The 144,179-nt window shown below is 43.0% G+C and overlaps 1 protein-coding gene across 5 annotated transcripts; it reads right to left on the reverse strand.

Annotated features, from left to right (window-relative positions):
• Positions 1-11,599: 11,599 nt before the first annotated feature.
• Pik3r1 (phosphoinositide-3-kinase regulatory subunit 1) lies at positions 11,600-96,519 on the reverse strand. Of its 5 annotated transcripts, XM_021645744.2 has the most exons (17): positions 96,381-96,516; positions 89,773-89,934; positions 85,985-86,706; positions 40,018-40,110; positions 39,264-39,338; positions 33,052-33,183; positions 32,051-32,252; positions 31,765-31,844; positions 21,017-21,119; positions 20,135-20,233; positions 19,738-19,918; positions 19,385-19,510; positions 18,269-18,411; positions 17,909-18,085; positions 17,751-17,819; positions 16,968-17,138; positions 11,600-15,842 (listed from the first exon to the last, which is right to left on the reverse strand). In XM_021645744.2, the coding sequence occupies exons 3-17, from the start codon at positions 86,325-86,327 to the stop codon at positions 15,653-15,655; spliced, it is 2,184 nt and encodes a 727-aa protein (XP_021501419.1). In that variant the 5' UTR covers positions 86,328-86,706; positions 89,773-89,934; positions 96,381-96,516; the 3' UTR covers positions 11,600-15,652. The 5 variants fall into 5 exon arrangements, with proteins under 5 accessions (XP_021501419.1, XP_021501418.1, XP_021501421.1 ...); XM_021645743.2 differs by lacking the exon at positions 89,773-89,934 and having other exon boundaries at positions 96,381-96,519; XM_021645746.2 differs by lacking the exons at positions 31,765-31,844; positions 32,051-32,252; positions 33,052-33,183; ... (3 more) ...; positions 89,773-89,934; positions 96,381-96,516 and adding an exon at positions 24,912-25,649.
• Positions 96,520-144,179: the final 47,660 nt, after the last annotated feature.

A 144,179-nucleotide genomic window follows, 5' to 3' on the forward strand; every position in this document is an offset into this window, starting at 1 on the left:
TCAGTCTCCTTCATGTAGCTATTGAGATCTCTTAGCACCATTTATTTAAGAGGCTGTCCTTTCTGCAACATCTGTTTTTGATGCCTTTGTTGAAAACCAATTGTTTGTAGAAGTGTAGGTTTATTTCTGGGACCCTGGCCAGCTGATCACACGATTATTTTATCCTTCATTCTCTTGATGTGGTATATTATCTTTATTGATTTTAATACGAGGAACCATTCTTAAGAAGAATTCAACCTGATCACAGTGAATGATCTTATTGATGTACTGAATTCCGCTTGCTGGTAATTTGTTGAAAATTTTTGCATCTATATAGACATTGGGATGTTCTGTTGCTGTTGTCTGTTTTGGTAATAGTGCAATGCTGGTATTAAAGACAGTTCCTTGTGTAGGCTCAGATTTTTCACCAAGCCTACTTTATTTGGGGTTCTTAAACACCTTTACCTTCCTTCTAGTCCCCCTCACACACACCCTACGTTTGATAGGAAATTAGTAGGAAAAAAGGCTGTAGACCTCTTTTATCTACTTCCTGCTGATCAGGGTGATGGGTCTTTAGGGGATTACCGCACTCAGTCGTTGGTATACCAGGTGTCCAGTCTAGAGAGACCAACCCCAAGCAGCAACAGGAGTCAGCACTGTGAGGCAGGGAAAGCTGCAAGACTCAGTCGTATTGCCCTGAGAAGTTCCCTGGAGTGTTTCTCTCTGCTAAGTGTTGAAGCACGAAGATGAGCACAGCAATGTAGATCCAAAAAGCAAAGCCTCACTCTGCGTGGGCCCCTCTACATCTCATCTCTTCAAAGTTCACCCACAGATGTTCTTGGCTGGCCAAAGTCACCCCCTTGCACGAGAGAGCTCACAGCAAAACATCATGTACCCAGCTTGCAGCAAAACATCACATGACAAAACCGAGTCTTCAAAGAAACCAGAAACTTCCACTTCATCCTTATTTTTCAGTTCTTTGGAATAATTTGGGAAGGATAAAGCCAGCAATGGATCCATCATTCAGTCCTGGGCTTCCTGTTGTGATATACTCTATTACTGACTTTATCTTGTTACCTGTTATTGGTTATTGGTCCATTCAGTTGTCTTAAATCCCTCTAATGAGGCTTGATTTTTTTTTCTAGATCATATGTATCTAAAAAGTAATGTAAAGAAAAAGTAATAGATATTTTATGAGCTTTCTAGACAGCTAATATAGTTTTTTTTACAATCTTAATGATTCTTTGTGCTCGTGTGATACGAATGGTGATGTTTCCATTTCTGTCTCTGATTAAATATTTGGGTTGTCTATTTTCTTTCCTTGGTTAGTCTAGCTAAAGTTTTGTTGATTTTTATCTTTACACAAAATCCAATTAATTCTTTGTGGTTTTGTTGTTTCTATTTCAGTAATGTCCTTTACCATTTGTACTAACTGTCGTATGTGTGCATGTGTGTGCGGGTCCTCTGGCATGTATTATCCGTGTGTGAGGGAAGGCATGTACATGCTACAGTGTAAGTGTGAAGGCCACGGGGCAGCTTTGTGGAGTCAGTTCTCTTCCTCCACCTTTACATAGGGGTCAGGGATTGAATTTAGGTAATCAGGCTTGTACCATAAGCACTGTTAAACACCGAGATGTCCATCAGTCCCCATTTCACTTGTTTTTGCTTTTATTGCAGTTTCTAGTTTGGGGATTGGTCTGTTCCTGATTTTAAAAATCCTTAATGTCCACTGTTAGATTGTTTCCTTGAAATCTGCTGATGTATTTTAACCCAGGCGCTCACTGCTCTAAACATGCCTCTTTCTCAGTGCTGTTTTTGCTGTATTCCAAGCTGGGGCATGTTATATTATCATTTAAAAAAATGTTTTAATTGAATATCTCTTTTGACTGTTTTCATGACCCATCATTTGTGTAAAAATATCTTGTTCCATTTCTATGTGTTCCTATATTTTCTCTGTTGTTGGTGACCTGTCATTTTTGTTCCATTATGATCAGAAAAGATACAGAAAAAGAAGAATTGTGAAATCTGCAGGAAAATGGGTAAAATTGGAAGATATAAGTAAGGTGACCCAGGCACAGACAAGTAACCCATGCTCTTCAAACTAGAGAATTTCTTTCTTCATGTTCAAATTCATTACTTATAACTAAAGATGTCATTTTGCCTCTTCTCACTTGGATGTTCCAGATGATTTTTCTTCTTCTTCTCTTGCTGTCTCCTTGGTTTAATAGTTACATTTGACTTTTCTACTTTGTAGGCGCCTGCTTTCCAATGGGGGTTTATACGTTTCTGTGCTTTCATGGTGACTGGGGTCTTTATTTCACTTTTGGATGTAGGACTCTCTCAAACACCTTCTGAGTTTGCTTGTCCCAGAAGGATTTTATTCACCTTTGTTCTGAAGGACAGCCTTTCTTTCTGGGTATAACATTCTTGTTTCACAACTACTTTGCTTCAAGACATGGAATATATAATTATATTTCCTCTGGGCCTTTAGGGTTTCTACTAAGAAACCTGCTATTAGTGTAATGCGGAAAGCTGTTATACCAAGGTACATTTTAAGATTCTAGACTCTTTCTTTTTTACTTTAACAGTTTGACTATAATATGTTGAAGTGAAGATCTTTTCTGATCATGTCTATTTGTAGTTCTATAGGTCTCCTGTATATGATTATGTATTTTCTAAGACTAAAGAAGGTTTTTTTTTCTATTTGTAACTTTGTTTTCCATGCTATTAACTTTTTAATAATAATCTTTGAGTGTTCAAATGGAGATATTTGTTCCTTTAATGGTACCTCAAAAAACCTTGAATATGCTCATCTTTTCCTTTCCCTCTTCTTATTTTCTTTCTTAATTTCATTTATGTATATATGTACATATATATTTACTTATGTATGTATGTATGTATGTATGTATGTATGTATGTATGTATTTATCCTGTCTGACTGGGATATTACCAAAGGCCTAAGTTTGAGTTCATTTTTTTTTCCTGTTTAATCCAGCCGATTGTTGAAGATTTTGACTGTGTTTTTAATTGATTTATTGAATTCTTTGTTTTTAAAGGTTTAGTTCTGTTAGGTTATTTTTTTAAAAATCATGTTTGTGTGGCTTACTTACATCATCTTAATTTCATACTTATTTGTCTACTCTCAGATCTTGTTGAGCTTTTTAATATTCATTTTTTAAATTGTCTGTATTACATTTTTCCCATTTTAATTTATTTGGGACCCATTACTAGAGCTACTATGTTCTTTTAGTGGAGTTCTATTGCCTCATTTTTCACACTCTTTTGCTTTTGCTTTTACATTGAGATTTGTGCATTTGATGTACTGGGTTTCTCTACCACTTTTATGGGGTGACCATAGAAAGTGATTTTCTCCTGAAGATGTATCTAGGGTATTCATTTATTATACAATTTTGGCATTGTTTCTAGCTTCTTGGATGTCGTTAATGATTTGGGCAAAGTATATACTATGGAAAAATCAAACTTGTGGTCCCTGAAAGAGTAGTGGCAGAGATAACAATTGAACTGGGTCATTCTCTCCTTGGCTGCCCCTACAATGGAAATTGTATTCCTCCAGTTATGTGACAGTGACTGTTGATGATATCTAGCATGCTACTAGCAAAGGCCTCTGGCACTGGCAGTCTCAGCAAGTGATGAGAGGGCTGAGATACTTGCCTTTTGGCCAATCGGTGGCAGAAGACCACAGGCAACATGGGGACAATAAAGTAGGAATTGCAACACCATCTATGTGACCCTCAGACCTTGTAATGGTTACATTTAATTCTCAAATTGACACAGCCTAGAACCACCTGCAAAGGGAATCTCTCTGAGGGGTTGTCTAGATTTGCTTGTCCTGTGGATGTGTACATGGGGGATTGTTTTGATCAGTGGGAAAGTCCTTCTGCTGTGGGTGGTAAGATCCCCTGAATAGGAGATCTTGGATGGCATAGGAGTAGAGAAAGTAAGTTAAGCACTAATGTGGATGTATAAAGTCATTTCTCTGTTTTTTACTGCAGCTGTAGTATAACTAGCGCACTAAAGTTTCTGCCACAGTGACTTCCCTGCTATGATGGACTTGTAATTGTGAGCCAAATAAACCCTTTCTTCGTAAGTTCATTTTGCCACAGCAACACAGCATACATTCACCTTGGTCAGGCATTGTGTGAAAACAGGAATGAACAATAAAGGAAACATAGGAACTTATGTTTCTCTTACCTGCCTCAGTGGTAGTGCCCAGCCAAGAGCTGGACCTTCGCCAGAACTAGACAAAATTGAACTTGTTTCTCTCAGTCCTGTGTGGCCATGGTTGGTGATAGCCAGAAACAGGGTTGATCCAGGAATCTCAGAATAGTCAATGGGCACTGTATTAGTCAGGGTTCTCTAGAGTAATAGAACTTACAGAATGAATTTATATGTATTATATTTTTATGGGATTAATTAGCATAAATTACATGCTGTGGTCCAGCTAATCCAACAATGGTGGCTATGAATGGAAGGTTCAAGAATCCAGTAGGTGTTCAGTCCACAAGACTGGATATCTCCCCTGGTCTTCAGTGTATGCTGGAATCCCTAAGAAGTAGGCTCTAATGACAGTGGAGGGACAGACTTGCTATCTGGTATGAGAGCAAGCAAAGAAGGAGAGGGAGCTTCCTTCTTTCACATCCTTTATGTAGGCTGCCAACAGAAGATGGAGTCCAGACCAAAGGTGGAGTTTCCTTCCTCCAAAGATTTGGATCAAAGGTTTATCTTTTCACCTCAAATATCCAGATAGAATGGTGGTGTACAGATGGTTCAATGGTTGAATATTTTCTAGCATTTCCCTGCTAGCCCACTCTTTTTCATAAACCCATCTTTTTAAATTGGATGAAAGAGGAGAAATACTGTGAGACTCTGGTAAACATTTAGATATCTTACTTCCCAGACATTTCTTTGAATGCCTTCTTTGTATCCTGTCCTATACTTACACGTATTTCTAGTCATGTCTCAAAAAATTCCATAAGCTGATAAAAATACCTCTTCTTCAGACAATTTGAGCATCCAAAGTTCATGGATGTTACTAAAAAGTGTATTGAAATTTATTATTGGGAGACATGTATGGTGGTTTAAGTAAGGGTGGCTCCCACAGTCTCATATATTTGAATGCTTAGTCATTAGGAAGTGGCACCATTTGAGAAGGATTAGGAGGTGTGGCTTGCTGCAGTAGGTGTTGTCTTGTTGGAGAAAATGTGCCACTGTTGGTGGATTTTCAAAAGCCAGTGCTAGGCCCACTTCTCTCCTTCAGCCTGCATATCAGGACGTAGCTCTCAGCAACTTCTCTAGCACCATGCCTACCTGAATGCTGCCACGGCCCCTGCCATGATGATAATAGACTAAAGCTCTGAAACTGTAAGCAAGTCCCCAACTGAAGGTTTCTTTTATAAGCGTTGCCTTGGTCAGAGTGTCTCTTCCCAGCACTGAAACCCTAAGACAATGAGTTTAAAAAAAAAAAAAAACAAACAAACAAAAAACACAGGAGGGTGAAACTGAAGATGAAGCTCAGTGTGGGACCACTTGCTTGGCATGTGCAAGATCGTGGGTTTGATCCTCAGTACTGTCATCCTTCAAAGGAAGTAAAAGTAATTAAACTGGAAATGTACTGTGTGGGAGAACAATGAACTACAGTGCCATATGAGGTTGGGCTTCAGGGCGAGTTTCTGTCTACTGGGAAAATAGAGAGCTCAGACCCTGCAGCATCAAGAAAAGTCGTACTAACCTTGATTTCTGTACACCACAAAACTATCATCTAGTGGCATAAAATTTACCACTGAGCCCGTGAGAGTACAGCATCCAAGTAGAGGACCCTGATTTTGCTGCTTTTTCTTTCTATATACTTTGCAGAATGGCTTTCTTGGGCAGGGTGGGTCTATATGGCCCAAAGCATGCTGGGAAAGGAGCACAATGAGCCCCAAGCAGGTTTTTAAGCCTGGCCACAAAAGCTTCCTAGAACTGTACTTGGTTTCTACCACAGGGTGGATAAAAAAGCACTGTAAGGGATTTTTTTTCTGAAAAAAAAAATAACAAAAGAAAAAGTATTGTTCAAGGCTCACTATCATTTACAGAGTCCTCTTGACAGACTCCTCAGGGGAGGGAAAATCTTTATCTCCTGATGTGCTAACAAGTTCCTTCTATTGGAGCAGTAGATTCTTTTTTGACTGATAGAGGCTGTATTTCCCTTCAATTATTGCATTTTTTTCCAATATAAAATCTGTTTTATTATCAATAGTTTTCCCCTTTCCCTTCATTTATTCATTATGTGTCTATTGTGTTAGTCATTAAAAAAATCTTTTTGTATACTTGTGTTTAATAATTAAATGTATTTTCAGAATAATTAATAGACATCCACCCATGCATAGAACAGTGACTTTTAGTGTGTTAGCTTATGATAAATCCCAGACTGTGTGCCTAAGATCCAATAAAAACAAAATAATATTCTAGATGTCAGTATGAGTGATTGTAAATATTTTACATAGTGTATCTAGTTGAAAAGTCAAGTAAATAAAATTTTCATTAATCAACCATATATTCAGCCCTATGCTAAGAAATAAAATAAAAAGTGAAAGATACAGTCCTGGGGAATACAATTCTATTAGATAGGCAAATGTTACCCATGAGCATATTTATTGGCATCTGTTTATGAGATGCCAGTCATATGCTAGGTGTGTTCTATATGGCATCTTGTTTGGCTTTTGCCTTCCCCTGGATACTAATAAGTCAGATGTGTCCTATGAAATTTGTACTCAAGTGACTATTGTGCAGTTAGTGTTGAGGATTTTGATTCCGGAATAAAAGGAACTTGTGCAATTGAATGTAGCTCACTTCTAATATGCCGAGGTTAAAGAGCTAAGAAAGGCCTGGCAACTGTCGCTGGGTAGGGAGGACAGTGGCCAGCCTGGAGCGGAGCGGTGTGATGTCAGCCATCTGAACTCCCTGCAACATGAGATCCACAGTTGGGGACATTGTTTCTAGGAGACAGTTCACTGTATTAATGACTCTTCTTGTTGCTCTGGAAAAATAATTGACAAGATGCAACTTAAAGGAGAAGGGTTTTAGAGTCATGACAGGAAGGCATGGCAGCAGGATCATGAAGCAGCTAGTCATGAAGTAGAGAGGGGACTACAAATGGGACCTGGCCAAAAAAACAAAACAAAAACAAAAACAAAACAACACAACAACAACAAAACACTCCCCAGTGACCCAATGTCCTCTAGTAACACTCAACCTCCTAAAGGTTTCGTAGCCTTCAAAAACAGTCCCACCAGCCAGGATACTGTTCAACTGTGAACCTACAAGAGATGTTTCACACTCAAACCACAATGCTCGCAAAGGAGATGGTGCCTTTGACAGTATATGAAACACACATGGTAGTGTCTCAAGGCTGGGTGAGGCCACTGTGAGGAGTCTGTGTGCCCATTCCCTTCACATGTGAAGGGTCCTCTGCTCTGGAAAGCTTTGCTCCCCTCTCCCTTGAAGCTAACTGTTCATTTCTACCATAAGTCTTCAAACAACGGAAGGCACCCATTTTAGTTTGCCTCCAGTAGAAGACTGACCTTTTTGAAGGCAGACATTTCCCTTCATCATCACTGCAGGGAGCCCTCTCAGTGAAGTTTTGTTGAGTGGATAACAAGCACCAACAAACTCTTAAACTCAGGAGCCCAGAGGGAGAAAAAAATCACTTCTAACATGCCAATGTAAAGGAGCCAAGGAAGGCCTGTCAACTGTCCTTGGGCGGGGAGGACGGTGGCCAGCCTGGAGCTGAGCTGTGTGATGTCAGCCATCTAAACTCACATCACAACCTTTAGCAACTCTTTCAAGCTACAAACCACTTGGCACAGGGTCTCTCTGTAGATGACAGTAAACTTGAGATGAAATGACCAGGGAGTTTTTCTCCATTGTGATAAAGTTCTCCATATTTTTTGGTTTGTGAGGACTTGGATAGTAAATCAGCGAGCTCTGAAATGAAAGCTCCATAAATAAATTGGTTCCAGCGGGCTGGTCATACGACGGATGGTGTACTTTCCAGTCACAGCCGTAATTTTAATGAGCCGTCCTGGTGATGGATGGAGCTCTCGTGGCCCTCTGTCCTTAATGTGGTGAGCGGTGGTCCTGGGGGTTCAATGCCCTGTCCTTATGTTATAGGCCAGATATTTACATGTGTCTAGGCAGGTATGGCTCAGAGTTTTGCATTTAACAGCAAGGTAAGCCTGAGGTCATAGTCAGACTGTCATGACTGAGTGCTGTAGTGAGAAGGGAATTTCTCCATTTCCTTCTGGAGACCAAATGCAGATAAGCCAGTGTGTGTTGGTGGCTGCACATTTATCCTCTTTCCCCCTTCTGAGAGCATCTCAATGGTTTTCTGTTGAGCTGATTTATGACAGCGATGCCCGGCAAAAGGATCAATGTGGGATCTTTTGAGAAGATAATCTGAACTTTGGACAGGAAACAATCTGTTATATCTATTTACACTAAATCTATCACAAGATGCTTAGTTCCAGAGACGGTTTCAGAAAGCCATCAAGAAAACCACTTTTTTGTTTAAAAAAAAATGGGATCAGCAATCAGGTCTTCCAAGATGGTACTTACCCATTACCCATGATGCCAAGAGCAGTAGTTCTCAGCCTGGGGGTTGCAACCCCTTTGGCGGTTTAATGACCTTCCACAAGGGTCACCTAAGACTGTCCTGCATATAAGGTGTTTACATTGCAATTCATAACACTAGCAAAATTACAGTTATGAAATTGCAACAAATAATAATTTTATGACAGTGCCCCCCCCACAACACAAGAAACTGTATTAAAGGGTCTCAGCGTTACAAAGGTTGAGAACCACCACCCTAGAGGATTTCATAGGCCTCATTCTCTCCATTCCTCCTGTTGTCAGGAGATGGCCAAAGGTCATTTTGAAAATAACTTCCACACACATCAGGGAGAACTCTGTTGTCAGTTTGGGTTCACTAGAAAGAGAGCTTTTAGTTTGTCAGCAAGACTACCAGTTCAGCAATGCTGTCCCTCAGCCTCCTTGCTGACAATGCAAAGGGGTGACAGACATTCAGATCAGCCCTGAAGTCACCAGCCATGCTTGTGGGTTCTAGTTGTAAACAGATTGTAAATGGAATGTTGGGGGAAGGAGATGTTTCTCTCAGTTCACCCAAATCCCTCTCTATATTCTAAAAAAGAGGCTGAAGAGCCTCTAGATTCAGATTTTGTTTCCACAGAGAAGAAGCTGGAGGCCTGGATGGGTACATGAGTTGGCCAGGTTCCCACAGCTGGTTAGAGCCAGCCATAAGACAGCCTCTCAAATTGCAAACTAGACCATTTTCCTCTCCCTACGAAGTCTGTATCAGGAGTGCACATTGGATCATGCAGTAACATTTCTAGCAATTCATTGATGGTAATGCTCTCTGACAAAATACTAGAAGTGCTCAGAAGAGGTAATATAAAGTAGCCATTTTCAACCCTTTGTATCCATGGAAAGAAGCTGTAGAAATTGCTGGAGCGGAAAGACAGTTCTACTCTGAATTACTAAGCGAGGGATGAGGTCTGGGAGTCAGCATCTCAGCAGGGTACCAGCTGATGCTGACAGGTTCTTCCAAGAAGTATCCGGTTATTTCAGGCTATCCGTCATAAGGCACCACGTTCTGCCTACCGGTTGTGTCCGGCTGTTTATTCCTTAGTAGTAAGAATTTCCGGTTATCCCTTTTTGCACTGCTCTGTATATTTTTTCATGGAATCTTTAGATTCTATCCTGATGGGGGTGAGGTGCCATGGCTTTGAGTAAGATGGCTTTGGCGATCTGTGTTCTAACATGGTAAGATCTTGAACAAGTCATGTCATACCTAGGTTTCTGTTTTTTTCTATCTGTAGAATAGGGGTAATATCTTCTAACTCATAACCATTTGGGGATTGGTATGGGTAATGCCTAAGGAGAGTTTAATGGGTGATAATCTCTTGTATCAGAGGCCAGTCAGGAAAACAGTGTAGCCATGTGCCACAAAGCGACATTTCAGCCGAGTCTGGGCCACAGATACCACAATGGTGGTCCCCTAAGAATAGAATGGAGCCAGAAGATCTCCCCCACCCACACCCCACACGCTTGTGACACTGTCACAGCTTATTACCATTGTGGGAAGGGTGATGCAAACCTCCAGAACAAGCCAGTATAAAAAGTAGCATGGGCATTACTGGAAACCTGACAACAGTTATTATTGGCTAATGTAGTTGACGTATTTTAGAGTGCACTCCTGATTATAAAATGTTTTCTGTAAAAGCTCGCTATGTTACGCCAGCAGTAGCCCCAGGCAGCTCAAGTTCATGTGTCTTGATTGTAACATCTGCTCTTGTGCTTGACCTACTCTCACAGTCTTTAGCTCATTTGGGCCGGAGAAGCCCACAGGTACACAGCAAACAGCCCAGGTGTAGTATAATAGCCTATGCCAGCTAGGTGCATAGAAATACACTCTATGGTGTTCACACAATGACAGAATCACCCAGGGTTCATTTCTCAGAATGTATCCTGCCACTAGGTAATCCATACTTCTTCTTACAGGCAGAATTAAATAAGCAGACATACTCAGCTGATGAAAGGGTCAGAAACCAAAAAGAGGGTATACCGGGAAAACAGAAGTAGCATAAGGTGGTAGACATTCAGAAGACATCAGTGTGACCAGACCCTTGTCCTCAAGCTAAGTCTGCAGGATATTGCTCACACCTGAAGGAGACAATCCAGAGAGCAGGAACTGCAGCTATGGAGGAAATCAGAGGGAAACCAGAGGGCCCAAGAGCCAGGGAAATGAGTTCTGTGATACTGCCATGCTTAACACATGCCAGCCATGTTGGCATCGAAGTGTGGGTCCTCTCACTCTCACTGCTAGACCACGTTTTCTTTTTGTTTCATTTTTCAAGACAGGGTTTCTCTGTGTGGCCCTGGTTATCCTGGAACTCAGCTCTGGCTGGCTTCAGACTTAGAGATCTGCTTGCCTCTGCCTCCCTGGCATTGGGATTAAAGGTGTGAGCCACCACTGTCTGGCAGGGTCTTATCTAGCAACCTCACTGTGCTTCCACATTAAATGTGTGGCCTACATACATACGTATATACACCGTAGCGTGGTCACAGGTTCAAACAGCAGGAAATGTCAGTGGAGACGTTATTGCACGGTGAGAGCTGCTTCCTGACCAGGCAATGAAAATGCAAACTGGTATTTGGGGACTAAAATGGCCCCATTTACACCTCAGGTTACACCACTGCATCTTGTTCTTGTACCATGAGCTTAAATTTCCCACCGTACAAGAGGCAAAACCAGAAGCCATCAGAAACCATAGGTACATAGATAATTGTCAAGGTGAAGACTGGAAAGATAGAGGGGAATGAGGCTTTTTTTTTTAATAGCAAGACCGAGTCTTGAAATGATCGCCCAGACCTATTTATTTTTACCATTAACATATTAAGATGCTATATAAATAACATTGGGCACATTTCACATGACCAATCTGTAACCTCAGTTCGCAAAACTGAACTGGAATAGTGAAGCAAACTGGCTGGTAGGAGTTTAGAAATGTCTCCAGTGAAAACTAAAATTTCAAGTGGAAACTTAAGTTTCAAAACAACCTTTATTCTGTTTGAGGACCTAATACAATGCATTAAGCAACTTAAAACAATACATAGCTTCACTGAATCTATAACTTGAACAAAATGTCAAGGAGGCACACTCCCTCCCTCCCCACCCCAGTTGCCTTGTAAAGGCAAAACTACAACTGACCATGACATCCTCCCTCTCGTCAAAAGACCAACTTTATTTTTTATCAATGTCATATAAACAGATTTGTAAAAACATTGAACAGAGTTTAACTTTAAAAAATACACACGTATAAAGGAGGGGTTTTTATTTGTTTGTTTTGCTTCTTTTTCTTTCTCTTAAATAGCAGCATCCTGGGCAGCCAATGCTATCTCATGGTGACAAGTTCAGCGTGAAGTGGGAGTCTTTCCAATCGAGCCAATTCCACTCCCTCCCACTCCCAGGACTAGTTATTTCATAGAACTGCAGAATCCTTTTTTTTTGTAAAAAGTAGAAGAATTTGGTATTTTGGAACTTTGTCCCATGCGAGGCATTGTGCTTTTTAACTGCCCCTTTCCTAAATGACCCTAAATTCAAACAGACAGCAAAGCCTGCTTTCCAACTGACTTAGATACCATGCATTGCAAAAGCACAGTTGGGAAAACCAGCAGGAGCTTTCTCCCGATAAAGAACATCAGTAGGACTTCCCAAACAAGTTATTAGCTCATAACCAGATACATAACAAAGCAATTGGTTCCCCACAACGACAGCTCTGACTTGACAACACTGAACACAAGGAGGCCTCAGGTGAGCAAGCCACCCAGACTTGCTCCCTGAAAGGGGAAGTAGCTTCTAAAAACAGGGGGGGAAGGTCAAATGATGAACCTCTCACTTCACTTGTCAGCAATTTTCACCTTTATAAGACAAAACAAGGCAACATCAAAGGAAAAAAGAACATACACATATACAAGACCTGTGCTAGACATCTGCTTGCTATGTACTTGAACTCGACTGTGGATCTGCGTGCCTGAGAGGTGTACTGGAAACACAGTCCATGCACATATACATATATACATATACCCAGGGCCATGAAGTTGTCATGTGTCAAACATAGGCTTGCTGCCTTCTCATGTGGTTAAGATCCCTCTGGTGTGGAGGATGAGGTCCCAACTCTTCACTTCTATGGTCTAGCTCATCCTCTCAGCAGCTTAGTGTCTGACTTGTCTTTAGGATGTGAGAGTCAGTGAGAAGAACTGATGCGGGGGTACTTACGTATCAGCAGTGCTGTATCCATCTGCACTCGTGAGCCACTTAACTCTACTAGACAAATGCGTTGATGGAATCCACAGAAAGCTAATGGCCAAAACGTCTCCAAGGACAGAGCTGGTGAGCATATGAACCTATCATCAGAAGGCATTCAGCAGGACAGGTGTAACAGGGCTCACTATGTGTAGACTAGGTTGACTTCTGCCTTCTGACAGATGGAAAAACTCAAGTTTGTGCAATGAGAAACTGAGGCATCTGCCTAAGTTGCAAGTCATCTTGCAGAGCGTTGAAGAAAAAAAAATACTTAATAGAACTTGTAAGGAAACAACCAATCTCTGATCCACTATTAAAATGAAAGTTATTTGTATTTGATAGCATACATGATATGCTACAAAAAGGAAGGAAAAGAAAAAGGAAACGAAAGAAAGAAAGAAAGAAAGAAAGAAAGAAAGAAAGAAAGAAAGAAAAGAAAGAAAGGAAAAAAATCCAACCACAAACCTAGCTTACAATCAAGCATTATCTGTTCAGTCTTAAATGGAGTGGCAGAATGCTACCACTGGAGATTGCAAAGCCCAGAGTAAGCCCAGGGAATCATCAATTGTCTGGCAGTCAGGAGGCGGTCAGGTCAGTGGAGTCAAGTTTGTGGGCTGACAGTCTGGCTGACTGACTTCTGCTCTTGAGGATGAGCAGTTATTTCATAGGAAGAAAAACAATACATTCCATAGACCACTAACCCAACCACCAGGCTGCAAAAGATTAAAACAACAACACTGAAAGACACGAAATGCCTTCACCTTAAGTCTATGAAGGGAAGAGAAATAAAAGTCCTGGGTGCAGCTGATAGTGAGGAAGGGAAAGTGAAACTGAAGAGGCCACTTGAATCTCCCTAGCCTGTGACTGACAATCCTTAGCCTCTACTCTCCACAGCATGCCACAATTCCCCAAGAACACACCAGCGTTTGCACATGCACATCAGGGCAGGGAAACTCAAACTCTTGTTCTAAGTTAAAGGAAAGACACCACCAACTGTTCCCTTTCCACACCGTGATGTACAACATTGCACAGCCATGTGAATGAGAAGAGCCGTTTAACTTCCACAAAGCGCAGTCACGGTCTACACGCCTTACGTTCTAAACCGAACGGAGAGCTAGGAAAATAACATCCAACTAAAAGTACTGTTTCTCAGGTCATGCTTTTGCTGAAATGAATGGTGGCTGGCTGCCGGGACTACTCCAATATCAAAAGGAGAAAAGAACACCTCTTCTAGATGCAGGGATTCAACCTTGAGACCAGTGTGTTCAACAACAACCAAAAGAGCACGGTCCGGGAACCTCAAAACTAACTCAGCACCTCCTGAGAACAGAGATGCCGGCCAGCTGGGCTGGGCTGGAGCTACAGCAGGTCTGGAGTTGCTGTGAATTGGTAATGACTATCAAACCCAGGTGGGGAAAGATGCCTCCCGCCTTCAATCCTCCTCCCCTTATCTGGAATCCCGAGAAAGTGCATACCATCTTTTCCCTCCCCCCTCCCGCCTGCTACAACCCATGGCTACCTCCCCCTCCCTCCAGATTCAAGAAGTTCACAATTCGTTAGGAAACAAACATTGCCAGGTACCGTATTCAAGAGTCTTAAAACAACACTTTTGCACTCAGCAATACTTTGTCATAGCATATATCATTTTCTTTTTCTGTTTTATTGAATAAAGCAGCTTTGAAGCTTATCAGGGCCCTGCCCAACATTTAGTTAAAAAAAAAAAATCTGTTATGAACGTTTTAACCTTGGGCTAACAGCCAAGTACTCTGTACAAGAAAAACTGTAAAATATTTCATAGTTTTAATTCTTAAGCCATTTTTTTCTTTCTGGCATCCTGTACATTTCTTAAAAAAAAAAAAAAGTAAAAATAACAAAACAAATATTAACAAAAAAATGAAGGACAATATTTTCAAGCAACAAAAACTGGGGTAAGGGGAGCTTATTCTGAAGGTATATTTGAAACTGGTAACAACATAATAAAAATTAAGAATTGCATAGCACTGCACGTTTAGCCTTCAGCAAAACAAAACAGAAGCTATTTGGTATTGATACAAATCCATCTATTTGATAGTTAGTCACCCAATATTATATACATATTTTATATACTGAATGTCATTTTAAGTCCACTTGTCCACACTCATTTCCCTGTTGGTGGGTTTGTTGGCTGTTGATTTGACAAGCTCAAACAAAACATTTTCTGATTATTTTTGTTTCTGCTCCAAACATACTGCATCGATGTTCTTTCAAAGTGTCCTGCGTGAACAGATGTTCCTCGCTGCTGCGTAATCGTTCATTCATTAAAAAAAGGAAATAATCCACAGTGCGACGTGTCTGGGTTCACCACACCCAGCGACACCCAGGCTAAACCAGGCTGGACCAAGCGGTCCCAGGCACAGGCTCTTCAGCCTTGTCTACCTTCTGGTCTCCGAAGTCCCAACTTGTAGCTGGTAAAGCTTCAGAAAGCATGAACAAGCACCATGGATAAAGGCCTCTTTGTCCCTGCACGGAGAGATTTTTGCATTTCTTTTTCTCTGTGTGGTGGTGGTATATTGTGGCTTTAAATTAAAAGAAGAAAGAAAGAGGATAAGGTTAGAAACGTCTAGTCATCCAACAGCCCTGGGCTGAGTGTCTTCCCCGGCTTCTTTTTGTCCAAGAAAGCTCTAGTCCCATGGGCAGACAGCCGGCTTCGTTTCTGCAGCTCAGTTCACAGGTCAGGCTGGAGGGGAGCCCTTTGCTTCCCAGAGGCCTTGGGTGGCTTGAAGGTAAGGAACTGGATCCGAATGCAGCGCTTCATCGCCTCTGTTGTGCATATACTGGGTATGCTAGTGTGACATTGAGGGAGTCATTGTGCTGCACGAGGGAGGTGTGTTGATAGTGTAGCACCAGCTCCTTCAGGGAGCTGTACAGGTTGTAGGGCTCGGCAAAGCCATAGCCGGTGGCAGTCTTGTTGATGACGCAATGTTTGACTTCGCCATCTACCCTGGAAAGGGGCAAAGGAACAAAAGAGAAAGTGTTTTTGAACTGGTCTCAGACAATCTGGAATTCCACAGGGTATTTTTAACAAAGCTACTGTCACGGACGGCCACGGCTGGTGGGCCTCTTTCGTGCCTGGGGAGCCAAAGCCCCACAGCCATAGTAAACTATCAGTGCCATTTTCACCGGCCAGGTGACATACACAAGGACTATGGTCTAAAAGAGGGAGGGCCAGAACATGTATGTAAGACGTAAGGCTCCCAGGAGACACGAGTACTTGATAGACATGTGGCTGGATGTCGCACAAGCCAACCACGGGACAGACGGCAACTACCCCAACATACACACACACACACACACACAAAGACGGCAACTCCCCCCAACACACACATACACACACACAGGCACTGTTACCACTGTCCTTGTGAGTTAACATGCTAGCTTCCCTGTAGTTACAATCAATAGGCCTCTTTAAGGCGTTCCTTGAGGCCTCATCGCAACTCTCATGTCTTGGCATTTATTCTGAATTCTCCTATTCTCTCGTCATAACTCAAAGTTCTCCCTCTGTCTGTCTAATAGGGATAGTTCTTAAATGAAGCAGTGTTTGGTCATAGAATATAAGGTACTTTTTGTATCTTTATAAGAGGACATTTGTTTTTCTGTCCCAATGATGCTAGTGACTCCAAACTCTCCTTGCACCGTTCTTTTGGTTGACTCAGGAGTCTCCATATTGCAGCCTATGCTGACTTGAATCACTCGCCACTGTCTCACCCAAGCCTCTGAGAGCTAGGAGTGCAGAAGCCACGCTCAGCCTCCAAATCTTACTTTTCAAAGTACTCTTCCAAACTATCAACTAGAAGTAAAAAGGAACTAGCCTACAAGACAGAAACAGGGCCGCTTCGGGGTGTACCCCTGCGTGTATTGCAACGGGGCCCTCCCTATTGTTTTGGTCAGTCCCTGAGAGAGTGCTTCATCTGTTTTAGGTGATGTTCTCACCTACCGACCCTGCATTCTAACTGTGTTAACGTTCATGGCTAGCCAAAGCTTGCTCCTTCAAGATGAGAGTGTTCTCCTACCCTGCTCTCCATCGGGCACTTGGATGGAGCCTAAGAGGTCTTCGCAAGCTACTTACACTACAGAGCAGGCGTAGCAGCCCTGCTTACTGCTCTCCCGGACCAGGAAAGTGCCGTCTCGTTTCCCCCGCAGCAGACTCTCAGCCTTGTTCCTGTTGCTGCTTCCCACATTCCACGTCTTCTCGTCATGGTGGGGCAGATCCTCGTCATCTTCTACCAGCGAGTATTGGCTACACAGGCAGAAGGGAAGGTTGCTGAGTGAAGGCTATCGGCCCCCAGGCGGCCCCAGGTCTCCTTCCGAGCAAGTCAGGTCAGATGACTCCTCCAATCACCTTTCCTATCACGTCTTTTTGTTTAGCCTCCCCCTCACCCCAGGGTGAATGGCTAACAAAAAGTTATTACTTTCTCCATTTTCAAGTCAGCAGTCACCCTTTAGGTACCTGAGCTGAGGGTAGGGACAGTATTAAGAAGATTGCCAGGTCTCAAATAATCAAACTAAACATATACTTAACCTTCAAAATATACTAGACATAACTGTTGTTTTCCTCTCATTGTTCCAAAAATATTTGGGGATTTTTCTGATGCTCGGGGGCATCATTATGGACACATGGGTCAATTTACTCCATTGTGGGTTAAACAAACAAACAAAAACAAAAAACAAAAAAACAAAACAAAACAAAACAAAGAAACAACAGCAAAACTCCAAAACCCTCAACTTTTCTCTTTCTAAAACTCTGGATACTACCAGTCCGTTTCTGCATTTTCCCTCGGAGATGTCCCAAAGTCAGTGACAATCTATTAACAAAACCCCAGGCTGCCTCCCATCTTTCATGGCTACTCACTCTTCAGTGTTCTCATTTCCCAACCATTCATTCAACTTCTTCTGCCGAACTCCTTTCTGTGTCAGCCACCTGAAAAAGAGTTTTGCAAATTAAAGGCAAAGAACTCCTCTTTAATTTTGGCCATGGTCAGTTCTTCAGGCTCTGTTTCAAACACTCACATCAAGTATTGGTCTCTTGTCTTTCTCAGCTGAATGAGGTCTGGCTTAATACTGTTCATTCGCTTGTCAATCTCGCGGTACTCGGCGGCCTGCTTCTTTAGGTCTTCCTCCAGTCTTCTTCTACTGTCTATGATCTCACTGATGCGAGACTTCAGCTTATCATAATTGTGCATAATCCTGCAGGCAGGAGAAGCAGATCAGTAAGGACCTGCAAGCACCACCGCGCAAGGGCCACCCACTTTAGGAAGCTTTGTTTATTTCATTTTAAAATTACTCAAATTACAGGAAGTGAGATCAGCCTTAAATGATTGTTGTTACTTCCTGTCACAAGGATAATGGGAATGCTCATGGTTCATCTACCTCTGAATTTCTTTCTCGTTGCCTTCGCGTTTAAACTTTTCTATGTATTCTTTGCTGTACCGCTCCTGGGTTTGGCATTGTTCTTCAAATATTTTTATGGTTTCATTAAATGCTTCAATAGCTGTTCTTTTCATTTGGATTTCCTGCAACACAAGTTTCATAAGGCAATGTTATCACTTTCTAAGTAGACTTCTTACTGTAAGGACAAGCTAGCTAGCATTGCAATGCAAATGCACTGCTAGTCGGCAGTCATCCGTGGGTACCAGGAGCCCTCTCGGCCACTAACAGCCAGATGCTTGAGTTCCTCACTGAAGTGCTGTAATGGCCACACAGAGCCTGAGCAATTTTCTTCTTGACTCCAAATCATCTCTAAATTGCTTGATGCTGATACAACATCAATGCCATGTAAATAAGCTGTGTGGTATGGCTTAGACAGCAATAGCAAGGGGATGGAGAGTGAAGAAGGAGTCTAAGATAGACGGCTGGTATACTCTGTGAGCAGGGCTGCCCATGAATTCACAAACTCTAGTCAAAGAATTATAGAAATAAATGTTTCTTGTGGAGAATTTTTGTCTACTTTCACTTTAAAATTCTTTTATTTATTTATGTTTTTGAGATTATAAGTACATTATTTCCTCCTTCCCTTTCCTCCCTCGAAACCCTCCCTTATACCCCCTCCTTGCTATCTTTCAAATTCATGGCCTCTTTTTTAGCTGCTCCATGTGTGTGTGTTCCTAAATATGTTAAGTACAACCTGGTCACTGTTTTAAAAAGCAATTTTATTTTACATCATCCATGCTGCTTTCTCTACTAATCAGCACAGTGAACAAAGCCACTTGTCCTCGCAGCAAGGTCGGGGGATGGATGTGAAATTTCCATTCCAGAGCTTGGACAAACTGACATTAGTGGTTATTATCAATGTCCAGCCTGGGCAGAAGGTCCAGCCAGGAATTATGTTATATCAACTGAAAGCTCACCAATGACCCTGCCAGTTAGAAACAAGCTTAACAGAGGATTTTTATAAGCATGGGCTACAATGAAAAGGGTCAGGGACACTTCATTATTCTTTTGAATCTGAAAGTAACATGTGTTAGTCCAAAAATACCTTAAACTCACCTGGGAAGTACGGGTGTATTCCTCATATAATCTATCATATTCTCGACTCTTTTCTTGGAATTGAGTATTATATTCATGTAACTTTTTCCCTACAGCTTCAATATTATCTTCTTTGACAACTTGATCCTGGAGGGATATGCAAGCAAGGAAAAAAGAAGTCAGTTGATAAGGTATTTATTCAAATAAAAATCCTTAATGAAATGGTCAGTGTGTTATCTAATTCAGCCATTATGAAATGCTGGTGATGACATAAAATTTGTCAGAACCCAATTTCAAATCATTTTCTATGCTGGAGAGTATCTTGGGCCTGTGTTCCTGCAGTTCCTGCAGTGTGAGGAGTTCTGCATGATTACCTGCTGGTATTTAGACACTGGGTAAAGTAACTTCACATCCAGCTTGGGATTGTACTGCGCTAAAGACTCATTCCGGTAGTGGTTTATGAGTTCAACCACAGAGTTGAAGGTTAATGGATCAGAGAAGCCGTATTTTCCATCTCGGTGAAAGATTTTGATTAATTTGTTATTTCCTCCTTTCCTGTAAATACAATAAAAAAGGATTATTAAAGTTTTCTCATGCAGAAGAGGGCCTCTCAGGGAAGAGGGAGACGGGAGAAGGAAGTAGGGAAAGGGATGAACCAAGTATGTTTGAAAATCCTATAATGAAACCCATTACTTTATGTGCTAATTTAAAGAGGAAAAGAAGTCTAATGACAACCCAGACATCCCTATTTCAGCAGACTTCCTGGCTCACCTTAGTGTAAGAGTATAATCGCCATGCATTTTAGTAGATGCGTCTCGTACCAAAAAGGTCCCGTCAGCAGTATCTCGGAGTTTTTCATTCACTTCTTCCCTAAAATGAGCACAACATAGACAGTGCTTACTTTTCAACTTTGAATAACCATACACTTACACAGACAGACAGACACACACACACACACACTGGGGATTGCTATACCACTGGGTGACACTACACCTTTAGCCTTAACAGACACTTTTTTTTTTTAGGACACTGAGCAGAAAATCCAGATGTTCCATATCTTTACATCCCTGTCCTTGTACATTTATATGTTGGTATTGTGTGTTTTCAACAGTCACTAACAGTTCCTTCCTTCTTCATACAAAAGTGCTATAAATTCATCCCACTAAAAACAAGTACATGATGCACTTATGAGTATACATCCATTTACACTACTGGCATGTCTTTAATACAAAGGTTTTTTTTTTAACCACTTTCTGACAAACCAGCACAGAAAGTCCTGATCCAGAGTAAGGCTCTACCAGCCCACTCACTAAGCACTCTAAAAGCTAAAGGGTAGGTGAGGGGAGCAAACCCCTTCATTCCCAGAGTCCTGCCTACTGTTGAGAAAGCACAGTGCCCTGTGCCCCTGGTGCTGCCCTGCCTGCCATCTCTGTCAACAGGGAAGCTTCCTGGGTATTCAATTTCCTGTGTCACCCAGCACCCACAGCGAGCGAGTGCTCAGTGACTTCTCTCGTTGTCTTTGGAAGAGAACCAACTATGCTTCATGCTTATGTTGGATGACATCCTAAAAATGGAACTCAGCAAGCTGGTGCTTTCTGTTCTTACTCGAAACCTCCCTGCGTCTGGCAGAAGGGAAGAGCCCGGCGGCCTTACCTTGAGATGTCTCCCCAGTACCATTCAGCCTCCTGTAAGGACATAGTGTTGTTCATGCCGTTGTTGGCTACCGTGGTGGGCTTGGGTGGCTTAGGGGGCAGTGCTGCAGGGAAAGGAGGAAAAAAAAGCTGTTTGGGATCTGAACTCCAAGTGCACATTCAGAATCAGACTTGCATTTTCTCAGATGAGCAACATTTCATTACAAGCTCAACAACAACAAAAAGAAAGTAATGGGGGAAAGTGGTGTAATTCTATTTTAATTAAGAACGCATAAAAATCTAATTCTATTTTCAGTTAAAAAAAGGCAATTGAATTTACTAAAAGACATTTATGATGGAAAGGAGAGGGAAAAGAGGGTGAGGAATGGACACAAGGAATTCACAATTCCATGCACCATGGAAGATATTTGTCTTCAAAAGAAATCGCAGAATGTGGTTTAAAACGACAACTGAAAAGGGAAAGTAGAAGTGAGTGACGGGGGTGGGGTGGGGTGGGGAGCAGGACACAGAGCCGCTCAGACTGACTGACATGCCTAGAGGTTGAGAAATGACTGGGGTTGGCTCCGGGAGAAAATTTCAAAGCTAATCCAGTCAACATTTTCTAGCTCTAGATTTTAGCGGTGTTAAAGTTTTATGCCCAGGCGGCTCCAGCTGAAGTAAGAAACTAGGAGCATCTGAGAGTGGCAGAAATAACAGGCAGGAGTTGGCTTCAATCCTTCCCTTCTTTAATTATGAGAGACAAATTTGGTCGCTCTGTCCTGCATGAGCAGTCCCGTTTTTTAAAAGCCCTCATTTACAGCAGTATGTTTTAAGAACTGAGTCTCTCTATGTTAACACTTCATGCTCAGTTCTGCCAAAGCCACTTCAAGAAACTCATCTGTGACCTACATCTCCTTCGTCTTCATGTTACCGGGGGGGCATTGTGCTCTATGTGTTAGGTCTCATTAAAAACCCCATCCCCTTCTTCAATGTCAAAGCAGCATGCACACAGTGACCAAAAGAGGTGACCAGAAGCCCCTAAGCACTGAAGAGTCCTCAGTGCAGGCAGGGAGGGCTGACCCTAAGGGGAACAACCAAAGGAACCTAGGACTTTTAGTTAAATCTGAAACCATAACTTTGAAAGCACTGTAACTGAACTGCTTTAATTTATGCGCCCTTCCCCCCACCCAAGATTTCAGGTGTCTAGCAAGACTTATTTTACAAAGGCGAGGAAAGCCAACTTCTTTTGCCAGTGTAGTATCTCAGCATGAGAGAGAGCAAGAAAGTCCCCACATCTGATTTACCAGAGTCTCAGGTCATCAGAGAACGAGTTTGAGTCACTGCCACAGCTTTCATGCTGTTCTAAAGCGCCCGGTGTTATCAGAGTCCACAGCCAGCAGAGAAAAGCAGCACAAAGGACGCGTCCTCTTAAGTAAAGGAACAATATACAACAATATAGCCCAGCTTGCCAAGGATCCCAATTAACAAAAGACAGCAGCGGAGAGAAGTGGAATCCAGTTCCCATCCATTCAGCAAGAACCAGCATTTATGAACACAGCCTGAGCTGCTTGCTGCTACAGGCAGTCAAAGAATCTGCTTAATTTTAAAGTCCTAATCAAACTAATTTTAAACCATGAAACAAATCAGTAAAAATAGCAACCTCAAGAGAATCTGTTACAGCAGTTTTCAATAAAAAAAAAAAAAATTAAGTCCCAAAATTAACTAGCACTCTCCGTTAATACTGCAGTGTTACCTGGTGGATCCATTTCTATATAAAACATCAAGTCTGTGCCACAGTTTATATCTGTCTTGGCACATTCTAAGTCCAGGTCTTCCATAGTCCAAACCGTGGTGTACATTTGTGCGAGAGTTTCCTTGGCTGTGCTCAGTTATAAGGAAAGAGTCCGGCTTTCTTTGTAATGGTGTCTTGGAATTCATTTTAAAACCTATACGGGGCTGCACTGTAACCTATTACATCACAAGCCCCAGCCAATCAAGTCAGAAAAATGTCACCAGACCACTCCTGCTTCATCAGTTCTCCTGGATGCCAGTTTCACACAGCCCCAGCCTCGCTCCCAGAGCCTACATGTCACACGGCCGCAATGTCTCCACACTCATCGTTCTGAAAGGTGTCGAATTTGCCTGTGCTCTCCCAGCAGTGCACTCTCTAATTCCCTTTTTATTACTCCTTGCAGCATGGTACAGTCCGCTGCTGGCAGATTGACAAAAGCTGATAGACTGCAGCTTCCAGCTCTGCCCACTTAGTGCATCTGGGCTCAGAGATAGCCTGGCTATTCCTTGGTATGAAAATCCTACAGAGGCATCAAAATAATATTCCTAAGGTCTATTTCACAGTCCTTAGAAAGAGTAGAAGCAGAAAGGACCAAGCACTCTGTAAGTCCAGTCTTCCAAAATTCACTGACAGCCTGAGTCTTAAACACTGCCATAAATGCATCACATTAAAAAGGGAAGCTAAGAGATAGTACTCAGACAAAATGCCTCTACCAGATATCCCAAGGTCAAGGCAAGACTTTATAAAATAACCATGAAAACTCAGCACAGGCATGAAGATGTCTATTATTTGCAGATAGGATAAATAAATATAAAAGTCAGCACTGGTAAGTTTCAATATTACTGTCTAATAACACTGGGCAAAAAGATGTTCCTGCCAAAAATAAAAATAAAAATAAGAAAGAGGCCAGATGGATATCAGAATGCAGAGCACAGGTGATCTCCACCAAGCGTTTCGCTCAGGAACCCATCACACTGCTTGCTGCTTTAAAGAAGGTGATGTAATCTCCCCTCTTCCTCTCTCCCCCCACTCTCTCACTCTCAGCACCTTTTTGGGAGAGGAGGAAAGGCAACAAATATTCCTTCTTAGCAGTGTTCAATTAAAAAAAAAAACATCCTCAATTTCCCTACAAATCTAATGATTCCTTTAGATTCTTTAAATCATTCTGCATGTAATTTTGTCACAACTGGAGCTTGAGGTACACAGCCACTGGGAGCCAGGATCTCCGGACATTTACATTACTATGGAGGGGTACTGCTCCAGTGAAAATGTGGCTTCATTTTAAAGAGTAGGTTTTGTGGATCTGTATGTTATACATCTGTGTGATGATTTATGGGACACAGGAGCCACTTTAGATTTCTATCACATTTGGAATCACACAGCATTAGAAAGTGGAGCGATGCATTCTGTTCCCCGGCTGCTGTCCACTTGAGTCCCCTACTCCGGGCCACTTATTTCTGCATTATTGGACACGGCAGACTCAACCCTATCCCTTCCAGCTCACACTTCTCCTATGGGTTAAAGTAAGTCTAAACTCAAATTCAAATAAAAACAGTAAAAATAGTGGAGTATGTCCTTACACAATTTTTTTTTTTAAGTATATGAATAAAAATCAAGTCTTCTCCCCAAAGTAAAGATACAAGTCCTCTGGGCAGTATAGCTCATAGGGCCATGCGTGCAGCACTCCACGCATGCCAGCCTGGCTGTAGACTGCTGCTACTACCATGTGGAGACCCAAGGAGCAGGTCTGGGAGACAGGTGATTTTCCATGGTCTCTGTGAGCCTGGCTTAGCCCCAACTTCCTGCCGGGTACTTTCTAAACTCCAAACCTGAACCCCATCTCTTCCCTGCAGTGTGTCAACCCCCCACCCCCGCCCCAGGACAGAAGGGAGTGTCTCCCCTAATCACCCATCTGCTCTCCCCAGGCAGCACTCACCCAGGCGCACACACTGTTAGCATGAGAGGGCAGTGCGCGCGTGCGCGCACACAGACACAGACACAGACACACACACACACACACACTCTCTCTCCCCCTCTCTCTCATACTTGCCCCGCCAAACTAAAGAGGATGGCTTGCAGGTAAAGAGCCCAGTGCAGAGAAGTGCATAAATGAAAAGCGACTTACTTTGCAGGTTATGCATTTCAGCGGTTTCGCTTTGAACTGCTGGTATCCCACCGAGGAGGGGAAAAATCCAAAGAAGCTGCTCTTCCATAGAGTGGGCCCGGCCCCCCCAGGCTCCCCCGCCCGCCCGGGAACAGCAGTGGCGAGCCTAGCCGGAGGAGAGCGCGCTAGGCGGGGGCGCGCGGCTCAGCCCGGCCGCCGGCTCCCCCGGGCTCGGCTGCAGCCGGTCCCTCCGCCCTGAGCCCCGCCCCGGCAGCGCGTCCCCGGCTCCTCCAGCGGAGCCCCCCTGGGTCGCGCTACTGCACCGGGGAAGAGAGGAGCCCCGGCGGGCGCTCGCACGTCTCGCTCAGATAAAGATCGCGGCTTCATGATTAACTCGGTTAGGTTCAAATATTTGCTGAGCTAGGGATTTGAGGAGGGGGAGGGGCACCCAAGTCAAAGTCAAAGTTGTCATCGGGCTGACAAGTGGCCCAGGCAAGACTAACTTGCTCGTTTTCGCCTTGGAAATGAGAAGGGCATTGTAAGGGGGTGCTGAAAATAGTCCTCCCTGGCGGCCACGGTGCCTATGCGCGCTGGCAGCCCCCGCTCCAGGGGCTCAAGTGGCCCGCAGTAACGCAGCACAGGAAATAACCCAGCTAGTTCAGCAAAAAATAGAATCAAAGCCGCGTTTGTGAAGGTCTGAACCTCTCGAACAGCCCGGGACAGGGTGCCTCGCTCCAGTGTCCACCTCCTCCCACGCGCTGGCACAGTCTGGCCCGCAGGTGTAACAGGAAAGCCCTTCAGAGAGCGCTCGGCACACAGGCTGCCGGCCCGGGAGGGCAGCCTCCAGGCAAGCCCAGATCTTCAAGGAGTCAACTTCAGCTCACCTTCAAATGGCCCTGGGACTTTCTAATCGGGCTTTCTAAGAGGTGTGTCTGCACTCAGTTAACTGCCTGCTGGGCGCAGCAAAGGACAGGCCCAGGAGGAGATATCTTCCGTCCCCTCGGATTCTAGTCCTTTATTTGAGAAAGCTGCAGCTAACTAGGTTTAGGATTGTTGGCTAGCCAGAAAAGAATTCCAGTCTTTTCTTAGCAAACGTTCCCATCGCAGGAGCACAGAAGCCCCCCACTTAAACCATCTGAAGTATAAATTAAACAAACAAACAAACAAACAAAAAAATAAACCCAAGCCTCAAAACATGCCAGTACCTTGGAGATGACCTCTGGCAATTCCTTCATACTATAGGGGAAGAAAACCCTACACAAAAAGAACTCAGCCTTCAGACTTTTGGTCCTAGACTCCATTCCCCGCCCCTGCACTTGGCTTTCCTTGGTCATGGAAAACAAAAACTGACAAGAAATCGAGTTTACTTTCTTTTAGGCCACATTGGGGGAAAAAAAAAAACAAAACAAAACACCACCACCAAAACATACCTATAACAAAACTCTGGATTTCTTGTTTTCTTTTCTTTTCTTTTCTTTTTTTTTTTTTTTTTTTTTGGCTCAAGAAAAACAAAGCTGCCTTCTTCTTTTCATGCCTTGTCCTGCTTTAAAAAGAGCCTCTCTGGAAGAAACATTGGACACACTGGCTTTTTCAGCAAACCTGTCCAGATGCACCACAGAACCTTCTAGAGAATTAAAATGTAAATCTGACAGTCTATTTTGTCTCAGGACAAAAGTATCTACTGTAAAGCAGTGTACTCCAGAAACGCCTTCAAATAGCCATGAACACCTTGTTTCGAACAAATCCTCACCGTAGGTACAATCATCCACTATGGAGGCTATATCATGTTACTGCAAGTGGGAGCAGAATCTTTCCCCACTGGTAAGATTCATGTTATTAGTTTAAGGAGGGAGACCTCTGCTGGCCGAATCGAGTAAATCACACCTGCTTAAGAGAAAGCCATCAACTTCCAATTTCACCCTCTGTATCCAAAATGCTGCCCCAAACTAATTAACATAATTAAAAATATACTACTGGATATGTATAATTCACTAATAAACCAAAGTCACGGGTGCCACAATATCTAGGAAGTAATTTCCACTTGGCTTAACATAAGCCCCTTTAATAAAACTTGTGCTTTCTCAGGGTCACCACGGAGACCCATCACGACAACATGCCCATGCAACTGCTTCAAGCCACCTAGCATCCCTTTCCTGAGGGTTTTGTGCAACTCGTTTCAGAGACAAAGTCAAGCCATGACTCTACTCTTGAGCAGATTTCACCTAGCCATGAAAGTCTCATGGTCATTAACATGTACTGTGACGCGTTTCCTGCTCTGAACAAGCCCTCTTCCGGTGAGCCATCACTGGAGACCTGGAAGCTTGCTTCTCAGAGGCTTGTGTGCACCGCTAGGAATGAACAGAAATCAGCAGAAACTGAATGAATCAAAATCACCTAGGGTTCCTTCATAATTTCAACGTAAGACAACTTAGAAAGCAGGCCCGTCCAGCATGAGGCCAATCTAGGACTCCACGTGTGGTGATCTCAGTGAACCCACACTACGGAAAAACATCCTTTTTAGTTAATAAACAAACCCAGGTTTAGATACGCAAAATACCAGACGCAGGCTGCAGGCTTTCTGCAAAGGCGCGCCCACTGTCTAGCAGAGAGAGGAACTCTTTCCCATGATGTGATGACCTGCACCGCCCCCATCCTGTCCCTTCAGAGACCGAGAAGGCTGTGCCTTGAAAGAGTAAACTGTCTTCTAGCACGAGCACAGAGCGGGTGGTGCTCACAAGGCTCTTGGCCATCTTGAGTAAAACTTGCTGGGTTTAGTGAGATGGACACAGGCTCTCCTCTATTCACCTCTACCCCTCTCAGGACATGCATCTTTTTCAAAACTTCATTCCTGACCTCTGAAACAACTCTCTCATGTCAGACCACATTGTAATCCCCAATGGGAAAAAATTAAAAAAAAAAAAAATCAGAGAAAAGTAAAACGCCGAAAGTTATTTCCCTCTGTCCTAGAGTTTGCTTACGTCTCAGCTCAAAACCCAGCCCCTTGAGTTTAAAACAAGATGCATGAATTAAGCTCTTTGGTAGGAATGTTTTGCAATGCCCCGTAGGTTAAAAATTAAGCTTGACAGGTGTGGGAGGGCAGAGGGAGAAAGAGTCACTTGTTTCCTCCTCCAGGCTTGCGGGTGCAATATTAGACCTCAATTATGCTACGTTAATATTTCTGAATACATCCATGAAATCCATAACATGGGTGGTATTCAGTGGCACCCTGTGTTTGCTCAGCCTGTTCCTACTGCAGTTGCCCTGTAGAGATCAACTTAGCTCCCCAAGTCTGAGCAGCGGAAGGATTCCAGAAAACCTGCTGCTTGGCTTTAAACAGAATGAGGACTTCTCAGAACAGAGAGAATGGTGAGCTAACAGCAGAGCTCAGAAAAAAATACTCTCTGCATCACCTGTCCACATCTGTGCCTCCTTCCATAGAAGCAAGGAATCTTTACCTCAAAGGGCTGCTGGATGCTCGAGATGAGTCCTTTCTCTAAGATTCTTTGAAAACCAAAAAGCTTATCAGTGTATGTACGTATGTGGAAAATTAATAGGCTGCGCCCAGATCTCTAATTGGAATGGATCAAAATGAGGAATAGCCTTTGTCTTTGCCGTTTAGAAATGTAGCTGAACCAATTAAACTAACGCACGCACACACACGTGCACACGCACACACGCAGACAGACACACACACCAGTTAAAGATAAGGGCACAGGCCACTGAAGAACACACACACTGTGAACGGGCCATTTTAGCCTGCATAGAAAGCACACTGGCACCTGCTGGGACACGGATGAAGTAGGCGACACTGGGAACACTGTGTACAGTTGTACATTCTGTGCACCGTGCAAAGGCACACTGGCAAGGGGACAAGGGGAGTGGCACTCGCTTCCAGGCCACTCCACCCACCCAGCCACCCAGCTCATGGAATCCTAACAGCCCTGGCAGATAGGCCCAGCCTTCGTTCCTCCGTACACCTGACGGAGCCTCATCCCCCAAAGGCAGCTCCTGGGCAGACAGGTGCAGTGTGCACTGGCCAGGTAGCAGAGAGCAAACCTCCCATCTGTGTTTCTTCAGGGCCCCAGTGGTGCCTTATAACACTGTCCCTTAAAACGTGGCCTTGTGTCAGTGCCTGGTGGGCCAGTGTGGTAACACACATTAAGAGACCGTGAGATACAAATGTCCTAGAGTGAGTGCATGCAACCCTAGGAGCACAGCTGCAACAGCAAGCACTCACCAGAGATGATTTGCTGGCGACCTGCAAATCAAAACGCTATTTTCCTTTTCTCCAGTTAAAACAGGACCTGTTTTTTAAGGTCCTTTTCACAGTGAATTCTTCCATGAACTTATCTACTCAATTACCCTAAAAAAGTCACCCACTGCACCTCTAAAGCTCTGTCTGTCTTGGGAGAAGTGCACACCCAGCTATTTAGACACTGCGTCTTAATAGGCCTTATTTGAGCTGATATTTTGCCTCAGACATCAGGCTTATCACTCCAAATACTACCTGGTGAAGGCCCAGAGAAGATGCCAATCTGCCCCCACAACAAACACTTCCTTGTAGTCCTCACTTCTGGCTCCTTCAAAGACTTCTTCTGTTCAGAGCAGCAGTTTCTCTAAGAGACTGATTTATGAGCATTCATTTGCGATGTACTGAAGCTGAGCTTCCAAAGCCCTTGGGGACTCTTGCATGCTGGGCTGGCGATGCAGGCCTCTGGGAAGGCACTGCAGTCCCACTGTGGTGAAGAGGTCATTTCTTTCTCCAGGAATGCCCTGCCAGTCACAGCACTGGAGCTTTTCAGGATGAAGACACCTTCCTCTACCCTCTTCTAGCAAAGAGTGAAATGTGTTCACAAGTGGGAGACAATGAAGCATCTATTTGATCCCAAGAGGCCTATACAATGCTCAGAATGACTGAAAAGGACATGGCGTGAAAATGGCTCAGATAAAGCTTGAGAATTACTTGGGTTTAATTCTTTCTCTTTTCTTTTCTTGAAGAGGCTGCACAAATATTGGGACAATCCAGTATGTTCAAATCTCTGCCATTGCTCAGCAGAGCTGACGGAACTAATCCTCCTTTGAAATTAGTATACCAACTCCTATGAGGAGCACTGCAGTGCTTTTCTGTGTATCGGGCCATATTATAAAAATGGTTGATGATGATACATGCTTGCTTTTATAAGTCAGTCTTATAAAAGACATTTACTCCATTTATATTAAACTCTGGTGGTGACAAACACACACCCCCCATCCACCCAGACAAATAAGCCCTTAGTAATCAATTCATCTGTAAAAGTCCTGTCTGGCTTTGGGCTTTCATGGGTCTGCCCCGATGAGAGGCCAGGGAGTGTCTGAGAAAACCATGAGGACTGATTCCTCCTCTGCCTCCCTTCTCCCCCCACCCCACCCCAAGCCCTTCAGGGCAAACAAAGCTCAGCTGTGCCTTCTCTCCCACATGCAGCTCAATGCCAGGCAGGAGGAAGTGAGCAGTTGCAGCTCAGCCCTTTGGCTCAGGGCCTGCCTATTCTTGGTGGCCCTCTTCCTTCCTAGCCTGTGTGGTTAGTCTCGGGGTAGGCAGTCGCTATGGCTCCATGCCCCACTCTCATTCTTCCCCATTAGGGTCAAAAGCAGCTCCTGAGCATAACCCAGGCCTCCTGAATCCATATTCCAGTAAATCCAGCATCATATGAGAGAAAAACCTTCCTGCTACCCTTGGCCTCAAGTCCCAGGTATGCTCAGGTTCCTCAGTGCACCCTGTCTATAGCTGTGGGAACCCTTGTTAAATGCTGTTTTTCTGTGGTTTGGAACCTTTGGAATATACCATGCTTGCCTCATTTATGATTTTTCCCCCTCGCGGTACCATATATGGGGCCTGTCCACACACACCCTTCTCAAGTCCTGCTTACCTGTATCTAATCACTTCAGAGTGGGTTTTGAGCCCAAGTCCTAGCCTCTCTCAAACCGTCTCATCCAGATACAAAGAACCACAGCTGGCCATGACTGGCAGAAAGGCACGATGCTCTGTCCCAGTGGCTGCTCACACCGCCACGCTAATCTGCATAGTTACCACCACAAACAGCTGAAGCAGGGCTCCTGGGCCTAAGTGAGGAGTACAGGCAAACCTCCCTCTTGGCCCTGAACCTGCAGTTCACCTGCTAAGGGCTGACCGGTTGTCTAAATGACCATCGCTGCAAGCTAGCTTCTACTAGATGGCAGCTTGTTTGAACTCTCTCAACAAAAAGCTGCTGTTGCAGGTGAGTCTATACTTCCTGCTCTGTTAAATGGCTAGCTGAAGACCCACCTGCATTCAGACAGGCAGCTGGCTTACGTACTGCCTATATGATTGAAAATGTTTATTTTTGACAGACATTTCTCGGCATAGTCACTTCCAAAACACACATTCCAAAATACTTTAAACTTTACATAGTAATTGTAAATTGCCCCTACTTTGTAAGTATTAGAAAAACAACAACATCAACAAAATGTCAACAGCTAAAATGGGCTCCATAAATTTATTCAGCAGCCTGTAGTCTAAGAGGCTTAAGAGGTTAAGGCCAATCTCTACTACAGAGTGAGTTCTGGGCTAGCCTGAACTACATGGTGAGACCTTTTATCAAGTTAGTAAGTTAAATTAAACAAACAAACAAAAACCACTAAAACCAAGATAGCTTAAAACCTGTACAACCTGACATCTGACATTTCACATTGACCATCACTGTGACTTTTCCATGAACCATAAATTAACATATTAATTTAATATGTAGACTGCAATTGTACCAGAGACCTGGGTTAATTCCAAAGAGCCAGAAACCAGGGTTTTCAAGGCCCCCAAAAGCTGACCCATAAGTGAATGACAAATGTTGCAAAGCCTTACCTGGTGCTGGCTGTCTTTCATTCAATTCAGTTGAGATGAAATTCTCTATCACTTTTACGAGGTGTTCATTATTATCCAAGCTGCAACAAAGAGGGCTTTGTGAGAACCATCATCCCTAGAAACAATACTGTTTTCATTCATCTACATCCAGTCGATGTGTGTGAGGTAAGTCCACAGAAAGCACGTATCTGTGATCCAGTATTTTAGGTGCCCTTAAATACCTATCATTTTAGGGCCACCCAGCACTCTCCCATAGCCCCAAACCTTCTTTTCATCCTGTGCTTACCTGACTGCTGGGAATCTGAAAAGCAGAGGGCTGAAAATTTCAGAGAGGACTTTCGCATTCAGAAGATTTTTGCTTGAGGCTTGAGAGAGCTTGAAGAAATGCTTAAGCAAATACTGAAGAGTAAGCCAATACTGATGAGGTATATTAGGCGACCTAAGGAGTTTCTTCAACAGCTGGATGTAGTCTTCAGAGCTTTGTACTTCTACAAGTGAAGTGAAGTGAAAAAGAAAAAAAAAAAAACAGGAAACAGAGTAAGGCTATGTAGGTGCCAACAAGCCAACACTTAAACTATTTCTTCTCACTCCCTTAGTGACACAGGAAGCTCATATAGGGATATCTTCAGGATAGGTACCCAGGACATTTGTTCTTCTTAATAAGAAATGCATTGTGAGAAAGTAAAGAGCTCAGGTCGAATGAAATACAAGAAACTCTTGCTTAAAAAAAAAAAAAAAACCACAAACTGTTCAGGGTGTGCTCTCAGAAGCCTGGCCTCCACCAAGCAGCACCAAGCATGATTGGCTACTTCCTCAGAGCATCAGATAAGTATCACAGGTTAAACTTTGAAGGTCACGAACCACAGTTTCCTGTCCCCAAAGCACGGAACAGAGCCTTGGCTCCTCGTGCTGAGTGATCTCCACCCTCAATGCATTTTGCACTGGGTGTTCAGGGAAGAGGGCAAGACTCTTCCTGTTCTAGCCCTGGGTCTCTAAGTCTGGCACTAGGAATTGGATGGTCAAGACCTCCACAGCTGCGCTGATCTTTGCAGACAGTGATGAAAAGTTAACAACTGGCCAGTTTAACACATGGGCAGGCTTCTATGCAAACACCAATCTGGGTCTCTTCTATCTGATGCTGTGGTAAAGGAAGGTATCTGTGGTGGTGTGGGGGGCAGCTGATTATCTTCCCAGTGCCTTCTACTTCAACACAGCACTCCACAAAGGGTCGAGCATTATCTACATCTTAGTATCCCATTCAGAGAGGAGTGGAAAGAGAAAACCAACCTTGGGCAAAAGACATCATTTCATTGTAAACAGCTACTGGAATGACAGGATTTGGTAAGTCCGAGAGATAGCGTTTGAAAGCATCTGCTAAAACTTGTACATCAATCATTTCCAAGTCCACTGAGGCGGCATCTAGGAGAGAACAATTTAAAAAATAGTTCAGGCATTCATACTTCTGTTGGGCCAATTTTCCAAGTGTGGGACTTAAAACACAGGGAAGGAAGCAACCTAAGGAAAACAGAAGCCATGGCGTGATTACTGTTTCTCATGGGGCTCGCTCCCGAATTTTGGACAGAACAGTTTTTCTTCACGTAGTTCTGTCTCAAGCAATGTCCAGCATTCAGCACTCCCAGCCTTTAGCTGTTGTGCTAGTACCATAGTTTTTAGGGCAACAAAAAGTACTGTCACTGCTATTGAGAAGTTACTATCTTCCCCAGTGCTCCATACAGAAACACTGTTTGGAGAGGGATCCTGGAAAGGGTGTAGGTTTAAAAGGTTGTTAGAATACACCCTGAATCTACCGTAACTAGTGTCATTATAAGAAAAGACAAAGACACCAAGATACACAGAGACACCAAAGATACATGAACAAAGGAAAGGCCATGTGAATACACACTGAGAGGCAGCTGCTGGAAAGCCAAAAAAGAGGCCTCAAATAAAGCAAATGGCCCTACACCTTCCTCATCTTGGATTTCCAGCCTCTGTGGCTATGTGAGAAACACATTTCATTCAGTTTTCGGAAGCTGTTCTGCCCTGACTGACCTGGAGATGGCTAGCTATATGGCCAGTGTTTCATCAAAACACAACAGGAAGATGAGAAATGAAAACTCCCAGGTTTTTATCAAATCTAAACTGATAAATGCTGCAAAAATTTTAACCTCAACAGAGTGATCAACTAAATATCAAGATACTACCGAATTTTAGCAATCAATTTCAAGATTACATATATAGCAATCTGAACAGGCTCAGAATGCTTTCCCTAATGCTGTTATTATCTAGCCTGTAGGCATTCAACTAGCTCAGAAGAGAAGAGGAACAGATTTCTCTAATAAATCCATCAGCTAGAAAGAAGGTCAAGCCATTCAGTAAAGGGCTAACAGTAATCAGAAGCTCAGTCCTGGAGATGGGAAAGGAACTGAGGTCCAATAGAAAGCAGAGGCACCAAGAACAAGAATGACGGGGGCATCCTGAAAGGAGAGGCATTTGACAATGCCAAGAGACATGAGTACAGTTATCTGGGGAACAGTGTGTTCAGAAGGTGGGCTGACATTGCTTTGTTTTTTTTTTTTTTACTCTCTTCAGTTGTGGCCCTGATGGTTCTGCTGCCAAAGAGATATAAACAGCAAGATAATATAAAGAAACTATCACCCAAGTTCTGTGTTTCTGCCTTCTCTCTCCCTCCCTTCCCCCTCTCTTTTTCTCTATCTCTGTCCTAGGTACCTCCTTTCTTTTCCTCTCTGCCCACAGGCTTGCAGGTGGCCTCTACCCCTCCTCCAGGACCTTCTAAGAAAAAGGAAAGGAAAGGGAAAGGGAAAGGAAAAGGGAAAGGAAAAGGAAAAGGGAAAGGGAAAGAGAAAGGGAAGGAGAAAGGTGAAAGGGGAAAAGGAAAAAGGGAAAGAAAGGAAGAAGGAAAGGAAGAAAGAGAGAGAAAGGAAGGAAGGAAGGAAGGAAAGAAGGAAGAAAGGAAGGAAGATGAAAGCTATATAACTCAGTGTGTGCCTGGATTAGGTGGTATCTAGGATATGAGAAAATACCAAAGTCAAGGTTAAGATGTTTCTAACACAAGGATAGGATAGATTGAGGCTATCCTGAACTAACGATGATAGTGTAAAGCAGGGCTCCTTAAACTTTCCCCATTCGATTAAAAAAACAAAACCAAAAACTTTGCCTGTTCATGATCTCTTGGTACCCAGGAAAGTTTTATATGACCTGAAATACATAAGTATGTAAAATAGGCACACAAAGCAACCACTTTATGAAATTATAAAGCAGTTTATTTTAAAAGAATTCCTAAGTACACATATGATTTTAACATTGATTAAGGGTGAAGGCTAATTTGCATACTAATGAGACAGATTTCCTTGTTTGTCCTTATACAGAAGTAAATCTTAGCTGAGTATTTGATGCTGCAAGACAGAGCATACCTTCAATGCTTTCAGAAGTAAACAATAGCTTTTATTTAAAAACTTGTCAATGCTGGGATGCTGCTTTGCATGAATGCATGATGCAAAGTGACAGAATTATATGTCAAGGGCCATTCCAAAATTTTCTGGAAATTATCTCGTAACAATTTAAAAGCAAAAATTATTTAATTTTATTTATAATGAAGCTCAACCATCATTTTATGCAATTCATCCCAAAGATATACTAATGTATGTGTGTATGCATTTATGTATAGGTGTGTGTGTGGGTGTGTGTATGTGTGAGTAAATGGATACAACTATCCTAAAGATGTATATGCTGAGGAGTGATCATGGGAACATTCATGTCAAAGTGTTCCATAATTCAATCATCATGTTTCTATGGAGCAGGAAACTTGTCCCAGTAAGAAGCCAGATGCAAGTGATCATCATACCACAGTTTCACATGCTTAGAACACCAGCCTTGTGTAAAATAAACATATGTAAAGTCAAGGAAAAACTATAAAGGTTAAAGGATGAGAAGATAAAACACTGTACCGCCTCAGTCTCCTAAAGAGGTAAGCAGGCACGCAGTACATTCTAACCAGTGTGTGCAGGCCATAAAGGGCCTCTGCATAGATGGTCTAGCCTGAAACCAAGTAATTATTTCTGAAATTATATAGTGTCAATTAAGATTATATGGGGATCACTGCAGAACTCCAAAGAATAGTCAAAGTTTCAGGCCCCTCTAGTCAGCCCTTGTATACCTCATTTCATGCCTCTTTGCCTTGAAAACTAGCATCATTGAATGTGCTTATCCTGAAAATAGCACACTACACCTCTTGGCAATCTATGTAGACCTCAAGGTGCTTGAGTCACATGTCCCCTCTCTTGGGCACGATCCCTCTGGTGCTCGGGCAGGGCTGACTGAGGAGCACCAGGGCACCTGGCTAGCAGGCTGTATCTTTTACGTATCTCACGTCACACTTAAGGAGCCTCAAGAACAGACTGTGCCTCCCCCTAAGCCAACCCCACCCCCAACACACACACACTTCCTGCCTTCCTCATCAGCCAACACAGAAACTTTGGCAAGTGGTTAAAGTCTGGAGCGCTTGGGCTGGTGCTCATCCCAGAGCCCTTAAGAAGCCAGGGAGTGTAGTCCACAGTTTTCACAGTGTCCGAATGAAATTACATCACACTGTTCTTGGGATAAACTCACCATGTGTCAAAATCAAGTGTCATCGACAGAGCGTACTTGGTTTTCTTTATTACGTTTTGGTGATGTGACTTCTCACGTGCCCTGAGGTTTCTGACTTGTGCAATATGAGACTCCTTTTCTGTATTACCACTACCTGGCAGCTCTTAGCCACCAATGGCTGTCTTCAGCGAGAAGAGGTGGCGTTCTCTGCACTTCACTTTTCACCACTCTACCGATGGCAAGCAGTTCCTTCAGCACTTCCCTGCTCCAGTTCCCTGGGAAGTCCCACCCCCGAGCCAGCCACCAGCTCATCTCTATCTGGTGTAGTGGTTCCCAGGGGCATGGGGTAGAATAGGATTCGTCTGGCACTATTTGGAGACATTCTTGACTGTCGTGACTTGGGGGGTGGAGGGAGATGCTACTGGCCAGGGATATGGCAATGAACATGACACTCCTCCACTTCAATTCAGCAGAATACATCAAGAGCACTGGGTTGAGAAAGCCTGATTCAGGTCAAGGGAAACCAAAAGGCATCAGGAGAAAATTTAAACCATTGAAATTCAAATAAGAGGGGAAAACAAAGCAAAGCAAAGCAAAAAATAAATAAATAAATAAATAAATAAATAAATAAATAAGTTAGAAAAGAAATGAGGAAGGTGAAAAGAGGGCAGGGAAAATCAGAATAATCTGAACAGAAATCATAAGCTTTGTCACCCGGCCACCAAATCATGTTAAAGGAATTTGTTTAATGAGGCTTTCTTAACTGGAGACAGAGTCACTAACGTCAGCAGTAAATTAACATGAGATGCTGTAGGAAGTAGGAAAAGCAAAGCAGGCTACTGCCCACCTCTGCTTACAAACTTACAAGGTTATTTGAAGCTAGAATTTGCCAGGCGAAACTGAGGCCTCCCCCAGGATATGATAATAGCCTGATGTATTGAAAAGTCTACAAGCCGGGCATGGTGGTCTATACTTGTAATCCCAGCACTCAAGGAGGCAGAGGCGGAGGCAGAGGCAGAGGCAGAGGCAGAGGCAGGTGGATCACTGTGAGTTCAAGGGCAGCTTGCTCTACAAAGGGAGTCTAGGACAGCCAAGGCTATACAGAGAAACCTAGTCAATAAAAAAATACATAAATAAATAAATAGAAAAAAGGAAGGAAGGAAGGAAGGAAGGAAGGAAGGAAGGAAGGAAGGAAGGAAGGAAGGAAGGAAGGGAGGAAGAAAAGTCTGCAGCATGGAGACACTCTCTGCAGATGCTCTCCCAAGTTTGGATAGTGTTTGCTTGCTTTTGGCAATAAAAGTGTACCAGTTTTCTCTGTGTGGGTTTTGATGTCAATGGGGAAGGAAAGCTGCCTGTCAAAATACATTATTGACGTGAGTGAATCTTGGTGGTTTACGCCATCATGAGTGGTGTGAAGAAAGAAAAAGAACAAAAAAAACTTTTTCCAAAGCTAACGTGGATTAGTTTGTATTGGTCACATTAAAACTTTAACCACAACTTTTCATACTATCAACAGTTTCTGGTGTCTTCACATTTCCTGTGACTTTTAGTGTGTTCTTTTTTTTTTGGTAACCAAAACATATAACTCTATTTCAATTGGCAGAGAACAAAATTCAGTGTTTCCTTAACACCCTGGGAAGGCTGGGAGAAACACAGAAAAGCCTCTCACTCTTGACTTTCCTGCCAGTTAGCTTCCCATATCCCGGCCAGTGGAAGCATGGGGCACACACAGAAGCATGGGAAGGACGCTGCCCTGTGTGTGCTGCATGTATGCTCGGCTGAGTTCAGGGCACACGGGAACTGGAGTTCAGACACTTGGTTGGGTTTGCTTCAAGCGAAAGTGCTTACTGATAAGCATCTAGTCTGGCTTTTTCCTCTAAGAAATATCTTTTGTAGGAATTCCCTAAATTGCCTAATCCTTAAGTTTCTTCCCACTTCAAACGGCTACTTTGTGAGGGTCACATGGGTATTCCCACGTGAGCATACTTCTGCGGGAGCCTTGTCCAGAACAACAACAACAACTGCAACCCTTTCCTTTAAATACACAGATTTAGGTAAATGATATGAGGTAGAAAGCTACAAAAACAAAAAGAAAGAAAGAGAATACGATGAAGAACTTGGGAAATTCTAGAAGTTGGCATGAGAAGAAAGCTTCCTGGGATAAGCTGGACTACTTTTCCCTGTACGGAAAAAGAAGAAGGAAGCCATGTGAAGCCACCATTTGGCAGAATGAACTGGTGTCTCTTAAGTAATGGTGTGGCTGCTGCTGGTTCAGGAGACCAGATGTTTTCAGTTTTTCCCAACTCCACATTCAATGATGTCATGTTAGTCGTCATGAGATTAACCACAGTGGGGATATTCAGATCACAGAAGGGCTAATATGCTAACCCAGTACTTTTTCTGTGCAGAGAGTGGGGTTACCCTTATGCCATCAAATAAAACAGCCAATGTCATATTACGTATATATACCATGAAAAAGTAAGCAGGTGAGCCAGAAAGCAGGCAAGCCAGGTGGGAGAGAAAGAGAGGAGGAGAAGGATTAAGAGGGTACCAGGAGATGCTGGTCAAATGACACCTACTTAGAATCTTTTTAGCTGACCCAAATGAATGAGCTGTGACCAACGTCAAGGCTGAGGTACAATGACAGAGATATAGAGTCAGACAAATGCAAAAAAAAAAAAATTGTCTCTGTAACACCTGCAGGATGCAGGGGTTTGTGTGTGTGAAAACTTGAGAGGAGCCGCGCAGTGAAGGCGTGGACTGCTAAAGTAACAGGGCAGAAGAATTCCTGTGCATGATTTGAGAATTCCCCCGAGACTCGCAGTGTGGTGGGGATGGGGTTGGGGGTGCATCATCAGAAACTTTATCCCCATTTCCGGTCCCGTGAGACTCACCACAATCAAGAAGCTGTCGTAATTCTGCAGGGTTGCTGGAGCTCTGTGTTCTGTATAGAGTCGAACATTCCAGTCCTAGGACACAAAACAGACTGTGTGTGCAAAACACAGCTCTCTGGAGAACCTGTGAGCCTTCTGCCAGAGAGACGTTCCAATTTCCATCCGGTATCTATTCTAGATGTGTAGTAAATACTCTTGGAAGCCAACCCCAACAATTAATTTTATCTGGTATGTCAATAATTTTGGCAAATCCAGTGGATCATTAAAAAGCAGGTTAATCATGTTTGCTAAATTATAAAAAACTGAATAGCTCCTACATGGTAACTACATATCAGCAGCAGTTTCCAACCCGTAGGTCACGATACGACCCCTTTGGAGGAGTCAAACAACCGTTTCACTGGGGTTGCCTAAGACCATTGGAAAGCACAGATATTTGCATTATGATTCATAACAGCAGCAAACTTATAGTTGTGAAGTAGCAATGAAAATAATGCTACAGTTGGGGGTCATCACAACAGGAGGAACCGTATTAAAGGATCACAGCATTAACAAGGCTGAGAACCATTCACTCATCTAGAGTAAGAAATTATCGGCCAGGCACAGAGACCCACACACCTAGTGCGGTTAGCATTGCCTCTCTTCACAGCCATTAGTCAGACGTTCATAGATAATGCATGGCTCAGAGACACACATAAATTAGGACAACCATGAAATCAAGGTCTAAAACGCCGGCTCTCTCTAGCAGTCTGGTTACCTTTCTTCTCGATGGCTTCCAGGAGCTTGATGAGGAGGGGTGGGGCAACGTCAGGGGGTGCAAACTGCTCGGCCAGATCAGGAAGGACCAAAGCTGAAAAAAGAAAAAGAAATTGCCAACGTTAGATTTCATGTGAGGCAGCCAAGTGCATTTGCCCACAATGAAGAATATTTAAATACGAGTAAATCAATTACTCCCGACCACAGCAAACTCCGAGTGGAGCTTCGGGATTCCCATACCGCACCGCACACTGGTGGGGCCTCAGCGACATGCCTGTTGCTCTCCGTGGAGCATTCCCCAAGCGACGACCAAGACTATCCCAGGATCCCCTAACAATAGGCTTTCGACGTTCTTGCATGGGACATCTTTCCTAGAACAGACTGCCCTGCCTTAGGGCACCTCGGGTCCCTAAGGCTGGGACTAGGGAGAGGAGCTCCAGGCTAGACTGGAGCTTGCTTGTTCAGGGAGGAGGAGGGATGCTTCTGAGTACAACTCTCTTCACCCCCGAATCCTGGGCACACTGATATTTAAGAGTACAATCATGGGAGCCCAGGAAATCTCAGCTCAAGTCTGGCTTCCAGGTTATCATGAAAGGACTGTTGCTCAGGCAGGCAACACTAGAGAAAATCATGAGAAAGTTTGTTACTATGGCACATAACCGAAACAGCCAAACCCTAGCAGTTGGGCATTCTTTTGTACCCTTGCAGTGAGTTCTATCCCGGCAAGCCAACACAAATGACCGCTGGCCACCCAAATGCGGTCAAAACCTTTGCCAAAAGTGTGTGTGTGTGTGTGTGTGTGTGTGTGCGCGCACACGTGCATGAGTGTGTTCGTATGAGTAGGAAATGAGACACTTTAAGAAAGCTTTTAGGTTTTATGTGTGTGCTGTATATGCACCATGTGTGTGCCTGGCACTTTGGAGGAAAGAAAAACGCATCAGATTCCCTAGACCTGGAGATATAGATGTTTGTGAGTCGCTGTGTGGGTGCAGGGAACTAAACCTGGATGCTCTGTAAGAGCAACAAGTGCTCTTAACCAAGAAATGTGGTGCTCTCAGAAGCTGTGTCTTCATATGCTATGTGTACGTTTTACCAGTTGTAACAATACAAAAATATCCAACAGAATGACAATCAGACTACTTCCCCTGACAACGCTACATTGATAGCCATATTCTTACTCAAGAAAAGGGGAGGGAGATGAAGTAAAAGTATTTTTCAAAACTGTGCCAGAAGAGGGAGCTAAATATTTCACCTCAAAATTTCAAACTCCAATATAAGGTTGTGACTCTTAATGAAAACATCTTCAGGAGTAATTTGTCTGTCAGCAATCTATATATTCAGATGTTTATGATCCATAACAAATCTTATCTAAAACAGACAGTTCCCATATGCCAAGAAACACTAAATGGCCATAATTAGGTTTCAGTGAGGTTTTTGTGGTGTAATTAGTGTAAGATGGATGGGATGTTAAGAAACGTTCTAACTAAACCCATTCTAAGAACCTGGGATCAATGCTGATGTGAGAGCATAGGCCTGTAATCCAGCACTTGGGAGGGTACAGCAGGAAAGCCACTAGTTAAACGCTAGCCAGGGCTACACAGCAAGACCCTGGCTAGAAGACAGCAAACACCACACACACACACACACCCCAGCAGCAGCGAAGGACACACCATTTCATTTCCTTTGATAAACTATAAACCACTTCCCGTGGCTGTAGAGTCTCAGCTTACAACAGTATCCTCTGCCACAAATACCTTCCCTTCTACACAGAGCAAAATGAAGGTCATGCCATCCATGCCCACACATGCTAGGAGGGGAAACTGAAGGTAAAGAAGTGCCGTCAATCAGAAGTCCGTACCACGTCTTCCTGCTCAAAAGCCTCAGCACAGCCTCCAGTGCAAAAGCCCAAGGTTAAGCAGTAAATACAGAGCACACATACCCCACTGCAGTCATACAGCTAACTCAACGGATCCTCGCCCCTTCCCTTCAAGAATTTTTAATGAAAAAAAAAAAAAAAAAAAAAAAAATCACTGGCACTGAGATCCAAATTGCTTAATAAAGTTTATCTCATTCTAAAATCTTATCAACACAATCATTTCTGCAGGCAAATATGAAAACTAAATTAAATGATAATTAAAATTTTCACGTAACTGTGTTTGAAATATGCACCCAACAGTTGCTGCTTCGGCAAGTGCTGCACATACAGGAGTTTCCATCTCTCTCTACTTCTGCTGGAGGGAAAACAAACAAAAAAAAATACACTAAAAAAAAAAAAACAGTGCCTCGTTTTCCTTTGTCTTTCCTGAATTTCCTCCTGGAAGACGTTTCTGTCGGTCTGTGGCTATCCTGAGCTACAAAGTGTCTTCTGTTTCGATGACGCTGCTGTTAGAGGAAAACCACCGTGATGGCCACCAAATCTCTGTGAGAACACTGGCCCTTTCAAGCCACTGTACATGTACAGTAGGAAGCACGAGTTCTCCTGTCTGAGTAAGTTTTTTACTACCGAAGCAGCTTTGTTGCACAAAGGCATGAATCCCAACAGCTGACCAAAACCTTGCGATAGGAACTTTGAAGGGCAAGATTTACAAGGTAAGATGACGAAAACAACAATTCTAGGATTTCCTATATCTTGTATAAGGTCTCTCACTCTGTGCACTTCCTCTCTGAAATGTTGAGGTGTGGGCAACACGGGCAGTCCTATGGAAGTCTCCGTCACCCGCTGTAGACAGTGGGATTGTCACTAGAGTTCTTAAACAAGAATTACTAAAACAAGCATTACTTTCTACAACAACCCTAAACCCAACTATTGTTAAATTCTATTAAATATGCAAGACCTATATTTCTGCTATTAGATGGCATCATACGAGGTTCCAGCAGGCAGCAGTGATTACTGAGAATGACTCAGCGTGGTAAGCTGTTCTCTGATTAGTCTGTGATGAAGCATCAAATCACAGTCTGATAAAACATAACGGTACCAAAAAAAATTAAAAACAAACAAACAAACAACCATACACAAAGAACATACAGGTTGGGGCTGTCAAGTAAAACACAAATTAACAGCATGAACTTCTACATTTTACATATAAATCCATTTGATGCAATTTTCCAGATATTTTGAACTTGAAATGGACTTGGGTTCGGAAGCCTGCTGTAATGCATTGTCTAAAGGTCTGTAGAGCCACAGTTGCTCTCAAGCATCTGGGAAGTGTCTGTAGATTTCCTGCCACATCCAAGCCCAGTTTCACACTTAGCCAAATCATTTTTCATCAGAAGTCAGTGTTGTGCAAGAAAAAAACAAAACAAAACAAAACAAAAAACAGTGAACAGCCAAAAGGTCTGAGAGGGGCAAATCTAAACCACGTATAATTTCTAAGGAAAGGCAGACTCGGTCAGCCTTCCACACGCACAAGGTCTCGATGAACCAGGAGTCCCAGGTCATAGAAGAAATTACTCATGCTACATTGGAGGCTGGTTTTCTGTCTGCTCTTTCTGCAGGCCCTGGTGACAGCCAATCACACAGAACAGAAGAGAACCTCTCCAAACTGAAGCCCATCCCAAACAAGTAAGGCGGGCAAGCCCCAACACTCCCGGGCAGTGGCAGTGTGTGGGAGACAGGGGCATTCTGTGCTCTAGGTGATGCCAACACCGCTACCAAGTGCAAGCCGAAACCAACACACAGCTGCACCTTTTGGAGAAGTGCTCCATTAAAGGAGAAAAGAAAAGAAAAAGACATTTTAAAGTTAGTGCCTGGCAGGACCAAGTGGAAAGTTTAAGCGGAAACATCAAAACGCCGGGACTGCCGGAGCCAAGAATTTCATTCCTAATGGAAGCAGCTTGGAAGTGTGTGAAAAACGGCTCGTTACCACTCAAACTGTAACATGAAATACACAGGAAAGAAAAGGATATATGCAAATAGGGATCAATATTAAATCAAGATGTTAAATTGTCTACTGACTTGCTGAATCCCGGCTTTATTTCTGACTGAAACAATCTTCTCTTGTGACTTGAAAAGGAAAAAAAAAAAAAATAGTGGACACAAATCAAAGCAACCCCAATTCTTTTCTTAAACAAACTCTGCAAGCACGTTCATACTGTCTACCTATAACAGCTAGTACCCTGAACTTCAAACTTCTTAAGCCCTGCCGGCTGCAAGCCACATCAAAAGCTGCTGCGCTCTTTGGGCAAGACAGTAAGACTAAAAAACAAAAACAAAGTAAAAATAAAGCATGAGTTTGTTAATTTTGGTACACACTGGTTTCATCAGTAGTGCTGGCATGGTTAAAAGCACAAAGAAACATGGGTTTCCATCCTTGCGGTAACACTTACTGACAGTAGTCTTGGACAAGCTCATTAATTTGTACCTGAGGTTTTTTGGTTTTCCCCCATCTGTAGAATGGGAGTAATTATACAAGTTGGTAAGGATTAGTGAACACTATATCCTTAGTGGACAAGTACCCAGGGTGTAGAAAGACAACCATTAGTACTAGAATTATTGACTACATGGAATTACTATGATTAATAGATTTAAATGGCTTTGTTTTTACATGTTAATGTCTGTCTGCATGTCTGTGTATGCACCACATGTGTGCAAGGTGCCGAAAGAGACCAGAAGAGGGCACTGAATCCCATGGAATTGTAGTTGTGAGCTGCCTTGTGGGTGCTGGGCACTGAACCCAGGTCCTCTGCAGGAGCAGCCAGTACTCTTTAACTACAGAGCTATCTCTCTAGTCCCATTAACAGAATATTAATTTTGAATATTCATTTATGATGACAAAATTTAAGACCAGAACTACCTGTAATATCGAGAGTTTCCTTGATGTTTCTTAAAGGAGAGAAGCTTGAAGCGTATCTGAGAGAGTACAGTAACATTTTGCCACTCGCTCTATAAATGGTGCTCAGCATCTTTTCAGAGGTCAACTCAAATATTATTAATTTTACCTTATCATACTTTCTCCCAGTAAGGACCACAATACTAATCTGTTTTGGAATGATTGTGTAATAAATTATATTAAGCTTCCAGAAACAAAATAGGGTCTTCTTTGGAGGAGAAGGAAAATAAAAGTATGGGCAATGGAAAATGGGAGTTGGTATGAAAGTAAATCTTCAGGCATAACCACAGTATTTTCAGAAGTAACTACTAACGTGGAAATGTTCAAAACTGCTAACAGATTTAACTTGAAGTCCACAGTCCTTGCATATATATCACCCTCCTTGGTTCTTCTCAAAGTTCATCTCCCCTCTTATCTTTTTTTTTCCACAAGTCAGAAGGCAAGGGAAGAAGGGCAGACTCCACCCACTTAGTTTTAATTTCTGGACAACAGATGGGCATCAGAAACAAACAGCAGGCAAAGGTCTTCTGAAGTAGAAGCAGGCACACAGCTTTGCCACAGAGTGACTTCAGAACACTGAAGCGCAAGGTTACACTTAATCTTTGACAGGCAGGCTAATTAATTGTGATCCTTATCACCTAAATTGGGATCTGATGTAAAGATGACAACTTACCGCGCACAGCAAATTAAAATGCTGAGCAGGAGGCAAATGGGAAAGAAGGTGGGCACCTGACCAGCCCCCACATTTCCTAGCAAGAAAATAATTTATAGTTGAGTCCAAGGAATTTCAGAGGCCAATGATTTATAAGGAAGTTGCTCTTTTGGTCTGTTGGCTTAGAAAGATTTCATTTGAAGCATGACTCAGATAACCCATAAAGGAAAGAATGGGGAGGTAGAAATGGGGGAGAGAAAAAAGAAAAGTCACATTTCCCACACACGGCGGGCACTGGGCTCTCAGTTGAATGAGTGACTGAAGGACTGTTAATGACACCAGCTAGAAGCCATGTCCCCACACTATTATTACACACATGCGCTTATTTCTTTTTCACAGCAGCTCAGACATGTCTAGTCTTTATTATTCTTGATTTAAAGGCAAGAAAACAGATGTAGAGAAATTAAGTCATTTGATCAATGTCATAAGCTCGTAAGTAGCGCACATGTGCTCAGCTTGGGTTAGTTTTTTGTCTATCAGTTCCTGGCTTGGAAAAGAAACCTATGGTGTCTCCCAAAATTTCCTTTCAAAGTGCCCAAATTTCAGTGGTAACTGCAGTAAGAGTGTCACATCACACAGAAGACATGTGATAATCCCATAAGGCAAATGGCCATAGTATTTCCTGGTGGGTTCAAATAAAGCGACTTTGACAGCAGCATCCGTGGATATATTCCCCAAGTTAAACAGTAAATGTATTCTCCTCTGCTCTCACGCTATTTTGATGTACACATAGTCAACATGAGTCACAGTGAAGCAATGGGAGCCCCTATTCATAGCAGATGGAGGGAGGGAGGGGCACCTGGCAGGCCTAGATGGGCCACAATGCTCATGTCTCCCCCACATAAATTTGATGATAAACTTCATAGTCAAACTTATAAGACATGTTACAAACGTTACAATGAAGCCAGATCATAAGATGTAATTTGGGAAGCCTCAAATGCAATTAAAGGAAATGGATGGGACAGAGAGTTATCATGGTGACAACTATAGGCCAGAAGGATGTCTGATCTAGGCTGGCAAGCCCCTGACCAAGCAGAAGCAGATGCTGCCTGGCCAAGGAAGGACTGCCAAAGAGGCAAAGTGGTCCACCTGAACAATGCTGAGAGTTTTAAGAAAGCCTGGAGAGAAATCAGAGAGGGAAAAACAACAACAACAACAACAACAAAACAAAACAAACAAACAAAAAAACCCACCAAATCCCATCCTAGTAAGTCCAGGGAGCCAGGGCTTTTCTCTGATGCTTAGAAATATACTGAAAATTCCAACGAATTGGTCAGCAAAGGCCCAGCTATGCTCCACCTAGACCCTACAATTAATATTTTGCCGTAAATGTTATCTATAATTATTTTTTCATGCATGTCAAGGCAAGGGGCACAAATTAGTTGCCATGGACTATATTTTGTTCCCCATAATTCACATGCTGGAGCCCTCTGAGGTACAACCACACTGAACTCCACCCCCCTCAAGTGATGCTGCTCACTGGAAGGTTAGAGTTCAGCTGAGGTCACCGGGGTGGGTCCTCCATGATGTAATTAGTGCTCTCACCCTATCCCAGGGAGGATCCATGAAAGGAGGCCACGTACAAGCCAGGAAGAGGTCCTCACAAAGTTGCCACAACTTACTAGGGTTCTATGGTAATCTGAGCTCATGTATCAGCAACCATACCTGAAGTGAAAAAAACTTCCTTTGTCTAGAAAGTCAGTGACACTTGCAAACTCTAAGTATTTAGTAAACACCTCTGTGTGCTAGAACGTTTCTGACAGTGATATAGGGGGCACCGTCCAAGCTCTCACGTGCAATACCAATAATTCCCATTTGAGCAAGTGTGTGTGACAGAGGGCCTGGGAGTTTGCATTTCCCACAAGCTCACAGGTGATACCCATGCTGCAAGACATCAGGCCAGACTGTCAAGGAGCAAGAATTGAAGATGAGTGTTCCAACTGTAGAAAGAGAAAGAGACTGCTAACTGTTGCTTACAAACTTTTGGTTTCAAAGGTTGGTTTTACAGTGGACTTCAGGCAAAGCTCCCCAGCTTGTGTTGGGCGGATGGTGCTGATGGAGTGGAAAGTCTCACTGTGGCAGTGTTTAGGTCTGATGTCCTAGCTAACTTGTTATATCAGTGGATATGAGGGAGCAGAGAGCCTTGTTGCTTGCTACCTCTGTGTACCACCATGTGAGAATGACTTGAGTCATAACTTTACTGAGGTCCCAAGGCAAGCTCTAGCCAAGGGCAAGGCTCCTTAGACTTGATGTGTGGTTTGGAGGGGTGGCAGGGAGAAAGGGGGCATTGGGGAAGCAGTAGAGGCCAATGACTACTAATTACGCAGCTGGCTTCCAAGCAGCATGAGAAGCTGCTTGACTTTCTCTCAAGGACCCGAAGAGTCTTGGAGGCGGCATAATTGTCCCCATTTCACAGATAAGTGAAGTAAAAAGTTTTTTTTTCCAAAAGGAAGTGATTTGCCCTAAGTCAGTACAGCAGTAAATGACAGACTGATTTGAATGGAGCCAGCTCGCTTTCCTGGGAGGCCCACTTTGTGCACTCTGGAGGTTGCACAGCCAACAGCAGAGGCTGCAAAAGAACTTTGCATGAGCCTGATGTAAATGATCCTGGCAACATGTACAGGCCTTTGGTGACAAGAAGCATGTTTGTTCAAATTGGGCTTGGAGTGGTGGGCCAGCTTCTCACCATTGCTTCTCCTTTATCAGGCCTGAGCTCTTGCCAGCGCACTCAGCCAGGCTAAATATTTTCAGGACAGCATTTATTAAATATTTTTCTCATTAGGCTAAACTAAGCACATTCTTCCTCAAGAATGTCATTGGGTTTATTCAGCTAAAAATAAACTGGCCAACTTATCATATTTGGCAAAATATGAAGGACTCTTTGTGAATCATCAGGTGGGGGAAAGATCCAGTAGAGAATATAGTGACTTATACTCACTTGTAAATAGATATTGGCCATATAATATCGGATAAACATACTAAAATCTAAAATCTATAGTCCTAAAGAAGCTAACAACAAGGAGGGCCAGAGGGAAGAGGCTCGAGGGAACAGGACAGGAGCCTTCCACAGAGGGCCTCTGAAAGACTCTGCTCAGCAGGGTATCAAAGCAGATGCTGAGACTCATAGCCAAACTTTGGGCAGAGTGCAGGAATCCATATGGAAGAAGAAAATAGAAAAGACCCGGAGGGAGCAGGAACTCCACAAGGAGAACAAGAGCCAAAAAAAATCTGGGTCAAGAGGGTTTTCTGCAGAAACCGATACTTCAACCAAGGACCATGCATGGAAAGGACCTAGATCTCCTGCTCAGTTTCCAAATGGGTTTCCTAGTGGGGGGGGGGAGGGGGCAGGGGCTGTCTCTGACATGCACTCAGTGGCAGGCTCTTTGATCAGCTCCCCCCCTGGGGAGCAGCCTTGCCAGGCCACAGAGGAAGATGATGCAGCCAGCCTGATGAGACCTGATAGGCTAGGGTCAGATGGAAGGAGAAGGAAATCCTCCCTTTTCAGTGGACTAGAGAAGGGGCATAGGGGAAGAAGAGGGAGGGTGGGTGGGACTGGGAGGAGATGGAGGAGGCTACAGCTGGGATACAAAGTGAATAAATTGTAATAAATAAAGAAATAAATTTTTTAAAAAAAAGAATATAGTGCCTTAGGAAGTGGAGAGATGGCTTGGAGGTTAAGAGCATTAGCTGCTCCGCCAGGGGACTCAGGTTGAATTACCAGTACCCATATGACAGTTCACAATGGCTATAACTCCAATCCCGGGGGATCCAATGACTTCTCCTGGCCTCTGAAGGCAGTGTATGACTGTGGTACACACAGTCATACATACAGGCAAAATATCCATACATGGAAAAATAAATAATAAAATGAAAAATATAATAATACAGTGACTAGAATAGCAGAGGAGGAAGAACAAGAGAAAGATGAATTGCCTGTCGAATGGGCAAGAAAAAAAATGGGCAAAAACATTGAATGGAAAATTCTCTATAAAATGAGAAAATAAGTTTGTAACAGTCAGACTTCTTCATTAACAAAATGTTTTTAAAAACTCACAGGCAGAAAACTATGCTATCTCTATATAATAAATGCAAATGATCTTGAGATAAAAGTAAACACAGCCTTAATGGCATAAAAGATCATGGTTGAAACAAATCAAGCCATATGCCTTTACTACCTCTGTTACAGGCAATTAATTCCGGTGGGCTAATGCCATGTTCATCAAATAAATGAGCAAAGATTTATCCACCTCTTCACTAAAGAAGCAAACAGAATTTTTCTGGTTATGATTTTAAGAATACTGAATGAGTCCACTGAAGCTAAAGATGGACTTTATCAATACAGTCTCTTAAAAACACCTCCAGTTGGAAACAGTTCTAATTCTTGCTTTTTTTTTTTTTTCCTTAACTGCAATACCAGGAGGCACTGTAGATTGAATTGAAGCAAAAAATTAAGTATATATTGATTACATCTGACCTTGCACCAAAGATTCTCAGAATAAGCTAACAAACAGGGAGGTGACCTTTGAGGAGTGCACACATCCTAATAATTTCTTAAAGGTCTATGTGGGTGAAGGGGCCAGGTCAATGTAAAGGAGCTAACTGCTAAAGGAAAAGAAGCCTGACTCCCGAACAGGAAGTGACCCGTCAGGGTTTTTAATCAACACCTTAGCTCTTAGTGGAAATACGGTGTCCCGCATACAGGACACAGCTGAAACTTCCTGGCTGCAAGTGGGAATGGTGGGGAAATGTTGATTTTTCTATAAATGGAAATACCTGGGATGTTGTTAATGAAAAGTACCAGTGACTCAGTGTAGTGGAGGGGCAGAGAGGAAGGCACCGCTCTCACAGCCACAGCCAGGTGCTCTCCTCTGCCATTAGCATCTCAGAAAGGACCCTCTCTACACTCTCCTCCCCCAGCCCCCTTTCAGCCACCACTTCTCTGTGGGGCTGAACAGGAAGTGATAGCGCCTGCACCATGGGAAGGAGTTTTGTACATTTTGTTCTATCAGATTAGCCTCAGTAACTTTATGAATTATGAGCTGTCAACCCCTTTTTCAACTGCTATAGAATATGCTTCTTAGAAATTGTAGCTATAAATAAAACAACAGATGTTTTCAATTGGCTCCAAGAGTGCTTGGGCAACTCTGTTAAAGGGGGAAGTGACAAGAAAGCACCACACAACTGCATTAGGGCTCCTCCTGTTGGTTGCTTCTGCAACAGCTTTTTAAAGACATTGAGGCCACTTACGAACTGTTAAGAGAAACCAGAAAGGGGTCAAAAAACAGCTGCACCCTCTCTGTGACATGTGGGTCTCTCTCTCTCTCTCTCTCTCTCTCTCTCTCTCTCTCTCTCTCTCTGTGTGTGTGTGTGTGTGTGTGTTTAAAGAATGACTGGATCCCTTTCTAGACACAACTGTCACTATATCCCAAAAAGAAAAAGGGAAATAAATCCCAAAAGGCAAAAGGTGAAGAATGTGTTTCTCGGTGGGCAGTGAGAGCCAGGTAACTTTGGGGGTAAACATCCAGCTTCTCTCCTCCTCATTGTGCAGTGGAGTGAAATGGTCAAGGATTAATATGGTCAGCCATATTAAACTGCTTCTATTTCTTACACTCTAGGATTTAGGGAGGAAACAACCATAGCTAAATACAAAATTATTAAGTTTACATGTTTCATGTAAATCTAAAAAGTAACTGTGAGGGAGGGAGGAGGAAAGGAAGGGACAGTGGGACCCAGAGGAGACGAGACAGGGGGCTACAAGAGTGAATAAAGTATTTAAAATATATTGAAATGAATAAATATAAGTAAATAAAAAGGAGCCCCGTGTCCTCTGCTGCCATGCTACCACAGCTCCGGCAACAATGTGAGGAGCTCACAGGGACGACTGGCGTCAGCAGCACGAACAGTTTGCTTCAAATGCGTGTGCAGGACAGTAGAAATTGAGAGGGTAGTAGCAATTACAGACACATCATCTGGATGCAATAACCTGTCATCTGAACCCAGGGTGTGGGGCTCAAAGCGGTATTTGCAAATTAGGTATACATTTTCACCCTGCCAGTATATGTAGTATATGTGAGGAATTCTGGTGACTTCCAAACATGGACCTCGTGGAAGACGACAGGCCACACATGGTCTTAAGTGAATCCCAGAGTGGTGACTGCTACAAATCAGAGACTGTGGCTGCAGTGGGGCTTCTATGAGTGCTGATTTGGTGGGGCTGGGAAGAACGAGGAACTGGGTGGGAGTAGCATGAGCCCATCTAGTGAGGGAGGGAAGGAAACAGTCTCGGCCCTGGAAACCACACTGCACACTAAGGGTACTTCAGGGAGCCATGACAGCAACCTGGAAAAGAACCCCAGAGATTAGGTGTGGGCACCGAGGGCCCCTGATGAGTGCTTGATACAGCAGAGGGCAAGGCTCCAAGAGAGCTTCTCTTTCTACTTTATCTTTGATTTCTCTCTCCTGTCCTCTCTGTTCGGCATTTCTGGATTACTTGTCAAAGTGATCTCCTTTGATGGTTTTGGGTTTCTGACCACCGCACATACAGTCCTGCCAGGCTCTGAAAGAAGATGACAATAGTCGTGGCCAACGTTGTGATACATTTATATGTGCTCCATCCTGTGCTTGAGCGGTCTTACTGACATTTCCACATACAATCTTCCACAACACTGTGAGGAAGGCTTTATCATAATCCCCATCTTTATGAAGAAGGGGGAGACTGCCGACCCACACAAGTTAAGGAATTTGTTCGGCCTCATTCAACTGGATCAGTCAGAGCCAACAATTCAAAGGACTCCCCATGTGCTTCCAAAATAGACTGTCCAGAGCCAGATGGCAACATTAGGAATGGTTCTGTGGCCAAAGAACAGACTACGGAAGTTGAAAACTGCTCCTTGACTGGCCTGGCTTTTACAGAACATACTCTTCTTTTTCTAAGAAAAGGCCCCAAAATGTATAGCCCATCTCACTGCTGGCTCGCTGGGTGGAACAGGCTCCATCACGGTGATATTGACCCCTGTTCACTTTTGAGAGCAGCTTGTATAACACAGTCTGTCCCGTGCCAGCTGACCATTCACTTTGGAGGGGAAAAGCCAGATCTGAGAAGGGATCAGCTAGAGGCCATGACACGGCAACCAGGCAGACTACTGACCAGGACAGAAAGGAGTCACAGGGTCTCGCAACAGGGGCTCTGAATAGAAACAGGTATGTTTTCTGGCAGCTACATTAATCTTTTACTTACTCTTACATATGTAAAATACGACCACCTCAACATATAACAGATATAAAGAATTAACCACAAATTCTACAGACTATAGAGCAGGGACCTACCAACAGTTCAATGTGGCTGGGACATGAGGCTGGTGGACTCTGGAGTAGGAGTCTACTCTCTTCCTTCCTTCCTTCCTTCCTTCCTTCCTTCCTTCCTTCCTTCCTTCCTTCCTTCCTTCCTTCTTTTTTGTTGTTTGTTTGTTTGTTTGTTTTGGTTTTCAAGACAGGGTTTCTCTGTGTAGCCTCAGCTGTCCTGGACTCACTTTGTAGACCAGGCTGGCTTAAACTCACAGTGATCTGCCTGCCTCTGCCTCCCTGAGTGCTGGGATTAAAGCCGTACGCCACCACGCCTGGCTAGCAATGCTCGTTCAAGTCGTCTTCCAGTCTTCCTCGGTGTGGCTTTGGTTATCTGGGGAGATGCATTTATTTTAAAATGAGAATTATTAAGACAAACAAATGAGGAACTATACTGTAGGGTTCCAGGAGGGTCAAAAAAGAAGGTACACTTTCACTGATGGCACATAACCACTGAGTACAGCTCAGCCCTCTCGGGAAGTCATCTGCACTGAACTGAGCAGAGCTGGGAGCACCTACGGCATTTGACATAAAGAACCTGCTGGAATACTACATCAGTCAGGAAGTTTGACTGTGTGCCTCCTGCTTCGAGACCATCGTCTGCTGACTGCAGATGACAAAAGGTTCAATTACCAGGGAAAGGCTGGCATCGCTTAGCCATTAAGTCAGAAGGCCCACGGTCTGCTTATGCTCACATCTGGACAATATGAGCTGCAATAATTTCATTTATAAAATTAGGGGTCATTAACATGTCCCATATTGGCTAAAAGACAAATGAACAGATGTTATAATATAAAAGAGGTAGAGGTAGAAATATCTACCAATATTAGAGGCAGAGGCAGGCACCTTACTGAACTATGTTTCTTCCTGATAAGATGGTCTAATAAACAGGAGCTCCACAAGGAGACAAACAGAGGTAACAAATCTGGGCCAGGGGAGCCTGTAGAGTCTGATACACAACCAAGACCAGGCATAGAAAGGACCTGGCCCCTTGCTCAGATGTAGCCAATAGCCAGCTCAGTCTCCATGTGGGTTCCCTAATAAGGTGAGTAGGTTCCCTAGTAAGGGGAGCAGGCCCTGTCCTTGACACGGACTCTGTTGCCTGTTTCTCGTTCACTTCCCATGCCTGGCTTGTCTTGCCGGGCCACAGAGGAAGAGGATGCAGCCTGTCCTGGTGAGACTTGATAGGCTGGAGTTAGTTGATAGGGGAGGAGGGCTCCTCTTTCTGAGGAGGGGAGGGGAATAGAAAAAAAGAAGGAGGGAGAGAGGGAAGGATGGGGATGAGATAAGGGAGAGGGCTAAGATCAGGATGTAAAGTAAATAAATTTTAAAAATAAATTTAAATAAAAAGGCAAATATGGGTTAAAAAAAAAGAGGGATGGTCTTATAATGTTGTATATGGTCTTATATAGTTGTATACTATAGTCGGCATGAATTCAGTCTTTGTAGACCATTCAGGTTAATGGCGTCATTCTTAAAAAGATATGGAACTATTTTTGAAGGGTGGCGGTTACCATCTTAAGTCTAAGCTGCACAGTTCTGTTAGAAATGGTGGTGACAGAGAACAGCAGAGCCATGCAGTAGCTCTTTATGCTGCAATGCTGTCTTCTTGCATGTTGTGGCTGTACCACCTGATGTTCTCTCCTAAAACCTGACTCTAAATACACAGCCCATGACACTTCAACTCAGAACTAACACTTACGAGAAACAATGAGTCTCCTTGTCCAAATATCCATTAATAGTTTGGGCAGAGAAGAGAGTTTCCTTTAAACAAATGAGTGGCTTTTGTTCTTTCGGAGTGTAAAGTGTTGGGGCCTGAGGCAGGAAGGGGTGGTGTGGGGGTAGTTAGCAGAAACTAGAGGTGCAGACAGTCCTCATCTTAGACCACATATTATAAGTTACCAAAAGACACCAAATTAAAACAAAACAAAATAAAACAAAAAAGATTATTCAGAAAAAGCAGCAAGAAAAAAGAACAGGAAGTTATATTTCTACAGGGGTCTCTCCCTTGGAAATGTCACTTCCTGGGTAACAGACGCTGCATGCATTGAGTGCCGAAATAAGCAGCTAACACGTAACAGGGACCAGACAGTGGAGGCTTGAGGTCTCCTTCAGTAATGACAGTTCTGGATTTAAATTTGTTTTTTCAAAAGCTATACAATAAATGGTTGATTGGAAATGTTAATGTACTCTGCAAAAATTATCTAACAGAGGGAGGATATTATTTTGCAAGCAACATATGTATAAATACATCAGCAGAGGATAATACATTCAAAGTATTTTACACCCTAAAATGTTCCAGCTGGCTGCCATCTGCATTAAACCAAGGGGTCAACTTCATGGTTACTCTGTAGTGTCCGCCATCTTTTTGTTACTAAGTTTGAGGGAACTTTCACGGCTCCACATGTCATCCTCCTGTATTTCTCTAAGTACCCAATTTCATTACATGTTCCTTTAACTCAAGAAAACAGAGAGTAGGGCAAGTCCAGATGTGGTGTTGATCTGGACCTGCTACAACCTCAGACCATACCACCCAGCAATCTAACTCTCTGTGGCACCTAGCATAGTAATGGTCAAGAAGCCTCTATAAAGTACTTCTGACTTCTCACTACAGTGGCCAGAGATGAGGATGCTCTAGACTGCAAGACAGGTCCCAAAGTAACAGCTCGCCAAACTCTACAAATCACCCAACCTCAAACATCCACATGAATGCACTGCCATTCAGTAAGACCAGGCCAGGAAACTAAAGAACTTGAGTCTGTGTTTATTGATCAGCTGCCCTTCCTCTCTCAAGCCCTTTTCTTAACTTGCCAATGTTTCCCTTCCTTCGTAGTATTCATTCATTTATATTCTCTTTCTCTCTCCCTTCTCCCCTGTCTCTCTCTTATTAACATTCTCCACATTCTATGAGAAAGTGCAAGGCTCCAGGTACTCTCTGGCCTTTGCTCACACAAAAGCCTCCCTCTTTGACTGACTGAAAGAAAAATATATCACACTGACGCAGGAAATATAAAATGGACATGGACAGGACACCAGGACATGGTCAATTATTCACAGAATATCAAGCCAAATTCTTCTCATTGCAAAGATGTGAAGAACAGTCTTCCCTGAAAACAACTACTCACTGATGAATATCATTGGGAAAGTCTAATTAAAATTATCAACAGGTTCCACACAATGGGTTTAGCACTGGAGATCAAGATACACAATCATACTCCCTTGACCTGAATCAGCTTTGCCACCACAGAAATAAAATAAGCAAGTCGAAAAAGGATGTAGCATGTAAGGCATTACGAAATATTCACATGAAAATTAAATAACTAAAGAAAAGACAGAGTGGGGTAGAGAAAACACTATGCTAACAAGCAAATTCAAACCAATTCCATTAAAGAAGAAAGAAACATCTAGTTGGGGAAATCTGTTACTTTGAACACTGCTATTTTGGATCAGATACTTGTTTTTAAAGACTTCTGTGAGTCTGCCTTTACAAATTCAGGGTCTCACTCCCTGAAATCAGGTGCTTCAGAGAAATAATAAAACCATACCCCAAAGATCCTTACTTACTGACTCTGCAAAGCCTCTATGGCTTCTGGTGATCAAAGGCCCAATCAGTCACCACTGCAAATAACAGAATTGCGAACTCAAGGAAATACAGACAAGTGGGGCCATGAAGTTCCTGCTGTCTAATTTGCATAGCCTAGTACTCCAAGAGGTGATGGAAGAACTAGAATCTCCTTACAATAGCTGTGAGCGACCACAGGTCCCTGTGCAGACATCAGCAGATCATTACTGTCAGCTGATGTGTTTCACTTTCACCCTGACTTCCTCCCTTTAGGTGAAGCACAGTGGAATCCCCACCCCGCTACCCGCCCTTCTCACCACTGTAAACCAGGGAAGCTCAGAGAATGCTGTGTAATCAGCCAGGGAGGCTGAGATGAAGACACAGCCCACTTCAAGCACACTTATGCGTTTTCCTCAACCTCATCATTAGTCTTGGCCTCATGGTCCCCAGGGATTATTTTTGCAGGGCGGAGTTCCATTAACTCTTCGTCCCTACGAGTCACTAAGCAGCAGCTAACAAGCGATATTCTTTGCTCCTTTGCAGAAGCAGACAATGGGACTGAGTTGGAAGCTGTAATCAAATTATTCCAATATCGGTGGTCAAGAATGAACACCGAGTCTTTGAGAAAGCCCTGACTTTAGCATTTATTTCCAAACACACTTATTTCCGCTTTTCTGCTACAAGTGACTTTTCCACATGTGTGGCGTTAGAAAATTGTTGACAACATATTCAAGGGGACTGAACGAGTCCCCTAACACTCAGGGTTAGGAGTTTCTCTGGTAATTTTAGAAAATCAGACAGTGTTAAATTTCATCATCTACTTAGAAATCTCAGAAGCACTAAAAGGCTCTATACCAACCCAAATGGCTAAATGTGTTCCAGGCCTTTCTAGATTTATTCTCCTCAAAGTTTCTGTCCCCAGAAACGCTGCCTCAGAGCCACACTGAAGCCATCCCTGGAGTCAGGGCCTGACTCATGTCAACTGGGGACACGGGCAAGAGAAGGCCTTGGAGGTCACCCAGTGGAAAATTTAGGAATAAGATTCCAGAACCTCAGGAAACTCTGATTTAATTTAAGATACTGTTTTGTTTGCCTCGTGAAAGAAGAAGAAGAAAAAGAAAAAATAAAAATAAAAGGCAACTGAGGTAATATGCACCTCTATAGTCCATAAAATTTAAGACCTAAAATAAAACAAAAAAAAATACAATTATGGGTCTAAAAAATTAGTAATGGCACTTCCTCCTGAATTACAGTAAAACCTAAGTTACACCTGGAAACCAAGACACTTCTCAGTCCACGAAGATCGACCCAAGACTAACCATGATTTACATATCAAACTGATATTTCTCAAGGCTAGCCTTAAGATCTTGACAGGCCATTTTTTTTTAACTGAAATTTTCACTCAAATGGAGCCTTTGTTAAATAGCCTTTGGACTGAAAGGCTTTGGACCTTGATGATGCCCCTGCCCCCTTGGGAAAAAAACATCTCAGGGTTACATCATCTCTTCCTCCTGAAATTTAATTTTTTTTTCTTTTAGAAGGAAAGTGTAGGCGGCAGGTGGAGAACCCCTACCTACCGTCCTTTTCCAGTCTGAAATCCACGACTCCAAATTCTTTTCAGTAAACTTTCTAGTCTAACTCATAGGAGAAGTCGGCAGAAGAGGAAGCAAGCATACAGAGCAATGAGACACTAGAGAGTTTACATAAATGAAGAATTACTGCTTTCTTGGGAATCTCTCCTGGATGAGCTTTATTTGGGTAACTGCACCTCATCACAGGGGTCCCCAGAAGTTTACTGTGACAAAAATTGGCACTGATTTATATCTCTTTCAAATGTCTGCATTCCTATTTACTGACCATACTGATGACCAAATGGCCAACACTGCATCATCTCTTGAGATCCTGTAAACATGACTTGGAAGATGGCTTTGTCAACGAAATGTTTCTTACACAAGCAATAGGACTTAAGCTTGCATCCCCAACACCCACATTAAAATCCTGAAAGAACCTGTCTGTAATCCTGGCACCTCAAAGGCAGAGGCACATGGATCCTTGGAGTTCATTGGCCAGCTACCCTGGCCAAATCGATGAGCTTCAGCAAGAGAGAGAGAAAGAGTTTCTATCACAAAAAATCGGGTGGTGGGGCTGGAGAGTGGCCCAGTGGTTGGTAGCACCAGCTGCTCTGACAGAGGACCCAGGTTCAGTTACCAGCACCCACGTGGCAACTAACAACTGCCCATAACTGCAGTTCCAGGGGACCAGACACCCTCTTCTGGCTCCACGGATGCCAGGAATGCATGTGGTACATAGAAGTACATGCAGGCAAACACTTATTACACACATTATACACATTAGATAGATGACAGATAGAAAGATAGAAAGATAGAAAGATAGATAGATAGATAGATAGATAGATAGATAGATAGATAGATAGATAGATAGATAGATAACTACTGTTTTCAAAAGGTAGAAAGTGATTGAGGAAGACATTTGGCATTGACCTCTGGCCTCCACACACACAGACCTGCATGAATATGTGCATACACACGAAACACATACAAATACCACACACAAAATAAAATCAAAACGAAGTTTATAACCGTGCAAAACCTGACACTGTGATCCATATGGGTACAGAATGACACTTTCTTGGAGTGGCCACAAGAGCTTAGATGTTTCTGTCTCAGCCATTCCTTCCAGAGAGCAAATGTCCCACCTACTTCGGGCAAAGGCTGAGAGAAGATGAATCCACTGAGAGGTAGGTGTTCCAGCTACCATAAAGAACCCCAGTAAGGCAAACATGTGCACTAGGTCCCAATAGCTCTGCGCATGGTAGGGACTCGCAAACACTTCTACAAGCCCCAGCTGCTTTTAATTAATAGCACATGCTGGGAGCACCTTGTCTAACTTAACAAAATATTACTTTATTTTAAATAGGATTCTGAACATTTTTTATAAGCATTGGATCCATTTATTTTTCAAGTCAAATAAATAACTCCAAAATAAATTTAAACTGGGCTCTTTTAAAAACAGTCATATTTCACATTGAATGTGCTCCTGAGGCCAGAGGAAATGGTCTTTCCTTTCCTAAACTTTTTAGCCAAGTACTCACAAACCCCGTTTCTTCCCAAGAATATTTTCTTTTTTTTTTCCTTCTTCGTCGTCTTCTTTTAATTTCTCAGAGCCCAGTTTTAAAAGGCTGGAACTTTTCACAAGGCAAAATAATTCCATTTGCTAGCTGACTTCTTCTCCGAGTCCAGCTTCGATCCTATGGGACGCATAAACCCTCTACTGAAATGCAGGCTAAGTGTCATGAACCAGGCTAGGATATTGGTCAACCACAGCTCAAAGTACAAATTCAAAGGGAGATGTGAAGCTAGCTTTAAAGTCAGTCTGGCAAGCAGACACACCACTGAGCATTAATCCCTAAGCCAAAGTAACAGAAACATCCAAGAAGAAAATGCTCTTTCTGACTAACTCGGGGAGTAGGATGGGTTGACAGATAGCAAGGACTACTGCTATAAAGATGGGACAAAGTAAAGAGAGTCATGCTTACTCTCTCTGAGTTCCTTAAGCCTGACTGAGACTCAAATTTTCTTGTCAGATACCGTTTGCAGGAGATGAGAAGCTATCTCAGTGGCAAGGTGCTAGCCAAGCATGGGTGAGCTTCTGGGTTCCATTCCTAGCATTGGGAGAGAGTGCAGGTACCATATGGGAGAAAAAAATTACAAAACTGAGCAGCAGAGGTACAAGCCTTGGGAGAAAAAAACAGATCTAGTTTTCAGTTCTTGTGCTGTGTAGCCAACCACCACTGGATGGCAGTGGGGTTTTATTTACCAAAACTGCTCAGTGAGCTTGAGCTAGTTACTCAGTCTTTTCTACAACATGCCTGGCCCCAAGGCCCCAAAGGAAGTTTAAAAAATAAAAATTAAAAAATTACCAAGAAGATTATCCTCTGCAAAGAAAGATTGGGGACCTCTGACATAGATATCACAAATCTCTGATTTTCAATATGTTTCTTGAAATTTACTATCAAAGTATGGATCTGAAGACAAAACAGACTAGAACTTTAAACCAATTTCTAGGAGTTAGAAATTCAGGCAGCACATGACACACACATGTACACATCTGCAGGCAGGCAAGAAGGCAGGCGACACATACACATACACACACACACACACACACACACACTTCTGAAGTTTGCTCTTGAGATACTGACACCCTGAGCCCAGTAAACAAACTATTTTTTCCCTCTTTTTCTGGGAAACTTTTCAATGCTACACATCTCATTCCTTTCCTTAGCATTTGATCCTTTGGGGGTCGGGGAGAAGGGCAGTTTAGTAATCTCAGTGACAAGCTTTGCTTTCAGTGAGGACATTTGCCAACTTAAACAGCATCTCCTGGGGCAACAGGATAATGAAAGACACATGTAGGTCCTCGCTGCCATTGGATGCAAGCTCAACTCTGCCTGAAATTGAGCCTGTAATTCATCTGATCCTCAGGTTGAGAAAGGTGGCCCAGAGGGTCTAGAAGATAGCCCTTGACTAAATGGCAGAGAAGAGACCCAAGAACAAACTTGCAAGGCTTCTATCCAGCACCAATGCTTCGAAGAAGACATGGGAGGCCGGCTGCTCCAATATTTGGCAGATGAACACCTTAATCCTAAGAGTTGAAAGTATACTTACTAAGTATTGAAATCTTCCTCACTGCTGCTGATAAAACCAGGCCACTTCTACCCTGGCTACATCACAAGATGGTGGCAGAAACCATCCAGGGTCACTGCTGCCCACAGCCAAGGCTGCACCCGCCCCAAACCAGGGTCATAGCTCCAGAGACTCCTAATCTGGGGCTGCAGTTTCAATCTCCACTCCCACCGTCCATCCTCCCCCCAACTCCCCAATCTCAGGATGTAGGCTACTACGTACCTTGCTCTGGGCATCTAGAAAGACTTTTAAACCACACAAAGTCTAAAAACGAAAAAGAACGAACAGGCTGGGAAAATTGTAAGAAAGTACAGAAGTTGTAATTTGAGTCCCCAAAGCTGCTTCCTACCCTCTGTGTCTGTGTCCAGTGTCAGGAGTCACTGGCTGATTCATCCAGTCCCCCACCCGCAGGCAGCTTGGCCCACGAATGGCCCACAAGTGCTCAGAGCCTCAGTTTTGGATTTTTGGTGGTACTAGGATTAACCCCGAGCTTCCTGCATGCTAGGAAACACTCCATAACTGTGCTCACTAGTTTTCTTTCAATTAGCCCATTTTGGAAAAAAGAACCTCAGGTAAGAAAATGCCCCTTTCAGACTGGCCTGTGGGCAAGCCTGTGGTGCGTTTTTGACTGATGATTGCTAAGGGAGGGCTCAGCTCACTGTGGGCGGTTCTTCCCTGAGTGCTCTAAGAGAGTAGGCTGAGCAGGCCATGGGGAGCAAGCCAGGACGCAGCACTCCTATTGCCTCTGCAGCAGCTCCTGCGTCCAGGTTTCTGCCTGGAGCTCCTGTGTTGACTTTCCTGGATAAACCCTTTCCTCACCAAGCTGCCTTTGGTCAAGGTGTTTTATCACAGCACGATAACCACTAAACCATCTGCGTTAGTTACCCTCCCTCTGTATTGATCTACTTATTCTGAAACCAGGTCTCAGACTTGCTCCAGAGCCCAGGCAGGCCTTAGACTTGTGGTTCTCCTGCCTCAATCCTCCAAGCCGCTGGGATTACAATACACCTCCAGGTCTGCTTCAGAATCCTCACTGCATCCTAGCAAGTGATAACTTAAGGGGACATGGGCCACAGGGATTATAGACATATGCACTATAAAAATGACTACCTAAGTATAACCAGATCTCTGAAAAGCCAATAGATTTTCAGAAACGGTGTTTACTTCATTTAAGCTGAGAACCCGAGTGGCCTTCGGCACAACAGGCTATCCAAAGTGTTTTGTAAATTTTTATCCAAAGTACAATGTCACTCATACAGTATGACACTGCTATTTCAAAATGTATTCTAGCGTTCTTTTTCCCCCTCTTCTTCACTTTCCTTCCTTTCTTTCTTTCTTTCTTTCTTTCTTTCTTTCTTTCTTTCTTTCTTTCTTTCTTTCTTTCTTCCTTCCTTCCTTCCTTCCTTCCTTCCTTCCTTCCTTCCTTCCTTTCCTTCCTTCCTTCCATTCTTTCTTCCATCCTTTCTTTCGAAAGAGGGTCTCAATTTGTACTCCAGGCTACCCCTGAAGTCTTGGCTGTCTTCCTTGCTTTGGTTTCCCGAGTACTAAGCCTGAAAATTTGCACCATCATACCCATCTTGAAAAACTATCTTATAGTTCAGGTTAACTCATTGTGTAGAGCAGGTTGGCCTCAAAATCCTCTTGCTTCTGTCTTCCCAGTGCTAAGATTTTCACACTAGAAGTTTTACTTCCATGGTAACAAAGGCAATACTTGTGGGCACAATCATTGTATTATCTGTCTTCCAGAATACAGTTGGCAGCAACAACAAATATGAATGGTGATAGAGCCTGCAACCCCAGCACGCAGGAGGCACAAGCAGGAAGGTCTCAAGTCCAAGGCCAGCCTGGGCTACACAGCAAAATCCTGTCAAAACAAAAATGTCTTTTGGTGTCACCCTTGTTCAGACCGTGTTTTGGCAGCCATGCTGAATGGAACATAGGATTAATGTAGTGTGTACACAGTGTTGGGTTGAGGACCTTTAGGGAGGTCACAAAGACAGTTTCTTCCAAGGGAGTCGGTCATGTTGATAAGCCCAGTTTTGGAATCTCACACTCCTAAGGGCTGCTCTCGGGAATGGGAGGTGAGGCAAGGTGAGGCCATGTTGCCAAAGCAGGCTCTTCTCACAGGCTGACAGTCACCACAGGAAGTCTCCAGTATTTCCCAAACTCACTCGTAAGGAAGTGTAAGAGCTGAAACACGCACTCCCCTAGAAATGTTATATATCTGAAGGTTAGGGCTGCAGGCTGGCGTGCCAAAGTCCACTCCACCAAAGGGACTTTTGATGACTGCAGATGGGCAGACCAGTGACATTATGGGTGACATACATTTTAGCCCATGAACATAGAAACCTAACACACTGAGGGGAGGTTCCATTTTGTATATAGCTATGTAAAGAGCAATAGAAATAGTCAAGTCCTTTCTCTGCCACTGCCATCACAGGCAAGTATCTGACAAATCTAGCCAAACACAAGGGACAGGAGGGGTGGCAGTGGCAAGCCAACAATGCAAGGGTCTCCACTACCTTATCCCATGGCGCCTATGACTGAGGTTTAGATCCCATCCCAACTATCTGAAAAAGGGGTATCAAACCCCAGCTCTCTGGCCCCGGAAAGAAACATGCAGCCACTGGGAGGAACACATGAGAGACCAAGGAAGGCATGCCACCCAAACACAAATGCCTCCAACCCAGCTCCAGTCTGAAGGGTCACCACTAGCCAGGCTGGGTGGCATGCATTCCACCTTTCTCCATTAGGTCACAAGCTTTGTTCAAGGCACCCCGGCCAGGCCCTGGCACAGAATACACACATAACACACTAATGAACTGCACATGTACTTCCCAAAACAAGGGCATCAAGCGATTATCTGAGCAATACATAGCATCTAAAAGAGCTTCATCTGAGCAGGCATATGTGTAACGAGGAGTACCCAGGGAATTCTCTCCAGTTATCTTGGGACCAACTGAAGGTCAATGGCAGGAGATGGAGTGTGGCCATTTCAGTTCATTTGTCCCCTACCAAAGCGCCATCAACTCTCTTTTATGTGGGAATTTTCATACAACTGTTTGAGAAGACGCTGCTGTTACCTTTCTTTCCCCAGCAGTTTTCATTCAAAGAGCCCTTGAAATACTTGGGAAGTGAGGCCTATAAACACCTATTAAAATGCAGCTTTATAGGAGGTTAAATCATTTATAATGGTAGCCCAGGAGTACAAGGTACCAGTTGCAACAGAATTCCTAGAAGGGCTTGTTGGGTTAAACTATGTCTTCTGGAGAAACAGCTTAGTTATGATGTCCAACCATCCAGTCCAATATTACTTAAAAGTGAAACTGAATTTAAAGTCAATAGTGTAAGCTTCAATCCTGAATTTTATGACAGGGCCACTTAGTGCCAGGGTGGATAATCTGTCCAGGCAGAATTTTAAAGCCCAGTATATCTGCATTTATGAATCCAAAAGAGAAAGACCAAGAAGGGGTACCACGATACAGATCTGACAGACAGGAGGGGAGAAAGTTTTAAAACGGGATACATATCAGGATAATTGAGGAATGTAGACTTGACAGAGACACTGAAAGTTTCACATGTATCTAATTCAATTCTTCTTAAATGGTAGGAACAAAAGCAACCAGAACAGGAAAATGACTTTGAATTTTAAATAACGAGTAAGCATATATTCCTTTTCCTAAAGGAAGGGACAAAAATAGAAGAGAAAGAAAGGTATCATTACTGGTAAATGGGCGGGCCTTTTCAGAAGGAAATTACACAGCCCAACTGCAACAATGCATTTCAGCTTGCCTACATGAAATGTTCGTGCCTTGAGTTTCTTGACAATTTCTACAACGTTGCCCTTTCTTTTCTGTCTCCTCTTCTCAAATCACACTAAGCTGCCCAGGGTAAGCCTAACACTGACATTTATCGGCATCTGCTGGAAAATACAAATATGTCTCACTTCCTTCAAAAACATCTCGCTTTCTACATGGCCTCACTCCAACCATTCTTCTGCTTGCTTCTTGCTTGTATTATGCTCTGCTCATTTCAATTCATCAGTATGTTACTTTGTAACAGTTTATATATTTGTTTCACACATATATAGGTGTGCTATGTAAAAATGGAAGCAAATAACATATGGGTTTCCTCGTTTCTCTTGTACCACAGCTCTCTTTAGCTGTCAGCGTACTTAGTTTACAGGAGAAGGCACATGAACTAATTAACTGAACATGGACTACCCAAAACAAGGGCATCAAATGATTGTTTGAGCAGTACACAGCCTTTAAAAAAGCTTAAAATTCCAAATATGAGCAGGCACGTAATGAAGAAACTAAGCCACAAAGTTAGAATGTGAGCCTTATTCATAGTTTGGTAGGGTATTACCCAACACACACACACACAGAGAGAGAGAGAGAGAGAGAGAGAGAGAGAGAGAGAGAGAGAGAGAGAGCGAGCATGTAATGCGTTAATATGTAGACAATTTAACTTTCAGAATTTATAAGATTTATTTTCAGATATTAGCAATGTGAAGTCAATTTAAAATGATATATTATTAATAATAAAAACTGTTATATTGGTGCTTTCTATTTAAGTTCAAGCTATCTTAATCACTGGCTATATATAAATCAATAAACGAACTCTTTTCCCTGATTGCAATTGCTTGAGAATGTTCAAGAAAACCTTTTTTTTTCTTTTTGTCAAATATACAACTGTGAATAGATGCCACTACTTAATCCAATGGTCTTTAAGTGTGGCCCATGGTCAAATTAACCAGATCCCAGCTGCCCACTCCACAGAGCCCATGTCAGCTGGGCAGGAAATCCCAGATTCCAAAGACTGGATTGAAAGAAAGCCCAAACCAACCACAGTTTCAAAATCTCGGCCACCAACTTGTCTAATTAAAACTCTATTTAATATTCCATTAAAATGGAATTCTGGTGGTCTCAAGAAATATGCATCTAAAAGAGCTACGAAAGCCCTTCTTAAATACATATCATGACTTATAGAGAGTGGCTATGACAAATCTAAATCCTGAGCTTTAGGTTCCTAATGGGATGGTACCTTTCCAAAGATTTTAGTCGAGAGCCTCACCGAAAGGATCCCACTCCCTCACCCTCCACCCCAACGCTCTGCACCACCTGGAGCCTGGGCCAGTTCCTTTTCATTTTACTTCTCTCTTTTTACCAATAGATGGCAACCTCTATTGGGCAAACGAATCAGATTCAGAGCAGGTATCTCCTCCCTCCAACCAAGGCCCTGCACTTTTTTTCTTTTTCTTTTTTCACAATTAATAATCGTTAAAACAAAATATTTTTTAGTTATTTTGCTACTGTAATTCTGATTTTGTAAATAAAAATGGAGTTCTGAAAACAAAGGTTTTCCTCAAAAAGAAGAACACTAAATGGACAAAGCAGAAGAGACCTGCGGTTCTGAACATGATTTTGCCAGTTTTATGCCCTCTGAAGATAGTGTGGAGTCTACACAACTCTGTACAGCAGGCCAATGACCCTCGGAATGGTTTACACCTAAGTGGTACAAACAGTTGGGCATGACTGTATATACCTACAATCCTAGCTCTAGAAAAGCTGAGGCAGGAGGATCATCATGAGTTTAAGGTCGGCTAAGGCTATATAGTAAGTACTAGTCCCCTAGGACTATAAGGAAAGACCAGTCTTAGAAAACAAAGGAAAAAACCTAGTCACCAGTGAGGATGACAAAGGAACACACACAGGAGAGACTGCTGAAGAGCATCTTTCAAGCAACAAGACTTATAAATTCGAATGAGAATTCTGCATCAAAAGACTAAACAGTTCCAAGCATGCCTGTGTCTGGGGAAGCACGCACATAGCTGTGGAGAAAACTCAATTTGCCACAAAACACAGATGGTTCTGTCCTCCTTCCACTGAAAACCAAGTGAGCTGGTGGAACAGGGGTTATTCTTTGGCCATTTGATTTCATTTCTTCTCTGAACATCAGAGAAGAGAGGAAGGAAGAGTCCACTCTTTCCAAAGAACCACTGCTCCGTGTAGTTTTCAACTGTTTAAACTGGCCCCTGGCCTTTATTTCCTGTGGCTAGGCAATTTCAATTCCTTTCATTTTCGTCGGGTTTAAGCATATCATTTAAATCTAAGACACATTTTGTGTGTGTTTGTGTCCAGTGTGTGTCCTTTCTGTTTTGACTATTATCGTCAAACAGTGAGCTTTACATACTTGTGTCCTCTGGGGCTTAGGGTGCGACCGTGAGAGCTGCATCGCGCCTCACTCCTTGCCCTCAATTCTGTTTTATAGATGAGAAAGTCCAGGTTAGTGTGTTACCATCTTCAGGTCATGCAGCAGATAATTCATAGTAGCTAAGATAAGACAGTTGGCCAAGGATGGACACCACATAAGCAAGAGCAACAGGAGGGGACATGGAGAGAAAGGACAGTGGCTGAACGGTGACGCTGCAACAGCAGAAACCAGTCTTCAGCCCATGTACCTTCCCCCCCCCCCCCGACCTCAAGGACCCACACATATCAAATAATGCAAAACCAGACCAGTTTTCTTGTCTTTTTTTTTCTAAAGTATATTTATTCAGATTCCCAAATGCCCCAGAAAACTATCACTACTGCTGAATGTGTTGATTTTCACTGTACTAAAGAACTGCAAAAGACACTCGCTGTAACTGTGGGTACATTTGCCAATGTACTCAAGTAATCAGAGCTGCTTTTTTCTGCAATCAGATTCTTTTCGGCTAGAAAACAAGACAGGTAACAAGGCCTGTCCCGTGCTGTGCACCGAGTCCTTTGATAATGCTGGGATGCAGCATTTCACCCTGCAGACTGCAGAAGCAAGGGACTTGGATGCCTGCTTTAATCCCACAACGAACTGTGAGGGAGTTCGTTCTTCTGCTCTGCCCCTTGTGCAAAGAATGGAGAGAGGCTGAGAAAGTTGCCTCTTTAGATTTCTCAGAAATGCTCTATAAAACCCATGGGAGATATAATGCAATAGAATCTGACAGAATTTTAAAGAAAACACGGTAAAAGCTACTCCTTTTACCTCTGGTTCTACTAATTTGTATTGATCTGAAAAGCATAAACAAGTACATTTTTTTTTTCTAGAGCCTTGTCACTATTACTGGAAAACTAAAAAAAATTAAAAAAAAAAATCAACAATAAGGCTGACCGGTTAACTCTCCAAAAGCAGTTAGTTAGCTAATCAACACAACATTAATATATTTTGTGTGAGTTATGACTGTGGTTAGAGCTAAAAGTCTTTTTTGTACCCACAAAAATTTATTACTTGACGTAAAATAAAAATATGCAATTAGAAAAAAATTTTCCATAAAGGCCACTGAGTGAGCTTAATATTTCTAATTAAAATAAATAAGCCCCAACGTCTTTAATTATGACCCATTTAGGTAAGAGACTTTCAACACATGCTTTCTGCTAAATCCTACTGAAAGAAAACAAAATTTTCCATCACTCAGTCCTGTCTCCATGTAAATACACTCATGCTTCTGATTTTTTTTTTCTTCTAGGTAACCAGAAAAAGAAAACCAAGTTAAATCATTTCAATTTTAAAAGGTTTTTAATATAAACAGAAAACTAAAGACACCACTAAGGATTGTGGTTAACAGAATTTTTATTTCCCCTTGATAAGCATATATTGTCACTTTTATGTATCTGTCAAGCCCACAGGAACTTCATCTCAACAGAGAATATAATTAATGCAGCCACAGAACATTCCAAATCAATGGTTTAATTTTAAAGTACAGCTGTTTAATCTTCTCCCTGTAAGAGACCAGAATACCTAATGCTTGATCCCAGAGGAGCAGGAGTGCACATGGGTAAAGAAAGGAAACCAAAGTTATTCAACTGTCCGTGAAACTTAAGGAACCATTTAATTTAATTTAATTTGTTTGTTTGTTTGTTTATTATTGTTTGGGTTTTGTTGTGGTGGTGGTTATTGATTTTCGAGACAGGGTTTCTCTGTGTAGCCCTGGCTGTCTTGTACTTCACTCTGTAGACCAGGCTGGCCTCAAACTGAGAGATCCACCTGCCTCTGCCTCCCAAGTGCTGGGATTAAAGGCCCACGCCACCACTTACCAGCTAAGAACCATTTTATATACTTTCAGTCAAACAGTCCTTTGTCACATGATTGGGCAACAATAAGCAGACTGTCCACTCTGGGTGCCAAAGATGACCTGCACCTGATCCTAAGTCAGCAAAATCAATTCAGTGCCTGCAGAAGGCTGGGGCTGAGGCCCGTCTTGCTGTGAGAGGAGCTTTCCCTTCTTCCCCAACCTCTGAAGATGGCTAGACTACATTTATTTTCTCCAGCAGTCATTTGGGAAAAATATAACTACTGGTGCAAACTCCTACTGAGCCAGGCTACTTCCACCCTACGCCAGGAAAAGAAATATTTTTTTAAATATTTATACATGTGTATGCATTGGTCAAGTCCACCTCACTATTCCCTCCCTTTACTCCCTTCCATGACTTTTCCCCCAATTTCATGTTGCTTTTTTGTTTGTTTTTGTTTTTAATTTTTATTTTCTCCTGAGACTTCATCAGACACTTGTCACACATCTGACGAAGGCTGAGGCTCCAGGGAGCAAGGGCTCATATGACAGTCACCCACTGCAGAACTCTTCTAACTCACTGCCCAACTTCCCTTGAAGAATATTTTAGGTTATGACCTCTCTGGATGGCTCTTCCCAGAGCTGAATTTTCTCTGAGGAAAATCTTCTCATCTCCTGGGACTTCATAGGAAAGGGAATTTTTTTTTTTTTTTTTTTAACAGGAAATGCACAACAAAACCTTGCAAAGTTTTATGTGTCTGATCACAGCAGCGGAACAAGCCTCGTCTTGACCAGCGTTCTCCTTCAGCAGTTAGAGCCCAGTAGGTTTTACATGCCTGTTGCTGAGGTCTAGAACTTCGCAGGTCTCCCCCTCCGGAGGCAGGCATGTAGCTTTCCCACAATGCAGAAGCAAAGGGTTCAAAATGGGCGTCCCTCCTTCATCTTGGCCCTTTGTGGAAACTGTGACAGTAGACCAGTGGGAATTCTGGCAGGAAGCAAGTCTCATCAGATACTGACATTTTGTTTAGTTTATAGAAAAAAAAAAAGTAGAAGAAGAAGCCGCCTTTCTGTAAAAACTTGCATTTTCCATTATGCAGTGTCTGGGGAAGGTAGAAAGAGGAAGGGTTCTTTCTCTATCTAGAAGCACTGTAATTTATGATGAGTCATGTGAAACATTAATAAAAAATGTGACCCTTTGAGGTAGAATCAGCAAATTTCTTCCCACGAAAGTCCAGTTTTCTTTGCAAAACCAGGGGCTTTCCCTGGATGGACGCATTACCTTTTACCCAGACACTGAGGGCTGAGCCCAATGATGTTGAATTCGGAAGGACCTTCCACAGTGGGAAATGCTCAGCTCTCACTTGCCTTTGTGGGCAAGCCTGGGCTTAATGCACTTCCTACCACAGAGAGTGAGGGTGTGCCGGATCCCGTAACTGACTCCTAAGGAGGACGGAACAATATGTCTGGGGACTGCAGTATATCAACTCAGTCTGCTGAGCCCATCGTGAAAAAGCACTGGAATGCTACAAAATAAGAGACCTGCACTCTCCTTGCCCTGGTGTCCCCTAGAAACAGCACTTCAAAGATAAACATCGCATCCACCTCGATAACCTCACGGAACCACCCAACACCTACAACTTTTGCCTTCGTAAATTAGGCCCAAAATGTGGACCCAAGTCTGACCACTATGTTGTCTGAGCAAGACCCCAATTTAAAGCCTAATGAAAAACATTCGCATCCTGACCCGAGTGCTCGCAACTCTTCTTTCTGTTAGCAAAGGCTGAACTTAACCAACCGATCAGATAAGGCACAAATGCTCTTTTAGGCAGGGATGGCTATTAAGGATTTCAAATCCAGGTTCAAAACTAACAATGAACTAATAGCACCTTTGCTAAATAAATGGGGCCACTGCTTTAACCTGCAAAATCTTAGAAACTCTGAAAGAGGAGGATGTCTCATAAAAATAAGCATGTGGAGAGGCGGCGGGGGGTGGTGTGTTTCATGTACATTACATACATACATACGTGAAAATAGCCTTGTGTAACCCGGTACGATTAAAACTTAATCAAAATAAATTCTAAAAAGAGATGTGTATACAAATTATCTCCTGTGGGTCCCATGTACTATAAGCTTCCAGTACATGATTTGACACAAACAGGGCATTATCAGTCCAGCCTGTGACTAAACACATCTGAGGTATTTGTAAATTGCTTTGAGATTAAAAGGAGGGTAGGCAAAGATTGCCAAAAACTGAAACTGCATTTAAGACAGTACTTTTTCTTATTTAATGCATCAATATGACTGTCTGGAAGGCCCTTTCCTCCACCTGGCGCCTTGAAGGTTGTGTGTGGCGCTGAGAAGCACATATCCTAGAGCACGTCTGCTGTGCAGACTGCCGTTCCGGCAGCTGTGTGGAGCCTGGACCAGCTTCTTTTCCTCTCCTGAGCCTCAGCCTGCAAACAGGACTAGGGAGTTACAGTAGAGCGCGGCGCACAGTGTCCGCACCTCGCATACACGCCAACGATCTCTGCGAACGTACAAACAGCCACGTGTATCAGAGCAGGACATTTCCTCTTACGTGTGTGTATAAAAATGAGAACATGGAACCTAGGATCATGAACAGAAAACGAAAATGGAAATAAAAGTCACAAATGCAACCTTTCAAGAAAATCGAAAACCCATGTGTGTGCCCATAGATGAAAGGTCCAGGGTCAGGTTGAGAGCATTCCTTAGATACTGCTTCACCTTTACTGGAGCTGCTAAATATTAGCTGTTTTCATCCTCTCTAAACAAAACATTTTTACCCTCTTGTCAAAAGAGTTTACAATCACTATCAACTAGACTTCCCACTTCCTTCTCTTAGGAAATTTCATGGAAAATGTGAGAGCAAACTCGAAAAACTACAAATTGTAAATGTAAATTGTACAAGATGTAAAATTCACAATACTTCTGCGTGTGAACTGAAAACAGCATCTGATACTGATAAAAGATGGTCCCTCGGGGACCCACTAAATCAAGGGGTATGATATCATCTAAGTAAAAAACCACAGCCGGAGTTTCAGTGTGTGCTGGAAAAGGAGAGAAGTAAGGCTGCCTGAGAGGTGAGACGAGACAGCAGTTGTACATTTTGAAAGATGGTTGTGAAACTGACCCATCCTTTCATGAGGTGTGTGAAAGGCACCTGCATCTCACAGCGAGACTCACCAAGTACAAGAAAGGTAGAAAAGGAAAAAAGGAAGGAGCCAGGTGGGAAGTACAAAAAGCGAGGGAAAAAGGAGGGGAAAGAATGTTTTCCTTGGAAAAAAAAAAAAGGCAGTGGTAGTACACACCTTTAATCCCAGCACTCTAGAGGGAGAAGCAAGAGTCTCTATGAGTTCAAGGTCAGCCTGGTTTACAAAGTGAGTTTCAGGACTGCAAAAAAGAAACCCTGTCTCAGGAGGAAAAAAAAAATCCGGAAGTATTATCTAGGTTTTAGAATTAAGTTAGAAATAGCCAAAAGCAGTTAAACAACTAAAAACTGTGGACTGATGAGGACTCAGTTATTTGACCGAACTGTGAGAGGCAACCAGGTCTCAGATCTGCTGCACAGACCCAGATCTGGCAAAGGAAAGAAGAATAAACATTTTTGCACTTTGTGAAACTTTTCCTTCAAGAGAGCCAAAGTTAGCTGATTCCAGCCACAGATGGGCTGGAGAGACGTGGTCTGACAAGAATGGGAGTTTAAGCTAAACAATTATGAGGTTTCAGCGCCAATATGTTTAAACTTCCTCTACTCAAAAAAGCTGACAGTGTTTCTCAAATTTCCCTTAAGGGGAAGATTAGACCACAAGTGACAGTTGCAATGTAACTGTCCATAAAACTCCAAACAATGAAGGCCGGTAAAGTAGCAAGTTACAGCCTGCCTGAAACAGCAAGTAGCTCCATTAGAAAAACATATTTGTATAATTAACTCAGCAAAGCTTTTCCTGTGACCTTATACGCTATGCTAGTGTAGCTATTTATATAAATATAATTTCATATATATTATATATAAGTATATAATAATTTGTATATGAACACCAGTTTATGTTTTATGTATGTGACATATATAAATGTGGTATATAACAGTCAAGTGGAGGTTAATTTAAGTTAATATTTTTATCAATCTTATAAAATCCACAGGGGTTGGGCTGAGGGGGACAGGCACAATCACTGAAGTACTGGCCTTTTAAGGACAAAGTCATGAGTTTGATCCCAGAATCCACATGAAAATGGTGGCCGTGGTGGCTCACACCTGTAACCGCAGTCCTGGCGAGGCAGAGACAGGAAGATGACCAGCCAGCCTAGCCTAACCGGAGAGACCCCGTGCCAATGGAGATCGATGACCATCCTAGGATTACCCCTGAGGTTGTCCCCGGCCTCCAAATAACACACACATTAAAACACACACAGTAACAGCAGCAGGCCTTGCCAACGTGCAGAAGCAATGAATAAACTGTCTTAAAAAGCGGCCGCCTCTTCCTAGTTGCCGACTGGTGTTTCTGATGTAAGGAAGAAGGACTCTCATGTCTGCTTCATACATTAGTTTTTCTTGAGTCTATTTCCTGAGACAGGAAACATCTACATTGTTTAGTTCCTTTTGTCTTGGCAGACCAGAGGTCACTGGAAAGCCATGGAGGGGTCATCTGTCTTTGGCTCCAGGACACACCCTGACTGAACAGGAGTGGATGAGTCACACAGTATAACATGACTATCCACCAGCCCTTGTTAGCATGGTATATCTGCTTGAAAGAACTGTGAGGTCAAACCTCAGCTTTCCTACCAGCTGTGTGACTTGGGGACATCATTTAACTATACTTTGGCTTTACAACAGGTGTATGGAAAAGGCCGCCATCATAGAGTTGTCATGAGAAGTAACTAGCTAACACACTAGTTTTAGCAGTGTCCCTGAAAGGTGTGCGATGTGCAAAGATAGGTGTGAATCTAGCTTTAGATTTATGTGTGTGAACACACAGATGCATACATATATTTCTTTAAAGTTTCTACGAAGCGTAAGCATTTTCCATCCACATTTATATACTTTTGTCAGATCATGGTAGTTCTAGGAATTTGGAAGACGTACCATGTATATGTCTGAACAACTAATTTTTAAATTAATCAAAATTACTTTTACTATATACTCTCTGTAATTGTGATCTTAAGGATGAAAATATAGCTTTTAAGCCCCAACCCCAAGTGACATGAAAGGTCTAATGTGTTCTTTTCAAGCAAATGCAGCCAATATAAAGTATAAGGAGGCAGCTTATGCCCTAGTCACATAACAATGTTCCCAAAACTGAGCAGCTTTCAGCACTGACTGCTAGAGATGGAGGGTAATTTTGTTGCTTGGTAACAAACACCTTGTTATGTATTTTGGCAAAGAATTTTACCATTATCCTTATAATCTAACAATTTGTCTAAACCGTATCGAGAGGTGGCTTTACAGTGACATCATTTGAGCAAGGGAGAACACATTCGGGTCTGCACTTGGGCCCGAAGCTGTTTCAGCTGTTTTACCTGAACTGAGTTTCTGTACCAACACTTGAAAGTTCTCACACCACATCTCTAGGTATCTTCCCCCTTACTCCATTCAGCCTTACTCTCTGGAATCTGAAAGATCTTTCTTCTTGTACCCCACTCCATACAGACCTTATGTTTAGCAGTGTCCATTCTACTTTTTGCTGGCTATGACTAGTATGCTTTTAGTTTCTGTAATAATTCTCCTTTCGGCTCACCGTTGTCTCCTCAGCTCCTAGCCAACCAGCTGCTTTCCGTTTATCCTGAGGGGGCGAGCTTGAAACACTTGCTTCTAGACGACTCTCTTGCCTTCCAACCCACTGTGTGTACAAACCAACAGTTTTCTGTAGGCTTGGCAGGGCTTTTTCTGTCTACCAATGAATAAGAGCTCATGGAGACATGCTGTTAGCCCATCCTCTCCACCGGCTGGGCAGCTTGCTGGTTTCAAGCCTAATGTCAGACGACGGAGTGAAACCAACAGTTCCCAGGTAGTGCCCAAACGGGTTTTCATTTCAATGTAGTTTGGCTAATCTGAAAGGAAAAAACAAAACAAACAAACAAACAAAACCCTTTCCTGGTGGTAGTCTGGCTAGCTGAGGCCCTGAGAGACCGAAAGTCTAGAATGTACAAAACTTCAGTTAACTAGTGTCTTTCTGAGCCACCCAGAGAGCTCTGCTTCCTACACGCCCTTCCCCACTCCTCCCAGATTATTATAGGGGATTTGTTTGTTTGTTTGTTTTTCGGGCAGTATCTCATTATGTAATCTAGGTTGGCCATAAACTTGGAATCCTTGCACCTCAGTTTTCTGAGCACTGGGATTACCGGTCTGAGCCACTACAACAAGGTCTTGGTTGTTTTCTGAATTATTATCTCTGTCTGAACAGAAAGATACAGTTGGAGAGGTAAGGAGGAGGAGAGAAACGGCCCTAGGGAAGACCCAGAGACAGGATCTTCCTGGCTACCTTTAGGCAGTCAAACCTTACTCTACTGTGTTTTTAAAACTGGGTCTACAACAGGCAAGCTTTCCAAGCGGATCCGATTCCTGGAATCATGGAGACTGTGTTCTTGCCTCTTATGACTGTGGTGGGAAGAGAGGTTCTCTTCCATGCTCTAAAAAAGCCAGGTCAGAGCTACCAGTCAGGGCCTTATAAACTCAGGGAACTCTTTACATGTTTCTTGTTTTCAATTGAGGGCGAAGAAGGAAGAGTTAAAGTGTTCAGAAGTCTTCCTGGCACCCCTTCAGAGCCGGAGTGTGCGGTCACACAGTCATGGTGAGTACCTAGAAGTAAAGTTCACCTGTGCCCGCACATGCCCTCACCACCCTAGTCCTTGGAAGTCAGGTAACGGAGCACAATGCTTACATCACAGACTTGGCAGCGGCAGCCTCTGCTGAGAAATGAAGTTTGACGCTCACAGGGATTTAGTAATTTACTCAGTCCTCTAAAGCGGCATTTACTGCTAACCTTCACATAACTCAGGGAACAAGGCTCCGGATTCATCTGAGTCAACGTGAGAGTTCTTGTAGGTACAGACTCCAAGCAGCCGGTCTTCACATGCCAAAACACACAGCTCTTAGGCTGCATGTCCTCAGGATTTTGGCTTTGAAGCAGGGCAGGACCCAGCCTGTGTTTCGTTCTAATTGAAAGGACATGAGCCCCAAATATGAAAAACTGAAACTCAGAAGCAAGTGAGGCAGCATTTAGCTTCTTCATAATTAACATAGGCGGGGGTGTGGGTTATGTTTATAAGACTATATAACTTGTACCTATATCCTGGGGGAGGAGGTGTATATGTTGAGGCATATACCAAAAACATGGTCTTCCTTTTGAAGTCTCATCCATCTCTTTATAAGACAGACCTTTGCTGTACTTATCAGACATAAGGAACTGCTGCAAGTCGTATGCGACATGAAGGTGGCTTATTTTGCAGCTGTATGAATGGAATGACAACTGTAACTTACTAGACACAATAGATATATATGAAGGTCATTCGCAAAGCAGACTTCAGCTGCCCATAACTTCGGAGGAGTGCAAGTCCAGACCCACGCTGCGGGTGTCGCCATGACAAGGCTCTCCGCTCGGAAAAGTTTCCTTGGCTAGGGAGTTCCCTTTCTTTCCAAAGAATTGTCACGCAATAATATGAGCTTACGCTTTACTTCAAAATGGTTATAAGAACCTACCTTTGTAGGGTAAGAGAGTAGCAGATGAAAAATGGCTAGCAGGAGGCCTGGTAGACACTTACGTCTGCAGAATTTTAAGGTTCGACTGAAAACTAAAAGATTTTCAGCAAACACATTTATGAGGTTGTATGGGACAATAATCGTTATACATACTTTGATATGTCCTAAACATATTTTTTCCATCTCATTCTTTGGAACTAGATAAAGTCAGTGTTCTGGCCTCTTTAAATAAATTTCTCTAAAAAAAATTTAAAAAAAAAAACCCACATTCATTTTGATTACCTTTCAAATAACCTAGCAAAGGTTGTTACTGATACAGAATGCTTTAAAATTATACACAATATACAATATAGAGTTTTTAAGTGTTATATTTAAAAACTATAAATAACCATACAAAACAAGATTAACAATGACACAAATGACCAACTCTGTGTCTATAGTTAGAATAGAAATAAGCAAGACAGAAAAAATCCAGATGAACTGTTTGGTGTAGAAGCAACATTCTTAAGTTTCATTAAAATATACATCAAAAGCTTGGGGTATAGCACAGTGTTAGAGTGTTTGCTTACCATGCACAAGGCTCTGAGTTTGCGTCCCAGCACCAGAAAACAAAAAGAAATATTCATTTTTTAAAACTACAGTCAAATTAAACTTAGCAGTATTCTCTGAGGTCACAATAGTTTAAGAATTTCACAAGAGTTTAAGAGTCCACATCTTATGATAATACCTAATATCGAAAAATATTCCCCCCTTTGCAGCTTTAAGAAGTTTTGAAAATTGCATTTTATCAAAACAAGTTAAGACAGCGTCACTTTGTTGGGTCACTTGTCTCTTGTGCTGAGACCAGTATTAGGTGTTTTCCTGTTGAGCAGAAAGCTAGACCAGGAGGATGACCACACAAGACAGGAACTGGCTTCATGACACAATCCTGCCTCATAATATGCAAATGTGTTACCTCTTCTGCAGATGTGAAGTCTAACTAAGCAAAGCTTCATAATCCAAAAGAAAGGAACATATTATAACCACCATCCTTTACTTATGCCAGAGAACTGAATCCAAACCTCCATTAAACAATCCCTAAAGACAAGGATGAATCCAGAGGCTGCAAAGGATGAGACAAGAATCCACGGATACATGTCATTTGCTCCTGTACCCCAGCACAGGAACCCTGAAAAGTCATGAGCCAATGGCGAGGTCAGCAGCTGCCAAGTGCCCACCAATAAGTGTACAGCAATTGCTATACACTGGTGAAACATCTTAAGATCGTGCATATAGATTGGCAAAAAAAAGTTCCAATTAGACACTTCATTAGCAATGATTCATATACTCCCCAGAGAGCAGCTTCCAAGCAGATTTGTGATGAGATACTGTGAGTCCTCCCCAGCTATTCTAAATCACTCCTCTACATAAATTATCTCTATTTTCTCTTTGGGAATAGAACTTATCCTTGTGGTATGGGGGAGTTAGTTCCCCAACAATTCTTAGCGGTAGAAATTCAGAGGCAGCCTCACATCAGAAAAGCCAGTACTGAACTTTTCATTTTATAGTTAATGTGCTCTGGTATTGAAGCGGTTAAGGAATATTTGGGGAGCAAGGCACAGTTTCTGAGCCAAATAGCATATCAGAAAGAATTTACAATTCAAGTATGCCGGTATCCCTTCCTGTCCTAGAGATTAGATGTGATCAACAAATTACAGATAATTTTCTATACTAACTTCAATATGCATCAATTGTGACAGTTTGAATAATCTAAGCCGTGCACAATGCAGGCCACTAGCTGAAAACAGATAGGATTGCTGAATACAAATAGATTGCCAACACCCCCAAGCAAAAATAGTCCAGAGAAAGTATTCCTAAAAATGACACCCAGGCTCTTCAGACAGCATAAAGCCACAGGGAGAAAGTTCTGCAAACATAATTAAGTACAGAGTTCTGCTACTTGTTTTTCTTTCAGCTACAAAGTTGCATTTTAACAATGTACACTGCATTTCACTTTTAGTTACAAGAGTGTTCCTTAACAATGTTTTTACTGCCACAGTAGTAGAATAAGGATACAAGGATACAGTATATAAAAATGATACATAAAAATACTTTATAAAGAGTTCTGAAATTATTTTATTAAATTGAGGGCAACTGTATCTAAGTTACTAGAAGGAAAGCAATTTCTACTTCATCTTTTTGGTCTCTACTTGAATTCCTATTAAAACCTGAAGATTGCTTTGAGAAATTAAACTAAGACATGAAAGCATTAAGTACAGCTTATGAAGCAAATCCTGTTCGGTGTGTCCACCTATCATGGCCATGTTATCCTCCTACCCCCCTCTCAGTCTTCTGTCCATTTTACATCCTTTCCTGTAGCAATCTGTTAGCAAGAAAAAATACACATACAAGCAACAGCCAGCTGCACTGCTAACATTTACTTTCTGTTTGTTCCCTACTAACTAAAACATGAATATGCAAATGATGTGACACACTTGGCATGCGAATTTGCCACAGGTACAAAATTTTCTCCTTGGGGATGTAACTTAGCAGATGTAAGGCACCATTTGTTGTTGACTTTCAAAATTCCTAATGTTTATTTTTCTCAAGTATGAATATTCTGAAGACATGTTTACTAATCCCTTTTGGACAAAGACATACACATCACCTAGAAACCAAACTAGACAACAAACTTATCAAAAACTCCACTGTCAACTAAACTAAAGGTGGAATAGTCTATGGGGTTTAAGCTCTTTGACAAAGAAAACTTAGGACATTAACATTAATTCTCACATTAGTGAAGAAAATAGGTGCCTTTGGCTTAAATAAATTGAATTAGAAGTGGGAGAGCTTCATCCACACTCAGTAGGTAAGGCTTGTGACCCTTCACACATTTTATACACACACCACCACCACCACAGCAAAAAACAAAAAACAAAAAATAAAAAACTAAGCACAAAAATATAACACAGCCTAAGTAGGAATATAGTAGTTCCAGGGCCCTTAGTGGACACCTAAATGCACAAATGGTAGCAATCTCAATATATGCCATTTTCTTCCTATACACACCTGTGATAAGAGCATAGCGCATAACCGACTAATAAATCTGTAACAATCACAATATACTGTAGTAAAAATCATGGAATATGGTTGCTGCCTTTTTCTCACTCAAATGTCTAGTTGTACATAGTATTTTCAGATCCCAGTTGACCTAGTGTAGCCAAGAGAAGCAAAGCCAGGGGTTAGAGAGACCTACTGCATTTCACTTACGGAAAAAAAATGTGGGGCTTAACTCAATGGTTAAGTGCATGTACTGCTCTTTCAGGACTGGAGTTCGGTTCCCAGGACGCATGTCAGACAGCTCACAACCACCTGGAAGTCCACCTGCAGGGAAACTCAATGTCACTGGCGCTAACCCACATAACTATGTCCATAATAGAACAATAGAAATAAATCTACAAAGAACGAGAGAGACCCCAAGCAGCCTGCCTCAGCCACTGATTTTGAAGGACACAGGCCCCATCATCCAGGCAGATGACTTTACTGCTCACACACAGTTCCAGGGTAAAGAAGCTCTTGTCCTTCCTGCGAGGACTAGCCAGCAGAAGGAGGTGTGTCTCTTCTCTGGGCTGTGAAAGCCTGGGGCAGCCCTGACTAAGCTGCCCGCAGGCTCTGCCTGTCAGATCCTAACTAACCAACTCTGACTTCAGAAGGGGGCGGGAGGCCTCTTGGAAAAGGGAGTAAAGGGAGCGTCCTTTCTCTTCTTCCGGATTTCCTTTACAAATGGATATGGATATGCAAATATGTTCTTCAAGATTCTTTTCCTTCCTAGCAAACATTTCTGGGGTGGGATGGTGGGGGGGGGGAATGATTACATTTTAAATTAACAAGAAAAATATTTTAACAAATCAAGAATATTAACTGTTAGTTAAATGTTTACTTTCTCATGGAAGGGGGTGCTATATCACACTATGTAATAATTTATAAGTAATACATTCTGTGATCACAAGAAAAGTGGTTAGGGTCATCTCATTTTATCAAAATCAAGAATTGCATTTGTAACAAGGAGTGGTGATAAGTGCTTTTAGTCCCAGCACTCCAGAGGGAGAGGAAGGCAGATCCCTGTGACTTCAAAGCAAGCCTCATCTACTTGGCTAGTTCAAAGCCAGCCAGTTACATGGTGAGACTGTATCTCAAAAACAAACAAACAAACAAAACAAAACCTACATATGTGGACTAGGTACATAGTACTCGCCTCACATGCATGAGGTCCTGGGTTTGATTCTCAGTACTATCACCATGACCACTAAAATAATAACAAAAAAAAAAGTGATTAACAACACAAAAAATTGTGATTAACCAGTTGCACTGATGATCTTTCAGAAATATATTTCATTTCCTAGGAAAAACACAGAAGGTAAAATTCAAGCTTTTCTGGCAATCTAGAAGCAGAGAGGGGAGGCTCAAGGGCCCTCTCATCAACAGTCCTGTACCTTGCCCTGCCCTGCTCTCTCCACAGTGCACCATGGTTACAGAATGCAGAACAGGTGAACAGCACCCCAAGTCAGATGCCTGAGACAGTCCCCTAGCTTCCTGGCAAGGCCTGGCTTGAAAGGAGAGAAGGTGGACTAGGCTGAGAAAGGTATGTTCTGAAGCATCAGTCACACAAACAGGAAGGCCTCCCTGCCTCCTGCCAGCAGAGTCAGGCATTGCGACCATGGCACCCCGCCAAGGTGTGTAATTCGGGATCAGGTCTCTACTTTCCGCAACCTCGGCCCAGTGTCATCGATTTCTGTGATTTATTGCAGCCTCGCTCTCCAGACAGAGGAGTAGCAGGCATGCAGGGACACTAAGAGGCTAGAGTGTGAAAAATGGAAAGATAACACGCCTGGGGAAACCATGAAAACAAACACAGAATGCAGACTCTTCTTGTGTTTAGAAGGGATTTTGATCAAAATGTAAAACAGTCCAAGCCAATGTCTGCTTTTTGTTTTACATGTGAAACCAGCTGGGACCAGCTGTCAGGAGTCCTCAGGGTCATGGTGCATACCTGAGGCTTATGTAAACTCAGGTGCCCAAGTGGCCCCTCAGGTTGGCAGATTTTACTGCTTTACACAAACTCTTTCGGTAGGAACTCCCAAGACTAAATATCCAGCGAATGCCGAACTTCAGCTGGAGGATCGCAAAGTATGTGTTCAAGCCGCTGAGAACAGCCAAGTCAACTTCTGCACAAGAAGAATGTATTTGTAGTCCTCATCCCTAAATCCTCATTTCCTTGTATAGGAGGGTCCAGGGGACCCCTCATAAAGTAAGGTATGCAGGGCAGAATGCCTGTACCCAACAGTTAAGGCAGAGGGCAAGATCACTGATGTATACGCCTCAGTGCGAAAGAGACACCTTATACCCTCCAGCAAAGGAAAAAAAAAAAAAAACTGGTCTCCAAAGCTGCTCAAGTGAGCACTACTTACAAGAAGGTGAAGTAAAACAGGAGCCTCATTTTGATCACTATAGCCCCATGTAAAGAGAAAGCCAGAAAAGAGCTTGAGTGGGTAAAAGAAGGCCACTACAAGTACTATAAAATCTGTGCCCAGGTCACCTGCTGATAGGACACACCTTCTACTCCCTATCAGCTTCGCCCACTTTCTCAGCAGCAGAACGAACTGTCCCCAGGGCTGTGCCGGAAGATAAGCGGTCTGGAGACACAGCAAGCAATGTTGAAGGCCAAAGCCACAGGGTGCCTCGGGGGTAAATGAAGCAAAGAGCAAACAAGGCATGGTGACCAGCAGCAGGCTGAGCCACGCAGGCTTGGGAGACGTGGGGCAAGTGGCTCATTTCCGAGGCATGCGATGTAGCTGGATACGAGCTCCAACACAAGCCTTAACTCACTACTGCACTGTAGGTGGATCACAGGGGACCTAGACCCCTCCTCTTTTAGAGCTCAGCCCCTGAAAGTCAAAAAGCCTTGGGGCAGGTTGCAGCGCGGCCAGCTTCGGTGAGAAGGGGTGGGGAGAGGAGCGAGGAGGTGGGGGGAGGGGCACGGATGATAGGCAAGCAGGGATGTAGGAAAGAACTTTTGGAATCGAGAGAACAGAGCACAGCCATGAGGGGAAAGAAGGGAAGATGTCTTCATTTCATCTTCTGTGTTGCTTTCTGACACAAAATAGGGACCCGTCTGTGTTTACTGAATGAATGTGATGTCGCTAGGCCAAGATCATTCAAGAAATAAACTCACCCAATGCACAGGCCAGAGTGCTCTAGACAGCTGCATGCAAAAGGTGTTGGCAGAAGGTACATTTTCTCGAGAGGAGTTGCTTAATCGGGTGTTCACGTAGGTTGCGTTTTGTGGTAGTTTTGCATTTACATTTACATGGCACTCACTGGCTTAGCTACATAACTGTGTGTGCTTGTCCTCATGCAAATGCTCGTTATTTCATCCTAACACAAAGTAGTCCTCTTTTGAAATGCATGCAGTACAAGGAAAGAAAAAGGTAGTTTCTACTGAATAAAGAGTCTACTTTGGGCGTTCAAGTCCTCCTCTCACACTTAAGGAAGAGACGAAGGGATGGTTGGGGTTAAGGAGAATCAACAGAATAAAAGAAACAAGGTTGGCATGCACTGGTCCAAGCTTCCTCTATCTATATCACCGTCCATCAACAAGAGGTCTGGTGTGCATATGCCCAAAGGAGAGAAATGCACACAGTTCTTAGGGCTTGAAAACTGGCCTTATAAATGACAAGACAACCAGAGAACTCAAAAGAATGCAAAGGGAGGAAAGGTAAGACTGAAGAAGTTACTGTGTAAGAGGAGAAAAAGAACTCTTTTCTTGCCAGCGTACAATCTTCCACTACAAAGGCTTTGGAAATGAATATTTACTTGGGCAAAAGAAAGGTGCATCTGCTGGCCTTGAACGTCACATGAATCATATTTAAATGAGAATATGAGTCTAATGTTTCTGGCGTATCTAGTGAATGTTTAGTACAATGCCCTCCTGCTGACCCCCTTCCCAACCTGTCAGCTATTCTGAATTTCTCATTCATATTCAGGCCCATTCTTTCTAATATTTCCATCCACATTATGAGTCTCTTCTTCAATCTTACTAATTATTTTTTCTCTTTTCAACATATCAAAAGAAAAAAAGGCTGTGAAAAAATTCAGCGCTGACAAGAGAAAGTAAAGCACAATAAATGTGCAACATCTTACAAAAAGGAAAGTCCTTTTCCAATAAGTCTTGTCCCTTGACTGGGTATGACAGCTGAATAAACTTACCCCGGATGACAGTTATCAAATGCATTTTTGTTTAGAAGCTACTTTCACAAAGTCTTTTTGTCAGTAATTATGACCTGGCACCCTCAACTCCACCGCATGAATCATCTCTAATTCAACTGAGCTATTTTTTTTTTATGGTTCTGCAACCCTTTATATTTTGAGTGCAATGAAGTCATTTTTCTTCTTAAATAAACCTACTTAACTGCTTCTAACTTAAAAAATACATAAGAAGTCAGGGGACCAGAGAGAGAGCTCAGCAGTTAACAGCACTTGTTCTTCCCAACACCCTCACGGTAGCTTACAACTTCATATAATTCCAGTTCCGGGGATCTGATGCCCTCTACTGACATCCATGAGCACCTGCATGCCACAGTGCACGTAATACAGCCAGAAACGTGCACATAGACAGAGTCAGGAACACACACATAAACCTAAAATAAAAATAAGGAAATCTCTCAATAAAAAAGAGAGAAGTCTGGTCAGGAAACATGTTTTTTGATGAAGAAAAAAAAAAGAAGAAGGACGAGGAGGAGGAGAAGGAGAAAAGACTTATCTTCATTCTGGTAAAACGTAATATGGAAGAAACACGATGCTTAGGAAACTGTATGTGCCTAGAAACACATGCACACATTCAAGCTTTTTTGATTTACTTGCAAAAAAAAAGTTGTTTCTTAATTTAGTGAAATTTTAAAAATTACATTATTTGTCATGATTAAATATAGTATCTCAAAGTATCCCTTTCGAGTCCAACGCGACAAAGAGGTTCCCTTCAGAGATACCTCAGGTTTGTCCTTTTACACGACATTCTCCATCCTGTTGCCTAGAGCTAAAAGGCAGCTCTCACCCTGGAAATCCGCCTCTTCATTCTTTCTTCCTTCTTCATCTGGGAAAGCCCAACAGGTGTTATCAGAATTCCTTCCTGGGCCCTCCTGTGCGCCCTTTCAGGTCTGCTCAGTACGTAAGCTCAGCAACCCCATTTGTTTCATGTGCCTAGTTATTCCTTTCTAAGTCTCTGAGGGGAGTTGGGGGAAGGACTACATAACTCCCCCCCAAAAGTCCCGAAGATTCACTAGTGAGAAACAAAACAGCACCAACGCCGAACATGAAGCTCGCTGCAGTAAGGAACTAAATAGAAAAAAAATCTACTGAGAAACAGCTGCACTCAAGCCCAAGCGTGGGCCATCTCCAGCACGTGGACTGGGGACGGAAGTGGCTTCCATTTAAGAGGAACACCCAGTGAACCTGAGTTTCTTCTCACGAGGGCCAAGCAGACTATGGGCACTGCCACCGAAACGGCACTGCCAGAAAAGGACCAGAAGCCCCTGTCCTTTTAGCTAACTCCAAGCCTAGAGAGGAAACCAAAAGGCAGATTCTGGGTTAAAAAAACAATGGTTTCTTCTCTGCTTAGTACTGTGGTTACTTTAAGACTCTACATTTTCCCATGCAAACCACATCAACATTAAATATACTTACATTAGAATTAACCTTTGCTTTCCCAAAGCAATAATAATCTTAAGAATGAGGTGTATGTGTTAATTTAATGGCCACTGTAATAAGTGTTTAATGATATTCACAGAACAGGCTCCTGGACACCATCTCCCAATTTATACAAACTCCCAACCACACAAAAGCAAACAACTAGCCATGTAAAGATGGAACAAACGGTTATACACTACGTATCAGTTCAGGTTAACTTGCCAAGATGATTTCTGCTCAAAGCTTAACATCCTAGCTCAAATCTAAGGTATTACCAATTTAAAAAAATAAGAAAAAAGTAAAACAGATCAAAAGGTCACTAAATAACCAACCACTCACCATGCTGAGCTTGCTGCTCAGTGTCTGCTTCAGTTTTTGAAGAACCTGGTGCAACAGGAAGAGGTCGAGGGGGACGTGGCTTAGGAGTGGGGGGTGAAATTCTTTTTCTTCCAATATATTCAACGTAAGTTCCTGGAAAGTCTCCCCTCTCCCCGGTGGTTTCATTATAGCCATTTAACCAGCCAATCTCCTCAGGCCGGGCTTCCTGTCCCTCACTGAATCCAAGTGCCACTAAGGACCCTTTATTCACGGTCAGAATGTCCCCCAGGTGCAGGTCAATGTCTTCTTCTCTCTCCTTCTTGTAGTCGTACAGCGCTCTGTACTGGTACCCCTCAGCACTCATGTTTGCAGCTGTGTCGCTCTGTGGACGAGGAGCCTGCTTGCACACTGCAGCCCAAGCTTACGTTTTGAGGGAAAACGAGTTCAGAGAATGGGCTAAAATCCCCAACAGGTGTCCAGCAGAGGACAAAGGACCACTATCCAAAGGTTTAAGAGAGGTGACTGGCCATCCGGCTGTCCATCTGTCCTCCATCAATGGTGCGACTGAAGACAGGGCTCTACTCCCTCTGCGTGCACAGCCCTCCCCGGTGTCCTTTTCAGCAACTTGTCAACACCTTGACTCCAGGCTGACTCCCACAGCGAGGCCCAATCCTCTCTGACGTTCTCGTCACACTGTCCATCTGTCGTCTGATTTTACTGCCACACTCCACTCCCGGCTTCACCTAGCAAAGCAAGAAACAAGGCTTAAAAATGAACATCACACTTTGCCATCTGTGTGGATTTGAATTTCTACTTCCATTCAACAAGTACTTAATCAATTTGGCAGATGACAGACACAGGCCAGTGTGCTACCGCTTGACACAGTACACGAAACCACGATTAGTGAGACAGTCCCTGCCTTCTAAGAACACCGGGCGGGACAGGAGTAGAGGTGCTAACATGTCGCAATGTTCCGGAGATAAGACTGGTACACAAAGAACCAAAACACTAGGTAGATGCCATAACAGACACTGACACAAAATGCCATGGGGCTCAAGTGGTGGGGGGGGGGGGCGAGAGACCACATCAAATTATCAAATTGCAGGAATCTGCAGCCAGAATGGAATGTGTGGCATGATCCTGGGTACAGACAAGTCCAAGCAAATGTCATATCACAGAAGGAAGCACAGGCAGTCTCATCCATCAGAAGACAGAGAGGGACCAGTGAACCTGGCCTGGGGTGACAAGAGAGCCATCTGAAGTGCACACCAACAGTCATTAAGCCCTCAGCCGTGAGCACTACATGGGTGAGGTAGAGAATCGACCACAGGATGAAAGCTACACTCCAGGATCGCCGGTCTGGCTTCAATGGCCAGGAGAGACTGGCACAGGGAGAGAACAGAGGTGAGGGCTACTGAGAAAGGTGAGCACAGAGACCAGAGAGGCAGCAGCAGGTTCATAAGGGCACAAACTGAAGTAGTGTACAGTATAAGGGATAATACATGGATAGTGAAAAATGCCCACGGGAGGAAGCAAGAGGAGCAAGTGCTTAATCTACGGGGTTGAGAATTCCATACCAATACTGGGCAAAGGGAAGCCAAGAAACCTGATGGGCTCATGGGATGTAGGCACCCACTGCTGCAATCAGGGATACACCCCAGGTTTTGTAAGTGGGGGGGAGATCTGCAAGAACAAAAGCACTGTGGTTCAGTCAATCAGGGAAGGAAAGGTTGACGTAGAAAGCAAGCCCTAGAAAAGGACTGAGCAAGATCAGGCAGGCACAGCGGATCCCCAGGTCAAAGCCTTGCAGAAACCCCACACAGGGAAGACTGCATCAAAGCTTTATCATTCAGGCCTCTGCTCATCCAGGAACCATCAGTGACGTTCTGACATCCCAGACTGCAGGCCAGGAATGAGGCTAGCAACTAGATTTCCTTTCTTGATTTAAGAGAGGAAAGAAAGTAGCCATGCTTATGTTACAGAAGTATTAGTGAAACAGGCTTGGCAACAAAAGGAAAAAAAAAAATTTTTTTTTAAACTAACAAGCATATTTAGAGCAGAGCAATTGGAGGGGCAAAGTTAAAAGGACTTTCGTCATCATGGATGGTTAACGGGACAGCTTTTAATGCGGATCCACAGTTCTCAGTGTTACCGTTACTGCAGAGACTAAATCCTAAGGTTTCAGTTCACCAACTACACAACAAAGCAACACAGAAACAGCCACAGGATTTCAGGGCGCTGTGTCAGGGGGACTTTTTTAAGTTTAGAGAGTAAAACACTTCAGCAGCTGAATATTCCAGGCACACTTCAGTGTAGGCATCTTAAGAGGCAAAATCTGATCACAGATTAATTGTTATGTTGGCATTCAGAAGTGTAAAGTATTCTTCACATGACTAAAGCCTCTTAGCTTTATACAATAACACTCTAAGGAGGGCTGCATATTCAAAGGAAGTAAAAACAAACACTGGAAATCTTTGTGTAGCAAGAATATTAATTTGGGATAGTACTCTACTTTGCATTTCAAGCATCAGAGAAAAAAAATTAATGCAGCCAGTGGAGCGTATGAGAAAAATAAGCTATATTACGTTTGAAGAAGGCCTCTCCTTTTGAAAGATCCAGAATCAAATTAAATATTCATTGCATAAATTCACACAAAAATGTAGAACTAGCAAATCTCATTTTTTTTTTGTACTAATGTGCTCTGTACAAAAGAGACACAGAACTCCAAAGAACATGAAAATTTACATATCCCTAAATGCTGGGAAACCAGGCAATATGCCTAAGAATAATTTAATTCCTTCAAATCTGCCCTGAAATTTTTGTTAGCTTTTCCTGGCAATGTATGTCTTTTCGGGGGAGGGGGAAAGTCCTAGGTCGGTAGCCTGGGTAGATCTTTCTGCCAGCTGGTGGCTAGCACTTCCTCAATTTCAACCACTCAGAGGACCAGTTTGGTGGGATCCTCAGTAGAACAGGAAATGAAGTGCCTCCAGTACCCCTCCCTGCCCCCAACCATGAAACAAGCCCTAGTCCCAGACACAACAAGACAGCTAGGCAAACCCTACACCAGCAACTCAGAAACCGCCCCTGCCTATTCAGGGCTTTCTAAGCCCGAGTGTGCCTGGAGCTAAGTCCACACTTGGGAGCAGTCTGGTAATTGTGGGAGGCTAGATTCTGAAGAAAGCAACCCCCACCCTACCTGCTGAGGCCTGGTGGCTTCTGCAAACAAATGCTCTCCGCCTGCCGGTGTCAGGAGAATCTTAACAACTCTGCAGAGCTCTGGGTCTAAGTCTGATAACGGAACCCCAACTGTCTTATGAGCAAATAGAGCAAGCCTGTCTTCCCCAAACTTGGCCAGGAAGATCAGTGCAGACGGTTAAGGCTAGCAGGCAAGGCCGGCAATGACTCAATGTCAGTGAAGTGGTTTAAAAGCAATGTTGTAAAAAGAGAGGGAGAGCAGACGAGTCATTTGTCTAGGTGGGGACTTGATCTTGTGGTGACAAGGTTCAGAGAGAGCTTTGCTGAGCAGAGGAACCAAGCAACTCTAATGCACTCTGCACACTTTCTCTGGCCTGTCTACCCATTTAAATGAGGCACTGTTATCACAGCCATCACGTGGTACACGATGGGAGCCGTCTCTCTTTAACCCATTAACCTCAAGATAACCACGGCCCTACAGACATTCTCCCTTGCCAAGAGGAAGTAGCATCTGGGGCATGACTATGCTCAGCACCTGGGGTAGAAGCTGAACTCAGATCCACCCTGTATGTGGAGCCCCCATGTTTAACTCACTTTTAGCGTACAGAACTTACTTCTGGACTCCTTGAGAAGAGATGTCCTGGGCAGCTTATGCAGGGCAGCAGTGTCACAGTGCAGTGTTCTGCCTACTCTGGCTTGTCCCCCGCACCCGTGAGAACTCTGTGGATCTGCCTTCACAGCAGCCACACAGGTAAGTGTGCCTGGCCCTCACACACCTGCACAAAAAGAAGCCGTTATAACTGGGTAGCAGGCCCGCCAAGTACAGGACCCAACACCTCAACCGTGCAAATGTGCGTCTCCAAAGCGACTTCATTAAAATGCAGCCTTGCCAAAGAAGTCCATAAGTTAGTGAATAAAAGGATCGTGAGCACATCGCTTCTGGAATCCTGCCCTTCTCTGTCCCGCACATTTAGCTCCTGCCACCTGTGTCCCTCTTGGCCTCTCTGCCCTATGCCAGTCTTCTGGGGCTTCTCATTGCACAATTTCTAACAACTTAGCTCCCCCCTGGGGAGATGAGTGAAGCATCCATCAACAAGAGTCATGAAAACTGTCACATCTAGAGGACTAGCAAGCTCTTCCTCAAATTGTCCCCAGGACTGCAGAACACCCAGCAGCCTGAAACGCTGGGATGTGCCTGTGTGACCCTCCTGAGGTCGATTACAGATGTTTCCCCCTTTCACCAGATGCTGCCTCCCGTTCCCTTTAGACACAGACACCTGCCCAGTGACCTTTCCTCACCCAGATTCACAGAGTAAAGGTTATTTTATATGTGGACGACAGTGACCATCAACACACTATTATTTTCACATCACCCAGGCAATTTTATAATATAAGCTCTAAGCTAATACATGAACAGGATACCATACACTCCCAAAAAGCCATAAAGGAATTCTGTGAAGAAGTTACAAAACTTATATTTATACAGCCGCTGACCACAATTTCCTTAAGGGGAATTATTTTGCTCCAGTCTTTCAGCCCTTTTCCTAGCTGTCTACAGTCCCACTCACTGGAAGCAAATTTTCTTTTTCTGCTAACAAATCAAGCAATTCTCATTTGCCCAAATAAAACTGTTTCTGGTGCTTGACAAATAGAAATCCATGACTGCTTACTGTTCAATGGCTTGAAAATAGATTTTGTCTGTTTGTTTGTTTAAGTTTAGCCTTCTAACCTGCAGGCATGATGGGAGAGAGCCAAACAAACCCTCTCAAAGGCCTTCCAGTGTTGCTGACTTACTCTAGTCTCCTTTCATAAAGGACAGGATTTAGGAAAGCTGATGGGAGCCAGAAACAATGGCTATCTTCAAACTGCATTTTTTTAAAAAATCAAGACGATATGTGTCTACTAATGTGCTGCCATCCTATTATGAAATCAGCAGTATGACACTGGGTGGCAGCACCTAAAGTGTCTATAGTCAGGACAAGGAGGACTCTGGATGGGCAGCCTACACCATGTGTAATCCTTTCCTCCTTACTGTGCTAGCTCTGAGTCCCACCTCAGCTTACAGAGTCTTTTGAAAAACAAGAATCATTACTTGAAAATCTGCCTACCATTCAAAAATCTTGGAAGTTACGAACTATTAAACTGACTTAAGACCCTAGTAAAATACCATGTGTTTGTACATAAAGTGAGGGGAATGAGTGACCTCAACTAAAGTAGGCTGGGAAGGGGGGCTCAAATTCAGCCTCATGTTATAGTCACCTAATATCTCAATTCATTTCCAAACCAACAAGCTAAACAAAAGGTGCTGCCTGCTGCCACACTGGAAACTGGGTAGCTAATGTGGGTAAGAAGGGTGTGGAGGCTGTAATTCCTGCCTGCAAGCCCTGTAGGGGCAGAGAAAGTATACACACCCAGGTGGCACAGTAAAGAGACAGGACTGCAAAGCAGTTAGAGCACTGGGTGTCCCTGAGGAGAGGATAGAGCTACCCCAGCCCATCCCCAGCAGCCCTTCTAGACTGAGAGGGTCACGGCACAAAGGGGACTAGGACAAAGGGTCATGTTATTTATTTGCTAAGGAAGAGACCCCTTCCCCCCACCAAGAAGAGGCTATGAGGCCAGTGTGCCTGCTACCTCTACAGTAGAGAAGGCTTGACAAGGTGGGCATGGGGGAGTGAACTGAGGGAGCTGCCCTGAAGTACCTCTTCTTGTGAAAAAATGGCAGTCCTTAGGATTGATGGCAGCAAGGGTGACGTCTGAGCTGTAGCCAACAGCGATTGCCCTGCTCCATGCGCAGCTGTGCAACTGGGCAAGTTGCTGAACCCTCCCCCATCATCATGTCATCACCCACGAGGCCGATGGGAGAAGAGACCGACCCCTCACTAGGTCATTATGAGGATTAAAGGCAATTATACTCACAAAAGCATGTAGCACCACACTTCTCAGCACAAGCTTAATATAATTAACCCAGACTCAGTGCTCCCTGTGTGCCAGGCACAGTGCTTGGAGTTGTACATAGACCCTGTAACTGCTCTAGCTTAATTATCAGCCCCATTTTGCAGATGAGAACACAAGCACTGTTACAGAGCATGCCTGAAGTGACCGTCAACTGCAGTTATGGCATTCTTGTAACTGTTCTTAGTCACAAAAGGGCTGCATTGAATGTCACCGCCATTTACACAATGCAGATTTAAAACAGAAACAGACAGGTGCCAGAAATTTTCTCCTGCCCTGCCTTTCAATGCTACAAGCAGTTCTAAAAGAAGCCTGAAGCTACCTAAAATAAAACTCTGCTGTAAATAGAGTCAGATAGAGCCTGCCTGTGGACTTGGCCCAAGTAAGTCTCCAGACCCAAGGTGGAAGGCGTCTCAGTAGAGGTCAGGGGGTGTTACATGGGAGGGGGCCATGAATATGCTTGGGGACAGGGCACAAAGTGGGAGGCGTGACACTGTTTTCAAATTGGGTTTCAGGGCTGCTCCGTGGCCTGCTCTCCAAGAGGAAAAACTGAGCATAGTCATGCAATGCCCCAGAGAATGAAGGCAGCTGGGTCCTCATGGGACAGGCTCAGTCCTCACAACCACAGAGCAGTCCAGGATGAAAGCAAGGGGGGGTGGGAGGGGATGAACCGCTGGCCAGACAGCTTGCCTCAAACAACGCACAACGCCCACTGGTGGAGCCTCCCAACCCTTTGGCCAGGCTCCCATGATTTCAATTCTCTCCCAGGTGATCATTAACCTGGGAGATATTTTGACTACAGGTGCTCATGGGTCTATGTTTGATTTACTTTAAGGAAAACAATGGTGACAGAACAAAATCTCCAACGATGTTTTTAATCTTCTTTTTTCTTCAGTTAATCGTGTACTATACTCATTCCAAATTTTACCAGAAAAAGGGGGTGGGTGGGTGGGGAGATGAGCATAAACCAAACAGACAAGCTATAAGTATTTTTCAGTTCATTTGGCTTAGTGTACAAAAAAAGAAAACGGCCTTAATTCCCATTACTTTAGGCAAGTGATTTCAATAAGAATATTGGAAAAACAATGACAAAAAAATTGATTAGGGAAGAGACAAATGACACTTTAAAAAAATGCAATAAATAATATGAGTGCTTTAAAAGCTAATCACAACTGATGTTTCAAAAAATAAAAAGGTACAATTTACACTGTCTTTTCAAGTAAAAAACAAAGCAGACAGTTCGGTTTGGTAGCACAAGTTTGTAATCCCAGGACTTGGGAGACAGAGGTAATAGGCTCAAGAGTTCAAAGTCAAGTTCTGCTTCACTGAAAGTTCAAGGCCAGTGTGGACTACAGGAGGTGCCTCCAATGTGAGGACATACACACACACATGCAGCTGATAATCCCTTCTACTGACAGGTGACTTTCTAGTTCCCTTCATTTCCTCCTCCAGCTAGCAGAGCCTTCCACCATGCAATGAGCTCTGTGCTTGGCCTGTCTAACATGCATGACAGACTGACAGTTAGGGGCCAGTTCCTTCTGTGTGTGTACTCCTTACTCACCCTTATTCACGAGAGAATTAAAAGCTCAGCTTGCTTTGCACTACTTAACCATAAAACCACTTTTTTTTTTTTTCTGGTTGGCTCTTTCACTATCTCTTTATCCAATAAAACACATTTTGCAAAAACACAATAGAAACTGGACCAGAATTGTTCCTGTTTTTTAACAAGTATGTGGATAATTTTTCAAAGTGAATGACTTTTACAACACTTCACTGAACTATTTAGGAGAAAGGAGAGCAGAAAGGAAATTTCAATCAACACACCAAACTTAAAGTTCCATGGTGTCCATGGGGAAAGTTGAAAGGAACAGGCAACACTTTTAATGGTACAAGGTTTGTGTAAGTTGAATAAACTTGTACTTAATATTCAAAGCCTTTTGAGAGATTAGCTTGAGAGGGGAAGAGGGACAAGAAAGAGTAATGGGGGAGCGAATTTGAACAAAATATGTTACATCATGTACAGAAAAGTCCCAAGGAACCCACTTTTGTATAGAATTAATATACAGTAATAAAAGTAAAACAGGGGCAAAAGTATATCAGCTTAGAAATAATTAACATTTCCTAAAGATACGTGAACACCACCCACTATCAGCAGCCAAAATACATAACTCTGTAATGTGGTTAACTCTTCAGTTTCCCCAGACCAACTTTTTACTAGAACTGTATTAAAGACAAAAAAAAAAAAAAATAGAATCAGTGAGCAGTAAAATACTTTTTCACATGACTACAGCACATCACAGATGTGAAAAAGCAGAAAGCTATCATAAAAAATGCAAATAAAACAGCAGATAACAATGTGCACATGGCAGAGTTCTGTTATGCAACTAGGAACAGGTCCCAGTGCAAGATGAAAAGTTAAAAGTAAACTCCCACAACTGTCTGAGGGCCAGTATCAGTTACGTCCAACTTTCTTTAAATCATAAAAGCTGACAGGGTGCTGTGGAAGAGGAGTGTGGCCTGCAACAGGCACATGGAGGAAAAGCAGCCAGCAGCGAGTGACACTGCAGCGAGCACTCCTGCAGAGCAAGGGGCTTCCACCCCCGCTCTTTCACATAGAAGCCTGACTTTGAACCACAAGAGGTGCAAGAAAAACCAGGATCATGTCCTTTGGAATAAGCCAAAAACACCTGTTTCTCAAAGTTTAAGAAACTTGTGTGCTTAAGAAAATGCTTTGCCATTAGTGTTTTATATAAAAAAAAAAAACGGTGAGTGCAACTGTTTAAAAAAACAAAACAAAAACTCTGTAGGTTCTTTGTATGGGCACCTCACCTATGCAGAAGGCCCTGAGGTCCTAGTGGTTTCTACTTTAGAAATCTATTAATCTGCTATCTGTGGCAGAAGTAAGCCACCTGCCTACTCCAAGCTTTCCTAGCTCATAACTTACCACCGCTAAGGTGCCCAACACGTACCACAAGCTAATGAATTATTAAGAAATGATTGCACAAGGAACCTAGGTCAATCAGCTTTGTGAGTAATCCTACCACCTAAAACTTGAAACTCGATCTCACTGAAATGACAATCTCACGCTACACTCAAAACCCGGAACTGCTTCATCCTTTCCTATTTCACACTAGATGACAAAGAGGAAAAGGACAGGAAAAGAAAGAGGGGGAAAATGTGTAAGTCCTGAAATCGTGAAACCCCTCAGTAAAGCGAAAATTCACACCACCACAGCAATAGAGCCTGCAGCTCCTTCAAGAATTAACAGTGGAGGTGAGACCTTTCCGGTGTTGCCAGCGCCCGGGAGCAGAATTCCCCTGGAACCGGTGCCGGCACACAGCGTTCAACATGTCACAGCCACTGCGCTCGCACCCTTGCGTTATTGTGCGCGAAAGCCGGTTACCAAAATGCATTTCTGTACATGCGTGCCTGGCCAGATCGTTTCTATTCTCTTTGTCTCGTGATCTGCCCAGCAGTTTCTGCCTTTGGGAAGGAAGTGGCTTGCAGACAATTCCCCCAGATCTTTTGGCTCCAGCTTGCACGCGGGCCGGTCCTCCCCCGCCGGCAGATACCGCTGGGCAGGTCCCTCCAGGGTCGCCCCGCGTTCGGAAAAAGCTGGATTTCCGGGCGGTGCCAGGATCCCCTACTCATTATGCCTCCGGCAACCTACCCAAACCCCGGCGGGCGCCAGACGCCGAGCCAGAGCCCCAGACACCGGCCGCCCCGAGGCGCACTTCCCCCACCCCGGAAGGGGAGGGAGGCAAACTTCGGAGGGCGGGGGTTGGGGGCGAGCTCCGGGGACCACCGTGGCCCGGCCCGGCCGGCGGCCCCGGTGGCTGTCGCCGGGGCCTGGAGAGGACGGCGCGCCAACGCGAAGGCAGCGATCCGGGCGCCCTCCTCGCACGCTCCCGGCTGCGGGAGGCTGCAGGGCGTGAGGGGACCCTCGGACGCGTGAGGTGACGGAGGAGGAGGGGAGCCGGCCACCGCGGGCAACTCCGGGACCGAACGCTCCCGGGGACGAGCGGAGCCCGAGCGGGGTAGCAACCGAGGAAACGACCGCGGGAGGTGGCCGTGACCACGCAGGCTGGCCACCGGCCCGGGAAGGCGTCCCAGCGGCCGGGAGATGCTGGCGACCGGGCTGGCAAGCCGGCTCGCTTCCCCCTCGAGTAGCTCGGCAGCAGAAGTGGCTGCCGGTGACAGGAAGAGCGGCGGCCGAGCGCGTTCGCGCCGCCTCCCCCTCCCGGGCACACCGGGACCCGCCGCCGCCTACCTCCGGGGCGGCTCGCTTCCTTCCTCTGCCCAGCCCGGGCTTCAGCGGCCTCTCCGGCTTCCCAGCTCCCAGGCGCCTGCGATCCAGCTGCGACCCGCCGGCGCTTCGCTGTCTCGGCTCCCCGGCTGCACAGCCGTCCTCGCCCCGGCCGCTGCTTCCTCCAACTCGGCTCCAGCTGCTCGCTACTCCTCGCCGTGCGCCCGCCGCTCCAGCGCCTGGCGCCGGCCCCGCCCCGGGCCCCGCCTCCGGGGCCCGCCCCCAGGTACGCACCAATCAGCGCTCCCGCCCCCGCCCCCCGGCGTCTGGGCCGCGCCCTCCGCCTCTGCCAGTCTCCGGGCGGGCTACCGGGTTCCAGGCGCAGCCGGCCGTGCTGCCGACCCTACCCCGCCCCGCCGCTGCCCTCGCCTCCGCCCCCCGGCACGGGAATGCCCCGGGCGACTGGACGGCGCGCGCCCTCCGCTGCGGAGCGCTCTAGCTCCGCGCGCCTGGGGCTGCCTCGCCCGCGGGGCGGCTCCCGGGACCGAAGCAGGGAGTGAAAATGGGGACTCGGAGGTGGAAGATGAGTTCAGGCCTCCCTGGAGCCGGGTTTGCTCCCTGCTAGACCCTGCCTCTACCGGACCGGCTAGAGCTTCAGCACAGTGGCCGGAGTCAGGAGGATGCAAGGGCCGGGGCTCGCCAAAAGCGGGGAGGCCCTGTAATTCCTCAGCCTGGCCTGCACAGCTTCCCTAGTGGTCAGAAAAACCGCGCCACCCGGCGTGGCACTCCCGGGGTGAAGGAGGGGTGAAAGGGGGAGCCAGAGCAATGAGTGCACGCGGCCGCCTGCAAAAGCCTGGCACGGTCGCCACCGGGAGCCAGGCAGGACCTAGGGGAAAGGGAGAGTTGTGTGACCAGTGCGCGTGCGAAGGATCTCTGATCGTCCTCACAAGCTGGGTCTATGTAGGTCATTCATCTAGCCCACCGCCTTCCGATGCTTCCGATGGACTGGAGAAGCGCAAACGAATTCTGTTCACTTGATTTCTTTAAATGTAAAAATGCAGATCCTTGGAGTAGAAACCGCTGCTGAAGCTGCTCAAAAAAAAAAAAGTGATGTTGGCTCATGGCTTCCCGAGATAAGAAAAGATGTCAGGCCGTGTTTTGTCCTCATATAAACGTTCCAGAACTCTTGAACTTTTGAAATTTTGCTCCCAGAATATGGCTTATTTTGCAGGTCAGGGACCTGCGGCCACCCTTCTTGCCCTAAAGTTCCCTTTTGCAGTTCTCCAGTTTGCTGGCAAGAATAGTACCCTTTCTTAACCAACTAGTCTTTTATCGTTCCTAAATTTGATAGTGTGTTACTGTGAGTGTTGGAAGCAGAGAGGAAAAAAAATGAAACTCACAGTTTATGCTTAGCAAATGCAATCGCATTTAAAGGTGCTCACATTCTAACAGAACAGAGAACTCGGTACACCGTTCAGGCACTAATATTTCTGTTACTCCTGGTGTCTGTGGAAGACAAAAACAGGCTAGCACCTGCATCACATTTAAGAATTCACCTAGCCTGTGGGATGTGATGACCAACAGCAGCAGTTTGAGACTGAGGTCATAGCGTCTCAAGTTCACACCAGCCTAGTCTATGTAAAATCTCTCTACACATTGATTATGTTCTTTTGTGTGTGGAGATCTATCTGAATTATGAGTAGAACCATTCCCTGAGCAGGAAATCCTGTGCTGTATGAATGTAAAAAGCAAATGTGACCAACTAATTCAAGTTCCTGTGGCCTTGTCTTAACCACGGTGATGGACTAACTTGAACTATAAGTTAACCCCTCCCCCTTTCTCCCTTTGGTTGCTTTGGTCAGAATATTTTATCACAGCAATAAGAAACCTTTATATGTAAAATAAAGAGCCTCCTGGTAGAAGGTAATGATGTGTGATAGAAAGACTGTGGGAAAAGTCCTTCTAATCCAAACTAAGTTGACTAAAGTAATGAAACATTCACAAATGTTATTCTCACCTGTGAAGAAACTGAAAATACAAACTTTTCTAGTTATCTTTTGTGCTCAGTAGAGTCTTGAAAAGACTCCACCACAGGATTCTATTCAACTTTAAAACTGTTAGAGGCATGTTACTGGCCCTCAAATTCTGGTTACACCTATCTTTGTTTTGTAAAACTGCCTAAGACAAACCTGATTGATTGATTAAGCGGCCTATACCTGGGCAGGGCAGAATGGGGTCCCTGGCTTAGAGAGGACAGGAGAATCATGGGACACAGATGGACAAGAAGAAAGGAGGAAGGAAGACACCATGATGGGTTAGGGTGGAGAAAAAAACCCTGTGGGCCAAAAGGAAGGACTCCAATAATGGCGTGAAGAGGCCCAGATGAAGAATACAAGCAAGTGCAATGGGGTTGTGGATGTAAGGGAGACCAGATGAGAAGGATTAAGGTGGATGGCATTGGATGGGGTCTTGGAGTTAAAAAAAAAAAAAAAAAAGCTGTTTTAGAAAACTCTCTGTGCCATTTGGTGCATACTGGGGTTTGAGAATGATGGCCCTGGGCCTTCTGGGACATACTGAAACCCACCTCCATAAAATGTTGAGATGTCACAAAGTCACAGTGTTCTAGTTAGCTTCCTGTTGATGGGCTAAAGACACCAACAAAAGAAACTTTAGGAAGAAAGGGCTTATTTCATTGTACAGCCTACAGCCCATCATAAAGGAAAGTCTATGCAGGACCTAAAGCAGAGGTCGTGGAGGAATTGCTTGTTTCTTGCTCCATTTGGATCCTTCAACTTTCTTTTCTATACAATCCAGTACCACCGCCCCAGGAGTGACATCACCCACAGTGCACTGCTCCCTTCCACATCAATCATTAATCAAGAAAATGTCCCACAGACTTGCTCACTGGCCAACATAATCAAAAGAAAGAAAGAAAAGAAAGAAAAGAAAAAAGAAAAGAAAAGAAAAGAAAAGAAAAAGAAAAAGAAAGAAAAGAAAACAAAATTCTCAATTGAGATTTCCTCTTCCCCCAAAGACTCTACCTTGTGTCAAATTGACAAAACCAAAACAAAATGAAAACACCTAATCAGCACTCACAGTTCAACCAGTACTTGTCAAATTGTTGGCATTGGTTAGTGTATAAAAATGATAGAAAATGTGAAATTTCTAACAGGGATACAGGAGTGTCACTTACAATGCAGAGCAGCAAAGGTGGCTTGGAAATCAGAGTCAATCAAGGACCTACATTATAGAGAAAGAGTTTGAGTGGCTAAAACAAATTGAGACAATATCCTCCATCACAAAAACAAAAAGGATGCAGTAGGATGCAGTCCTTGGCCATCTAAACTAACTATAGTAACCGTGATGTCGGGATATGCTTCCACCGGGCTTGAAACCCAAGTGTATATTTTAGGGTTCCAAACACAAGCCAAACAAAATGAATACCACTGTTCCGGAGTCCTACTCAACAGCTGCACAGATAGAATTAAGAGCATGCTAGAAATGCAGATTACCAGGTCTTATCCTAGACCTACTGGCTCACAGGCTACAGTTCAACACGATTGCCTGGTGATACATGTGAAGGTTCAATGATATATCTAAGTGGCCTTCAATTCTGATCACACAACAAGATTGCCGGGGGAGTTTATCAAAATCCCAGGCTCTGGTCTGTATCCCTGAGATGGATTATATAAAATGGCTAGAGGTAAGCCATGAGTATCAATTATTTCTAAGTCTCTTCACATGACAGCGAGGTGAAGCCAGCCTTTAAGAAGTACTACCTCAGAGAATCCAGGCAGGAAATGTATCTTCAGCAATGGAGACAGGAATGGAAACATCTGACTTCATGAAGAGCAGCTGGTGCTGAGGAGCAGCTGATAGTCGCCACCTAGACTGTAAGCCCAGGTTTTCCACATCTTCCAGTTGTCGGGAAGAAGCTGGAAATCTGCGTTTATGGTAAATTTCCTGATGGTAGCAATTAAATAAGCATTTTTTTTAAAGTTGTTGGTTTGCTTTTTGTTTTTGTTTTTGTTTTTTAATGGGGGTTAGACCAAGAGTGTGATGGTCACCACTTGGCGAATTGAAAATAAGTTATGGCAAGGGTGTTCAGGTTGTCCCGAAGCTGCTCTGAATCGCATGTATTTCACATCCTCCGCTCTTCAGTGCCATGGGCATTGTGGGCACCTGACTCAGAGTTGGTGGCTGGTGAAGACCATGGTTTATGACCTTGGGACCAAATACTGTAGTCTTCCGACTATTGTTTTTCTTTCCTCCCTTTTCTACCCAATAGCTGAGAAGTACTTGAGTTGAATCCAAGCTGTGTTTTTACTTATCTCAATATCTTCAACTATTATGACTATCTAGGTTAAATACATATTATACAGAAATCTGGAAAAAAAAAATACTGGCCAGGATGCTTAATGTCAGAGTAGGAATTCAAAAAGAGAGAACTTCTATAATTCTCCTTCAGTTGTATTGAGCTCATACAAGCTATTACATATGAAACTCTGAAAGAGGGGGCCTCCCACTGTACCCTGGAGAATGAATGAGTGCATGGTTGGATGCCTACAGACTCTGATGATGGCGTGTGCTCTGGAGGCCCTTGGCTTTTGTGAGTGCCCGTGAGCGTGAGCATGCACTCACATGTACGTACACAATATTGGGAATTGAATCCAGGGCTTCGTGGACCGAAGTGCTGTCACGGTTTGTGACTGACTCCACAGCTATGAGATGGAAGTGACCATTTGGTGAGCATTTCAATTAAATTTTGTTTGATATCTTCTCTTAAAGCCGTCTTCCATAAGAAGGTAGACTTTAAAGCTCTAAGACTGGTTAAGTAAATAAAATAGAAAACAAGTAAATTTTATGCTTTTATTTTGTTTTGTTTTGTTTTGGGTTTTTTTGGGTTGTTTTGTTTTGTTTTTGAAAAATCAGGAACATTTTCTCTTTTTATAGCTTTGTCAGATGATAAAATATCTGGTACACTTACTGTGAGGGGTCGGAAGAGAGGGACTGAAGACTCGCTGCTGCCTTCCTCTATCTGCGATTGTTAAAACGTTACAGTGTAAGTGCTGTTCAGACAGCATGTCTGAGCGGCTGGTAAAGCAGAGCCAGATTTGAGGACAGAACAGAGGGACTAACACAGCATCACTCCACACATAATGTAACCCACCTGTGGGCATGGGACTTGTGGGACATTATGTACAATGAAAGAGAGCCTTGACCTTACCCCTCAGCACATAAACGTGACTTGAAATGGATCATCAGCTAAAGCAATAAAACGTCTCAAAGTTTTGGAAAATCTTGGAAAAGTTTTCTAAAATATTAGAATGAAAAAAATTGAATTGCATAAAAGTTCAAGAAAATAGTTGGACTTTATCAAAATTCAAAAATTTTCTCTTCAAATGATAATACTATAAAAATGAAAGCATAAACTTGGTAAAAAGACATTAAAAACTTTCACAAGTGAATAATAAACATTACAGTTTTGAAAAGTGGTCAAAAGATTTTTGAACAAAATTTCAACAAAGAAAATATATGGATAGGAAAACAACTCACATATAAAAATGCAAGGAAAATGAAAATTAAAAAACCACAAATGTCCACCAAACACTTATACATCATGTTCACAGAAACTGTATTCAGCAATATTTTAAAGCTGGAGACCATCCAAATATTCATCACCACATGAGGAGTTAAATATCACCATATAACACAGAAAGCACGTGCATATGTTCATATATCTATAAATATATATATATATATACGATGAAATATTTTTCAGCGAACTTGCTGAGCACAGATGAATTTTTTAAAACATCGTGCCTAGTAAGATGGAAAAAAAAAAGAGACACAAAAGTATCATTCCATTGACAGGAGACGCCCAGAACATGAAAATCTGTAGAGAGGAACAGAGGTTTCAGAGCAGGAGCAGAGAAGGGCTTAATGAGTGTAGATGTTTTCATTTGAAGCAAACAGTGGTGATGGCTACATAAGGCTAAGAGCATAATGGATATTACTGTATTGTACCCTTATTGTAGACAAAATATTTTCTATTGTATCGATTTTAAACCTAATAACATTATTTTATAACTGAGGACCATATTTATTTAAGAAGTGCTATTTTGCATTTTCTAAGTTATCAACATATAATTTTTGGATTAAAAAAAGAATATATGATGAGATAGCACCTATGTACCTAGTAGAATGGCTAAAATTATAAAGATTGACTGTATGAGTATGGACAAGAATATGAGTCAAGTGTAATTCCATTACATTGGCAGAGATGATATGGAATGGACCAGTCAAGAAAATAGTTAAGTAGTTTACTTAAGTTAAATGGGCATCTATAGTAAGATCAAGCTGTTTCTCTCCTAAGTATTTGGTCAAGAGAAATGAAAGCACAGGCCCACGAGAAGATTTGTAAATATTCACACAAGCTTTATTTGCTTTGCTAACAGCAGCAAACAGGTGAATGAGTAAACAAACTACTATTCTCTCATAGTGGAATACTACATGTCGGGAAAAAAAGAAGGAGAAGGATGAGGAAAAGAAGAAGGAGACAGAAGAGGAGAAGATGAAAAAAAGAAAGGAAGAAGAGAAGAAAGTAATAAATTATTGATACACAATATGGATCAATTTCAAATTATGATGTAGAGAAGAAAAAATGGTCCAAAGTAAATGGTCAACAAAGGGCTTGGTTAAATCTGTTGGAAATATCAGAGAATACAAGCTAACCCGTGATTAATGATTGCTTGCTAGTCTGCTGGGATGACGTAGGTGTGAAGAAATGGATAGTCTAAGCAAAGGCATGCAGAAATTTGGGGGCATTGTGGCTATGTTCATTGTCTTATTATACTGGTAGATTCTTGGCCTCAAGTGTCTGTCAAAATTCACTAAATTTTACACTTTAAATATGTGCAGTTTGTTATGCCAAGTATGCCCATCATAAAGATATAAGAAAAAAGGAAGAGATATTTTTCCCCAAAGCATTCTAAATTCGGCCAGAAGTTGTGATGATTAATTGACTTCACTTAAAACAAGGGGAGTTTTCTAATGTCTTCCATAAAGTTGCTGTAATGGATATTCACTGACCATCACTGACGTCCCCTTTGATAGGATGTGCTCTGTCAGTGCCCAGCCTGCCCAGCAACCCGAAAACCTGTTCACCTTAATCCCTTCCTGATCTGAAGGAAACCAAGAAGCAGAATGATTTCCTGAAACACTGCTGTTCTATAAACGGTCTCACTACGTATGTAGCCCAGGCTGGCCTGAGACTAGCTGCCTTCCTGCCTCAGACTCCGGAGGAATGGAATTACAGGTATGCCCTGCCATGGCTGGGTTGAAAGGCTGCTGTCATGGTGGTGGAGATTGCTGTTGGATATTTCCTCCTGACTATAAAAACTCCTGTTGAAATCACCCAAGTGCTGGGTGGAGTGTGCTCAGAACCATAGTCTGTGGATTGTCTGAAAAAGAAGAATGTGTTCCTGTTCCTCCCCTTCCAATCACGGGGATGGCACAGAGATGCCTCACTTTAATTAAAACCTTTTTCACAAAAAATTGGAATATTCCTACCTTTTGGGCTTCTTGATGTAGCATTAGATTTCAGTTCCACCTCTTGGAGACTAAAGTGATTATTTCACACTCGATGATGCAGGAGTTTTCCTACCACCATTCCCAGACTGTATCTCAGAATGGTTCATTTGTGGATTAATTACTAAACTGATTTCTTTTCTTGGAAGTCATTTTTTTTTTCCCATTCTAGAGTGGCCTTATTTTGACCCAAGCAACACTTCAAGACCACAAGGAGTATGCCAGCCGAATTCCAGAAGCAATTCCAAGGCATTCTCTCTGCTTTTTAATCTGAAAATGAGCTTGCGTTAGAAAAGTGACAGGGAAGGTGAACACAGTGAAAAGCAAGCTAATAAATTACGTTCCTGGGTGATTCAGCTAATTGGAAATTTAGCCCATGGTTGATTGTATTCCGCACCGGAGCCTGGAGCGTTGGCACACAATGTCAGGGTGCTGCTACAGCTGTCGGGGTAAAAAGGATTTGCTTAAATATGCTCTCGTTGGCACTGCCAGCATAAAAACCAAGAGCAAAGTCACACGGATAGATAATGAACCCTTTATCAAAGAAACTGTGTTGGACAATGTCGCTGCTCAGAGAATTTTCTAAAAGAAACTCCCGTCTTTGTTTCCTCCGTTGGATGGGACCCAAAGCTGTTGCGACTGCTGACCCAACCTAGTTGGGGGTGTTCACACAGCATGCAGGAAACGCATGACCATCAGCCTCCCCCAAGCAGCCCCAATCACATAGCCTTTTCTCGGGTCCTGCTGTCATGTGCACTTTAAGAAAACACTTTTGGTCAGGTGAGGCTGTTTTGACAGCACCATTTCTCCAACAGCATCAGAATCTTCCGTCGCTCAGAAACCTCACTGGGGGAATACATCCTGATGCCAACAGGGTTTTTCTTTCTGTAGTCATGAATGGAGTGTGTTTCGAAGGTGTGACTAACAGTAATTAGAATAGTTCATGAGATGCTGATTTTTTTAAACCGCTGCAGTGTTTAAAGGGGCAATTTATTAGCTTTCTGACTTTGGGGATCTCTATTTGTGATGGCTTTCACGTCAGATTTTAATGTTTAGTTCCCGAAGAGGCTTTTACAAAAATTGTTTTATTTGATGTGCTGGACCTATATCATAGGCAGAAAATAGATGATGATTTTCTTTTTGAAGATGGCATAACAGACTCAGGAAGGTTACATCCTTGGGCCTTGGTGCCAGGGATGTACATGAAAGAACAGAACCTCTGCTTCCCGCTCGAAGACCACACCACCTGTTGCCCAGTTTGGTCCTTGGTTCTGTATCTGTAATCTGCCACATCTAGCCACTTTCACCTAAGACCATAATTCACTAATCTACTGTCTGCACAAACGGGGAGGGGACTCTGGGAGAGTTCTCAGAGAGCGTCACACGGTTTTACCCCATCTTCGTATAATGAACAGGTGTCATATGCTGCTAGTTTGACTCTGATGTTTCAGGTGAGGAAATGGCACTCTAAAAAAAAGTTTGGCAACTGCCTCTCTGCTCCGAGTCGTAGAGCTGACTAGTGGCAGAACCATGTCAAGAGCTGAAGGACATTCTAGCCCCCAACCTGGCTGTTTGGACTCTGGCCTTAGGGTACCATGATGGATCAGCTAATGCCTGGCAACACTTGGTGAATATAGCAGTCACCATCAACTTACCAAAGAAGAGCTCTGTGACTCAAATAAATGATTACAAGAAATGTCAACAATGCCCTTGTAAAAGATTAATAATTGTGTACAAAATCCAGGCGCCGTGCCACAAGAAAAACACCAGAAACAATAGAGCCAATGATGCAATCCAAAGAAAAACTTTACCCAGACTTGAAATGCTACAAAATTCTTTCTGTGCAAAGAAGCTGCAGGTTCCCTCCCTTTCCTTTAGGTACTGAATTTGAAATGAGAAGAGAATACACAGCCATTGTCCACAAACATGTGTGTGACCTTGGATGTTTGCACACACCCTTGTTCCCCCGTTCTATCATACAGCCGAGATCATTCAACTGCACGCCCACATCCTCCTCGTTCATTTGCAAGCTCTGTATCATGCTGGAAAGCTGGTGTTACTAACGGTAAAAGCATAAGATGAGTGCTCTTCCCAACTGGTGGTTAGCAGTGGCAGAGGGGACTTCACTGTGTTTTTGTTTTTCTCCCTCATTCTTTCTTGGAAGGGATTCAGAAGCAGTTTGGCTTTCTAGGAGGGTACTTTGCCAAAGGCTGTGAGGCCCTGTGTCATGGAGTCAGAGGAGTATTGTGACATGATCGCCAAGCGTTAAGTTTGAGGAATTCACTTGTTGTAGTAAGAAGGTTTGATTGTATCTGCGCTCTCAAGTAGAAAGTTTCTCAACAGAGGAATGCTTTGCATATATTAATTCATTTCATCTCCACAAGTGTCCTGTGAGGGGGCTACAGTGCCATCTTCTCATTTTACAGAAAAGAAAGAGAGTTCAGCTTTGAGCTCTGGCCAGCCTGCTGCATCCTACACCACAGAGAGTGACTCAGGCCCATACCTGCTCTTTATTGTTTGCCATTCTGGCATCAAATTCAGACCCTCAGGGGAGGCAAGTGCTGTACCACTTACCTGCCCTTCCAGATCTGGCCTAAGCTGATGCTGCTTTCATGCTGCCATCAAAGAACTGAATGCAGCAGCACAACCATTGCAATGGACACCATTGCTCAAGACTGATGTGTGGGTCTTTCCCGAAAGCTCATGGACTCTGCAGTAATTTAGACTCTCCCTCTGTCAATTTCCAAAGGTACAAATACAACTGGGTGTAGTTTTTCCCTCTATTTTTTTTACATTCATCTATCTATCTATCTATCTATCTATCTATCTATCTATCTATCTACCTACCTTCTTGGTTGGGGTGGGGGAAGAGGTGTATCAGGTTATCAGGCTAGAAGATAACTCTCTTTATCTGTTGATCCATCCTGCTGGCTTCATGTTATGTAGATCAATAGTTTAAGAACTGAGGACTGTTTATCATCTATCTAATTCTTCACCATTAAGATTAATATGAGGAAGGGGGAAAAATACTGGCCCTAAGTTACCCTATGGGAGAAGATGCCACTCCAAACCTGTTATATTTCACAGGGAATTGTCAATGACCCCTTTGAGGTGAAATTCATCCCCTTTCAATTCAGAAAGTAAGACTTGGAGAAATGTTAGGTAGCACCCAGCAAAAGGATGAAGTTAAAAAATAAATACAGGAAGGCTAAAAGAAGAGACTTCAACCTCTGTTCCTTACAGGGTGCTGGGCATTGAGGCCAACTACCGCTTGTTTCAGCCAGCCATTGGCAGGACCATTCAAGCCTGTGTGAACACTCACTCCTACTGTCTATTGCACTAATGTAGGTTGCCTACAGACCATCAGTGGTGGATTCTTTTCCACATGTTTTTGGCCATTATTGTGTTCCCTCCTAATGGCTGTGGATTCCTTGGGGCAACGTCCATAAGTCAATAGATCAATAACACCTGAAATAGGGAATCTGCCTTCTTGTCCTTCCCAGAGTCACATCCTGGAAGCCAGCAGGAAATGCTGGCTCAACTATGTCCTGCTGTTTTCCCAATGCTGTCCATAAAACAACCCACAAGCTCTTTCTTTCTTTCCTTCTTTCTTTCTTTCTTTCTTTCTTTCTTTCTTTCTTTCTTTCTTTCTTTCTTCCTTCCTTCCTTCCTTCCTTCCTTCCTTCCTTCCTTCCTTTCTTTCTTTCTTTCTTTCTTTCTTTCTTTCTTTTGTGACCATTTTCATCACACAGAACACACACAGCCTTCATTTTATCTTGGAGCCTCAAAGAATGCAGGATCCACACCAGCATCCATAGACCTGTTGTCTAGATTTTCCCAAATACACTGAAATCCAGTGTCTGCTGTTTCTTTTGGGACTTTGAGGGGTCTTCATGCTTGTCAAATGAGAATCAAAAGAGCTGGAGTTTGTTACATAATTCTCTGTCTATAGATATGCAAATGATATTTTAAATCAGCATAATTTCAGAATGAGTATTTTGCTTTGATGAAAGCATCAGTTCTAACTTCATAGTCCAAGTCATATAAATACCACTCTATTGGCATTCATATGACATTTTTAGAAACATTAGATGCCATGATAATAATTTAAAAAATGGAAATAGTTTATAAAATTACAAGCATTCCCGGGGTTATTTTCATTTAAATCATATGGCATATATATATATTTCATATATGCCATATGATTTAAATATATATATATATATATATATAAAAATTTGCTCAGTAAGAACTGTATTGGTAAACTTTCTGTTAAATAGTCAATCAATTATACATATTTGGACAGTTTTAGTTCATTGTACACTGCCCTATATGTATCTCTGTTATTCTGTCAGGGATAGAGTATGTAACACAGCAAAACCATTCACCCCTTGGGTGGTACTCTCAACAGAGATTAGGGTGCCTTTAGAAGCTGGAGTCTTGTGGAGGTTGCATGTCAATAGGGACAGGCTTTAGGAGTTTATAGCCTCACCCTACTTCTTGTTCATTCTCTCTTCTTCCTGTGTTTGGATGGATGGCATGTGATCAGCTCACAGATTCTGCCACCATACCATGTCTCCCTGCTGTAACGGACTCTTGCCCTCTGGAACTATAAAGCCCAAATAAACTCTTTCTTAGGGTGCTTTAGGTCATTGTGCCCCCCAGCCCGAGCCCCTCCCCAAGACAGGGTTTCTCTGTGTGGCCCTAGCCATCCTCAGATTCACTTTGTGGACCATGCTATCCTCAAATTCAGCTATCCGAACGCCTCTACCTCTCAAGTGCTGGGATTAAAGGTGTGTGCCAGCACCGCTCAGCTGGTCATGGATACTTTGGCCACTCCCCAGGAAACTGACTACTACAGTATTGTTCTCAGGAGTTTGACCTAGAAGCTACTGAAACATGTTCTATATATCAGCATCACTACTGCCAAAGCCCAAATTCTCATGGCTTGCTTGTCACCAACTTAGCATCTTTTCTGATACCCCTGGATCTTCAACATTCCCATCATCTCTGCAGTTCCAGCCTAAGGATTTTGTTGTTTTGTTTTGTGTTTTCAAGACAGGGTTTCTCTCTGTAGCCTTGGCTGTCCTGTAGACCAGGCTACTCTCAAACATACAGATATCTGCCTGCTCTGCCTCCCTGAGTGCTGGGGTTACAGTCATGCACCTCAGTGCCCAGGTTGATTTTTTTTTAAGTGTAAACTTGGTGGTACCATCTGTCTTCCAAAGTATGTTCCGAATTCTTTAGACAGCTCTGAGGGGCGCTGTTCAGGAGGCCAAAGAGCTTCACCTGTTGCTTTGCTGTAATCTTACCTGGAAAATTCAAAACAACTGCACACCGTGCCTCTTCCTCTCATTTCTAGAACTTTGGACTGAGTAGTTACAGAGTTGGACTGTGTGGCCAATAGAATAATGTACTCTGCTGGAGTGAAGAATGAAGGGCCCTAGGAAAACAGGCCCAAATACCAAGGTTGGGAGTGTTGCAGGATATTTGAACCCATTGTGAACCCCAAAATTGTGCACTGTAAAACCCTGTTTATTTTTTGGTTTGGTTGAGCCCTAACACACACCTTTAATCCAAGAATTTTCTGTTTATTGTAACAGATGATTATGCTGTGGTTCACTCAGCCCTAACACCCACACCTTTAATCCATGAGCTCTCTGCATACAGGATCTAATAAAGTTAATCCTAGGGGCTGGAGAGATGGCTCAGAGGTTAGGAGCACTGGCTGTTCTTCCAAATGTCCTGAGTTCTATTCCCAGTCAAACACATGGTGGCTCACAACCATCTATAATGAGATCTGGTGCCCTCTTCTGCCTTGCAGGCACGCTTCTCCTTTCAACCTGAAGCATTCAGATGATACCAGTTCCCATGCCACAATGTGTGCATTAGATTGTATAGATTACATAGATTACAATAACAATCCCCACCTCCCAAAGATACATATTAGACTATATGTATTATAATAGCCTCACCTCATAGCATGTGCATTAGATTATATAGATTACAATAACATTTACATCTCACCATGTACACATTAGATTATAGAAATTATAACAGTCCCCACCTCACAGTGTATACATTAGATTGTATAGATTACGACAACAGCACCCATTTCACAGCATGTGCATTCGATTATATAAAATCCCTGTGGAACGGAGTTATAAATATAAAAAAATTCTTTCAAAATAAGCACTTTCAAAATAAGCACCAACCCCCCTCTTCCACCATTGTGTTTTAATTCTACTTTGCATGTAACCTGTCACTGTCCTCACTTTCACTCTCGTTCTGGTGGGTATGGGTTGGTGCTCTGGCAACTGCATACTCTTAACCTTACAGAGCAAGCCAGACTTGCCACCATCAGGTGAGAAAGAGCCCCTGGTATGTGAATCAGGTGAAGACTGTTTCTGATTCCTGAAGTTAGAAAGATCATAACTGAGGCATGATTTGTTTTCCAACACCTGGCACCTAAATGCCTCAGTCTGAGACTGCCTGTGAAGCCTTGTTTTAGTCTCCACCCCATGACTCCTTGTTACCCACCCCTGCAAGCCTAGAATCTTCTGTTATACAGACAAGGGCTTGTATGAGTCTTCCTTTGCTGGTCAGAATTGATCATGATACATAGAACATCTTCTCCCCCAGACAGTCATTATCACCGATCACATTTCTCAGGACAGGGATAAAGAAGGGGTATTGGTTTCTTTTCAGATAAAATACTTGCCAAAAGCAATCTACGGAAGGTACAACAGTCCATCATGATCAGGAAATCAGTGATGGCAGGAAAGGGAGGAAGACATTCATCTGCTGTCATGAAGCAAAGAGAAGTTGTTTTTATCTGCTTTAATTTTTAGGGAGGAACAGTGAAATTTATTAATGGTAGTCAACCAAGTAGGACTCCATAGGCCCCTCCCCTTTTAGTGTTCTGGGGTGGAAACTGTAAGGAGAGAATCTCAGTTTATTGGTGCAGGGAGGGCCTTTTCTCCTGTTCCTCTTACTGGGGTGGAAGATGCTGGCTTTCTTAACTCTCAGACGCTGTGGGGACCATGAGGTCCAGGTCCTGTTGCTTTAGCCAAATTCCTTGTCATACCAGCAGCTGAGCTTGACAAAGCGGCCGCTGAGGGCAATGCCAGACTCCAGCACCAAGTGAGAAGAGTGGGTGCTGCTGTTAAAGCTGCAGGAGACAACCTTTGTTTTCCCCCTTTTTATTGTCTGGGACCCCAGGCCCCGGGATGGTGTAGTCCGCAATTACAGTGGGTCTTCCCTCCTCAGTTAAATATCTTGGAAACATCCACATAGACATACCACAGATGTGTCTCCTCATGATTCTAAATGCATTCAAGATGACAATAAAGATCAAACATACATGGGCTGTTCTAGGCTTTAGTTACATGTCCAAAATCAAAGTGCTGTGGGCATGCAGCAAACAGGAAGACCATTATATCTATTATACATGCTTATTAGATCAGAGTAAGCAGATTCCTGTTACGATCATAGAGATTTAGCAGAGACTTCTATTAACCTTCTACTGTGTGGCAGTTAACTGTATCGAACCTACCGTGTGAGACATTTCCCAGAGAGTCAAACATTAATTTGGAAAGGCGGGTGTTTGTGGATGAAGTGAATACTCAAGTCAGTAGACTCGGTCATACATCATTTTCTCTATGTGAGCGAGACGCAACCCGATTGCAGCAGCCCAGAATAAAGAGGCTGGCTACTACAGGGAAGACGGTTCCTTCCCTCTCACCGCCTACAGCTGTCTGCTTTGCTTTTGTTTCATGTCTTCATGCTCACGCTCTTCAGGGTACCCATCACCCTGGATCTCAGGTCTTCCTGGCATTTGCCTAGAGCTACTCTGTCTGGCCTCCTGAGGCTCTAGCATGCTCACTCCTCTGAGCTTTGTCGGCTTCCCACAATACCAGCCTATTCTTTGCAACAAGTCTCTTTGCATCTGCACACACACACACACACACACACACACACACACACGCACATACACACACACACACACACACACGGTTTATTCTGCTTCTCTGGAGAACCCTAGTAGTTAGTACAAGGAGCTTAGGGTGGGGTTGTGCCACATTAGTGAGTTCAGGAGGCCAAATGTTAATAATTTTTTCTTTCTATTGAGGACTTAAAGCATTTTAGATAAATGCTGAACATCATGAACACGAATCACCTGATTATGGCCACAGTACACATGGAAGCAAAAATCCTTCTGCTCAGGGAAGATAGGCAAACCTTAAGCCAGAGAAAGCAAGACTTGTTCCCGCCTGTTAGCCACTGCAAGGGCTCTTTATCAAGCCCACTCTTCTTTGCAAAGCTGCATCTCTGGGATGGGACTGGTCACTCAGCTTTCCTCACACCAGGAAGCCAGGCTGATGCTCTAACTCACAGTTCCAAGCCATGGACACTGCCTGAAGTACAGTCTAACACTGACCACGTTCCAGCAAGGCTCTGTGACATCTGCACTGCCTCACAGACCATGTGGAAACCACAGGAAGCCCTTCAGACGTGGCTTGCTCCCAGACCCATAGACTGAAAGATTTTACTGGGAAGCATGAAGAAAAAAACCCCAAGAAGTTCGTTTCTTTTAAGACCCATATCTGAAGAGATCAACGCAGAGTCCCAAGGCCTCCTGGTGAGACTTCTGGGACCTTTTCTTATCTTCCTCATGGCCAGAAAGGTCAGGGAGAATAAAGTTCCTGCTGTGCTCAGCAGACTGGCAGAAGCCTTACCTTATCCTCTAATCCTTACCTTATCCTCTTGGATAAGAATGATTTAAACTGCTGAAGTCAGTCCCCCTGAGGTGTTTTTGTCTTGTTTTGTTTTTTTGAGTTTTTGTTTGTTTGTTTGTTTGCTTGCTTTTAGTTTTTTGAGAATGTGTAGCCCTGGATGTCCTGGAACTCATTCTCTAGACCAGGCTGGCCTCGAACCCAGAGATCCTCCTGCCTCTGCCTCTACCTCTGCCTCCCAAGTGCTGGGATCAAAGGTATGCGTCACCCGCTCCTGGCTCCCTCTGAATTCTGATAAAGCCAAACCCTCAAACAATAACTGATAAAACAGTGCTCTGGAATGGACAAGACACAATGACTAGATTTAGGGTATCAATGATCCTGTCTTTGCCACTTAGCTTGGTGAAGTAACCTCAACTGTGCCCTGGGAGGGAGAAGGGGGAGAGCTGGATTGGAAGATTCTGTAGACTCAAGCAACCTGCGGTATTTGGGTTATCTCTGGAGGGTGGTGTTGTCAGCATAAGCCTGACTGATTGCTTTGATGTTTGGGATTTTCGGCTGTAGGCCTTTGGTTTACTTGGTTCACAGCAGCCCCGTGCTAAATTCTGGAAGCAAAAACCTCACAAACACGTGGGGGCTTGAAGAAGATCCAGAGTCTAGTGTTGAAATATAGTATTAGAAGTATAGTATTTCTAATACCTGCCCTAGCTTCCAAGTTATTGCCACAGAGACCTATTAGATTTATTCAACAAGCTTTAAAGCATATAACTGGGCAGATATTCATCTACTCTAACCCAGCTATGCGGGTCTGGCTACAGCTCAGCCGTGTGCCCTTTTCCTGCTATCTCCATCTGTCCTTGGACCTCTGCTGTATCTCTCGGTCCTTATGACAAACTTCTCCTGGTGACCTTCTCCCTTTCTCCTTCTCTCCCTAGCTCTCCACCTGAGACTCCCTGACTGGGCAGAAGTCCGGCCTCCTGTCCTCTCTGCCCACTCATTGGCTGTTAGTCTTTTTGTTAACCAATCGGAGATAATTGGGGAGCATTGTTTACACAACACTGATACAGGAGATTCTTCGTAGAAATGACAACGCCCACCTCCGGACTGCAACCAGATCTCCCCCCCCCCCCCGCACAGAAATCACCATCTGAATACACAGTGCACATGCCCATCCCCCAACAGTCTCATTTAAGAAACTAGGCTCCAAATTTTTGTTCCTTTTAAAGGAAACAACAAAACGAAAACCCACCACGGCTTCAAAGACTCTGTTACTCCTCCCACCAAGAGATAGCCAATGTTATTGGCAAGTGAGAGCAGCCACTGAGGTATTTGAGGCTGTTCAGACAGAGTTCTGCCTTGTTCTGCGTATTCTCCTATGCTGGTGTTAGCAGGCAACAACGAACAGGCCATCACTGCCAGCGCATGACTCATCCGGGCAGGGGGCCCAGATACCATTGACCACACCTGTATTGAAGGTCCCGGGAGAGACCTGCCTAGGGAGGCCTTCTTGAATTCTCAACCGTACTGCTGGGAACAGAACGAAAGAACAGGCCTAAGCTGCTAGTTTGGGGATTATTAATTCTGTATTAACAGTGACTATAACAATGTCTTCACCAATATTATTCTGTTTTAATGATTTATTTAGTTACTCTTATTTTATGTACACTAGTGTTTTGTTTGTGTGTCCGTGTGAGGGTGTCAGATCCTTTGGAACTGGAATTATAGACAGTTGTGAGCTGCCATGTGGGGGCTGGGAATTGAACATGGGTCCTCTGGAAGAGCAGACAGTGCTTTTTAACCTCTTCAGCCCCTCAATATTGTTCTTAAAAGATCCCAGAATTAAAGACACTATTGCAACACATTGTCATGAGATTTTTACTGAGTACAGCCCACTTCAGAAATGATAAATATAGATAAGATATACAGATAGATGAAAATATACATATAGATAGAAAAAAAATTATTCAGTTGGCCTAAAATTTCCAAACATAGAATTATGCTACGTTCTAAAACTTTAAAAATGTAAGTTTGAAACATGGTTTAAGTTTCTTCAAACTAGAAATAGATTCATGAGATATGAATATTAGGGAAAAAACTTCAACTTAATCATGGAAAAAAAAACCCTTAAATTACAGTTAATTTTTAAGTTCAAATTATTGGTGTGCTTCAGGATGACTGGACAGCTGTTTTTGGTTGGGAAAAAAAAAGTCACCCTGAGTATTTACTGTAACCACGGTGAGACACATTCTGGTCTAGTGAGCAGAGGAAAGCTACTTGGAGATAAGAACGGGCTCCTGCCTCCTACCCTGGCGCGCCATTGTGTGGCAAATGATCTTTCCATTATCAATTCATAGATACTTCCTGTCTGTCGTTTAAAAAAAAATCTTAACACAGATGTCTTCAAAGTCATCAAGAGTCTAGGGTTCTCAATCAAGTGGGGGTGGAGCATGAGCCAGCCCCTTAGAATGACAGTTTTGGCTGGAGGCCAAAACCAGCACTCAGGGTGGGGTGGGGGAGGGGTGAATGAGGTGGGGAGTCGGGTGTGCTGAAGCAGGCAGACTTTTTTTTTGTGTGTTTGAGGCCAGTCTGTTCTACAAATTGAGTCCAAGACAGCCAGGGCCACACAGAGAAAACTTGTCTTGAGAAATCAAACAAAAAAGGATGACAGCTTCATGGCTGATGCGGGCTCCAGTCACTGAGACAGTATCTGCTGTAAGAGGTGACAACGGAAGGTCCTACCATGAGAACATCTAGCCTTGTCTCTTTGTTTTGGCTTCCTTATTTGAAGAGCTAGAATTAGGTTGCTGCCTGACCTTCAGAGTCACTGGATAGATTTAAAAAGGAAGCAAACTGATTTTAAGACAAAAAGTCTGAGAATTAAATACTAACCCATCTTTGCAAATATGTAAGCTTTCGAATTTAATTAAAATTAAATTTGCTTTTCGGAAAATTAATAATTTGCTTCATTCACCCTGGCCACATTTGCCTGTGTGTCACTGGTCTGCACTTTGCCTTCTGCATGGAATATTCACTCTGTCAGCAAGCAAATGCCTATGCATGTGCATGTGTGGATACGGGGGTGGGTAAGCACGAAACTCATGCAAGATCCTTGTGGGTTTGAAAGCAATTCATGGGAGAAGTGGGGAAACACTTATTTCAGGATCACATGAAGTACAGGTGGGATGTAAAATCCATACAAGAAAAAGGGATGTTACCACAGGGACACGGGGGTTCCCCTCTTATTTAGAATATTCTAGGTTCATCCTTTGCAAACTCTTTTGGAAAATTTCTCTATGACAGTAAAGGAAGGCGCGTCTGCCTCTAAGAGTGTTAATACTGGGTCCTAACTTGGCTATGAAGAAAGGACACTTTTCAACTACAGTTGCATTTCTAACACAGCTGTGAAAACTCTCCCTGTTGGCAAGGCCTCAGTCTTCTCCCTTTGCTCCAACATTCTCTCTGGTGGGAGATCTTCTTCCTGTGAATTGTGTGTCCCCTCTGCTGGTCTCCCATTCATTAGCCCTTCAATTCCCTCCATTCATGCAACCCAGCGCTGCGCTCAGATGACTTGTGCATATCCTATCTTCCCATTGGACAGCGAGCCCCCTACCCAGGGGGTCACCGGGAACTGCAGACCCTTTGTTCTCCCTTCACAGGCAGTGCCCAGCTCTGCAGGAACAGGTGATCGGTCCCCACCAGATGCACTGTCCCAGGCCCTTCTGCCCACATCTTGTCTAATGTCCCTTCCAAGATCTGCCCCTTTGTGATTTTCAGTGGATCTTTCTGCATTTTGATTTGAAGATTCTTCACTATGGAATAAAGACTTATGTCAGCTCACGCAGGACGCCAGCAGTCAGCGTGCGCCTGTGTGAACCGGTTCCCAGCTTTGTCTTACGGCCAAACTGTGCCCCGTGCTCCTTTTCATTCTGTCTCATTTCCCTCTGCAGGTGAGAAGGTGTCATTTTACCATTTATTTGTACTTTTCCACATACTGTGCAGAGACCAGCTATGTTTCTGCAATTATTATGAAGACAGTGGTGCATTTCAAGTGTGAATAACGTTCCTGAAGTTGCTAGCCATGAGTAGCTCGTTCTAGGTTTTAAGTACATCTTGGTGTAACCAAAACCCCATTCTGAAAGGTTTTTTTTCTTTCTCCAATTGCGAAGCAAAACTCTACTCATTATGAATCACTGTTTTAAGGACACTAATGGCATATGTATTGGTCACCAGAAACCAGAAGAGCATGATACTAAAATAATAATAATAATAATAATAATAATAATAATAATAATTAACTTTTTCCTGTGCGTATATAAAGATTGAAAATAATTGCAAGCGGGGCGCGGTGGCGCACACCTGTAATCTCAGCACTCAGAAAGGATCGCGGTTAGTTGCAGGCCAGCCTGGTCTACAAAGCGGGTCCAGGACAGCCAAGGCTACACAGAGAAACTTTGTCTCGAAAAATAAAATAAATACATAAAAAATGCATTAAAATATAGACACATCCTAATTCAATGGTGTGAACTTTATTATGTTTTTGCCTGCACTTTCTCATTTACTTCATTCACTAGCGTGTTTTTTGACCAGAAAACAATGGTAATAAAGTGTCAACATGATGATAAAACTAAAAACCTTCAACACTATAACGAAACGCTGCGTTACAGATTGTTACTTGGAAAGGCAGAGTGCAAAGGGCCGTTTACACTGTAATATTTTCAAGTGAAAATCGTTTAAAATCACGAGTAGAAAGCGTCTGCTGGATTTTAAAGGCATATGGCCATGACTGGTGCTAGGGATGGATAAATGTCGCAGCTGTCCGTCAGCGAGCTCAGCCAGTGAACCCCACTTCCCGTCATCCACTCCTCTCTCTTCTCCGCCCTTCTTTAAGAGGACCCCAGCATCCTTTCATTCACTCGCATCTACTTCATTTCATACAGCGTGGGTTCCATCCTTTGGGAGGCCTTACAAATCCCTGAATACAGTAAGGCTTCTGCAGCACACCGCTTCAGTCCCATTGGGAACAAAATCCCACTGAGGTCTCCATGAGCAAACTATAAAAAAAAGAACGCTATGCTATTTACTCAGCTTCTCTTCTGTGTGGCCAGTCAGGGAACAGGCTGTAGCGTTCAGGATAAAGCCGGCCCTGGCTGGCCCTGGCAGCCCCAGAGCCACCCCATTGTGATTCAAGATTCGGGGTGTAAACAGAAGCAGCGTTAACAATCAGCAGTTTGCGTTTAATGCTTTATAGCCGTGACTGGGCTGGGAAGAACACAGTAGTGTCTTCTTCGCTGGAGCTGCAGTCGGGCCTTTATTTAGTTTTTGGGCAAGCAGCACCGGCAGCTGCAGGCGCTCAATGGGCGCTTTCTAGTCGGCGTGGGCCGCGGGCGCGTTGCCGGGAGCCGAGGGTCCGTCGGGCGGCGGGGGCAGGAGGAAGCGGCCGCCGGGCCTGCATCCCGTCTCCGTGACAGGTGTTGAGGAACAAGTAGAGAAAGAAGCCCTCCCACCCGCTCCCCAGCCTGGGCCCGGGGTCTGACACTAACTAACTGTCCTGGGTTGTTTTGTTATTATTATTATTATTATTATTATTATTATTATTATTATTATTAATTGCAGTTCTGTTTCAAGAACAGAGAGAATTGGCTGGCAGAGATGTACCCTGTGGCTTGGCCTTTTTCTGCTTGGCCAGTGATGATGAAAACGATGACAAAGACCCTGACTTTGCTTAACGACCGAGACTCGCTTAGATACAAACCAGAGGCCGCTGCTGGCACAGTGCCTTCTAGATGCTTCATGCAGTTAAATTAGGAAACATGCTGAGGAAAGGGCTGTGAGCCATGCTTCCTGAGGACCAAAGGGGGTTATCTTCTCCTGATTGGGAATTGTAACTCTGTTTGTTATCAAATACCATTTTTTGAGAACTTTTATGTGCCAGGCACTGAATTTGTTCTTGTTTCCTCTGCTTACAATCCCTTCAAAGTTTGGTTGTTCTTTTTCTTTCTAACAAAAGGGAAAATAGAGCTTCAGAGAGGTTAATCTGTCCAACCCTTTTACACAGCTTATAAATGCTAAAGACAGAAACCCAGTCTCAGTAGGAAAAAATATAAAATAACAGTCACTTTCTATGGGAGTCCACTTCGAAGCCACGAGGTGGCTAGGACCCGGGCAGGTAACCTGACTGTGGGAACACAGATAAGTATGATTCAGACAGCGCATTGTCTACTCTTTTCATGACAGAAAATTACATTACAATTCTGGAAAATGATGCATGTGGAAAAAAAACACACACACACACACACACACAAAACTCCTCTCCCAGTAAATATTTCTCAGCCTGGGTTTGTGAGCTTGTACAAAAAGCTTCACTGGAAATAGGTCATGTGATCCTATTCCAAATAATAGCACACTTACAAAGATTAGGAAAAGATTTTTACAACAGTTTGCTCTTTAGAGAAAAAGAAAATAATACAAAGAGCTCTTGCAAACTGTCTTTCTGATTCCTTATTCTTAATATCCTTAAGGTACAGTAGTCACCTGTATTTGTTATAATTTAAATATCATATTGATACACTAACTGGAGGTAGAGAATAGTTTATTCAGATTTCCTTATGGTTTTGTTGTTGTTGTTGTTTTCATTTGGTGGTGGGTTGGTTTAAGATTGGGCCTCATTCTGCTGAGTAGGCGTCATTCTGTAGATTAGGCTAGCCTGGAACTCACCTTTGCAGCCTCAGTTGGCTTAGAACTCTTGGTGATCCTCTTGGCTCTGTCTCCTATGCTGGCAATGCAGCTGTGAGCCACCTTGCTCCCTCCACCTGTGTTTCCTGTAGAACCCCATGTTACATTTATTTGTTAGCTAGTGTTGGGCTCTAAGAATTCAGAAGACTTTCCAGTTTCACTAATCTTGACAGTTTTAAGGAGTCCTGGTAACTGATTTTGTTAGAGGTAAGAGGATGCCCCTACTGGAATTTGTCTGATTCTTCCCCCCTCGATTAGAACAGATGTAGTAGATTTGGGGGAGGAAGACCACAGAGGTACAATAACAGCTTTTCACATCACATTATGGGCAGGTTGATGGTCAAACATGATTTATGACTGTAAATGTTGAGCATGACCTTCTGGCTGAAACAGAGTTTGTTAGGTTTCTCTGTAGCATCATTCTGTCCATACATTATAGCATTCTAGTAGGGGTGTGCATCACTCTCATAATATTCTGACTTCTCCCAGTGACACATTCTTTTCAAAATGATTCACTTAATACCACTTATGTTTATCAACCTCCTATCTCTACTTCTAGTCTTCAAATTACAGTCAACAACCTGTAGCCTTTGCAAGTTATGGGTTCAGGAATAGTCGCACACTGACCAGTTGGACACCAGACTCAGACTGATGGATGTTTATTGGACACTGAACAAATCCAGGGCCACAGCCTGGATTTGGGAACCAGATTATGATGCTGGTCTGTTTCTAAGGCAGTTTTTTTCATATGAATAACAGTAACCAGGTATAGGAAGTGGGGACAGGAGGCAACATTACATGATTTTGACTAGCCAAACAGAATCGATTTTGTTCCAAGTCTATTGTATCTAGGTAGCTAGAAAAAGCACTTTAAGCTGATTGGCCGGGATTTAAGATTCCTGGAAAAAGGAACATAGCAGGATGTTACAGTCTTAATTCTAGTAGAACATGCATTTATCATCTATTGTTTTATTCTAAGCAAGTATTGAACTATTGAATTGTATCATGGTCTTAGGCACATAGGCTTGAGAACTTGAACTTAATTTCAGCTTATGATCAAAATGGAGACTTGGAGGCAAAATGGCTTCTGATATGCTAAAGGCTACAGCAGGGTAGTGTCAGCAGAGGGGCTATAGAGTTTAAGCAGAGAGAGCATATTGTCCTTTTGGAGTTGTATTGTCAAAGCCAGTTTATATCACTCCACTGCTTCTATACACATTGGGAAAGCCAGAGGCCAGCCTGTGTGTGAAGATGTGTCGGTGAAACCTATGTGGAGTGCTTGCTCTGTAAGAAATTTTGCAGTGATTTGTGAAATCCTAAGAAGGCAAATGCTGCCGCCCTGCTTCCCCTGCCATACCCTACTCCTCTACTCAACCCTCTGCTCCTAATCGAAGACTCCCAGTATAGGAACCACTATACCTGGACATCCAGTTTCTGAGGATTCTTTTCTCCCTCCGTTTACCACAAAATACCACGAGGAGGAAGTCACTGCAGCCAGACAGTGATTTGACCTGACAGAAGTCATATTGCTGCTATATTCAAGGAACTCTTGGTGACATTGGCTGTTGCCTCCACCAGCTCTATCCTTCAACCTTTTTAGCAGGTGTACCAACCAGTTCTGAGACTAGCAAGAGTGGGAAATAATGTAGAGCATGTCAGCTATCTTGGTGCTCTGAATCTGCCTCCACCCATGGCCCGACAGGGCAGCATGTAAGCAAACACTGAGTGTGTGTCCTCTGGGTTTTCTCCATTCTGAGGTTGTTCACAGGTCACTCCGCCTTATGCTGCTTTTTTGAACCCCACTCTTCTGTCCTTGATAAAGACCTTGGTTCTATGTGGTGTGTCTTCTATCCTACCTGTTGGTTCAAGTGAAAGCAGTTTCTACTCCAGGCTGCCTCATAAAGTCCTAAGAAGAATCTAATGCCCTCTCTTTCCTCTTCACTACCTGGTGAGATTCCAGAGGGCAGAACATGAACATGGGAAAGGATCCAGGTTTTCCCTCCTTTCCTCCTCCCGGTCCCACACCAGCAGAACCAAGGCCAACAGACACAGCCACTCTTGACTGACACCGGATCCCAACATTAGAGAGTGTAGCATGGGCGTCGACACTGGTGGAACATCAAATGCTCTGAAAAGCAGATGTCATCCATTAAGCCCTGTCTGTAAATCACCATGGACTGACTGCCTCAGACCCTTTCTGGTAGCAAATTTCAACAATGGGAGGAAGGATGAAGAAAGACATGGAAACCTCCTCTCTCTTCCCCGTTTTCTACCCGATGAGGAAAGCCTAAAGAAGACCAACACAAATCAATTACACAGATTAAGTTGGAAATTAGGGCCCTCATTTTTATCTTCCCTATTACTTTATGGCAAAGTAGTTGAAAGTCTAGAGCAGATTGCTGACAGACTGTAGTTGAGCGTCCACTGGAGGCAACAATGGTGGAAAAAGACATCCAGGGGGCATTCAAGATGGCGCTGGATGGACAGAGAGTCAGTACTGCAGAGCATGAAGTGAGTGTGGCCAGCAGTGTGTAGCAGCCTCACTCACCGTGTTCCCACTGCCGATTTACATGATTTCTATACACGACAGATGCTACTATTGCCTCACATTTAACAGGTAGAGAAATTAACACCTTTAATGACACCTTTAATGACGATTGACAGGCTCTGGTTCCAATTTACATCTTGCATTCAGCTCCGTGGCTTTAGAAATAGTCACGTGGGCGCTGGAGAGACGGCTCAGAGGTGAAGAGCATTGGCTGTCCTTCCAAAGGTCCTGAGCTGGTCAATTCCCAGCAAACCATATGGTGGCTCCCAACCATCGCTAATGAGATTTAGCGCCCTCTTCTGTCATGCTGGCCTACATGCAGACAGAACATTACATACATAATTAATAAATAATTTTTTAAAAGAAACAGTCATGTGATCTCTTTGGCCTCAACTCTATCTGCTAGAAAAGGAGATCAGAAGAGACCCTGCTCCAGCACTCAAGAGATTTTGAGTGGAAACATGGCGACAAAATGAAGCTGCTAGAGCAGCGGCAAGAGTGGCTTCGTCCCTCCCACCTTCCTGTCCCCCGCCCCTCCACCCACACCCACACACAAGGGTTTACTGCTTCTGGGTTACTCTTAGGTCTTCATTTCCTTACCTGCACTGCTGTTAGTCTCTGGTGTTGGTGATAATGGGCCTACTTTGGGATCCTGCTTTTGAGATGGAAAGGGTTGGGGATGGCTGCTGGACTGAGGATGAAGCCTTCTTGAAACGTGGGCCGTAACTTTGGCCAACTGAATTGTCCACTCTCAGCTTCAGCATGCACATTCACCACGGTTAGAATAGGCCATCTGAGGGGTTTATAGGGATCCGCTAAGTGATACATGTAAAGCACCAAGGGTAGTTAGTGCCTCTTACACAGTGGCTGGCTGGCCAACCATCTCAGTTACAGTGCTGTTTCCTGTCATCCTCCCTTCCTAACGGTGACGTGGAGTCCGCAGTCCTGACATCAGGACAGATGCCATGTGACTCTCACATATCATCTCCACCTTTTTTCCTGACTCTGAAGCAGAGGTTGTTAGGGCTGAAGGGACCACTTTCTCTTTTGTAGACACTTCCTAGTGATAATTGCTCCTTTTGGTATGTATACATAGAGGCAATGAGATGCAAAGCTTTGAAAGTTCAACCTAATAAGGTTTTAAAGAAGATTTGCCAAAAGAATGCAAGCTTCATGGGAGGCTGTCTCTGAGAGGGCAGCATGGTAGCTCGGGAATTCCTTCATCTCTGTTCCTCTCTGTTCTGGGTCCCAGACTCTTGGATTAATGTTTGGATCCCATCAAGGTCACCCATTGGCTACCACTGGAAGGAACCAAATGCTTTCTCACTGCTACTCAGCAAGGCAGAGACAACATTTTTGTCACCCTTAACAGCCAGAGAGCGCATATTGCTTGAATAAAATCGTCTATCCAGAGAGGTGCTGATTTTGAAGCAGGGTCTCACAATGTAATCTAGTTGTTCTGGAACTCACTATGTAGATCATGCTGGCCTTGTACTCACAGAGATATGCCTGCCTCTGCCTTCCGAGTGCTGAGATTAAAGGTGTGTGCCACTCTACCTGGCTTTCTCTTTTGTTTTGAGACAAGGTCTCATTCTGGCCTCAGACTCATGGTAATCCTTCTGCGCCAAGTGTCCAAACTGGGCATTACAGTAGAGAGTCACTATTTCAGGTTCTAGATAGTTCTTAATCATTACCTAGGAATCTATGACCATGCTTGGTTCCTTAGTGATTAGGGTAGGGGTCCCCAGAAGTGGACTGCTCTATGACTCAAAGACTTTGGGCACACGGTAGAAATAAAACAAAACTTCGTGGTAGGTACTCAAGCCTCCCATTTCTATAATTAGCTCAGACTTCACCTCTTTCTTAAACCAATGGTTCTCAACCTGTGAGTTGCAACTCCATTGGGGAGCATCAAATGACCCTTTCACAGGGGTCACATATCAGTTATCCTGCATGTCTGGCAGAAATTTACATTACAATGCATAACAGTAGCAAAATTACAGTTATGAAGTAGCAACATAGTTGGGCATCCCAACAACATGAGGCTTTAAAGAGCTTAAGCTTTAGGGAGAGTGGGAACCACTGTTTGAAACAAACTATCCCCCCTAGACACAGTTGCCTTGGGCTCTTTTCTGAACACTCATGGCTCTTTTAACATATCATTTCCTATGGGTGGTGATAGCCCCTGCTATGTGCAGCAAGCAGAATTTCAAGATGACTTCAATGATACATTCCCCACCCACCAAGCATGAGTTCTGCCAGTGACACAATGAACCATTGCTTCTGTGACTGTCACGCAGCCATTGTCATGTGTCGTTATATACATGTAATCCAGACGCCCAAATCAGTGGACGTTAATATGGGATCACCCTTGGTGAGACTGGCCTAATTGAAAAGAGGAGATTTCAGAAGGGGTTTAACATGTGAGAGGGATTGTGTGCAAGGCAGATACCCTCTATTTGCTTGGGCCTCTATGCCATGCACCTCTATGGGGAGGTCCATAGGACAAGCAAGCAACTTCTAGAATACTCGATGCCCGGCACCTAGCAAGAAGCACACAATCCTGAGGAACTGAATCTATTGCATCACGGGACCTTGGAATGCGATCTCAGTTGCAGAGGCAAGTTCAGCATGCTGACCCCTTAGCTTCAACACTGAGCTCCTAAGCACAGCACCTGCTCACGCCACACTTCTGACCTGTAGAGCGCTGAGATGGAAATCATGCTGAATCTTTCTGACTTTTGTTTTAACTGGTTACACTGTTACTCTACTTGTCTTCGCGGAATTCCATCATCCTCTCCACGGTGTGTTTCATTTATCAGCAAACACCCCTGAGAAGAGGGCTTTATGTGGAGCAGTGGTCTCTCGGTCATGTGCTGGCCGAACAAGATGACAAGGGGGCAGAAGCGCTGCTTTTAGTAGTCCTGTGTACACAGAGCTTCAGAGCTAATGCGCCTGAGCTGCTGCGGTGTGTTCTTCAGGCTCCCACTTGGTGCTCAGCACATGCCAGTGTCAAGTTCCTCCTAGAAAATGGTTTTGACTGTCCCAGGTTCCATGTTTGCCTTACCAGAACATAGAGGGTTAAGAAATGTTACCAAGACCAAAATCCCAGGTATCATGTTGTTAGAATGGGAGATGATGGAGCAAAGAAAAACAGCAGACAAGAAAAATCCCAAAATTCATTGCCACTGTTTGAATGCTTACGTTCCCCTACAATGCATAGGTTAAAAATCACCCCACTAAGCCGAGTGTGGTGGTGCATACCTATAATCACAGCGCTCAAGGAGGCAGAGGCAGGCAGATCTCTGTGAGTTCAAGACCAGCCTGGTCTACAGAGTGAGTCCAGAACAGCCAGGGTTACACAGAGAAACCCTGTAACATAAAGTGCTCACAAAAAGAGACCAAAATCGGACACAATGATATTTCCTCTGTGGACAAGGAAAAACGGCCCTAATCAGAACCTAAATCTATCAATATCTTTGTTTCAGACTCTCTAGTTGCAATTTTTTAGAACTGCAAGACACAATTCTATCTATATGTCACTCCATCTATGATGGTTTTTAAAAATATCAGTCCAAATGGACTAAGACTCGTATTTTAAAGAAGGAGGACTTTGTTTTGTTACATTTTATTTGTGTGTGTTTTGTGTGTGTATGTGCCTGCGAGTGCATGGGTGTTCACACAGGATAGTATCTAAGATTTGAATGTGTGGATGGCAATATTGTGCTTTGCAGACTAATTAAACGGGGACACCTCAAATAACCCCCACACTGACCATGCTGAGTATGTTACTTTTTCCTTGTGGGTCAAAAAAGAAGCATCTCAGCATCTTCCAAAAGCAAGAAAACATGTTTATATTTTCAAGATTTTCCTCTTCATATCGCCAACTTTAGTTTAAAAAGGGGTCAAAACCTTTTCGACATCGAAAAAGTCCAGGCACTGCAGTTCAACTAGAGGAATCCCAGGATAAAAGCCTTCACATTTGACTATTTGGGCAGTAATGGAGCATGAAAGCCAAGTGACTGAGAATGACCCAGTGCTAAACTCTGCTTTATAGTCCTCCCCCAACGGGGCGGGGCTTGGGTGAAGTAAGAGCAAGTATCTCCAGAGTGGACGAAGACATGAAGTAGCAACAGCTAGTGGCTTCCAGCCTGCCATCCTGCTTCAACCCTGGAAAACAAAGACATTGTTAATTAATTGTGACCCCCCTCCTCAAACAGAGACACATTCAGAAGAAGACTTCTTACTTGTCCAAATAATGAGCATTCAGTGGTAAAACAGGCAGATAAAATCTTTGTCTTTTTTTTTTTTAATAGAGCTTAAATTTTTCAGATTAAGTAGGAGAGATCAAAGGGACTTTTCTAAGGAAGCACCCTGGGGCAGGAGAGTGTTTCAGCCATGACTAGTGAGCTCTGAAGCAAATAACCTTTTCTAATTCACCAATAACAAAAACCCATATTTCCATCTACTATGCCAGAAGAAAAGAAAAAAAAAATCATCTCCTCACTACACGGAAAAGCATTATAAAGTCCTTGTCGTGAAGGTACAGATGAGAAAAATTACAAAAAAGTTAGAAGCGAGTCTGACAGGCAAACTCTAATATAAGGAACAATGGTTATTAGTTAATTCCAATGGCATTATCTATACCACTTCCTGAATGCTTTTTATTATTTTAAGAAGTTGTGACTTCTCTATTTATTTTAAAATATATATTCGCTCTTGAACTTAATTTTATATTCTTTCTCATAATAAAGGTGCTATGTTTTACCAGCTTTATAAAAATCTGGGTGTGCCCTTAACAGAAAATACATTTTGATGAATTGGACCAGATAAATAATATAAGAAATCGCTGGCTCCAGGGGCAATCCTTTTCTTTACCTTCTTTTAAAAAAAGCAAAACCAAAACAACTCTATTAAATTCTCACTCTCACTTAGCCCCGAATCCACTGAAAAGCCAATCAAAAGTGCTCAAAGTACTTAACACCTACCAAACCTGCCAATCAGACCTCAGTGGAAAAGGCAGGCACAAGCCTTGCCTTCTAAACGGGAAGAAAGCCAGTTTGCCCGAGTCTGTTTCTGGAAAGAAATTAAAAGAAGCCTCCGATTGAAAAGCATATCATTTCTTTAGAAATGAGTTATGAATCCAGAGGCAGCTGCTTCCAAATGGCTTTATGCACCACATCAAACCAATGTTTTCCATTTACTTGGGAGTGAACAGCAGGGCTGCAAGCCATGGAAGGGGAAAAGAACTGTAGCCCATTTTTGTTGCAACAAAACCAAAGGGATCTTGATTTATCAGTACATTTGACACAGTCTTTATTGCGCTCGTGGGTACGAGGCTGAGGATGGGTAGTGGAAATAAAGGTTGTAAATTTTATAAACGCACGTTCTCTAAAGTAGGCCAATTGGTCAGCTGTGAACTTGGCAGCATCCCGAAGCATGTGTGCTGGGCAGCTTGGGAACACCATGTTCAGTTTCACTTCTGAGAGCAGAGGGAAGTGGAATAAGAGCTCAGCCCAGGACAGAGAGGGCTCAGCACAGACGTGAGAAAGGGCTGCGTGACAAAGGAGAGACTGGCAGGGGAAGCCACCACCAAAGCGAAGGGCAAAGAGATCCTGTGGTCCTGATGGTTGCTGAAACTACACTCTGGAAGACCCAGAGCACCCGTGTGGCTGGTGATTAAAAGTCACAACTACTTATTTAGTGTGAGAGAAGTGATGGCATTTTGTAAACGTACTTGGGAATAATGCTGACTTTACAAGCTATGAGCTTTAAAGATGTGAGGCAAAAAAAAAAAAAAAAAAAAGTATAGTAAACAGGGAAACACGGGTTTCTTTTATAAGGACTTTCTTGGGCTTTCTCAAACTTAAATTTACATTTTATACGGCTTCAATAACTGCCTAACTGTTAATGAGTAAGACGGTAGCATAGATAAAGACAATAAAGCCTTTGACATATTTGAGTGGTTAATCTTCTCAGGCCATAGAAAGTAAATTCATTATCTCCTTTTCCTCCCTCTCTCTTCCGGCTCCCCTCATCGTCTTTTACAATGGTAGGGAGAGATCTCAGAGACTCACGCATCCTGGGCTAAGCTACATTCCTAGTCCTAAAGTAAATATTTAAAAGTAAAAAAAAAAAAAAAAAAAATCATGACAGTGGCAACAGTTCAAGAAAAACAAAGAGCCACAGTAAACTATGCTTTAACTCGTGGAACATTTTAAGAAGAGGGACCAACTGCCTGTATCTTCAGATTGTTTTTTTTTTTAACCAGTAATTTTGAAATGCTTTACAATGATGTCCCATCAGATGAAATCATCTATAACTGACATTATGCAATGAAGATGTTCGTATGTATTTTTCTTCAAGTGTGTGACATGGCCAGAGAGAACAGAGGTTAAACCAGTGAGAGCAGCTTAGTTTCCCATGCATACTATTATTTCAAGGTGTTCAACAGAAAACTCCCTCTTAAGGTTTTTCTGTATTTGCACATTATTTCTCCATTAATTGACAGAGTAAGCTTGGTTGTGAAGACAAACCTGATTTCTGCTCAGTTGCACCCCCTCTCCCCCTGTTACACCCCAAAAGACAAAAACAAAAAGCCCCCTATTTATCAGTGTGCAAAGCATCCCAGATGCTGAGGCCAACACACTCAGCTGGTCTTTGTAGAGGAGTTTATAGCTTTCAGCTGAGCTCCCTAAGTGAATTTTCTCATTCTCAGCTGCTGGCTCTCTGAGGAGCTCCCTGTAACCCCTGACCTCATCTCCATGGAGACAGAGGTGGGAACGGGTTGGGGGGGGCGGAGAAGGAAACTTTTTTAGGCTCTGCTTCTAAGTCTGTGCAGCTCTAATAGTACTGATGGCACACACATAACTGATAGCTCACGGTCGGTTCTTTCAGGTTAAAAGATGAAGAGATAATTGATCAGAAGAAAGACATTTGCAAAGATGGAAGAAAGCACCTGCCTTTCTCGATGCTATTTAAATGGTGTTCAAAGCTGAAGCTTAGAATATGGGCAAAATGGCTGCTGATATTTAACAACAGAAAGACTCTCCCACTATCATTCAGAGTTTGGTTGGCTCCTGGCTGAGAGCCATGAATGTCAGGTGTCAGAACTTGGAGTTTCTGTAACCTGTGGGGGCTAGTGTCTCTACAGACATCAAAACCTTGAGATTTTAATTAGGAAAACTCTTACAAAAAGAATTATTTTCCTCATATGTATCAGTTAAATCCACTTCCTTGCCTAAGTCTTTGTTCCTGCTCATTCATCTAAGGCCAATAAAAATACTGATGAGACTCCAGCCGTGACCACACCACTGGCTCTTCAGCTGGGGCCTGCAGTCCAGGATTGTGTAATTGAGGCAACCTAAGGAAATGGCTTATTCTTACCTAACCACCGTCCCTTGGAAAAAGAAATCCAAAATACTATTAATCAGGAAAAAACACAATAATACACAAAGGAGGAGAATTGTACAATGAGCCCCTTATACCCACTGCTCAGTTATGACCATTGTCAACTCAAGGTCACTTCTGTTTCATGCACTCTCCTATGCTTTTCTCCCTTTACTATTTTGAAGCAAGTCTAATACATTTTTGTTCATAAATAGTTTGGTATACATTTATAAACTAGAAAGACTCATTTAGATGAAACAATACCATTAGCATACTTAAGTAATTAAGAGCAATTACCTAATGCCAGTAAATAACCAGCACGATGACTGAATTATGATGGTGTTCTTCATATTTTTATAAATATAGAAACTTAGAGCACAAGAGCCTTAAAATCCTGCAGAATAACCCCTCCCCCGCCCCAGGAGATAAGCAGGAGACCCCTGGCAAAAATCCAGTTACAGATAAAGGCGAGCTTCCAAGATCAAAAAGCTTCCAATAAAAACAATGTATTTACTATGTGGCCAATTTCATTGCAATTGTGATCTCAATTCCCAAGTCCCAGCGAGCAAATATTGTTCACCCATTTTACAGACAAGGAAAGGAAGGCACAGAGGTCCATGCAGCAGCCAGGGGGAGTGGGGAGTCGCTCACTCCCTTACTCTCTTCATATCTATCTATTGCATTTCCACCCACGTGAAAAGATACTATGTTTTCATGGCTAAGAACTCAAGAGATTCAAAAAGGTATACATGGGAAAATCCCCATCCCTGCTGCCCATTACCCTGTCCCCGTCTCCAAAGGTGGCTTGTGCTTTCAGCTTCCTGAGTGCCCCTCCGTGATATTTCTTTTGCATATACAGGCTAGCATTAAGCCTGCCCCTCCTATTTTCAAGTGGAAGGCACATGGGTGATTTTTGTTCAGCATATTTCGAAGCCTTATTGTCTCTTTTGCAGAGAATTGCTAACTCCATTCTGTGTGCGCCCACATAGGCAAGTACACCCACGTTTTCAAGTTCCTACATCTTTGGATCTTAACTGCTGTGTAAATATTTAATGTGGAGTCGGAACTTTTGTGTTTTCCTTGCCCATGCTTTGAGCCTAAACATTCTGAAATCAATTCATTCAGCTATCGTCACCTCAGGCAATGCTCCAAAACTTACTTGAAAAGCAAACACCCAGATGCTAGCAAAGTTTCATTAATAACCCGATATTATAATCAACCAGTCTTTAGATTTTCTTTAGCTTATTTATGTCATTTAATAGTTACCAGTTCAAAGTGATATCAGAAGGCAGAGATTGCTTTTGTTAAGGCATGCTATTGAATGGAGGCAGGGAAACACAAGTGAAAGATAAGGATGGAATGTTCTTTAAAATATTTCCTATGATAATTTCTAACCGCATAGTTTGGCCACCATCATCGCCATTATCTATACTATTTAAGGCAGTGGTTCTCAACCTCCCTAACTATAATTTTGCTACTGTTATGAATCATAATGTAAATATCTGATATATACAATATCTGATATGCAGCCCCAAGAAGGTTGCTACCCACAAGTTGAGAATCACTGTTTTAAGGAGGCTTAAGCTGTATTGCCCTCAAATGCCTGGCAGAAGCAAATACAAACCCTCTTTAAGCCCAGACCACATATAAATTTGTACATGTAAAGTTTCATGGGACATCTGGAGCCCATGTATATTCTCTCTCCTTCTCTCTCTCTCTTTCCTTCCTCCTTCCTTCCCTCTTTCATTCCTTGCCATATCAACAAAATGTAAATACAATTATATGGAAAAAAACAGTACACCAAAAATAAATTAAAAAGAAAAACAAAACCCAACAATTATAGATAAAGGCCCACAAATGCAGGGATTCTAGGTTTATCAAAGTATGGCTGAAAAAAATAGTCTTTAAAAATATATAAATTGTTAAAAAGGAATAAAAATATAAAATAAATAAAGAGATATTGAGATGGGATAAGACAACCTTGTGTCACCATAATTGGCAGAAAAGACAATAGAAAGAATAAAGGAGAAACAGTATTTGAAAAAAAAAAGTGATTGAGTTTTAAAAAATAGTCAAAATAATATGGAATATGTCAAATTGAATTGTTACCTTTATTAAAAGACAGATTCTTAGATTCAGGCCTCCCAACACACTTTTGGGCACATTAACTGAAAATAGAAACCTAGAAGCTTAGCAACAAAACAAACAGAGCGGGTGCTCAGAACGAAAGGAGTCCAGCAAAGGTAAGACAAGCTGACAGCTGAGTTTTCAGCAGCCACACGAAAGCGAGACAGCAGTAGGACATTGCTCTCTTTCTTTCTCTGCGGTGGTGGACACAGGACATGGGGCTCATGCATGCATGGCAAGCGCGCAGTGACCGAGCTATATCCTCAGTACCCAGGAATATGGTTTTAAAATTTATAGAGATGAAAAACAAAACAAAACAACAACCCTCCCACACTTCTCATCATAGACTTGTTTATACAGCAAAATGCCACTTTAAAAATAAAAAGAACCAAATTATTTCCCACATCCAAATCTTCACTAAGCAAACTTCTATGTGACAAATTTTGTGAAAAAGGAAACAGACCTCAGAAGATCTGATTTTCAAAGAAATATCCTAACAAGGAATTAAAAAAAATGCCTGGTATCTAAAAATGAACAATGAATAAAATAATACAATAATAAATGTCCAAGTTAGAACAATTAAACATAAAAGTTATTGATTAAAAAGGCATGTCAGGAGTGTCACTTAACATTCAAAATGAACATTTCTCATTCTTCATAGTGCAAGTGTCAAATACATTTAGACTTTTAAAAACAAATCACATGTTATGATGCCTAGGCTAAAAACTAAAACTCTAAAACAAACAAAAGGAAACATGGAGAAAGGGAAACATAAATCTCTAAGGAAGAAACAAGATAAAAGAAAAATTAAAAAAAGAGAAATCTGAGTCAATAGAATATGAAATGTAGAAGTGATTTTGAATAAATAATAAAGAATGTAGCAGGACAAAACCCATCAATTACAAGACTGTAATGGTGGCACACACCTGTAATCCCGGCATTCAGGGAGGCAGAAGCAGTTGGATCTCTGTGAGTTCGAGGCCAGACTGGCTTACAAAATGAGTCCAAGATAGTCAAGGCTACACAGAGAATCTTTGTCTTGGAAGACAAAAAAAAAAGTGATATGCTGTTTTAGAAGAGTTACATTTGACAAAAACTTGAGTACAGAGCAAGATTAGAAGTCAGGATAGAAAATTAGATGATGGTAAGTGACATAAGAAACTGAACTAGAGCTGTTTTAACAGCGTTACTAGAAACAAATTGTCACTATATCTTTGCAAAAACATTACTTCACCAGAAAAATGTCACAGTTCTAATTTAAACAATGCAATGATACAGCTTCAGTATATATGGAGTAAATATGAAGAGAACATTCTGGCAGAACTAACAAGCTTATCAACACATTAGATTTGAAAATATCCAAGTGTGCATTAGAGTCATAGGAAGAATGTTTGAAACAGAAACTGCCGGCCCTTACTCTGAGAGGTCCTGAGTGAATAGGTCCGAAGTTAGAGTTGAGAATGTATTATTACTTGTCAAGATACTGGTCCAAGAACTGTACCATGTTCTAGGGAGATCTTAAATACACACAGACATACCACACACACACACACACACACACACACACACACACTCCCTGAGATGCATATAATATAGGGAAATATATACTGATACAAATCACCATAAAATATTAATAACACCTCTCATGGCACAGTAGGAAACTAAATAACTCATAGGATGCTCAGACTATTGGACACTGTATGATGACAAATAATTAATAACAGTTATGTTCATCAACATAGCCAAGTCTCAAAAACAGTGACAGAAGGAAAACCAAAACCTGACAAGGTAGATTACATTTATATAAAATTCAAGGCAGAACAAATACATTGTTTAGTGATACATCTAGAGATGATTAAAAAAAATCATAAGAGAAAGAAAACAAAATCACAGACAGCAGCAGTTCACTGAGGAGTGGGAATGGAAAGATGCAGTTTTGGAAAGTGATGCTGTGTTGCTTTTGTTGGGAGGAGGTAAACTTTTGGATGTTTGTTTTATTCTATGATCTGCATGCAGATGATGCCACATTTTCCATCTGTCATGATTCAAACATAAAATGTTCCCCACAGGATCATGTGTTTGAACACTTGGTCGCTAGTGGTGGTACTATTTTGGGAGGCTTTGGAACCTTTGGGATGTACTTTGGCCTAGCTGGTCTATATAAGACACTAGGAGTGTAGCCTGAGGGTTATGGGCAGGCCTTATTTCTGGCCAAGTTCTCTGCATTTTGTCTCCCAAGATTCAAGGAGCCGCTCTCATGCACTCCTGCTGTGGTGAAGTCTGCGATCCACCTCTCCCACCACCACCCTAATGGACTGCCCCCTTTGAAACTGTGAGCCAAAATAAACCTCTCTTTTCTTGGGTTGTTTCTGTCAGGCGTTGCTGTTTTACAGGGCAATGAGAAAATGGAAGTAACACGGTCTATTTCTCAAGAAGCTGAAAGACCATTAAAACACAAGGTATTGAATAGAACCGGTCACTTCTACCCAAAGAGTCAAGAGCAGTTTCCATACAGAAATGGGATTTGAACTCTTAGCAGAAATTTGATAGCCAAAGGCTGGTGAGTTAGGGAGGAAGAGAATTTAATTTGGCCAAATCAAGGAATAGGTCAGCCTGGCAAAAGACGCAGAAGACAGATTTGTGTGAAAGTTAGACATGATATTGAATTCAGCAGAAACATAAGGGCAGAATTCTGAGGAGAAATGATGCACGGCAGGTACATTCTGATAAGAGAAGAGCCACAGAGAGTCAGGGCTGTGTCCTCAGAGACAGTGCAAATAGTGTGGCTTACCAGAAACACTCAGGCGAAAAGTCCGGTTTTGCAGTCAGACCCCTGTCCACGCAACGTGAAACATCTTTGACAGGTTCTTGTTTGTTTGTTTTAGAGATGGGATGGTGACAGGGTGTGGTCCTTGGATGAAGACCGAAAGCCACTAGCTATTTTAACTTTATTAATATAACTTGTGCGTGAAACTTTAAGTGTACATTTTTCCCAGGAGCGATATAGTGAAACTCCACAGTCACTCTCCTCTAAGTGTGCCCATTTTAACGTCTGCTACCTGGAGGAACTTCCAGCTCTAACTTCCGCTTTCTGAAGCACACACACAGAATTTAACTTCTTGACTTAGACTGACTTTCTCTGCTAGACGAGGACTTAGCTCTTATGGCTGCCAGCCCTAAATGATGCCACATTTGCAGTTTCTCTGACTCTACCCTCCCAACATAAACATTTCCAGCTTTTTGGCTACATCAATGTGTAGTGATGCCAGTCACAGGGTCGTTTAAATGTTGCCTTGTGCTAAGCCACAAAGCACCGTGGCTGCGTTTTATTTCCTGATTAACTGGACAGAGGGGATTAATTATTCTTCATTATAAACCATACGAAATTATAAACAAAGTTTCATACATGCTTTGTCTCAAATCACTTCAATGAAAAATAAAAATTGATGGCTTTTAATCTTCATACAAGGACAGTACTTTGCCATGTGAACTGCTTCTTTTGCACTCAACTGTAAGTCATCTTAACTGTAATTGAGTTCCTAGAACATCACTCTATATTACCAAATCCATCTGAAGTTTCTATGTTCTGTTTTCCATCTGTTATCCGTCTTCTGGGTCCACAATGATTTGCCGAAGCATTGCTATCTCAGGAATCCAATCCTATCTTGGGAAATCTTGTGGACTCTCGTTGTTTCTTTTCCCTTGTTGAATACTATCTTCCATTTTCTCCTGTGTACCTTAGCTGAGGGTTGTCAGGTCTTTCTGGATACAAGGTCCATCTGTTTTTACAGGGAATTTTAAAGGCTTTTACCGTTACATTTGGTCTTGATGCATCATCTGTCTTGGAGAGACTCCTTCAGCAGCTGGACAGATAGAGGGGTAGTCAGAGTGCCAGCTACCCTGGGACAACCCTGGGAGCAGATTTATCCTTCAGAAGCAAACAGTGTCCTTACCTTTTCTTCCTTCTACAGAAAGTCTTTCTTTTACCTCTAAATGCCTACGGGCTAAAGAATAGCCCCTCTTCAGTGTAGATGCATGAAGAGAGAGCCATATGTAAGATCATAAACCTATCAAGATTATATAAGGGATTAAATCAGTTAAATGTTATAGTCAACAGATATTTATCGAGTGCCTAATGTGTGAAAAGCTCCACCCTGGCAGCTGACTGAATGCATACTTCTTTACCAAATCCATTGGAATTAGGATCCATGGTTTAAAGGGGTCGGAGGGAAAGCCACGTTTGGTACAAATCCCAGAAGTGCTGACACACAGGTTCTGAAACTCATTTTTCCAGGAATGTCTAGGGTAACTGTGGAAATGGTTGAAAAAAAAGATAAAAAGACAGTTCACAAAATCAATTTTCTAGTAGAAATGAAGACACTTTGGAGACACTTCTTACTTCTGAGGGTCTTGTGAAAGGGATAACCATATCTTGTAGCAGTTTTGATGGGAGTGGGGGGTTGTCCCTAAGAAGCTACGTGCCCTTCCTGGGATATCCTTGCCTAGTTTGCTGAAGTGGGCCTGCAAAGCGCAAATCTACCAGAAGGCAACTTTTATGTTATTCCAACTGTGTGCGGTGTGAGGATCTGCACAGACAGATAGTTCTCTCAAGGCATACCCCATGGGTCCCCGAGGCTGGAGTTAGAATTTGTAATGATGCCAAGCCATTACTCTTCCTCTTTCTATCATGCTGACATTTGTACCAAGGGAGTTAGAGGCTTAGACAAAGCAAGATGACGGCAGGCACTGAAGGCAACAGATACAACACTCGTTAACACCAGGATTTGCAGTGAGAAAAACACGAGCTCCACGTGAGAATGTTTGCAGCATCTCCTAAGCCTCAACTCCATTTAAAGTGCACAAGGCACAGAAAATTCTGTGTGGCAAAATGGGAAGCATACATGAAAAAAAAAAATGCTTCTGCTATGTTCTGAGGAATGTGGCTGACTTGAAGAAAGTATGTTTAACTGGAGAAGGTACAAGGTAAATAAACCATTCTCGCAATACATTCTTTTACTTGAATGACTGCAGGACAAATTATGGTCATTTATCCTTAAGTGCTAATTAGAAATTTTCTCAAAAGATAAAAGGAGTGAGCCTGTCCCTTTTGCCAACAATCAACTAGTGGGATAAGAGCTTTATAAGGTTCCCATCCATTGCCATGAGCTTGACCACATTCTGGGGGATGAAAGGCATCACTCATGAGATTGGTGATGATGCTAATAATTGTGAGTTTTTATATTAAAATGGTAATTCAATTGATAGAATGTGTCAGGCTTTGAAAGAACAGCAAACTTTGATAAACTAATATTTTTCAATGACCAAAGCATGAATATGGGGAAAACAAAACAGAAAACAACAAAGTAGACAAAATAATTTGAATTTGACAAAGCAATATTTTAAAAACTACTAAAGGGTGAGTTTGGTGATGGTATTAAAAAATATACATAACTGTTTAAAAGGCCAGTACTCTACTCCAGTTTCACTTTACCTATTACTGTAGAATTTTTTTTCATATGTATTGAGCAAAACTGTACATATGGACTGAAAGACAGAAGCATATTTGAGAATCTGTCAGTTTTCTGTCATTTGATGTTAAAGATTAAAGGCAATGTTGCTACTCTTCTTGCTATTTTGTAGTTTTTCATTTTTTAAGAAATTATGTCTGTCTGTCTTTGAGGGAATGTGCACATACGAGCGAATGTAGGTTCCCAAGGAGCGTTTCACATTCCCCACAGCTGGACAGTCCTGACTACCTGACACTGGTTGTAAGAACTGAACTCAGGTCCTCTGCAAGAGCAGTGTGTGTTCCTAACTGCTGAGCCATCTCTCTAGCCCCGCTTCTTCTCACCGTTTTGAAATACATGTATTTATTGAAATACATACAACATATGCAGTGGTTCTCAAATGGAGGAGAATATTGCCCACGCTCCCTTCTAGGAACTGCTGGCAATTACCTGTAGACATTACTGGTTGTTGCAATGGGTTGAGAGCATGGGAATTTAATGAACAGAAGACAAGAGATGCCGCTGCATACCCCTGCAAGCAGGGAAAAGCCCTGCGCTCGAATCAGTCAGTACTAAATAGGTGATGAAACCATGGCATGATAGGAGACATACAAAAGCCCCTCAAAACGTGACAGTAGAATCAGCTCAACAAATCTAAACAGCTCCCTTTCAGGCTAAGACTGGAGATCACGCAGAATAGCGAGTCAAGCTGTCTTCTTAGTCACGATCTCATAACAAAGCAGAAGGAAATCCCAAATGTTAAGTCTAAGTGATCCCTCTAGACACCGTTGTGGGAGCAGCTTAGGCGTCAAGCTGCCCTGTGAGCCCATGTTTAACTATGGATACGATGGCTGCTTCCATGCGACAGCATCTCTGTAGTCACACTCAGTTGTTTGGTATTTCAATAAGAAAATTACATTTCATTTATCTTTGAGTGTGCATGTGCGTGTGCGTGCGTGCCACAGTGTGCACGTGAGGGTCAGAGGACAGCTTGCGGGAGTCGGCTGTCACCTCCCACTATGTGGGTTCTGGGAATCAAATTCAAGCCATCGGTCTTGGTGGAAGGCACTTGACCGCACACCTAGCCATCTCACAGGCCTCGCAACTCAGGTTTAAAAGTAATTCTTAGGAAGGCTAAATCTCACAGGACGAGGGACTAATTTACGCACACACACAAAAGCAAACTGGGATGCATCACAAAGTTGGGAGCAGAAACGGGAGCAGAACGCATCCTGCTCGTGGTTTTCTGCCTCGTGAGCTAGGGCCTTTTCCGAGCGCACTGTCGGGGAAACCCATCATTCATGCCATTTTATCCTGTCCCTCGGGAGGGGAGCTCTCGCGAGCGCTTTACAAATGTGAGCAAGTCGGTTTATTCCCGTGACATTCGTGTCCTTTCACAGCCACGGAAATCCCATTTCTAATAAATTCTCTCAGTTATTCACGTGGGTGATGCATACATTTCAAAACACTCAGCTGCAATTTGGATCTAATTAGTTGACACTTTGAGGACTGCCAAAAGTTCTTTTTTTTTTTTTTAATTCAGGAGTGGATTGGCTGTTTCAACAGGAAGTCTTTAAAAAAACATCTGTAGCATAAAGCTAACTGGCAAAAACATTTATGTTACATTTTTAGCTGTGACACAGGGGTGGCATTCCATCAACGGGCTTTTCAAGACCTTGAGCTACAAGGAGGTTCAGTGGGAAGGGCTTTCCTCATTATCATCTTGCCTTTCCTTTCTTCCTTGACTCAGATTTACAAGGTTCTTTAGATGGAAAATTCAATGACCTGATGGGAAACTTTTTTTTTTTTTTCAATTTTAGACATTTGATGTACCATTGTCCAAGGTAAAAATGAAGAGTAAGTTTAGCAGCTATCCTGGGAATCGCATTAAAAGAAGAAAACTGACAACAGAGCAGATGTTAGTTAATAATAATGGTGTGGAAGATGATGGAAGTGATAGCAGTTAATCACGTGTCACTCATTGCTGGAGCTAGGGCACCTCACTGGCCCGCTTCTCTGCTCTGCAAGGAAGGCAGTGGGAAACTCTGTTTCCTAGGTTTCACAGCCCAGTGGTTGAAACCAATTTTATCAATCTGTTAAGGTCCATGCTCTAAATGAAAATATTGCATAGTACCAGTTTTTAAAACTGGGATTGTAAGCCAAAGGTGGGTCACCTAATTAAAGATGCGGGTCACAAACTACAGGAAAAACAAAAGGTTTCTGAATGTACAACAGCCAATTAACTAACTAACTAACTAATTAATTAAAAATCATTGTGTGCTTGCACAGACATTCAACAGGTAAAGGCCAACAACTGCATTCAGAAGTCAATGTTCCTCGACCCCATCTCTCCTGGCTTTTACCTTCTTTCTGCCCCTTCTTTTTTAATGTTCCCTGAGTTTTGGAAGCGATGATATAGGTATCTCATTTACGATTGGGATTTAACAATCCTTCATTCTCATTCTTTGACCAGTGATGAGTCTCTGCTGTTAAGTCTGAATACTTCAAAACGCAGCGAAGTTGTCGGCAGCACAAATCTATGGGTGTAAACATAGCTATTTAGAAGGCAAATTGATGAGACTCTCATGGCTATTTCACAAAGTGACAGCAGCAGCTTCCCCAGGACCTTCCCAGCCCCAGGCTTCTAACTGGGTTCACAATTTTAGAAGTGGCTTCCCTCCCTTAGAGTGGCGCTCAATTCAAGTAGAAAGCGCTGAATTGGTCACTCCCATAACAGACTTGCCATTACTGCACCGGGGCCCTTCCCTTCCCTGATTGGTGGGTATTGCTGCACTTGGGTTCACAACTAAATAACGGTGCCAAGAACAATTTCATTCTGCAGCCTGCACAGCACCTTTTGGCGTAGTGAGGATTATCCAACAGGAAAGAAACTTCCAGCCCAGTTTCAGCTCATTTTTCTCTGTTTTAAAGTAACACAATCTTTTCTAAACTTTTCATCTTTTCTAAACTTTCTGGATAAAAGTACTCTAAAATTGGATTTAGAAAAGTTTAACCTGGGAATGCAAAGAATAAGTCAGTTAGAGCACATACAACAGTTGGCTGGCACTGGCTGCATTAAGGTTTACAATGAAAGTTTTTTAACAGACCTGTCTCAAATGTCATTGTGGACAATGGACTATTGGCCTCAGCCAAAACTAGATAAACACGTGACAGGCTCCAAATCTCCTTGATGAAGAAGGATGGTTTAGGGATAGGACCACAGAAGCAATTACCTGCTAGAAAAACACTTCCTTTGTCTTGGAAAATGTATTCAGTTTCCATGTTTTGCTGGATAATTCTCTTTAGTAGTGAGTTTCTCCACTGTGTTATCAGATCATCGATTATTTTTCATGTAACTTATGTTCACCACTGACATGTCGGCAGTAAGAATAATTCACCTCTGTTGTATCTTTATTTATTTCATCTAAAATTTTAATTTAAACTTAGTTTAGGGATAAATATACTTCTCCAAATGAATGGTCTGCTTTTTGGACATCACTTTCTAAATAACACATTACCATCTATGATTCCAGGTTCACTTTTATCAGATAGTGAGCTCAGAAGCCTAAGGTTTTCATAATTTTCCTTGTACTTTTATTTTTTTGGTTCACCTGTTTACTCCTACATAAAGGCACATTTAGTAATTCTTATTAATTTAATGGATATTATTAGTAAAATTTGACAGTTTTATGAAAACCTCCTCACTAATTTTGTTAGATATAATTGTAGATTATATTGTACAGAGAACTACAGTGATAAAACTTTTTTGAATTGTCAGCCATGATGGGGTAGGATGTTTCATCCATGAAGCTGTTTTTGAACCAATTGTTCATGTTCTCCAAAGTATCAATTTCCCATGCGCCTGTGAGGAATCCCAACAAATGTAGTGGTTCACCAAGCTGGAGTTTGATGAAATACTTTTTTTTTCATCTGTGGAGAGCAAATGCTGGTTCACATTTCCTCAGGAAAAGCCACGCCAACACCTTCCCTGAGCAGAGAAGACATTAGGGACTCTAAGTTGCCACTGTTAACTCTGACATAGAACTGTACATTTAAACATCTTAATTGGGATTTCACTGGTGATCTAAAGTGATATAAAATTGTGTGTTTATTGAGTGATCAAAAAAGTTTCTATTGTTTTTTCCAGAGGTAGAAAACTTTCCTTATTGAATGTAATTAACAAAAGTCACTGTTATTTCATCCCCCCAATCATGTTATGTAATATGTCAGTTCTATCTGTACTGGTTTAACTTAACAACCAACTACCTTGCTGTTTTTCAATGTCCACATGGTGTTTCACATTTGAGAACTTCATGTTGTATTTAACTACTTTCCCAATGGTAGACACTTAGATTATTTTCACTAATTTTCTACTACTATCAACTATTAATACTGATTTTATGTTTGACTTTTTCTATAAATGTAGAATTGCTTTGTTCAAAAGTTGTCTGTGATGGTGTATGCCTTTAATCCCAGCACTCTGTAGGCACAGTCAGGCAGATATTTTTCTGAGTGCAAGGCCAGCCCGGTCTACAAAGCAACTTTCAGGACAGCCAGGACTGTTACATAGTGAAACTCTGTCTTAAAGAAAATAAAAATCTATTGCTATGTTACTTATTTTCTTTGGATCTGTGAGTTGTAGTATGTTTATTCTGTACTATCTTGCTAAAATCTGCTTATAAGTGAGCACATAGCATGTGTGTCTTTCTGGGTTTGGGTTACCTCACTCAGGATGATCTCTTCTAGTTCCATCCATTTGCCTACAATTTCATGATTTCCTTGTTTTTAATAGCTGAGTAGTATTCCATTGTGTAAATATACCACACAGTTTCTTTATCCATTCTTTGGTTGAGGGACATCTAGGTTGTTTTCAGATTCTGGCTATTATGAATAAAGCTATATGAACATAGTTGAGCAAATGTTCTTATTGTATGGTGGGGCATCTTTTGGGTATATGCCCAGGAATGGTATAGCTGAGTCTTGTGGTAGAGCTAACCCAATTTTCTGAGTAAGTGCCAGATTGATTTCCTAAGTGGTTGTACAAGTTTGCACTCCCAACAAGCAATGGAGGAGTGTTCCCCTTTCTCCACATTTTTGCCAGCAGAAAGTGTCCCCTTTCTCCACATCCTCACCAGCATGTGCTGTCACTTGAGTTTTTTTTTTTATCTTAGCCATTCTGACAGGTGTAAGATGGAATCTCAGAGTCACTTTGATCACATTTCCCTGATAGCTAAAGACATTGAGCATTTCCTCTCTGCTATTTGAGATTCCTCTGTTGAGAATTGTCTGTTCAGCTCTGTACCCATTTTTAATTGGATTATTTTGTTTGTTTGTGTTTAATTTCTTGAGTTTTAATATTTTGGATGTTAGCCCTTTGTTGGATGTAGGACTGGTGAAGATCTTTTCCCAATCTGTAGTCTGCCTTTTTGTTCTATTGACAGTGTCCTTAGCCTTAAAAGAAGTTTCAAAAGGTCCCATTTATCAGTTGTTGATCTTAGAGCCTGACCTGTTGGTGTTCTGTTCAGGAAGTTGCCTCCTGTGCTGATGAGTTCAAGGCTCTTTCACACTTTCTCTTCTAATAGATTTAATGTATCTGGTTTTGTGTTGAGGTCTTTGATCCACTTGGACTTCAGCTGTGTGCAGAGTAACAAGGAAGACCCAAGGGAGGAGGCTTAAATCTCAACTAGAAGGGGAAGTAGAATAGACAGCGGAAGTGGCTGAAGAGAGGGAACAAGGTAGGAGAGGGAGCACAGAAAGAAAGGAGGGTGGTGATTAGGCCTCGGAAGATGGTGTGTGTTGGTGGCATCACGATACTCTGCTATGCTTGCAGACAGGAGCCTAGCATACCTGACCTCTGAGAAACTCTACCCAGCATTGGATTGAAACAGATGCTGACACTCACATCCAAGCATTGTGGGGAAATGTAAGGAGTCTTGTGGAAAAGTGGGGGGAAGAATAGGAGGACCTGGAGGAGACAGGAACTCTACAAGAAAACCAACAGAGCCAACTAAGCAGGGCCCAGAGGGGCTGAAGCACCAACTAAGAACCATACATGGACTGGACCTCAGCCCCTACACAGATGTAGCCAATAGGCACCTCAGGCTTCATGCGGATTCCCAAGTAAGGAGAGTGGAGGCTGTTTCTGACATGGACTCTTGCCTGGTTTTTGATCACTTCCCCCTGGCAAGGCTGCCTCTCCAGACCTCAGGGGAAGAGGATGCTCTCAGTCCTGCTGTGATTTGATGAGCTGGGGTGGGTGGGTGGATAGAGGGGGATCCCCTTTTCTGAGGAATAGTTGGAGGAGGAGTATGGGAGGGTGGAACAAGAATGAGAGGAGGGAGGGGGCTATGATCAGGATATAAAGTGAATATACAATTTAATTAAAATTGCTATGTTAAGATCGGTGTATTTCCCTTTTTGTTATTATTATTACTGTTATTTTGCACATTGCTATCCTAAGAGGTTATGGGATGCCTACCAAAATACATTTCAGAGTGGTTATATCTCTATACACTCACAACCTCTGTGCTGTTAAGACAGTATGCATGATAGTCAAATTTGCATGGCTATGATGAATGAGACTAAGGATTTCCTAAGTGTTTAAAAGCCGATTTCATTTGTTAAGGGAAGTGTCTTTGAAGGTTTCAAATGCATAACTTGATTTTAGAAAATAGGTTTTTAATAACTAAGTATTATGGAAGGGAGCCCTTTGTTAAATATTTTACCTGATTAATAATTTTTCTATTTTTTTGTTGGTGGTATTTTTTAATATAGAAAATTGACTTTTATGTTCTAATTTTCAATTTTAAGTATAGTTTCTAGATTTATTTAATACTTAGAATTATTTTATGCTTCAATGTTATATAAACATTCTATCTTTTTAGTATTTTTATGAACTTTTACAATATTTGATCCCTGGTATAAATACTTTCATATAGCATTGATAAGACATTGATTAGATTTCCCCCTCCACCCACATCATTATTCAGCTAATCTCAATTCCCTCTGTACGACTTTGAGATCATTTCAGTCATGACTTCCTGAATAAAAAACAATATTAGGCCAAGATTATATTACATGGTTAGATTTTATACTAACCAATTGTGGAAAGGTACTTTCAATAGTTCATTAATAGAAAAATACTCATCTCAATGGGACCCAAAAGGTCTCAGAAATGTAAAAGAAGATGTTTTAG

This window comes from Meriones unguiculatus, chromosome 6 (assembly GCF_030254825.1).
Source record: "Meriones unguiculatus strain TT.TT164.6M chromosome 6, Bangor_MerUng_6.1, whole genome shotgun sequence".
Taxonomy (NCBI): Eukaryota; Metazoa; Chordata; class Mammalia; order Rodentia; family Muridae; genus Meriones; species Meriones unguiculatus.

Coding starts and splice junctions, on each gene's coding strand:
- Pik3r1 (XM_021645743.2), bottom strand. CDS start 86,327: ATGAGTGCTGAGGGGTACCAGTACAGAGCGCTGTACGACTACAAGAAG. Junction 40,111..85,984: donor TGAGCAGCAAGCTCAGCATG/GTGAGTGGTTGG, acceptor TTCTTTTTTCAG/CTTTGGTCCTTCCTGATCTG. Junction 15,843..16,967: donor TGCTACGCCTGCTCTGTAGT/GTAAGTAGCTTG, acceptor GCCCCTTTCCAG/GGTAGATGGCGAAGTCAAAC.